The sequence below is a fragment of the Paroedura picta genome, chromosome 3, assembly GCF_049243985.1.
Source record: "Paroedura picta isolate Pp20150507F chromosome 3, Ppicta_v3.0, whole genome shotgun sequence".
NCBI classification, from domain to species: Eukaryota; Metazoa; Chordata; class Lepidosauria; order Squamata; family Gekkonidae; genus Paroedura; species Paroedura picta.
In genome coordinates this window covers 28,132,250-28,276,428 of record NC_135371.1, presented here as the reverse complement: position 1 = coordinate 28,276,428, position 144,179 = coordinate 28,132,250, and the positions used below count along the sequence as shown (strand labels likewise).

The window sequence follows — 144,179 nt, the reverse complement described above, 5'->3', positions numbered from 1 at the left end:
TTCCATCAGTCAGTAGAGATTTACCATGGGATTCAAAGCAATTTCTTAAACTCAAAGAATATTCCTGGGTGCAAAGAACAGGGTTGCAACTTGGGACCCTTCCAAATGTCATTTAGCTGCATGAGAGATGCTGTAGTGTGGGTTTCTTCTGCACCTTTCCATTAATAGTAAACTTTCTGGGAAGCACCATTGATGCTCCGTATCACAGCAGGATGGAAAGAACACATGCTACAGTGACTCCGTCATTGAGGACACTTCAGAAGGGATCACGAATGGCACAAGTGAATGCAAGTGAATTAAAAGGAGGAATCGTCATTCAAAACAGTAACCATTAAGGACAAATTGGTCTGGTTAATACAAGCCAGCTCCTTGTATCCTGAAGTTTCCCTGGTATGTTGATATCTCACAAACTGTAAAGGCACATCATTCTCATTTCTCATTCATTATTTCCCCCATTTTGCTAAACTGGTGATTGGATTCCTTCTCTGTATCCTGACTGATATATGTCTGATATAACAAAATAAGTCCAATCCTACCAAAACACTCTTCCTCCCCCGTTTGTGGGTCTGTCACCAGTCACAAAACCATTTCTCCTTAATGAGGGAAGAGAAGATCACCTTTTTGCCCCATAGGAATTTTGACAGTAGATGCCGGACCAAACTACCCACAATTAAAGAAAGGGCAAGTAACTGGCTTTCTAAGAAGCACACAGGATGGTGTGTCAACTATACAAAAGCAATTCTCTACATTCCAGGGCATTAGTTTGTCCTTTAGGAAAACAGCAAAGAAATCCATTATACTGGCTTTGGATGCGAGACTGGCCTTAAAAAGATTGTCCTTAAGGGTTATTGCTTCCAACAGGCATATATACATCTCAGGTATCTCATCTTGCTGAAGCATGCTGTGTCTGGAATTTACCACTATAGCAGTGGGTAAACTGCTTTCCGTAAATATTATTTGCAATCTTGTCCTAATGTATTTCTACCCATGTTTTAAGAGAGGCACGAGGCCAGTACACTTAGGCAGCGATTCTGCCAAGTTTCTGGGTCCCTGATACATTTACGCAATCCTAAGATTTAATTTTGTGCCTATCCCCCCCTGAACAAAACATTAATACAATCTATACCCCTAGGGGATTGAGAGTGGGGCTTTTTGGCGGTATGGCTATCTTTGTTCCCTTCCTGGAGAAAAAAAAAGAAGCTGCATACAGATTGATAGCCATTGCTGTGGTTGTTGTTATTATTATTATTACTATGCAAAATATTAAATAGATCAATAGAAGAATGAAGCTGTTCTGAGCTGATCTCGGTGGAGTAAGAACAGTGCAGGGGGGAAGAATTATAGGGGGAAACAAATTAAATTTACACATTTCAGATAATCAGGCATGTGGCTTACCCTCTGTGGGTTCTCTAATCTAGCTTTTCTTAATTACATTGTTTGTAAGAGGCATTGTTTCACTTTTCCCCCCACGGACTTCTTTTTGTTGGGGGAGTGTGTAGTGTAATTACTAAGCTCCTGGCATTATTTCTGTTTTTATTATAAAATGTCAGGATTCTGAAAGGAAAATTTCATGCACTATATAATGTCAATCATCTGTCTTTATGAGATGGAACAGCATTCACTGTGTTCAATTTTTTTTTTTAACGTGGAAGCAGAGAATAAGCACTCCTTCTATGTAACCCTTTTAAAGCCTGCTAGATAAGCTTATTTTGTACCAGAACTTAGAAATTCTAATCAGCAATTGGCCGGTATCAGTAATTTGAATGTCATGACCTAGAGAGCCCAGGCTAGCCCGATCTCAGAAAGTTAACAGGGTTGGTCCTGCCTAATATTTGGATAGCAGACCTCCAAGGAATGCCAGGGTTGGGACATGGAGGCAGCCAATGGCAAACCACCTCTGAAGGTCTCTTGCCTTAAAAACCCTGTGGGGTCACCATAAATCAGCTGTGACTTGATGACAGTTTCCACCACCAGTCATAAGGATTGACTTCCAAAGATGGCTCAACAGTAGCTGATGGGAAGGTGTTATTATGACCAGGGAAAGTGGAATGTCCTCCATAATACATCCCCAGCAGCTTTGGACGAAAACACCCATTCATGTGACAATCAGGTCATAAAATCCTATCGCACACAGGAAGGAAAGCACCTCTATTTATGATAATCATTGAAGAGGATCATTTGCTACACTTTCAGGATGAAGCAATGACAGATTCCTTTGAACAGCCCGACTTGGACCCTGAAATACCAGAGGAGTATAATACGATCTCATTGGTTAGATGCATGCTTGGAGGGAAATGAGAGGACACTCAACAGTAGACTCCCCTTGAAGTCAGCACGGAGATTCCAGCTGGTGCACAGATTTTTTTCAGCCCTGTTTCCCATTTCTACTTGGTTTCTGATTTTTGCCAACTGCATCCTACTGTGGTGTTCATCTGATGTCCAATATATGTTTCCTGTTTCCCTGGAATTTAGCCAAGAGGAGTCCTTCCATGAGAGACACTTGAGAAAGGTCTCTCCAAATGTGGGGAAAGGGGGGGGGGTTACATCTGTCTCCTATTGATGAAATAGATAAAGGAATGCAAATAGATGTGATACTAATAAGGAGAAGGAACTAAGTATTAACCCACAAAATAAACCAAATCAGATTTCACTATATATCCCTCGTCTACTCTGGTTTCACAAGCACTCCAGTTGAACATTTAGTCCAGGGGGGGGGGGGGGACGGGACAACTCTAGCATGCACATTGACAGTGGAACCCCATTCTGTTTGGTGCCCAGAGCCCAATTACTGCCTAAACAGCAGAGACACTGACATTATTGCTGGCGCTAGTGGACAGGACAAGGTAACAGGCACCGATAGCTGGTTCTGGGAGGGCAGTATGGAAATTTAATAAATAATGAAGAAGAATGTGGTTGTGGTTGTGGTTGGTTGTTGTTGTTGCTTGTTACTCACGCTTTCTCTTCTGACTCAAGGCAGGAGTAAATTGTAGCGAAACATACAAATCAAATCAAATCAACTCAACTCAAACCAATAAATAAATAAATAAATAGATAGATAAATAAATAAATGTATCAATGCAACACAAATTAAATAATTAGAAACCTAAAACATGTAAAAACAACTGAATAATTAATAACCTGCTCTGATAAGTGCAATAGAAAAGAAATAGAGAGAGGGCAGAAGAGTCTTACCAATCCCTGGTTGTGTATAGTTCCAACTTTGACCGGGGGCCAACTCAATTCAGTGATGTTTTTAGGCCTTGCCCATAGGCCTGCAGAGACATTTGAGATCTTGCAGGGCTTTGATCTCATTTGGAAGAGCATTTCACCAGGCAGTGGCCAGTGCCAAAAAGGTCCTGGCTCTCATTGAGCCCAATCAGATCTCCTTGGGGCTAGGGACCCTAAGCAAAGTTTGCTGGCTTGATCTTAATGCCCTTTATACCCATTATCCCCTCTCTGACTTGCACACCGCCATTCGCTAAGGTTAGGAGAAATCTCTGAGATGCCGCCAGCGCTGCTGTGCCAAGGGGATCTCCAAGGATAACCCCCCACCCTACCCCCCCCATACACACTCCAGCACATCAAAATGACATTTCCCCCCCAGAAAATGGACTGTCTCCTATTTATCCAGGTGGCAGCAATCACAAGAACTAAAATAATGCTTGTAGTACTGGCCAAATCCTTTTCTTTTTCCAAGAAGGAAGGAAGTTGGTAGAGGCAGAGGGAGAAATACAGACATTGCCTTTGGGGTGGACTACACATCTAGCTTTTCAAAAGGTTTCTCCCTCCCTCTCTCTTCCTTTCCTGAGGCAAGTCTAGCCAGTTACCTCCAAATGGGGATCTAGGTAATGGCTAACATGAGACACACGTCTGATAAAAATCAGAGAGCTTTTTCTTGCGCAGATTATAGATTCACAATTATAATGGTAATGGGAAGTTATTCTTCAAAGTAAGTTGTCTTCAAAGATTCTGCTTTGCTGGAGGGTTCTTCTTCGGTCTTTTCTATCTGGAGAGGTTGGCTTCTAGAGAAATCATTCCACCGAGACAGAAGCATCCAATTCGCCACTCATTTACATTGGTTTTATCTCAGTGTGACTCCACTGGCTACTGCTTTGGGGGTTTGGATGGAATTATGAAAACTCTAATTCACTGACGTAGATAGTCTGAAATGTTCACTGTTCTATTAAAGTCTGACTTGCACTTTCCTGTAGTTAATGAACACTTTCCCCTTACTCTCAAGCAACTGATCTTTTCTGTGTAAAGATGAAAAAAGCCATGCCATTTCTCTCTCTCTTTCATTTATCCTTTCCTCATTCTATTTTGATTATCGCTGCCTGGCAAAGATGGAAAGGATCCCTAGGTACCAGACATATTGGCATTCCAATCCGATCAGAATCTATATTTGTAAAGTGAATATCTGCCACTAATATAAGGTACAAAATGATGCTAACATCTTAAAGATCTCAGATAAATAATGTTTTTTAAGCTTATAGAACAATAGAATCATAGAGTTTGAAGGGACATCCAGGATCATCTAGTCCAACTCCTGTAGAATGCAGGAAATGCACAACTACCTGCCCCCCCCCACAATTCCATGCCCAGATGATGCCCCCCCCCCTCCAAGAAAACCAGAATCTCTGGCCAGTTTGGCCTGGAGGAAATTCACTTCCTGACTCCAAAGTGGCAAATGGCATTTTTTTGAGCATGCAAGAGAGAACTATGAGAGCCAAGCACTGACACAGTCCCTTCTGCCCACCCACTCACAACCTGCCTAATTCCACAGAATCAGCAATTCTTTCAGATGGCTATCTAGCTTTTGCTTATAAACAAGGAGAACACATTATTATATTATTTTTAATGAAATGTAAAAAGGTGGGAAGAGGCATTTAGAATAACTGCATTGCCCAACCACCACCATTTTTAGCAGGGTTTTTTTTTAAAAATGCTTTTATTGAAGGGACTCTATTTGTAACCCACCACAGACTAGCCAGCCTGAGTGGTGGGAAATAAACAAAAAACAAACAAACAATTTTTGCCACTGTGGAATATAAGAATGGCTGATATATCAGTTCACTTTTTATCTAACCCCTTTCCCAAAGAGCTCAGGGTGGCATACGTACATTTCCCCACCCTCCCCGAAATCATGTCACATATTTGAAAATGGAGAATGTTTTCAACACAGGCCTATAAACCGAACCACATGTGAGGAAAATATATCTAAAACAAAAAAGCCCTGAAAAGGGTCAGTGACTGCATTTCTCTCAGCTCTGCTCAGCAGCTTTCATCTGTAGCACAGAGGCCTGAGTTTCTCAATTTGAGCTGGGTCTTGCCAAAGCTCAGCACCACATCTGTTTTCATCTAGGGATTGAATATGAGACCTGTTTATCAATCCATTAGGGCTCACTGGGCCCCTGAGATGAGCATCTCAGCCATGTGAGAAGGATCAAAGGAAACAGATGTGAAGGTTCTTTCCATGTTAGTCTCCCTCACAAATGGCACCAAAAATACTTCTATGTAGTTTCAGCTCTGCCTGAGGACTGGAAGTTTTGTTTTTTTAACTTCATTGATTTGCTTGCTCATGTGGATGGTCTCCATGCCAACGACACAGGCTCCAGTGGGGATGATATAGAAAACCTCCACAACAACATCCTACAAGCATTACAGCCTCCATATCAAACAGAAGGGTTTTTTTTCCCCCAATAGCCAATGTGTCAGTATTTTCCAGTTTGTGGGCCAGGACCACAAGTGGATTCTTAAGCCTCTGGAAGTGGATTCTGGGCTTCTGTGGACTAATAGCAGCTGTTTCCTTTCCCTTCCTCCCTGGTGCCCAGCTGAACTGACTCTGAATCTCTGAGGTAGAAGAAGTGGGCCTGGGGTTTCCAGACTTTGTTGGAGGCAGGGGTTTCCCACCAACTGACCCTTCCCCACCACCACCACTGATCAGCTGGTGGAGACCTTCCCCACCACCACCACTGGAAGAGATATCATCATACCAATGATTTCTGGGCGATACTTTAGTATTTGGGCAAAACCTCAGTTTTGCCGTAAGGTTATTGGCCAGATCCCAAAGTGTTGCCCGGATGTTTCTGGCATGGTAACATCACTTTTTGTGCAACACCATCTATGTGATCTAGGCCTTCTTCTTTCTACTGGTAAGCTCCTCCCCATCCCTCAGTGGTTGCCACAAAGGACCTGACAACTCTAGGTGGGGCATAGCCAGCTAACCAATGGTTAGCGAGGCTGATGCTGCAGCTGCACCTGGAAAGAAGGTGGCTGTGAGGTAGGTGAGAGAAGAGCTGGTTGTGAGGTAGGTGTGGCTGAGAGAGCTCTGAGAGAACTATGACTGGCCCAAGTTTACCCAGAGGGCTATATTTGGAAGAGTGGGGAATCAAACCCAGTTCTTCAGATTACAGGCTGTCGCTCTTAACACTACACCAAGCTGGCTCTCAAAAACAGCACACATACCTCATTCGTTCATTCATTCATTCATTCATTCATTCATTCATTCATTCATTCATTCATTCATTCATTCATTCATTCATTCATTCGTTGCATTTCTATACTGCTTTGCCTGTGGGCTCAGGGTGGTTTACATCATGGAAAGATGTTAAAATATTAGTCACAGTTAAAGAATACAATTTTCATTTAAATTAAAAAGAAAAATTATTAAAACATCATTAAAACAGTTGTTAGATATAGTAAAAATGGATACTGGCCAGAGCATTATACAAATAAAAAAAGTGGTGCAAGATTGAAAAACATGGTGACAGCCGACCCATAGGGTTGCCAAAAGTCAGACACAACTGAATGGCTAACCTCCTCATCAAAACAGCATGGGAATCTGGAATTCCTCTTATGTCCTGCAATTTTTTTGCAAGTTTAAGAATATTGTCAAGTTTCTGCCAGTCAACCATGCAACATTTGCAAGTTTGTCAAAGCCAGTGAAGCTGCGGACTGTAAGCTGGGAAGGATGCCATGCTATGAGACACTGTGCCAGAAAAGAAAAGGCTGTTTTGCACCTAAAATTCTAATCACAGGGGCATTTCCCACGGCTTAAAAATAGCACAATGGTTGCCGATTGAAAACGCTACTAATTTGCCATAACGCACGACGTCGTCAACAATCTGCAACAATCCTGAAACCGATCAGCAATAAGCGCTTCGTTGTGGCGCTTTCAGGGGAATCCAGAAAACTGGATTCACCCTCCGGATAGCGATACACTCCTGCAACCAATCTGCAACAGTAGCGCTAAAGACCTGTGCGTTACCATTGTAGCTGGTTCTTCAAAGTCCCTCCCCCTGGATCTCTCCTCCAAACTTCCGGCGAAGCGATCGCCATTTTTTTTTCTCGGAGCGAGCGGGGATAAACGCACCGGCGAGCCTCTTTCTGTTTAGAGGCTTCCCTGGCTTCAGTCCTTCACCTTTAGTCACTAAGCACAAACCACATAAAAGCCCGTTTGCTGAAATAAAGTCCCTTTATTTTTTACACATAAATTCAGCCGAAAATCGAGCCCGTGAGAAGGGGGGGGGGGAATTTTTTTTTATCACTCGAGCCAGCGTGCCAACGATCATACAATCAAACGATAGATCACATTAGGCAGCTGGATGGGTCTCTCCAGTGCAAGGAATCTACGTAGATTCGTTGCTATGGGTCTGTTTTTTTTTTAAAAAAAGCTTTCTTAAAGGGAAAGGGGCTGTTTGGGAGCATGCTAACGGCTGCCCATTGGCTGCTTGACGGCCAGGGGCGGGACAAGCTTGGCAATAGCGCTTCCTTTCTAGCGATTTCTGCCGAGACCGGAAGCCTGTGGGAAACGCTAAAAAACGCAACTGATTCCACTACAAAGCCAGGTGTGCAAAACGACGAATTCCACTATTTTAAATGGCGATTTTTCATTCCGCAAACAATTTGCAACAAAGATCGCCGTGGGAAATGGCCCACAGTATTGCATTTGTTTGTTAAATATGAACTGTTGGCTTTTTGATATAAATTTGTTTTGATAATGTCAGCTTTTAAGGGAAAAAAATTGGCCTTGCATACATAGGATTTGGGGGTTTTGTTATTTGTATTCCCACTGTGTACAATTGCTGAGATTGTGGCCATCAAGGTTCAACAAGATCCATTTGCTGCGTCTATAGTTTTTATAGCTCATGAAGAAATAACCTGCAGTCAGATAGTTGTATTTGTACATTCACATAACATAAAAGAATAACTTATGTAAGTGCAATAAATGTTTCAACAAGTACTATCACTAAACATTAGAAAGTTGAACTTGTGTGCAGCCAACTTACTCCCTACCTGATTGGCCCTCCCTGGGGGTGTGCCACCAATAGTGAGAGGACACTCTGCCAATGAGGGCTAATCATTCAAACTGCACTCTCCCAATGAGGGTCAATCAGTTCAAATTGCAATCTGCCAATGAGGGCCAAGCCGTTCAAACTGCATGCAGATAACTCAACCCCTCCCTGATTGACCCTCCCTGGGGGTGTGCCAACAATAGGGAGTTAGCACTCTGACAATGAGGCCTAATCATTTCAAATTGCACTTTCCTAATGAGGGACAATCAGTTCAAATTGCAATCTGCCAATGAGGGCTAAGAAGTTCAAATTGCTGCAGATAACTCACCTACCTGATTAGCCATCCCTGGGGGTGTGCAGCCAATAGGAAGGGAGCACTTTTCCAATGAGTGCCAATTGTGGTGCTTATCTGTACTCTTCTTATTTTTCCTGCTGTATGCTGGGTGAAAGAAGTGTTGGCCTCTCTGGAAAGCCCTGCTGCTGGTAAGTTGCTCCATCTTCATCCTCTTCCCACCTCCCCCAGGCAAGGGAAAGAAGCAGCTGCTTCCTTTGCCTCCTGTGTTAATCTCTGTTGGAAGAAAGCACAGATGAGCTGACAGGGAGGCAGAGAGAATCAGTATTTCAAAAACAAAATGCCAAGGGACCAACGGAATGCAGTGAATGTTTTAACTCAGTTCAATGAGACAAGAGTTCTTTCAGGCAATCCAAGGGCATCAGCAGAAAGAATAGGTCAGAGGTTGTTTCCACAAGTCAAGGCCTCCCAGCCTCAAGCTGTCAGCTTCTCAGTCCTCACTCTGTAATGACTCAGCCTTCTGCAATCAGCAGCTATCTTGCTAACATGATGTGGTGCCTTTTAGACTGGAGCTCTCTTCCAACACATCGCTGGCATTACTTAATTGGCTTAGGTGAGTCAGGTGGGCTGACAAGGCAGGGAGTTGAAGCTGGAGGTTGGGCAGAGGGATGAGGTACTGCAACAACTTTGGAATCTAAGCCCTGATTTACCTGCAGCTCCATTCTCTCCTGTTGGTCAGAGCTCTCTGCATGTTGAACATCTGGCTGGGCTAAGCTCTCATCCAGTTGAGGCTCAGGTGAAGCTGGGCGCTCCTGGCAAGGCTTCTCCTCTGAGGAGTCCTCCCTAACAGGACTTGGACTCACAACACCACTCCATGGTTTTGCAGCTGGCCATAGAAGTGCTCGTTGCTTTCCCCTACCCTCTTCCTCCTCAGGGGCTATGGGGATCCAACAACCTTCCCCACCCAGCCTGGCTCTTGGGAGATGTGAGAGGATAGGAAGGAGACAGCTCCCCCTCACAACCTTCCCTTCCCAGTCTGTGCTTTTGGAGATGGGAGAGTGTGAAGGAGGCAGTCCATCACCCATCGCCTTCCCCAAGCAACCTGGCCTTTGGAAGATATGTGTGGGGGAAAGAGCCAGCCCATCATCCCCTGTGGTCTTCTCCATCAAGCTTTGAATTTGGGAGATGTTGTGGAAGGGGTGGGAAGGAAGCAGCTATCCCCCCCCCCCAGCCTGTTTTATAACCACTACTTCCCTGCCTAGCCTGACCTTTGGGAGATGGGGATGGGAGGGAAGGAGGCAGCCCATCCCCTATAGTCTTCCCCAAGCAGCCTGGCCTTTGGAAGATGTGTGGGGTAGAGGTGGGAAAGAGGCAGTTCTCCCCCATGGCCTTCTCCAACCATCCTGGCCTTTGGTAGATGTGGAGGAGGGGGTGGGAAGAAGGCAGCCCCCTTGCAGCCTTCCCTGCTTGGCCCAGACTTTGGAAGATGGTGAGGGGCAGGAAGGTGGCAGCCCACTTTTCTACAACCTGTCCGGCCTGGTCTTTGGAAGATGTGGGGTTTGATAGGAAGACAGTGACAGTGGTGACCTATATAGACACTGTTATATGGGGGTGGGGGTAGGAGGGCCAGCGCCCCTCCAAGGCAGCTGTTTTCTCCAGGAGAACTGATGCTTGCTTGCTTGCTTGCTTGCTTGCTTGCTTGCTTGCTTGCTTGCTTGCTTGCTTGCTTGCTTTCTTTCTTTCTTTCTTTCTTTCTTTCTTTCTTTCTTTCTTTCTTTCTTTCTTTCTTTCTTTCTTAAGGTTTCCAGGCCTCCACTTTGAAGTTGGCAATCCAGTGGGTTGTATATGGAGGAGGAGTCAGGAATCAAATCCAATCATCTACTCTTTAACCACTTCCCCACACCGGTTCTCACGATCAAATGGGGAAGGGAGGTGGTGGCCGGAACCCAGGAAGTTCTCAGTGCTGTTATATGTTCCTGTTATATGTTGTTTTCCTGGGTGCAATGGGTTTTGCCTCTAGTATTAAGTAATTCATTGCTTGGATAGCTTAAGTAGTGGTTATAAAACAGGCAAACTTGCAGTTGAAATGCATGAAAACAATGGCTGTCAAAAATCTACAGTCTAAAATGCACGTGACTATAAATCAATAGGACAGCAGACCAGATAGATTTGGACTTGTGGGTCACCATACCTAAAAGGTTGGGAACCAACACTCAATACGAGTCAATCTTCAGATATGGAAATGCATGAAGGTTTTGGCCCTTGGTCCCTACATGCACAAGATTTGAAGGGGGCTCAAGCCGCCTTATAACAAGCAGCACAAATCTGCCAAGGAAGCTTTCTAAGGTCGACTTCTTGCTGACTCCTGATTTCTTTCCTCATGCTGTCCAGCTAGGTCTAGCTCCAATTGAAAAGCCAACTGTTTGAGGGAGCTCAAAGAGGCACTGTTGCCCCCCTTCCCCTGCTGCTTCAGTATCTCTCTGCCCCCCCCCCAAGTATTTCCATAATTTCTGCTCTCATCACCTTGACAGCAATAGAACACTCACACAATGCTTTGGCCAGCCTATCTGCAAACAAAAGTCTGTTCATAAAGCTATCCTAAAGAAAAGGAAGTCATTTTCACCCAGCCTACAATTAATTATGGTAAGCAGAGCATTCGGCGTTCCTCGGATCTAAATGTGCTGCCATGTGTAAAAAATTATTATTAGAATGGGAAAAAGCGAAAAGACAAAGCAAATCACTTTTCAGAAATCTGCGTCGCAGGCAACAATAATCTTTTGTCCCCCTCCCTCCCAAATAAAAGTCAGCAGCTGTCCCAACCATGTTTAAATTAGTTCTTGTTTAATGATGCCAGTACAGCAAATTCAGATTTCTAGTTGCTGCCTGGAGGATATGCCCCAGTCTCTTTGTTATCTCTGCTGTTGCTAATATAATTAGTCTGATTCTTGCCCCTGTGACAGAAGAGGCAGCTTTGCAGGTATTTGTGTTTTCTCCTGTAGACCTGATTGCATCGCCTTCCCTCTGGCTGCTCCAGCATCTTCTCTCATCGGCCTTCTGACCTTCCGTAATAGTCCATGTAGCAGCAGTTTAGTACATACCGACACATAATTGCTGATAGCCTTTTATCTTAGCCTAAGGATTCTGGGAGTAGTCCTTTGACATTTCTGGTTTTTCCTTCTTAATTTATTCTGTGCAGTTAACCACCATCTTTGGGGGGTAGTTAGAGGCTTTTTGAAAAATGGAGAGAACAAACCTATGCAGGTCTTTTGTGACCCCACTTTTGAGATCCCACAGTGGGGGAAGTGTTCATAGAATGGCACTGTTAAAGACCAAAATTTGTAAAATATTTTGCGAAATCTCTCTTTTTTCTTAATGCCTAAATATTTGTGGTTTTACCATACTTAAGCCTTGCTGGTGGACCTCCTAATAGCACCTGGGTTTGGCCCAGTGTCTAATTTATAGTTTTGCACTGGATGGGTGATTGGCATGATCCAACATGACTTCGCGTATTTTCTTACGAAGCTAAATTATCTAAATATTCTCAGTACCTTCAGGGTTTTTTCTGCCGTATGATTTAATCATAAAGTACATGGGGTTGTAGGGATTCTACATGGATTACTGCATATTCTGTAGGGATTCTGTATTCTGTAGGGATGAGCACAAACTGCATTTTTGTGGTGGAATGGGAAGACTCATGATTCATGGCTCCAAGCCATTTAAAGAGCCATTTAAACCCTGCTTTCTGCTCCCCGTGGCTTCTTGCTAGAATCCTTTTAAACCAAACAGCTGAGCAACTGTCACCACTGCTCAACTATTTGGAAAACAGAAAGTAGTGGTTAAATATAAGCCACCACAAACTGCATCAAATTTCAAAGAAGTTCTTGAAAGTGCATCAGTTTACAAACCACCAAATTTTTTGATGAACCTTTGTTTATTGGTCTGTCCATGTCCATCCCTAATATTCTGTGCTGGAAAGAATTGAGAAGTCCTCCAATTAGAGTCTTCTTTTATAACTGTTAGTACTGAATCTTCTGTCTCTGTCCTTTTGTTTATAAAGGGTTGGAATACATCATGTATGACTAGGTTAAGAGGCAATTTAAAATCCTTTCCCTGGAAATGACATTGTCCTTTTATGAGATTTGGACATTCTTGTTCACCAGTCCAGATTAAAGAATTGTGATCTGAGTTCTTCCCTTGTGCATGTGGGATAACTATATAGCTGTAATTAACCACCTGTTTGCCTCTCTCTGCTCTCAAAATTGTTTATTCGGCTGAAAATGTACAGTTGTTATGGAGGTGAATACTGTGGTGAACTTTAACCAGCATATTACAGTTCTTAAACACAATAAGAAGTCTGTCAAGAATTTTAAGTATGCAGATGGCAATGTAATGCCATTTGAAGTTCAGGACTTCTTGTTAGCTCTTCAACTAATACAGGTAAAGGACAGAACTGTTACTTCTGTTCATATCTTCTGTTTATGCTTGAGGCACTGAGCACTCCTATTTCTCTGGACTTTCACAGGTCCAATTCACTTGATGTTGAGCTTCCATGATTGCATTCTGGCAGATGTAGTTTCTAAAAGGAGCCATGGAAGAAGGTCAATATTGATTGAGGAGGGAAATTCATTTGCCCTCTAAGCCATTCTCTGATCAGAACTACTCCTGGGGTGCTTTTAGTCCTGGTAGAAAAAAAGAGACAGGAACACATAATGTATCTCCTTTCTCCCCCTACTGGTCTAAAAGCAGTCCTGAATGTCATTTTCAGCCATAGACATGGCAGGAGGGCAGCCAAGGATTGTAGAACTCCCCCTTATAACCTATCCATCCCATGCCCTCATGATTATTTTTGCTAGGTAAAGTACACATAAGAGATCCAGTCTTGGTAGCCCTGGCATGTCATAATTGCAGGACTGCCTGTCTCTCTATGCTCTACCACAAAAGTTTTACTCACTTGAGCAAGACTTTCAACAGGCGCCATCTTGCAAATGGGCATAATCAAAGCCTGCCTCTATGTGTGCCTTTTCTTTGTGGCCCGCATTTTATGGATTGGCCTGTCTGATGGGCTTAGGAAGCCTTCCAGCAAACTAGGCAAAACTGAATTATTCAAGAGGGCTTTATGGACAGTTCCAAAAGGCAAAGGCTGGTACATAAGCATTAATTATCTCATTGTTCATGCACCAGCCCAAAGTAAGATTACCATTGTTTGAACACACACCCCTCCAAGAAATCTGATTGTAAGCCCAATATGGATGTCTAGAATGCATCTGTTTTAATGTTCAAACACCAATTGCTTGTGTACAGTAACAACCTATTAATAAAAACAAACGTACGTCTGGGATGACCAACTTCTCAGAATCACCCTATTAAGGGATTAGAAGTCTTCCTTGCCTCACAAATTGCTGCAGAAAATAAACTGGTGCCAGCTAGCAGCTGGGCTTCGTCGACCACATACATAGCAAGACATTGCAGAGAGGTGTTGCATTAAAATCCGGAGTATCTTTCTTACAACTTGCGCAGAGGGGAGCATCTCTTTTCTCATCAGTAAAAACTGGTGCATAAACTGGTTACTGTTATCATGATTAAAAAGTGATGTGTATAACAGAAATCCTTTTGAAGAGCTTCTGGGGATGGATTTGGATGTCCATCCATATATTAGAGAATCTCCAAAATTTCGATGGGAACTTGAACTCTCAAAAACTTACTACCTGGAAATCGCGTTTGTTTTCAAGGTACTACCAGACTCGAAATCTTGCCCTTTTGCTGCTGACTCGCATGGCAACCCACCTGAAAGAATCTCCCCAAAAAGGTGTTTTGAGGGACTGAAGTTAAATCGTGCCAATTTTGATGTGAGCAGATACACTATATTATGATTTTTAATAATGCAGACTTAGATATTTGATGCTGCGGTAAGGTAACCTTCCATTATTTTTCTCTTCTTGTTGGGAGAGGCTCATGAAAATGCTAGGGAGTAAAAGATCCTGTCATTAGTTGACATACTGTGTCTATAATTACTTACTTTGTTCCAGAAGCCATCACCATGATAAATTCTCAGTTTTCCCCATCTGCCAGGACTAGTAATGTGGAATACATCTAACAACCGAATTTGCATATAGAAAGTATCATTGACCTTTGAATTTAAAAGGACAAAGATTTACAAGGACATCCATTCAAAACAAACTGCTCTGACTAGACAAAGCAGGGCTGTACTGAGAAGATTTTAAAGGCACCATCTCTTCTCTCAAACTTTGGGCAGAACCTGTTAACATTGAAGACTTCTTGTTTTCTTGGTCAAATACTTACATTCTCTTTAAAACAAACTTGTCTTTTCATTTAACGCTGAAGGGAGAATATCCAAATTGATTTATTTTTAAAGTCATTTGAGCATCAGGTTACATTATACCAAATGATGACTTTGTGGAAGAATGCAGAGATTTTAAAAATAAACCCCATCCTAAACCACCTACAAGACTAAATGCTCATCATTTATGAAACCACACAGCCCTACACAATACATTTTGGAATTTTTCAAATCTGAATTATATATTATGGTTCAAAGGACATGTATGCACAGAGATACAGTTACTTCTGAAGTAGGATGGCCTCAAAGAGCAACTTAATCCTAGATCAAATAGCCTGGTATTTTGAATTGCGGAAATTTGAAAACAAGCAGAAATCTTAGAAAGCTGAAACGAAGTATAAGCACTTAAGACCAGGGTTTCTTATTCAGGGTTTCACGATGGCCCTGGAAGTGTTACCTGAATGGGTAAGAGTTAAAGATATATATATTTAAAATTTGTTAAGCATTTTTCAGGTGACATGACCTTATATGATCATGTTGGCCTGCACCCCCCCCCCATGATGGACCTGGAGGGGATGGGAAGAGGAGGGGCCCCGGGTGGGCATGTACACTGCTATGCTTCCCAACCATAGTCTGCATGATTGTGACACTTCTGGGGTTTCTTAAAGCCTGAAGAATGTTTCAGGGATTTCCCAATGGTAAAGTTGAGAAAGGTTGACTTAGAAATAACATTTTAATCTATGCAGAAATTATATATTAGGAAAATAGTTTCAACAATGGACAGTATTATTATAGTCCACAGTCACTGTTCTTTTACCAAAGTATCCTTCTGAACAGCACAGCCCTATTGCCTGTGTAGAAAAGCCCTCTTGAATAATTCAGTTTTGCATAGTTTGCTGGAAGCTTTCGCAACCCCATCAGACAGGCCATTCCATAGAATGAGGGCCACAAAGGAAAATGCACACATAGAGGTAGGTTTTGATTATGCCCATTTGCAAGGTGGCACCTGTTGAAGTCTTGCTCAGGTGAGTAAAACTTTTGTCATAGAGCATAGAGAGACAGGCAGTCCTGCAATTATGACAGGCAACCAAGAACTATGTAATAGCTGATACCTTGAACTGAGCCCAGTAATTGATAGACAGGCAACAGACTGTAGAATAGAAATAATATGCATACTCAACTGAGATGGAAGAAAGCATTCTGGCAGTTGCATTACCTTGCTTCTCCAGCAGCAATGCTGGATCTATTATAACCACTATGCTCTTAACCAAGTCAGTAAGGGTCAGCTGAACCCCATTGAAAATGGGAAGCACATGGTCCTCCAAGATCCCCACCTTCCCAACCAGCATCACTTCCATCTTGTGTTCAGTTTTAATTTGTTCATTTCCAGTCATTTCACCACAGAAATCTGGTAGTAGCTTAAGATCTGCAAGCAATCTGGAGAAATAGATAAAGAGCTGCATAGCATCCACTGATGGCATCCTTTTTTTCAAAGCTATGAATTATTTGTCCTAATGGATTTACATAGCAATGAGGGAAACTCACATGACAATTCCCATACTGAAGATAGCTCATCTCCAGTGACAACCCTTTGAGTCTTCTCCAGGAGGTATGATTTAAACCAAGGCCAATTCCTTGATACCTACTTCTACCTCTAAATGCCTTAGCAGATGGCATAATCTTCTGTAAAAGATCAGGAAAAGTAGGGGCTTTGCCTACATTCAAACAGAGATCATTAGCTAAAGCCATCAGAGTAATCTCCATCCCATAGCCTGGCCTGAAACCACATTGAATAGGGTACAGAACTCATGGGTTGAGCTGTTACTGTTCTTTCAATCACTATGCACAGGAAGAGCAGATTAGAGACTGGGTAAATCATTTTTGTGTAAAGATACATTGTTTAAAGTAATGGATGGATAAACACCTCTTTGAATGGCCAAGGGAAGGTGACCTGAGTTAATGACTGATTTATGATTGTCATCAAGAGCACATTAATTTACATTATTTTACAATATTTTAGCTGCCAAGATGGGCAAGAGTCCAGTGCACAAGTGGTGGCTCTCTTAGATCCCAGGATCATGGCAATATCTATCATGGCAATTGAAACAAAATGGTCCATTATCAAACCGGACTATGTATTAAGTATTTCTTCTGCTTAGTCTATGTTATAGTCAGTATTCAGCTCAGAGTGTATTTGTGTTACCCTATCAGCAAAAAACTTCCCTTTGCACAGTTGATTGTCTGTTCCTAAGATAATACGGGTTCAGATTTAGGAGTCAGCAGATGTTGAGATAAACTACTAGGATGGTCATCAACTAGCTGTTACTTCTGCTGCTTCATAGATCTTTCAGTATAAGATGTTCTCCTTGATTCAGTGGGAACATTCCACCAGAGTCCAATGTTCTCTGACCCAATTTAGGTCAGAAAGCTACACAATAAACCATGGGTCTGGTTTCTGCCTCGAGAGTGGGAGAGGCTGATAAGGAGCAATGTTGTCAATAGATTTGAGGAACCTGAGGCTTCAAGCACACACTGATGACTTAACATGTCTGGAATTCTGAAATCCACCCCCCCCCCCTCTCTGGAGCATTTCGGAATCCAGAAGTATCTATGAACTTCAGTGGGCAGAGCATTTAGTTAAAATATATGATAAAATAATAAACCGTTATAGGTGTTGAGAAAAACTGGATACAATTTTCATATACTAGTATCAATTATAGGAATGGATTTATGGAATGGGCCATCTAATCTGGCAGCAGTATTTATATATGACAGCCAGAGTTTTCTTTTGGAAGATAACTGAGTTTCAGCAAGAGCTCTCTCTCAAGATCAGCATTATTTTCTTTCTTTTGAAAAACCCATCATCTTCCTGTATGTTCATCTCAGAACCAAAGCAGTACTGTCCTATGCAGTGTTATCCCTGTCTGTTGGTGGGCTTACTAGTATATAACCAAAGATTGTATTGCAAATCTACTGGTGAAATTTCTTCTTTTTGACACAGTTGGATCATTGGTTTACGCAAGAAATTCAGATTTGGTCAGTCACCTTCCTGAAGTTTTAAAAGAACTCTTGTGTATTCAGGATACAGTTCGATGAGTTACATGCCAAATGCATGTCCCTACTTTTGACTGCAAATTAGTAAACTGGTGGTTAAATTTCAGAAAGCAACAATGAAAAGGAGGCATGCAGCAACTGGTTGGCCACAAATACAATGAATGTGAAGCACAAAGACTGTGAATAAGACAAATGAAGTTGAGAAGGCAAAGATAAATGGCAGTGACAAGAGAAGTGCTATAACAAAACTGTCACAAACTTCATTGCTGTTACTTTTAAAGAAAAGACAAAAGAGGACTGCAAGAAGACAAATGGATTATGGAAAACAAATCAATAAAAAGAACAATACAGTCTCCAACTGCAGCACTACATCCAATTCTCCACCAAGTGTGTATTCACTAGAGCCAGCAGTTCTTGTCATGAACCTGGAACAGGCACTTAGAAGCAAAAAAAAAAAAAATTCATTTACAACAAACTGGGATTTTTAAGATTAAAAATTAAGATATATCCAAAGATCCATTTCAGTTGCATAATCCTGGCCACACTGCACCAGCTCTTCTGACAGAACCCCTTCTGTCTGCAGGGCAGATAAGGGAAATTTTGTAGCAATGACAACCTTCTACTACAGATTCCAAAGGGGTCTCTACTTTGTTCCTTCAAGTTCCACAGGAGTACCACAGGGAGGGTCTGATAAAAAAATGGGAAATTGGCTTGCAAAAGGGGGATAACCAGCACAGATCTGTTTTGCCAATGGTTTACGAGGTAATTAAGCCCTTCAACAATCCAAGGCAGTGGTTCTCAGTCTGGGAGTTGGGACCCCTTTTGGGGTCAAATGACCCTTTCACAGGGGTCACGGCAGGACAAGCAGCTTGTCCATCTGTATGCTTTCCTGGGCACTCTCTTTGGCCACATCTACCACCACAACCTTCACTTAAGTGACTTTTGAACAAATTGAGTCCTTGAGATTTGTAATAAGACCTTTGATATCCAATAACACCTTTTCCACCATCTGTTGCAGAGCAGGCAGTGTCTTTTATTTATTTATTTAATTGTATTTGTATTTGTATAACTGAAAGAAGCAATCTAATTCATAACAGTTCAACAGGTCCATGGTTCAGGTGTATGAATTTATGGGAGGGAGCTTCAGGAGCCACGCAGATTTTATTGATTTTGGTCAACCTCAACTAAATGCCTGGTGGAAGAGCTCACTTTTGCAGGCCCTGCGGAACTGTTTTAGATCCATCATGGCCCTGATCTCCTCCAGTAGCTCATTCCACCATGTGGGGGCCAGAACAGAGAAGGCCCTGATTGAGGCCAAGTGGGCTTCTTTGGGGCCAGGGATCCTTAGCTGGTTGGTTTTAGCAGAGCACAGAGCTCTTTGTGGGGGCATAAACAGAGAGTTGATCCCTCAGGTACACTGGACCCTGACCACATATGGACTTAAGGGTAATTAGCAGAACCTTTAGCCTGATCTAGAATTCAACTGGTAGCCATTGCAGTTGATGGAGGATGGGCCAAATGTTGGACGTCAGTGGTGTTACTGTGAGGACTCTGGCCACTGCATTTTGGACCAGCTGTAGTTTCCGGATCAAGCTGAAGAGCGGGCTAGCATTGAGTGAATTGTAGAAGTCCAGTTTAGAGGTGACCGTCACATGGATCACTGTGGCTAGGTGTTCTGGAACCAAGTAGGGCTCTAGTAGTTTGGCTTGGCAGAGATGGTAAAATGCCAGCCATGCTACCTTTGTGACCTGGGCTTCCATTGTGAGGGGAGCATCCAGGATCATGCCCAGGTTCCTGGTGGAGTGAGCCATCCAGGGTGGATAGGAGTGCTTCCTCACACGGGCTCTTCCTACCCTCTGTCTTTGAAGGGTTGAACTTCAGGCGACTCTGCTTGAGCCATCTCGTCATTGCTTCCAGGTAGCTGGCTAATGCTTCTAGGGGAGAGCCAGTGCAGTCATCCATCAGGAAGAACAGCTAGGTATCATCTGTATAGTGGTGACAACCCAGCCCAAATTTCCATGCCAGCTGGGCAAGAGGGTGCATGAAAATATTGAATAAAAGTGAAGAGAGGGCTACTCCCTGTGGGACTTCACAAGTAAGTTATTGATGGGTTTTTTTTATAATGATTTTTTTTTATTTTCATAAAGATAGAAATATAATCATCATTTGAGAATATACGACCCCACATTGACTCCACAGTGATATAAACTTTTGCCCAACAATACACCATTAAAAAAAATATAATAAGGGGGGAAAGCCCCATTTTATATTTCCAACGCTAACGATTATATTACCTATATGCCTACTAAGAAAAAGATATAAGAGAGAAAAAAGGCACTGCTTCCCCTTTTTCATAAAAATAGCAATGTAGGATACAGTATATGTTGTTAATACAGAGAATAATAAGATTTCCAGGTTTAGATTAGATGCTTAACATTAAACATAAAACAATATAAACTTTCAGTCTTCTATAGCTTCTCCTTATCCTTGGTTCTGATACATCTACAAAACAATTTATGCTTGACCCATTCTAAGAACCATCCTGACAGATATATTTTCAGATTTAAGTTGAAAGCTTAACATTAAACATTTTCTACAAATCAGTGTAGGCTTTAGTCCTAGGACAATACACTAATAGAAGAAAGAAAAAATACGGGGGGAGAACCCCATTTTACATTTTCAGCACTAATGATTATATTACCTATATGCCTACAAAAGAAAAGAGACAAAAAAAAAACAAGAGAGAAAGAGACACTGCTTCCCCTTTTTCATAAAAATGGAAATATAGAATACAGTATAACATTAAACACAAAACAATATGAGCTTTCGGTCTTCTTAAGGGGGTCTCATCTCGAGGCTTGCTACATCTTGTCGTTCCCGTAAAATTATATTCTGTCCCATTGGCCTTTGGCGTAGAAAGTGCAGTTGTACTCTTTCCCGCAGAATATGCATCGATAAATCTTGAAGCCGTTGCACCTCCTGGACTCCAGTATCAATACAATTTTTTCCCCAGAGAGATCCTTTAAATTGGTTACTTTCACTGCAGATCCATATTTCTTTTGATTGATTTTTGTACACTGTTGCTTTGAGATGGCTGTATGTCTTTTTAAAAAGGGTGTCCTTATCTGGGCTGCAGAACTCCGGAATCCCATTTTCCGTCTCCAGAATTTCAGATTTCTCTTCTACTGTTGGTTTTCCACCTTGTTTAGAGCTGTCATCAGCCACTGTTATTGATCCATTATTCCTGTTAAAGATGTCTTCCTTGGCATCTTGGATCTCCTTGAAGATATGAATTTCAGATTTCTCTTCTGCTGTTGGTTTTCCACCTTGTTTAAAGCTGTCATCAGTCACTGTTATTGATCCATCATTCCTATTGAAGACTTCTTCCTTGCCATCTTGGATCTCCTTGGAGATATTTTTGATCAATCCATCTAAAAATACTTTGTAATCTTGGGTTTGTATCTCTATTAGATGAGCCAATCTTTTTAACATAGACATGATTTTGACTTTAAAAAAAACCGGCCTCAAACAATTTTACAAGTGGCCAGTAGAGGTCCTCTGTTTTATCCTCTAATGTTCCGGCACAGGCATGTGACATATTGAAGTCAGTTAAGGCAGAGATTCTCGTGCTGGCACAGAGTTCTCGTGAGATTTTCCCATTCACAGCTCTTATCTCTTATCTTCGAAAACCAAAACAATTACAATAAGAGCTTTTGCCAATTAATTCGAGTTGATTTGAGTCCTTCTTCTGCTTAGTTAGGAGAATTAGCCTGCCTCTTAACGAGGTGGCTTCAGGCAGAGCAGAGTAAGAGGAGGGGGGAAACAAAGGGCTTTGATGCAGGAAGAGAGACGAAGAAAAAAAAAGCGAGAGATACTTGCAGTAAATGATGTTTTGAACTGAGGGGAGGACATCGGCTGAGTTCCAAAACATCAGTTATTGATGGTTTGATGTTCTCTTTTACAGACTTAGACATTTGTTGTGGAAATCTGACGTTCAAATTTGTCAAGAAGAGATTGTGCACCGCTCAAGGCCAACGTTGCTATAATCTTAGTGCCCATTTCCACCACATCGCGCACTGCTTAGATAGCCGAGTGGGTCTCCTTGGCAGACAAATAAGTAGCTGAAACCATCTTGTAGGCAGCCCTGACCAAGGGCAGAGCAGCTACTTTGTTGATAACACAGTGGTGCTCATTTTCTGTGCTTGTTTCCTTCGGTGTTTCTTCCTTTGCAGCCATAGCGAGATTCTACAGAAAACATGCTTGCCAAGACTCAAGGTGATCTGGGTGCAGCATCTGTCACCCCATTGATTGCCAGGGTTGATTTGGCAGATCTGGCTGGCTAGGTATGCGTCCCCTACCTCCATAACCACCCCATGTGCATCCCTACCGAAGCTGCATGCTCATTGGAAGAGGATGATCATCCCTGATAGGAGTGTACCTAGGGTATATGATTTTAAATAGTGAAAATAATCTCCACCGTGCTAAACTGCCCCCTTACAAAAATATTTGCCCCTGTAACAAAACAAAAAAGATTCTGGCTATGGGCTTAGTTCCTTGAATCCTGATGGTGCACTCAACATGATAAATCCATTGATGGAGTAATGCCACTGACTCTGCAGCCACACAAAACACAGTTGCACAACCTCCCCATGATGACCATTATGGAAACCCGGTGATCCAGTCAGCTGTAAGCTTGTGCCAAATGCTACTCAACCACCAACTGCTCTGCTGAATGCTGCCAACCGAATAGATGCAAAAGAAAGAAAGAAAGAAAGAAATGCTTGGAATGCAGTTTGTGACCAACAGTGGACAAATCATCAATGTGAGCGTATGAAGTGTCCAACTCAAGTGAAAATGGGCATTTGTGGCAGGAAACTGTAAGTTTTGAACATGCTCTTTATGAAAACTGAACCGCTGCTCCTATATATAACACGATAAAGTACACAGTATAACAGAAGTCGGCCATTTTAAAATTAAACCCATCATAAAAAAACTTATCGATTCAGTACTCAGACTCAAGAAGTACATCCAACTCAGAAATAGGTGAGAGCTCCCTTTTATTTCCTTAGGACTTGTATCAAGCTGCTAGAACAGCTTTCATTCGATATGTGAGGACACGAGTTGTGTTTTTTAAAAAGGTCAACTCCCCGCCAGTTTTACTGAGTGCTAAAGGACACCGTGTTGCATACAGCGCTTTGTTAGGCAGAGTGTGAAGCACAGTGTGAGGAGAAAATCATGACAATAAGACAAATGAGGAACGGCAATCTACAACAGATGGCAGTAATAAAGTAAAGGCAATAACAAAACTGTCACTGGTTCTACTGCTATGATTTCTAAGCAAAACAAAGAAAAGGTCTAACGTTCAGTTATCTTGCGTCACCAGGGTTCTAAGGAGCTAACTACGTGGAAGAGGAAACTGATTTGGTTGCCTAGCATTTTCCGAATTCTCAGTGGCTCAAATTACCAAAAAGAAAAACACCTTCCATTTAAGAAAAGAACTGAAGTTCTTTTTAATTAATTCCTATTCTGATAATCATGGATGCAGACAAATACATCCCACAGTCTCACATACTGTGTCTTCTTAATTTGGGGAAGTTGGTTATGTTAATCTATAGCAGCAGAACAAAACAGGATTCCAGGGGTACCTTCAAAACATATACCAGCATAAGCTTTCATGAGTTAGAATTCACTTCATCAGAAAAATATTGAATAAATCCCTTATCAGGTTTATTCAGTATTTTTTAACTGAGCCCAGATTCTGGGTTGACTTGGCTTGATTGCTGCGGGGCGAGAAAGATATGGAAAGTTTAAAAGGAAAGAGAAAGAAAACTACTGTTAAATTTGTGGGTTCGGAGGAAGCCAGGACCACTGGGAGGTCAATCAGCTCTTTATTAGGATCTCAGCATGATGTTACAAGGGGCAAAACTGAACCAACCTCAATTTATATACAATGTCAAACAGTGTATCTTCCCACCAGTGTATGCCATTGGTCAGTTTCAGTTTAAAGTGATGGGATCCAGTAGCACATTGGTCAGTTACATTGCTTTTGATTCTGTCTCATACCTCAAGCTTGGTCCTTGGCAGAACCACAAGCACAATGCCTACCCTTCAGCTCTCTCTCCTTCAGGGGTCTTTCCTGCCTTGTGCTCTGGGTTTCCAGGGTAATAGGAGGGAGAGGGAAGAGGTGTCTTTCCTAAGGTGACCAGATTTTAACATTGGTAAAGCAGGACACCATTGACCTGTGTGTGTGTGTGGGGGGGGGGGGTTCTTGATTAAAAAATTGGTCTGTATGGAGCAACAAAAATTTTCATAGAATGCATAGAACGCAAAAATAGTATTGTAATACATATATATTTTAATTTCAACATAGGTACAATTTGCCAGGTGCCCCCAGATGTCCCTCCAAAAGTGGGACAATCTGGTCACCTTAGTCTTTGCAGACCAATGACAAAAGCCCATTAGGGGGAGCTTGAGGCCTGCAAGTTGCAAGCTTGTTGCAGGCTTCAGCTTGGACTTGTGAACTGTTGTGAACTGACCTGAGCCCATATTAGGATCGGTGGCATACAAATTAAATAATAGTAGTCAGTTTTCCGGGGGTTAGAGGGGGCTTAGGTAAACTGTTGGTTCTGGGTTTAAGTGAGAGTTTCTGGTTTCAGGGCTGAGTGTTACGTTGGTTCTGCTAACAAACTTTTAGTAGTAAGGGACTGTGTTAGGAATCGGTGGTTGTGCTGTCTTTGCAAACCCCATCCCCCTAGTGATTCTGAGCTATAGTCCAGTTGAACTGACATCTACCACAATGGGGCACTGAGTCTGCCGCCGGGCACTAATACATTGTACTGGTTCTGCTATCCCTGCAAGCCCCTTCCTCTCAGTTTCTACTGCAGAGATTTCCTGATGTGAAATTAGTCCTGTTGGGTTGGCACTGCCACAGTGGTTCTGCAGGTCAGTATTGCACCAGTCTTGCTGCTGGGCTGGTCTTGCAAACATTTTCACAGCAGAGAATCTCTGGGATATTCTGTTGGGTTTGTATTGCTTTGCTATTCCTCACCCCATTGGAAACAATGGAGGTTGGGAGTACCTTTTTTGGGTGCCCACAGAATTGGAACCCCAGGTGCAATCTTTTTGAAACTTGGGGGTTCTTTTGAGCAGATGTTCCAAGAGCTATGCTGCAAATTTGGGGCTCCTACTTCACCCCCTCACATTAGACCACTGAATAGACTTAAGCTAGATTTTCCTTTGACTTTAATGGCTCCATAGGGTATAAAGGGGCTAAATATATTTGATTCTTGCCAAATCTGAATATCAATACCAATATTGATATTCAGATATGTCAACATATATCAAATCTTTTCAGGCTGATCTTTTCTGAATCTGGGGGGAAAATGAATTTGTACATCCCTTAGTCATACTACGGTATGGTCAGGACCATGCAAATGCTGGCTGGTTTATTTTATTTACATTATAATTTTAGTCCACCTTTCTCATAGAGATTCATGTGTGCCAGTACAATTGATAAAATGAGGCAGATGTCTGGAACCATCAGAAAGAACCTGATATATGGCATAAGTATTAGCAAGACAGTCACCTGACAGAAATGCTGATTTTATGAACTTACAGGAAACAAATATCAAGCTGACACACTGATTCTTAACATCTTGAAAGTCGATTCTTTATTTCTTGAAAGCCAAAATGGGTACTGGTCAAACCTCGTTTTCGCAAACAATGTCTTCCTCAGTGGCTATAATTATAACATATTAATTGTCATTTATTAAATCAATTAAAAATTGAACAAAATTGTTTTCTCATCTAATATATCCTGGTGTATATTTATCATATTAATATACTTGGGTAAAGAGGAGAAACTTGTTTAACAGATCCTACAATCAAAATAGTATTGAATAGTGATTAAAACAGTGTAAGTTATGTGGCAACAATTCAAAACGAGAAAAATTTTGTTAAAAAAAACAGCCATGTCAGTCAGGAGACCGCAGTGAGGAGAAGAAATGGGGGCAAAAGGACTACTGGGGCAGGAAAATGTGGGGAAAGTCTGTGATCCTTGTGATTGTGAACACACCCATCCCATGTCCAAGCACCTTGATCTAAAAGCATAAAAAGCTGTATCAGCAAGCAGCAGCCAATTACACTTTTCTTGGAATGTTTCATGACATATGCACTTTTTCAGCAAGTAGGGCATCGCTATGGAGCCAACTTGGTGTAGTGGTTAGGAGCGCGGACTTCTAATCTGGCGAGCCGGGTTTGATTCCGCACTCCCCCACCTGCAGCCAGCTGGGTGACCTTGGGCTCACCACAGCACTGATAAAGCTGTTCTGACTGAGCAGCAATATCAGGGCTCTCTCAGTCTCACCCACCTCACAGGGTGTCTGTTGTGGGGAGAAGAAAGGCAATGGGATTGTAAGCATAGTCTTCTTCTATAACAAAGAAAATCAGTTTTTTTGCAATTTCAAAGACATTGTAAAGATTCAAAAGACTATATTCTGAATTATATAATTATTTTGATATGTACAACTATGTTACATGATCCTTCTTTTCCTTTTTGTATTCCCTCTGTACTATCACTTAGTTTTCTAAAATTCTGTATCTATCTTCTGTCTATCTTCATATTCATCTGCTATCAACTCATTGGAATAAATGCTTCGAAAAGTACCCATTGCTTATATTAGGGGCTTTGAGGCTAATGAGTTTTATTCTGGCCACTAGCAAAGCAGCCTGTACTTCCGTATCAATAGCCCTTAAAGGTAAAGGTACCCCCTGTGCAAGCACTGAGTCATGTCTGACCCTTGGGGTGACGCCCTCTAGCGTTTTCACGGCAGACTCAATACGGGGTGGTTTGCCAGTGCCTTCCCCAGTCATTACCGTTTACCCCCCAGCAAGCTGGGTACTCATTTTACCGACCTCGGAAGGATGGAAGGCTGAGTCAACCTTGAGTCGACTGCTGGGATTGAACTCCCAGCCTCATGGGCAGAGCTTTCAGACTGCATGTCTGCTGCCTTACCACTCTGCACCACAAGAGGCTCTATCAATAGCCCTTATTATTCTACAAATTCCTAGGATTTCTGTCACACCTCTGTTCTTTGATACAGAACATGAAGATGAAAGTGAAGCTGTAGGAGAGGCGGGAGAGCTTTAGGAAGCCAAATGGAAAGTAAAACAAGGCCTAAATTTCTAATTTCACAGTAAAATTCCTATTTCACAGCAAGGGGTGGTATATAAATCGAATACATAAATAGACGCTTGTACAATAAACACTGCTGCACAATTTCTTCATAGTATTGCAATCTGGTGCCACAATCTCTGAATTCTCAGGAGGGAGGGTTAAAGTAAGGTACACATTTTCCCTTAGAACTTTGCAAGGAAAAGATCTGGATACTTACTATTTTAAAATTAAAGCTAAAAATTCGGAGATTGTTTGAACACTCATGTACACCTGCACAACAGAAATTACTGATTTTTTTAAAGCTGCTTGATGAAATGAAAGGGGGAAAATTCAAGGAAATTGGTAGCTTGCTGTTTTGAATGTGGCCATAGACAGTTATATCAGTCAAAATAAATCAGTTATATAAATGTACGCTGTGTTTTTAAAATAAACATTTAGTGTTTGTTGAAGGAGGCTTAGCCATGTAAACGGCTTCCAGTCTGTTTAGATCCGCAATCTTTCAGCACATTCTCAGTTCTGTACACAGTGCAAACCTGTTCCTTTGATCTGTTCAGGGCGAAATAATCAGACTTGGCCACTCATGCCTGCTCATCTTAGACCGCTTATGCACTGGATGTTTCATGCTGGGCTGTAGGCTGGAGTTTTAGTTGTGGCAGGTTGCCCCACCTCTTCCTGCACCCACATGGGGGATCATTTGGCCTGGTGCACCTCATCCACCCCCAATTTGTGCTCCTGCACGGGAGCTCGGGCAGTGAAGTTCCCAGTGCTTAAACAGTCATATTCAAGTCAGGTAAGTTCAGCTGTCAAAACTCACTGGGTGCAAAATCTGTGACATCCTTCTTTACAATTTTCCAGTATATTAATCATCAGACATGAAAACGCTATAAATTATATTTATACAAATCACATCCATACATTATATTTCACAATCTTCAAGTCAGTGGAAGAAAACTCAGTTTTCCAAATGCTGATTTCCATCCTTAGTCTTGCTTCTACCGCTGTCCTCTTGTTAACACCTGGTTTTCCAGTGTCACTAGTTTGCACCAATCACTCTTGGGAATAAATTGCAAGAGTTCATCCAAGCAGTACCGGGCATGAATTATTCATAAATGCCATCATGACTCACACACAAAAGTTCAGGCCTTGGTTGAGAACCTCGCCAGAAATGCACTTTTCACCTGTCCTGCCTAGCCCTTATCTCCCAGACTGCAAGGCCTCCCAAGCAAGCACCGGTGCTTTCAGGCAAAATGACACTTCAAGGCGGGTTGAAACAGCCTGAGTATGAGCAATAGCCTTGGCTGCTCTGCACTTGAGAGCGCCACGGTATCTTTAAAAATGGCTGGCTGGCTCATTCTGATAATGGCTGGTGTGCAATTTGCAAGGTTATTTGTGTAATTCTCCCAGGGATTTTGTGTCTTTTATCATTTCAAAACACACTGGTTGGAAAATGGAAACATCATTCAAAGGAGAACCTTTTTTGTGGCAACTACAGGCATGGTGTTGTAGCTGGGTGAGGATCAGGATCAAATCCAGATGCAAAGCTCTCTGGATGACCTTGGGCAATTCAATCTCCCTCGGCTGATTCTAACTCACAGGGTTTTTGTGAGGATAAAACGGGGCAGGCTAACCAAGTGCTGTCTGAAATTCTTTGATGAATAGTGGGATTAAAAGGTAGTCAATCTTCAGGAAGCCCTCACCTTGGGAAATTGAATGCATGTTTCCCTTGAAACCCAAGTAATAGGTTACTTTCTCATCTACTGGGCAGTGGTGGTTTCTTCATTCCCACTGCACCCATTAAATCCTGGTGGAAAGATTGCGCCTGCTTCCTCCATTCTGGGAACCAAACAATTGATAACGGCGTCACATATGTTGGTCCTGGACTCTGGAATGAACTCCTGCAGGAGATGAAACCATGTGCCTTCTAGGCGTTTCATAGATTGTATAAGGCACATTTTGGAGGAGTTGTATTAAAAATTTATATTCTGCAGGACATCTCCTGAGAGTAATGACATGACTCTAATCTGTGGAAGCAAGCAAGAAAGCTATAACTCAAACATCAGTAATTAGATGTCTACAATCTGTGGAAGCAGGAACGATAACAAACGCCGACATTCCTCTGTTTATTTTTATTTATTTATTTTGGAATTTGTTTCACCATATCTTCAGGAACTCAGGGAGGATTACACTAGTATAAAATTCATATAAATTATAATAATATAGATTACCAATGTGGAGACATGTACAAAAGGAATCTCATAGGTGGTTGATGCAGATACACATGGACTTCCACATCACAGTCCTTAGTAAGGTCCTTTCAGGAGTTAGCCCACTGAGGCTGGTGATGAGGAAGAGGAGCCTCAGCTGAGCACCAGCCAAAAAGTCTTGAATAGGAGGGAGCCACGAGAGAATGGCAGACCCCTCCAGCAATGGCAGTGGAGACAAAGATAACATCTATGTATCAGATGAAGTGGTGCCCAGGTGGCTGATCACTACCTCAAAGGGTGGACAATGCAGGATGTCTTCACAGGATGAGGAATAAAGGATGTCCTCATACTCTGACCATGCTTATTTTAGGCTGAGGCAGTGAGTGCAAGGGAGCCTGCTGCCTAGCCCACAGTTGTGTACCTGGACTCCTGCCTGTTCCTGATCCAGATTGCTGCCTGCCTTGACCTTTGAAGCGCCTGAAGTCTGCACTACCTTGCTACCTGCCTCTTGACTTTGGACCGTGTACTGATCTGCCTTCTATCTGCTCTGACTGATAAACCACTGCCTGGACTCGGTGTGTATTCCATCTCCTGGCTGGAGCTATGTAATATTATTTCACTGTGCTTTTGGCCTCCAGCCAGGACTGATAACAAGAACAGCTGGGAACTGGGCCAACTCCAAGGCCAGCACAAGGCTAAGGCCAGCCAGTGTCTCCTGGCCTCCACTGAAGATAGCCTGCAACTCCAGCCCAGCCAGGTACAGGCCATAACAGGTCTTATATTGGCAAGGGGCTGTCTTAACACAAATAACAAAAGGAAGATGCTGGCAAAAAATTTATCAAGGAACAGTTGGTACATTGGTTCTATAAAATATATATTTCATAGAATCATAGAATCATAGAGTTGGAAGGGGCCATGCAGGCCATCTAGTCCAACCCCCTGCTCAACGCAGGATCAGCCCTAAGCATCCTAAAGTAGCGATCCTCAACCTGTGGGCTGCAGACCACATGTGGTCCTTCGACTAATGTTCCTTATGTTCATTGTTGTGCCGTGTCTGTAACTTATTTTGAAGGGATGTTTAAACATTACCATAGCGATCAGAGAGCGTTAGGGCAGTGGTTAAGAGTAGAGGAGTAAACTACCCCCCCCAACACCGGGTCTCAGTAAAAGGCGTTGAGTGGTCCCTGGCATTGAGTGGTCCCCAGTGATAAAAAGGTTGGGGACCACTGTCCTAAACCATCCAAGAAAAGTGTGTATCCAACCTTTGCTTGAAGACTGCCAGTGAGGGGGAGCTCACCACCTCCTTAGGCAGCCTATTCCACTGCTGAACTACTCTGACTGTGAAAATTTTTTCCCTGATATCTAGCCTATATCGTTGTACTTGAAGTTTAAACCCATTACTGCGTGTCCTCTCCTCTGCAGCCAACGGAAACAGCATCCTGCCCTCCTCCAAGTGACAACCTTTCAAATACTTAAAGAGGGCTATCATGTCCCCTCTCAACCTCCTTTTCTCCAGGCTGAACATTCCCAAGTCCCTCAACCTATCTTCATAGGGCTTGGTCCCTTGGCCCCAGATCATCTTCGTGACTCTCCTCTGTACCCTTTCAATTTTATCTACGTCCTTCTTGAAGTGAGGCCTCCAGAACTGCACACAGTACTCCAGGTGTGGTCTGACCAGTGCCGCATACAATGGGACTATGACATCTTGTGATTTTGATGTGATGCCCCTGTTGATACAGCCCAAAATGGCATTTGCCTTTTTTACCGCTGCATCACACTGCCTGCTCATGTTTAGTTTACAATCCACAAGTACTCCAAGGTCTCATTCACATACAGTGTTACCTAGAAGCGTATCCCCCATCCAGTAGGCATGCTTTTCATTTTTCTGACCCAGATGCAGAACTTTACACATCTTTATTAAATTGCATCTTGTTCTCATTTGCCCATTTTTCCATTGTGTTCAGATCTCGTTGAACTCTGTCTCTATCTTCCGGAGTACTTGCCAGTCCTCCCAATTTGGTGTCATCTGCAAACTTGATGAGTAGTCCCTCCACCCCCTCATCTAGATCATTAATAAATATGTTAAAAAGTACCGGGCCGAGCACTGAGCCCTGAGGTACCCCGCTACTCACCTCTCTCCAGTCTGATGAAACACCATTGACAACAACTCTTTGAGTGCGGTTCTCTAACCAATTCCCTATCCACTTAACTATCTGAAAATCCAGATTGCAGTCCGTCAACTTATCCATCAGAACATCATGGGGAACCTTGTCAAAAGCTTTACTAAAATCCAAGTCCAAAAACATCTCTGTCAATAACACCATTTAGTTGATCATATTTCTCTAGTTTTATCCTATTTCAGATTGGGTCCTTTTCTACTCTCAGGAATTTGACTTGACACATTCCAACAACTTTTGTGAACTCCAGGGCAGCATTACAAGGGTACAGGGAGAAATGATCTCCTCTGAGCCCCTGCATCAAGTGCTGTTGTTTTATCTGATTGTTCCCTCAAATACTTGAGGGCACTGAGGGTTATTTTTAAATGCCATTGAAACCCCCTTCTGCTCTCCTGCAATTTAGGGCTCATAGTGAAAGCACCCCTGGGAGTTTCCTAATATTGGCTAAACTTGACTACTGGGGAGGTAATAAATTCTCTGGCTGTGCATTTTCATGAGCCAAGCCTATTCGAAGAAGTGCACCAAGGGATTCTTTGAGATTCTGTACTCATTTAATATTGCTTAGATAGTTTAACGATATCAGATGCAAAAAGTGATAGCATCCACAACAAATATGTGCTGTACAACGCAGGTCATAAGCCAAAAACCTGAACAAACACAGCCCCACCTTAAACAGCAGCAGAGGACTCTGGCTTCTCAAGCCATCTGAAGTGCTTGTTCTAATTTTACAGTGGAATACCAGTAACGAGGGATGAAGGGAACATCCCTTGGTAAGGCACTACATCAGGGGTAGTCAACCCGTGGTCCTCCAGATGTCCATGGACTACAGTTCCCATGAGTCCCTGCCAGCAAACACTGGCAGGGGCTCATGGTAATTGTAGTCTATGGACATCTATAGGACCACAGGTTGACTACCCCTGCACTACATAATTGTGGTGCTACAATAGAAAAGCCAAGCCATAATATAACCACGCACTACAGACTGTGAGAATGCATGCAAAGGATAAGTCCTTGTGGGAGAAGGTGATCTTTATCCTGCTCCAAAGTTTTTTAGGACCCAGAGGGAGTAAAACAGCACCTTTTACTGAACCCACTGGAGCCAGTGGGGTGATATAGAATTGGAGTGTCGGGAACCCGCTTGCTAACTGAAAAAACAGGGTGCCCCTTTGAAGAAAACGTCACGCCAGGCCTGGTGAACGATACAACAGGAACAAGCTTTATTTCAGCAACGTGGAGTCCGCTGGTATGGAGTAAGAGCTTCCACCGAACTCCAGGTGGAAGCTCCCTTTTATACAAAACCCACCTCCTTAGGCTGTATTGCCCCACCCAGTACTTGCGGAGGGAACATGCTGATACAATCATGACTCATGCACATATGCGAGGTTTTCCGGGGTTCCTGATGGCCCATTTTCCTGGAACAAAGGGCCATCTCCGGGCCCTTGTCAAAAGGTGGAGGGGGACATTGAGGTTCTTTAGCGGCCATTGCCACCTCAACGATCGGGTGGGGCGCCCAGCTGCCGGCTTGCCTATGATCACCATGCCCTACCTCCGTGATCGCGGGCGCCTCTGATGGCGGGGTTCGGTCCCGTTCCCAAGCCACCAAGGACCGAACCACGACATTCTGCCCTCCCAAAGGTCCATTCTCCAACCCCCCGGGACGGCCAGGATACCGCTTGTGGAAACGTTCAGTGAGTCGGGGCGCAAGGACGTCCGCTGCCCAGACCCATTCCCGGTCCCCCAAAGCGAAGTCCTTCCATTCCACGAGGTACTGCAACTTCCCCCTGTGGAGTCTAGAGTCCAGGATATCCGCCACCTCGTGGTGCTCCCCCCCCCGGCAGGACCTCGGGCGCTGGCGGGGAAAACACGGGGTGCCAAACGTCACCGTCCGGAGTTTTTTTTAGAAGGCTCACGTGAAAGACGGGATGGATGTGCCGGAGGTTCTTGGGGAGCTTGAGCTTGACCGAAACTTCGTTGATCGGGGCCAAGACCTCGAAAGGCCCCAAAAACCGAGGGCCTAGCTTCTTGCTGGGCAAATTCAACCGTAGGTTCCGGGTGGAAAGGTAAACTCGATCCCCCGGTCGGATCTCCTCAGCTGGTCGTCTCTTCCGGTCGGCGTCCTCTTTCTGCGCTGCCTTGACTTTGTGGAGCTGCTCCTGCAGCGACTTCCAGCAGCTCCCGGCACGCTTCCCCCACTCGCGAAGGTCGGCCGATTCCCGGGCGGGGACCTCTCCAAGCTCCGGGAAGTGTCTCAGGTCTGTCCCGTAGACGACGGCAAAAGGCGACATCTCCGTGCTGCTGTGGTCTGCGTTGTTGTACGCGAACTCGGCCAGGGGGAGCAGGGGCACCCAGGTGTCTTGATGATAGGAACCGAAACACCGCAAGTACTGCTCCAGTACTTGATTAACCCGCTCGGTCTGCCCGTCCGTCTGGGGGTGGTAAGCGGAGCTCAGCCCTTGCTCGATGTCTAACAGGCGCAGGAAAGCTTGCCAAAACCGGGACACGAATTGTGAGCCCCGATCGGAAATCACCTTGTCCGGCAGCCCGTGCAGTCGGAACACGTGATCCAGGAACATCCGAGCCAACTGTGAAGCACTGGGGACACTGGCGCAAGGAATGAAATGGGCCTGTTTGGAAAATAGATCTACCACCACCCAGATCACCGTTTTCCCCTTGCTGGGAGGCAAGTCTGTTATAAAGTCCATGGAGATCACTGACCACGGCCGGGTCGGGACCTCGAGCGGGTGTAGCAGACCTTTCGGCTTGCCAACCCCCGGCTTGCAGGTCAGGCAGACAGGACAACCACTGACGTAAGCTTTTGTGTCCCGCCGCAGACTGGGCCACCAAAACCGCCGCCGGGCCAACTTCCAGGATTTTACGAAACCGAAGTGCCCGGCGGTCTTAGCATCGTGGCAGAGGCTGAGGGCTTCCCGTCGCAGCCCTTCCGGGACGTAGACAGCCTCCCCCCTCCGCCAGAGACCGGAGTCCAAAATCAAAGAGTCCCGGAGCTCAGCCAGCTCCTCGTCTGTCCCGTAGGCTGCCACTAGGCGGTCTCGGAGCGGGGCGGTCGCCGGGTCGGGCTCCCATTCCTCCCTGGCCCGACGCCTAGTGACGACCCCCCGTCCCAGCTGCTCCTCACCAAACACGGACCTGGTGCAGGGAGCGTACCCCTCCCCATAATGCGGCAGACGGGAGAGGGCGTCCGCGAGGAAATTCTCTTTGCCGGGGATGTGACCAAGCTTGAAATTGTACCGCGAAAAGAACTCCGCCCACCTCATCTGCTTGGCGTTCAGGGATCGCGGTTGCCGGAGCGCCTCCAGATTCTTGTGATCTGTCCAGACCTCGAACGGCTCCTCTGTTTCCTCCAGCCAATGCCGCCATTCGGTGAGGGCGAACTTAATCGCAAACGCCTCCTTCTCCCAGGTAGACCAGTTCCGCTCCGTTTCGGCGAATTTTCGTGAGAGGTAGGCCGCCGGCCTCAGCTGTCCCGCCTTGTCTCGCTGCAGGAGAACCGCCCCGGCTGCTGCGTCGCTGGCGTCGACTTGTACCACCATCGGCTGGGTTGGGTCGACGTGCAGTAGCGTGGGCTCAGACGCGAAAGCTTGCTTGAGGGCCAGGAACGCTGCCTCCGATTTCTCATTCCAGCCGAGCGCTGCGCTGGGCCGCGTGGCGCGAGGACCTCTCCCCTTGGTACCTAGCAAGTCCGTGAGGGGAGCCACTACGGAGGAGTATCTGGGGATGAAGCCTCTAAAAAAGTTAGCAAACCCCAGGAAGCTTTGTAGCTGTTTCCGGGTGCGGGGCCTTTCCCAGGCCAGCACCGCCTGCACCTTCTCGGGGTCCATAGCTATGCCCTGGGCTGAGATGCGGTAGCCCAAATAGTCCAGGGAGGGACGGTGGAATTCGCACTTAGCCAGCTTCACGTATAGGTGGTTTGCCAGCAGGCGCTTTAACACCTCCCTCACCAGGGTCACGTGCTCTTGGGGATCTTGGCTGTAGATCAGGACGTCATCCAAATAAACCACCACCCCCTGAAACAGAAGGTCCTGCAACACCTCATTAATTAGACTCATGAAAACCCCAGGTGCCCCGCTTAAACCGAACGGCATCACTTTAAATTCGAATTGTCCCAATTGACAGTTAAACGCTGTTTTCCACTCATCCCCCTCCCGGATGCGTACCCGGTAGTACGCCTCCCTTAGGTCCAGCTTAGTGAACAGAGTCCCTTTGCCCAGCCGGGCCAGCAAATCCGGGATCAGCGGGAGGGGGTAAGCGTTCCCCGCTGCGATGGCGTTGAGGCCCCGGTAGTCCTGGCACAGCCGTCGGGACCCATCCTTTTTCCGGACGAACAAGACTGGAGCTCCCATGGGACTGGAAGCGGGCCGGATGAAACCTCGGGCCAGATTTTTACCCAAAAACTCCCGGAGGTCCTTGAGCTCACCCTCACTCATCTTGTAGATGCGCCCTTTGGGTAGTACCGCCCCCTCTGGGATGTTGATAGCGCAGTCCGTGCGGCGGTGTGGGGGTAGTTCGTCCGCTTCCCGCTCGCTGAAAACGGCTGCGAGGTCTCGGTACTCTGGCGGGACCTCGGGCTCTGGTTTCTCCTGCTGCGCCGCCGCCGCTCCCCTGGGACGCGCCGCCGTCCTCTTGTGGCTGGAATTCTCGTGGGGGACCCGATGCCGTGCACCCACCGTCAAGTCGAACTTCAGGGTCCCCGCCCGCCAGTCCACCACGGGGTTGTGTTCCTTCAGCCAATCCAGGCCCAACACCGCCCGATATCCCGCTACGGGGACCTGGATCAGCCACCGCAGCTCTTGGTGGTCCCCTATGTGGATGGCGATAGGACCCACCTCCTCCCCGAAAGGTCCCCCCTGAATCGGGCTGCCGTCCATCTGGACGAAAACCAGGGGAACCTTCCGAATGCGCTTCGGTAGCCCCAAAGCCCGGGCTATCTGGGGGTGGACCATGCTGTGGTCACATCCAGAGTCCAAAAGAGCCTCCCCCACCCAACTTAGTCCGTTCTCTGGGTTCCGGAGCTCTAAAATTACCACGTTCGGAGGTCGCGCCTCATGCTGCAGGGGTTTTCCCTCGCACCGCGGGACCTGCTGCCCGGCGCCGTCTACAGCAGGTCCTGGCCGTTTCCCGTCGCCTGGGCGCTTCCCGGTTCGTTGCGGAGGTCCTCCGCCCGGCGTGCCTGCTGGGGGCGTGTCGCACCTCCCCCCTGGGAGAGCCCGCGGTCCTCCCCCCCTTGCCGTTGGCACGCTGCTGCGAAATGTCCTGACCCCCCGCATTTCAGGCACAGACCTTCCCGGCGTCTCCTTTCCCGCTCGGGGTTCGGGGGTCGTTTGGGGCGAGAGTTGTCGGGGCCCGGTCTCGGCGCCTCGGCTGACCCGCCTTTGGCCTGCCGGGGGGGTGCGGCGGCCCAACCCAGGCTGGCTTCCAGCTTGGCGACCACAAAACACCACCCCTCCAGTGTAGACAGATCTTCTTCCGTCCCCTTGATCACGGCCCATTCCCTGAGCTTCGGGTTAAGGCCCTCCCGGAAGTACTCGATTTGGGTCTCCTCGTTCCAGGAGAACACCTTGCCTGCTTCCCTCCGGAAAATGTCTATATAGTCCATAACCCCCCTAGTACCCTGTCGAAGTCCCTTGATCCGACTCTTTGCCTTGTCCTCAGCCTGGGGGTCCTGGAATCGTCGGCGGAGCGCGACCACGAAGTCCTGCAGGTCCCGAGTTGCCGGGTCGCCGCGCTCGGCCAACCCTAGGTACCACTGACCCGCCTTGCCCTGGAGACACGAGGCCACCCCCCAGACCAAGTCCTCGGAGTCCTCATACCGGTCTCCATACCTCCGGGCATGCGTCAGCGCGTGGAGGAGGAACTGCGGGAGGTCGTCCGGCGTCCCGTCGAAACGCGCCTTAAGCTCTGGGGGGGAACGTTTTGGAGAGTAGTCCGACCCCCTCCGGATCCGGGATTCTCGGCGTCCGCCGTCTCGTCCTGCTCCGCTCCACCGGCTACCAACTTGCCCAACGACGCCGTGCCGCTCTCTGCCTTGCACGTCGCTCCTGCGTTGGTCCGGCTCTCGCCGCCCCGTCGGCTCCCCCGCTCCCCCGAGATCCTCTGCTATCTCGCCTCTCCGCTGGCCGTCTCGCCTACTCGGGACTGAAAACTGCTCCGGGTCGGGGTCCGGGGCCCGCTCACCAGTACCGGGCTCGTCCTCGTCGCTGGAGACGTCCTCACTCGACGCGATCCCCTCCGCCGTTGTATTACCAGTCCCCCCGGGCCCGGCCCGAGCTTGCTCACGGGCTTCAGCTGCCTGCAAGCGCCTGGCCAAGTCCGCCATGGCCCGCCGCAGGTCCTCTAGGGATTCCTCAGGTCCTACCGGGCGAAGCGCCTGCCTCAGCTGGGTGTCCCAGGTTGGGGCCAACCCCCCAGACCTCGGCGCGCTCCCCGCCGTGCTTGGGAAACCCATGGCCCGGCGCCTTCCCTTGGCCGCCGCTGCCGAGGGTCTCGGGGTCCCGGACAGCTGCTCCTGGCCCCCCGATTTTCGGAGGAAATCTCCCGGGGACATTAAACTCATGTTCCCGGGGTTCGTGGGGGTCGAGACCGCCCCGTTGCTTGAAAACGCCATCTCTGGATCCGTCCCGATAAGCGCTCGGATGCGATGCCGACCCTGGAGTTCGGTGGGAAGCTCTTACGATGTCGGGAACCCGCTTGCTAACTGAAAAAACAGGGTGCCCCTTTGAAGAAAACGTCACGCCAGGCCTGGTGAACGATACAACAGGAACAAGCTTTATTTCAGCAACGTGGAGTCCGCTGGTATGGAGTAAGAGCTTCCACCGAACTCCAGGTGGAAGCTCCCTTTTATACAAAACCCACCTCCTTAGGCTGTATTGCCCCACCCAGTACTTGCGGAGGGAACATGCTGATACAATCATGACTCATGCACATATGCGAGGTTTTCCGGGGTTCCTGATGGCCCATTTTCCTGGAACAAAGGGCCATCTCCGGGCCCTTGTCAAAAGGTGGAGGGGGACATTGAGGTTCTTTAGCGGCCATTGCCACCTCAACGATCGGGTGGGGCGCCCAGCTGCCGGCTTGCCTATGATCACCATGCCCTACCTCCGTGATCGCGGGCGCCTCTGATGGCGGGGTTCGGTCCCGTTCCCAAGCCACCAAGGACCGAACCACGACATGGAGTCACATCAGTCAAAATAAAATCTTCGTATACATGGAGTTTCTATGTACAGAGACAAATGTATATTTCTCCTGGTTTTGTTTGTTTGTTTGTAGAGACAGAGGCACATACAACCCCCCTAATCTCATTTTAGACCAGATCAAAGCTTGCTTCAGCAAGAGAAAAGCCTTGGCTTATGCTCAGATGTTAAGCATATGGGGAACTGGATTAGAAACCATCACATGAACTCCCCCTCCCCCACCTTCTTTCTGTGTAGCAAAAATGCACTTGATCTTCTTTAAATCTGCCTGCCACTGGCTTTCTACCAAATACAAAATTGAACACCTGTGCAATGGCTGAGGAGTTAGTTTGAGAGCCCATGCCGATCCATCTGTGGAGCACATCACTGGGCTATTTCCTTTCCTTTGGGTGTGATGGAAGACAGCTTCATTAAAAAGAAGCCCAAAGCATAATTAAAGGAACAATATGTTTGCCCAGCTGACTGCCCACCCTCCAGTTTTATCTTCTTTCATTGCCATGCTAGCAGAGTTTAACATTGAGTTTCTCATCTCCTTTACTCCCCTGTAGCAGCTCACTCTTGTGGCGCAGAGTGGTAAGGCAGCAGACATGCAGTCTGAAAGCTCTGCCCATGAGGTTGGGAGTTCGATCCCAGCAGCCGGCTCAAGGTTGACTCATCCTTCCATCCTTCCAAGGTTGGTAAAATGAGTACCCAGCTTGCTTGCTGGGGGGTAAATGGTAATGACTGGGGAAGGCACTGGCAAACCACCCCGTATTGAGTCTGCCATGAAAACGCTAGAGGGTGTCACCCCAAGAGTCAGACATGAGCCAGAGTTGCACAGGGGATACCTTTACCTTTACCTTTTTTAGCAGCTCACTGATACTATTATACGAGGATTGGGCAGGAATATACAAATGAGGAGGGAAAGGGCATCATTCAGGGAGAAGGATACACTATCAAGATTCACCCCATGTTTGGAAGCTGATCTCAGAGATCCTACTAGCCTGTTTTCTAGGCTCCTAATATTATAATGCAGGAGATAAAATATGGAGGAGTAATATATAAGCCGCCTCAATTACACAAACGGGTCCTCTTGTCAGGGAGGCAAGGGATGGTCTGCACATGCAGATCCTAGTGTAGGGATGGCATGAACAAAGTGAGCTGACAATTTTGCTTGCATGGGAGAAAGACCACTCACTCTGCGCATTTGTCAGAGGGCATGAGAATTGCCTCTGGGCCATGACAGAGGTCTGACCAGACCACCTCCTTCATGGTCCAGTAGATTAGCACAGGGGTAGCCAACCTGTGGTCCTCCAGATATCTATGGACTACAATTCCCATGAGCCCCCTGCCAGCAAATTCTGGCAGGGGCTCATGGGAATTGTAGTCCATGAACATCTGGAGGACCACAGGTTGACTGCCCCTGGATTAGCAGACTGGTGGCCTGTCACTCTTAGGGCTTGTGTGCCTACTGCTCCCAGAGGGGCTGAGTGTCTGCCATCTTGCAGGTCATCATGGAAGGGATGCTGCCTAGTGGGGGATGAACAGCAGCAGAGCTGCTTTTGCTCCCATCTTCCTCAGCTCAAGCCAAGTCTTCCTCTTGGCCTGCATGCACTCAATTCATCAGAAGAGCTCATTTTTCCAGTGAATGAGCTCACTGTCCCACTTGGCAAACTTGCCCTTGGTGTGTGAGTCACACATGGTTGCCAACCGGTTGATCTTCTGCTGGGTGAGAGGCTGAAGGTGGGCAAGAGCCTTCTTGCAGCCTTTTCACCAGCATGTGCACTGCTGGAACCACATCTGCATGCCCTGAAGCTGGCTCCAGAAAGGAGGACAAGTACTCATGAGCCATTTGGGTCATAGGAATGACTCGGACCAGACTTTTCTCATCAGTCTGAGAGGTGGCCAACTACTCTTCCTGGGTGAACTGTCTTCCTTAACAAATTGCCTTGGTTTCAGAGATCAGGGCAGTCAGGGCTCTGTTCTGCTGGACCAAGTGCTCAAGCATGGCACAGGTGGAATTCTAGCGAGTGCTCACGTTGCCAAACAGGTAGTACACCAGCATGCCTGTCAATGCCTGGAAGGAATGAACTAAAACCTAAGGAACAGAAGGATGGAACTAAAATAAAACCAAAGTGAAATATCCAGAAAATAGAAAGGGGCCTGAGGTTCAAGACATCCTCCTCTCCCCACACACTCTCAAGTCCAAAGAAAAATGAATAATAAAACAGGAAAACTTTAAAAAAAATGTTTTTCAGTCAAGCCAGATTAGAAGTCTGCACTCCTAACCACTACACCAAACTGGCTCTCTGTGAGGTAGATAGGGCTGAGAGAGGACTGATAGAACTGCTGTGTGCATCTCTGTGACTATTCCAGGCTCATCCAACTGACTTCATGTGGAGAATTGGGAAATCTAACTCAGCTGACCAGATTAGAAGCCACCACTCTCTATCACTACACCTCTCTGAAAGGTAACTTTGTAGCCCTTTAAACCTCTTCACCCGAACGCTGTTTGGTATTGCCTAATATACCTGAAAAAACAGGGTGGGGTGGAAATCAGCTTTATTCAGGATCAGCAATACCGTAGCTGTTCAGATTCTCTGATCTGCATTCAGGTTAAAAAATACTCCAAAATACCAATAAGGTATTATTTGGATATTTTTTCCAGCTTGGATAGATCCAAATGCACATCCCTGTATAACATAAAAGAGAGGCAGAAATACATATGCCTCTTGCCTTGCTATTACATACTAAGTGGTTTCCAGGAGCATGCATTAATTCCCTGTAAAATAATGCTGGGATAATTGCATCCAGTCCTTTCTTTCCCTTTATCACTAATTGCCATGCAAGCACCTCTGAGTGGCTAGCTATCTCAGCACCCAAGCAGGTAAACCCAACTGTGGCAGCCATTAAACCTAAGCCAAATTGACATAGACCAGGAAGAACTATCTTGGAGGGGAAAAAAAAAACAAGCCAGTGGTTGCTTGCCATTAAAAATGAACAAAAATTAGGTATTGTTTGCAAGAAGGCTACGCTGAGCTACCACTGCTCTCTGCACTTTAAAATACATTAACAGCTTTACAGTCATTCCAACAGTCACTTTGCATTTGTATAGCATTCTTGAGAATTCTGTTTCATTACTAAACATCTAAAAAGAAGTAGGTCTTCAGACAAATAGATCTTCAAGTCAGATGTATTTTATTAGTAGGAAAGCAGCACAATTAATTGCAGATGAATTCAATGGAGCAAGTGAACATTCTTATGACAACTGGGATCAAAGATCTCCCAGATCTCAGTCTGAAGGGTTCTGTTAGAATTGCAATCAGAAAGTAATTTGGTGGTCAGTCCTGGGGGGGGGGGGGCTGTTGTTAAGCTTTTGAAGCAGCTGAGCTGCACCACGTACTCACTAGTGGCATCAAGTGGTCACTGATGAGGTTGCAGTGGAAAAACCCCAAGCACACACATTGAGGAGTCTTTTGTTTAAAGTGGGCTCACACCTACTTCCTGCTTCTTCAGGAACAGAAGCTGAAGCAAGCAAGCAGCCACCATTAGTTTAATCTCTCCATCTGCTAATGGGTGGGATGTAGTCCTGCCCACAACCTAGCCACAGAGGCTTGCAAAGTACTGCTCTTGTGACTATTCTTTAAATTTTTGTACTTTGCTGCAGTAAGGAGACTAAACCAGTAAAGATTTCTCTTTTTTAAACCTCAAAATGCAGTGAGTCTGGATCTGTGCCTTATCCATAAAAGTAAGTAATAACTGCATACTTTCTAAACATTCTGCTGCTCTGCAGCTCTATTTCTCTGGAGGGACTCAGGACCAAGCCAGGTCCCAAGGCCCCAACAGGTTCCCATCAGTGCCACAGCCTAACCCCATTTTCTGTCATGTGGATCAAGAAGTGTGTGATGCTCACATTGGGCCTTGTGTAATACTACACAATATAGGATAGTAATTCCTACTACACAATATAGGATATGGTGATAAGTATTTACAGTACTGGATATATAGACGTGAACCTCAACTTAATGAGCAAATGACTCTGAAAGAGTTCTCTCTTATGAGCCTCAACAATTTCCCTGTAGGGAAACACAAATGAAGTAGTAGAAAGTTGAAGTGACCGAATTGCAGCTAAGGAATACCAAGTTTAAATGGGCCTTCACAAAAATGGTTTGGTATACCTGGCAGTAATCTGCTAGCCTTTCTCCTTGGCTTCCTGTACTCATCTCTTTGATCGGAACTTTAAGCACTAGGCAAAATGCTACTGTCTGGTGAAACCCCTCCCACTATCTTGAGGTTTCACCACTTATTTTCATTTATGACAGGATGTAACTCAGGTCCCAGATAGTGCAGATGAAAAGCACCAAAGAAGAATTTTTACAGAATTATTCTATTGCTTTTCACCCTGGTGACTTGTCTCTGCCAGATTCTCTTTTGCTGTTCTGTTTACTGGCATGGAAGACAAAGCCAAAACTGCTGACCTTTCAGCTCATCTCTATAAGCTGAAAGAGATTATGCCATTGTTCAGCCTTTCCAGGTCAAGTTATCCAGGAAGACACCAAACTGGATTGCAAGAGGGAATTCCCCTAATGGAAGGTGGATTTCCAATTCACATGGCAGACTTCTGGCTTTCCCCTCATGCTGTTGCTAAGAATCCCTTTCCCTTATGACTGAGACTTTGGGACTACAGCAGGAGGGAAGAGGCAGACCCCTGGCCATTATGGCACAAAAAAGGGGCCGGGGCCCCACCAATCATTTGTCATGCCCCAAAAATACTGGGATCAGAAAACAATTCCTGACTGAATCAACAGTTGTGTAATGGAAACCCAACCTGACCTCGATAGCCCAGGCTAGCCTGATCTCATCAAATCCTGGAAGCTAAGCAGGGTTGGGTCCTGGATAATACTTGGAAGGATAATACTTGGAAGGTTGTTATGCAGAGGAAGTCAATGCCAAATGAACTCTAAATGCCTCTTGCTTTGAAAATCCTACAGTCACCATAGGTCATCTGCAACTTGATAGTATAATAAATGGAAAACCATGGATACAGAAGCTCAACAGTGTCAGGGCGTAAATTTCACAGAGGTCTAACAACTCATAGTGAAGGCATCTGATGGTGTTAGGAAGGAGTACATGCACCTCAATGTGCTTGGGAGCAACCTGTCACATAGTTGTTAGATAGGCCCCCCGCTGGAGCTTCTATTCATCAGTAGTCCCTAATAGTGTGTTAGAGTAGGTGAACCTTGAGATCCTTTTCAACTCTGCGGTTTGTGAAGGCCAACCTTGAAATAGAGGCCTTTTCACTTGTACAAGACACTTCTCATCTCCTGCAAGCTTCTTACAAAATACATTCCATTGGAACCTAATTAAAATCGACACATGGCTTTTGATTTGGCAGACAAATGGCTATTCTAAGGCACTTGAACAAGGAAGAAGGTGCTGCAGTTTGAAGCCATCTAGCTGACTTTTCTGTGACTCTAATGTGCAATCAACAGTTCTGTGAATTTCTAATCACATCAGAAACTTGCCATGCTAGAACTGTCAGCTGGATTCCTGCTGTTTAAATATGCAACAGACCACCTTCCAGATGTTCAGCATGCTAGGGAGTAGGCATCTGGTAGCCTACACAAAATGAAGCATGGTGTGTAACTTTTTAAAAAAAGCAACAACAGATATTCTCCACACAATAAAAATTAAAAATTTGGGACTCAGTAATAAAATTATGGCACAAGTGATTTTAGGACAGTACATGAAATCCTAAATCACGGAGCATCTTCAAGAAGGTTATAAACTAAATATGAGCTAATTCCCTATAACATGGGCAGTCATGTACAACCCTTGCCTATATAGTTTTCCTGTGACATCTATTGGTTGAGTGCTTTGTGCACAATCATGTGGAAAATTATTCCTAAATACATGAAAATATTTTCTCTTTGGTTAGCTCCATAGTGACTATAGAAAAGTGATGATTGTCAGCTGATTGATGGTTTGGAGACCAAGAGTCTCTAAATGTTTCTTAACTACAGCAGCCAGGTCTCTGTACTAAGACTCACAAAGACACTATGAAAACAAAGGATTTTCCAGTCATGTTCAAGTCTTTTCATTTTGTTCTATTGAGTTAGCTGTCCTATGTTGATGAATTTTAGCCCTAGGTCTGAAGTGTCAAGTACTGACAATTTCAGAATTCAGTCCTGACTAAGGACAGTTTAACAAAAATTGGAGGACTGTGGTAAATTGACAAGAAATTTGGGAAATTGGCAAAGAAAGGGAGTAGATCCTACAGTGAGATGAGAATTTTTCTACCCAGTCAAACAGGGAGTTAGTTCTGAAGAGTGATCTCTGGCTTGGTGTAGTTAGACACTGCCTTTAGAGACCTTAAGCATCAGTTAAATATTCAAGACAAACAATGATGTTTCAAAAGTGTTTGGATCCTGGAAAGAATGTACCAGCCTTCTGGCAATCAAAAGAGTCAGAGAATACTCAAAGAAGAGTACTAGAGTGTTTTGAAAAATACTAGAACAAAAGCCTTTCAACATAACTTTTTAAGCAAGTTTTAAGTAACTGTGAAAACCTTAAGAAATGCTCATTAGCCTGAAACATAAGAACGTACGGATCTTACCTCATAGTTATCTATAATGAGTTACCTCAGATATGTTACCTCTGATTTCCCCTGACCTTTCCCCTCTATGTTGAATAAAATAGTTTGTTAATTTGGAATATTAAACTTCTTAAGTTACGTTTTAATTCATATAAGCTAAAGGGAGATTCCCAGGCCTTTCCTCAGATGCCTGGGCTGAGGAAACAACCAAAATATTATGCTGTGTCTGTTTCTCCACTAGTGATATTATTTGGATTTGCATTTTTAAAAGGTCAACTTTTTTTTTTGTTTCTTCACTAAAATTTGCTCCTTCAGGCGCAGTTCCACATTGTCCCCTCCCTTACCCTACAACAAAGGACTCCCCAGAAAAATACATTTCATTTTTTCCAAGTGGGGCCTAACGGTGCCTAATTTGGGGCTGCCCAACATGGAAATGTGTGCAATCATGGTTTTCCCAACACCCGCCTTTTTGAGCCATTTGGGCATGCCCTTTTCCTCGTTTCTGTCACCTTTCCCCCTCCCTTCCTCCCTCTCTCCCTCTGTTTCGAAAAAAAAATTCCTTTTTAAAAAAAGGGTGATCATGTTACAATGTTGTTTCTAAAAAAAAACAGTTTTGCGGTCTTGCACAGCAGTGTTATAATGTTATAACCCAGATTTGGGGTTTTTAAAAGTTGCTTCCAGGACACATTGGGAGAGGCAAGGTGCAGAATGGTGGGATAAAGGGGTGCAATAAAAACAAATGTGCAAGCAGGCACCATTTGCAAAAAAATACAAAGCATGATGGGAGGCTGCTTTCATCAGACTCAGTGAAAAAAAGCACGTCTCATAATTTCATCCTGGGAAATAAGGAGAGAAAAGCCGAAATGTGGAAACACTAGACTTGCAGCATCCAAAGTGAGGCTAAAACAATGTATGTCTCCTAATATGGAAATGGTCACAGGGTGGGGCAGCCAGAATTCTCCAGAGAAGAAAAATATCAGATAACTAGGATGGCTCAGTCACAGAAGGGAAAGAAAACAAAGGAAAAACTGCTTCTGAGGGAGGGAAATGGACCAGGCCATCATAGACCTATACCTGAGACCCTGGAGATATGCTGTCAGTCAAAGAAGACCTGCATACATCAGTCATCTAATTCAGAATAAGACATATTCTTTTACTTTAAGACCAGACCTTGAAAAGATCAATTCTGTGATATGAAGAATTGATCTTTCTATTGTTTGTCTTTGTACCAACTATTTTATTCATCTTAATAGTAGTTTGTACTTTTGTGTAGTGTTAACATTGCTTTTCCACAGAGGTTTTAAGTTCCCCTGGAAGTTGTAATTGAAAGCTGACAAATTAATGTTGTAAATAGTAATACGCCAAGAAATAGATGGCATTATATATTTAATTATACCGCACCATATTGCAAGACATTAAAAACGGTATATAACAAGAAATATTTCAAAATCATCTCATTCACAGCATTAGTTAAATGGATGTCCATGTCAATGAAACTTTTTCTCTTATATGGAGTTTCAGGAACAATTTGTGGTTTCATATCTATGAATAGTGTGCACTGCACCTTATCTTCCGATGGCATGCATGTCTTGATAAGCTTTGCTTGAATTCCTCATCAATTGATTGCAATTTCCTTCCCACATTCCCTTCCACAGCAGGATTATGGCAGTGGACTTCTTATCCATTGGGCTGTGATTGCCCTGCACAAATAAGATCACATGGAGCCTTTTCAGATGTGCAATGAATAATATCTATCATAGTAAGGGAGATCACAAAAAAAATTGTTCCCATATTACTGGGGGGATGAAGGCTACACCCGTGCTTAACACTGAAAAGACTGATCCAAGGATATGTTAATTTATAAAAATTAGCATGCTCATAAAAATTGTAGTCATCCACAAATAATTTCAGAAGAGCAGTCCTGCAACAAGAAATTAAGAAGTATGCTGTTTCTCTTTGGGTGATTACGGGCTTAGTCTGAAAACTGGATGCCTCATCAACACAGGTAGGATCTTATAGATCAGGAAATCTATTGTGTTGCCTTTTGCATTGGCCTGCCACTTGTCCAGCGACTCACATAATGATCCAGCAAGGTGAGGGGACTATTAGTTTTGAATAGATGTAGAGCAGTAGTTCTCAACCTGGGGGTTGGGACCACTTTGGGGGACGAACAACCCTTTCACAGGGATCGGGGGCGCCGTCACTGTTGCCACTCCTCCTGAAGGCACCCACCAATTTATAACCAATTTATAACCAATTGTGAACAATGGATCTTCACACCATTGGTCAAGTTTGGTTTAATTTCTGTGTAAGAACACTTGCATAATTGTATGGTTGGGGGTCACCACAACATGAGGAACTGTATTAAAGGGTCGCAGTATTAGGAAGGTTGAGAATCACTACTGTAGAGGGTTTTTCTTCTTATATGTTACGTGGAAATAATCCTCTTCATTGTGCACAGAGCAGGATTTAATTTAAGACTGGAAGAGGACATTTTATTAGTATCAAAAAGTCTAGTCCCAGGGGAACATAAGGAAAAGCAGGGCTGTTGGTGCTGCTATCTTGTATTGAGATTTAATACTTAAACTGTCATTCAAGCTCATTTTTAATGAATCTTATTTTAACACTGAGTTTTAATGAATTGTTTTAACTATATTTATGTGAATGATATGATGAACACCACCTTGAGCCGGTTCACTGGGAGGGCAGTAAATAAGTCAAATAAATAAATCTCAAGACAGAAACGCTCTCCCCTCTCAACGTTGTAATTCTCAATTGCCATATTATGTCACCAAAAATCCATAAATGGGCCTGTCTTCCCTTTGATCATCTTTCCTCCCACTAAAAACCAAGAGTGGAAACATATAGAGACTCCAGCAAGGGCCTTTCAAGGTACCATATATATTCGCATATAAGCCGAGGCACCTAATTTTATCAAAAAATCTGGGCAAACTTATTGACTCGCATATAAGCCGAGGGTGAGAAATGCTCCATCATCACAGGCTCTCCCATCCAGCCCCCTCCCCAGCAAATAAAGCAAAGTCAAGAGGATGAATAGCTGCTGGTTTTTGTACCCCAATTTTCACCCACAAAAAACAAAAGAATAGTTTGGAAGAAGTGATTAAAAGAGGAAGAAGTGAAGGCAAAAGGAAAAAAAGATCAGAGTCCATCAGTCAAAATGTTGATGTCCTACAAGCTGCCAGAGCAATGATTGGCTGGCTAGAGCAGGCCTTTCTTTCAGTTACCGTACATACCTGCATGTAAGCCAAGGAAGATCTTTTCAGTGTGAAAAAGGTGCTGAAAACCTAAGCTTATATGTGAGTATATAGGGTAAGTGAGAAGCAAAGGTGGTTTGCCATTGCCTTCCTCAGCAGAGTCTTCCTTGGTGGTTGAAATCAGTCCTTTCTTTCCCTTTATCTTTTGAGATCTCACAAGATCAGCCTATACCATGCTGCCTTCCCTCCCAAGGCTGAAACTACATGATACTAAAAACAAAAATCCCCCCCCCCCAATGAATGAACAGCGCTTCACTAGAAATGGCATCCAGCAGTTCCCTGCAATTCAATAAAAATTACTTCATGTCCTGACATCATTTGGTTCGCATTTCTCTGCTTCCTACTGTGTCAACATTGAAGTAGGCAGTGAAATACACAGCATGATGATGCCATAGTCTAATAGACTACCCGTTGCGAGGTAGGGTAACTCAACAAAGGTTTGCTATTTTCTTGAAATCTGTAATTTCACTCCAATGGGCTTTGGAAGGGCTAGTGTTCTTCCTCTTCAGCCATTTCTCCTAATGATAAATAATTGCTTAGATATATGTTGATCTTATTAAGCAATGTAATTAGATAGACAGTGGAAGACGATGTATAGATCACTTATAAAGAGCAAGACACCAAAAGCCTCCATGGCAGGAGACGCAGTACTTGCACAAAAGGATTTGTTTCAAAGGATTCTGCAAAGAATGATGGTTCTCATTCTCTGGCTCTGGGATGGTGCTGCATGCAGCCAGTTGAGCACTTCATCTCCTTGGCGGGGGGGGGGGATGGGGGCTATAGGCATCTGTTTCAAGGGAAGGGCCAGTGGTGAGACTTCCATTGCAGACTCAGGCAAGATGGTTTCTGATGCTGCTGGACTATTGTCAGGAGGCACCTCAGCAAAGGCCAGCTCTCTCTGGTCCTGCTGGTCCTCCTCAACTGGTGGCCATGACTCCTCAGGCTCCACTTTGGATGACTCTGAGTCTTGAGTTACTGAGCTGGACAGGTCAGCAGGGTTCATGACAAGATTAACTGAACATAACCAAGGGCTTCCAACCTCCTGGTCAGAGTGAATGATCCACTGGCCCCTGCTCCCATTCTCCACCACAGTTCTGAGTGCCAAAGAAAATGGTGCCCGTGTGCATATTCCTATTTACATAATATTCTTTAACTTCAGTCTCTGAAAAAGTGCATATGAAACCAGGTTTGGGCAAGATCATATCAAAGATAGGGAAATCAGAGAAGGGGATGATTAGGCTATAATATCATGTGGATACTCCACCCAAAATTCCATTATGGTTTGGGTGTGCAAGCACATGAAAGCTTATGCCTTGAATAACACCATTTCTGCACAAAGAATTTGCCCCGGGACAGCCTCTAGTTGCTGGAGGGATATAAAGCTCCCTGCAGCATTGGAAAAATCAGGTAGGCAAAACACAGTCCCGTTTTGGTTTTTTGGAACTGGGGAATGAAAGGGGGAGGAGGGTGGGATGAGTGATCAAGCAGCTTTCTTCTCATCATTCAGTCATGCATGCCCCTTGTTTTAAAGGCTTCCATTTATACAAAATGACTTTTGGGGCTCCAGTTTCCCATGTGCAGTCTCTCAAGAATCCCCCCAGACATAAATAAAGTAAAATTTATATATATGAATCCCAAAAGGGGGGAGGGATGCTGTATTGTCCTGGCATTTCTCCATAGCAACAGGGAAGTGTTGATTTTTATTAAGAATGCATGTGTTGTGGCATTACTGCATAGCAACGTGGAAGTGCATTTTTTAAAATTAATTTCTAGACTCAGGGAAAGAAAGTTTCAGTCCATGTGAGAACTGCTGGGCTGTGATTGGTGGCTTGCTGTGATTGACAAGCCAAAGTGCAGGGGAAGAAGTTCAGTTTGTTTTCTCTTGCAGCCTCATCGGGAGGCAAAATCTGCAATGGGGCAGAGGGAAAATATGGGAGGAGTCTTCCCATGAGAAGGGCTGCAAACGTGAGTGTTACCATCCCATGTTTGCAAGCAGGAGGCCACTTGCGTTTTAGCCCTCCATGCGGAAATGGTATAAAAATGTGTTGGTCTTAAAGGTGCCACTGGACTCAAACTCTGTTTTCCAGAACAAAATCTTCATGTATCCCTGCTGCCAGCGTTTTCTTTGTTAAGGAAATATTTCATATATATGATGAAGTGCTCAACAGGTACATGATCTCTAAACCAGGGTTATATAAATACACTGTTAGTACAGTTAAATCTCCCAACCTGACCTAGTTCAGCTAACCAATGTAAAGGAGTTTCACTTGTAGCCTGCCTTTCTACTGAAAAAGAGTGCTCAAGGCAGCATGCAATGCTAAAGCCTATACTACTTTGGAAAATAGGTAACAACTGTCATTGTCAGCTTTTAAGCTCAAAGTTAAGCTTTTAGAAAAGTTAAACACCTTTTTAAAGCCTTTCCGAATAAAGTTTTCACGTGGCCCCAAGAGATTAGAAGGAAGAAGCCACCTGCAGTGGGAGGTGAAATGTTCATGGCTCTCTCTATATTTTAAACGAGGCAAGAAGGGTAGTGATGTGTGACAGGCTGACCTACTTGTAACTCTTAGCCTATGGGAGAGAGTGTGGTCAGCTGTCTGTGTGAGTGAAAAAGGTGCATCACAGTCATGTCCAATTTTTTGCTGGAATTGATGTGACATTGCAGCCACTGTTGCAGCCCCCCTACAAATCGTGGCCCACAGACCTCCTGCCCGTTGCCACTGCCTGGCAACGGCTACACATAATCAGACACATATTTAGAGATGTATACCCTTCTGTCGGTTGAAACAGATCCTCAAGACAATTTCCCCCAAAAAATTACCTGTCAATATAAATTCTGCTAAGACTTACGATAGTTTTCACCATCTCTGATATAGTAAATAATTTGGGTTCTGGGAACCACTGCTTCACGGAAGGGACATTTGAGTACAAAGGTTGACATTTCTGTGCCTTTCACTTTTCTTCTTGTTTGACAACTGTACTGCATCATGACTGCTAATACAAATCATATATATTTGTGCCTTGAGTTAGACAAAATTACTTGGGGAAAAAAAAACAGTCTTAAATGAAAATGTTAAGTTGGCAGAAGAGGTTACCCCTCGACGTCATATGGTAACTTTTAAGACTGCATTGCCTTTCTTTAATGTAGAAAATGTTGCAATCATATTCCAGAGGCTCCAGTAGCACCTTTCATTCCATGTCATTATTTTTGTGTATGAAAAGAAATTTGATTTGAACGTATACTAGGAAATTAGATTTTATTGTAATCTCATGTTAGCATCCAACCTTAACCACAGGGCGACAACCAAAATAGTCTTCCACAATAATCAGAGCAATTAGGCACAACGGTTGTTAATAATTTACTTTGATTGCGGCCTAATTCCAGCAAATGTAGTCTATGCATGAGATTTAAATGAGCTTTAACTACATGGAAGGTTTGAAGAGCCTGCATTATTCTCTAATTAAGATCAACTGGGACATAAACAGCATCTGACACAAAGTGCTAAATTTCTGAAGGAGACCATTTTTGCATTCATTTGAATTTACAAAATAAATAGATTTATTGGGAAACGTTGTGAAGACAAACAATGTACCATTTGCAATTGCTGCTTCACATTTAAATCGGTTTTTGTTCCTACAAGATGAATATTTGTTATTGTTCCTAGAAAAGCTACTGTCCCTCCATAATTCTTCCATCCCTCTGACTACAATAACTGATAACCTTAGGAGTTTTGGCTGACATAATTTAAATTACAAATTATTTAGCCTGAGGGAGGTAACTAACTACCTTCATTTCTGTCTTGACAATGGGAAAGCATGCCAAGTCTTGCCCTGAAGGAGAGCATATCACAGTGAATAGGAATCAAAAGCATTCCCCTCGCTCATCACAGATGCATCCCGACACTCAGTGTGGACTTTGATCATGTATTTTAGCCATCAAGATACACTGGAGCGTCAAAAATGTTGGACAGATCATGGGTTTGCCTCACTTACAGCACAGTCCTAAGCAAAGTTACACCTTTCTAAGTTCACTGACTTATATGAACTTACAAGGGGGTGTTGAGCTGTGACCTAGGCCTATTCTGTACACAATAGATAATGCACTTTCAATGCACTTTAGAAGTAAATTTTCCTCTTCTGCACAGGAAAATCGAGCTGCCAAAGCACATTGAAAGTGCATTATTCTATTTGTGTGGAATAGGCCCTGGATAGTCCAAGGTAGCCTGATCTCATCAGATCTCAAAAGCTAAGCAGGATTGGCTCTGGCTAGGGTTTGGGCGGGAGACCTACAAGGAGTACCAGGGTCATGACATAGAGGCAGGCAGGCAATGGGAAGCCATCTCTTGCATTGAAAACCCCAAGGAGTCACCATAAGTCACCTGTGACATGATGGCGCTTTCTCCCACTGACATTGTTTAGGACTGCACTATAAAGGCAACCAGAGCCTCTTGTGGTGCAGGGTGGTAAAGCAGCAGAAATGCTGTCTGAAGCTGTCTGTCCATGAGGTTGGGAGTTCAATCCCAGCAGCTGGCTCAAGGTTGACTCAGCCTTCCATCCTTCTGAGGTCGGTAAAATGAGTACCCAGCTTGCTGGGGGGGTAAACGGTAATGACTGGGGAAGGCACTGGCAAATCACCCCGTATTGAGTCTGCTATGAAAACGCTGGAGGGCGTCACCCCAAGGATCAGACAAGACTTGGTGCTTGCACAGGGGATACCTTTACCTTTTATAAAGGTGACCATTGTAACTTCTTTTAAAAACTAGAAACTGGGCTCCAGACACTAACTGCACATCACTAAGACACATACCTGTTGTATTGACAAGTGGCCTATACTTATGATAAACCTGGGCAGTGGTGGTTTTTTCTTCTTCCTAATTCAGTATATCGAAAGGTCAACCTTTGAATCTTGTCCTTTGCTGCTGAAATTATGCACACACATATACTTGGCACTTAGAGAAATAAATCTTACATAGTGCTGGGCAGAGAAACAGAGAAATTAAACTTGTATTTATAAATGATTCTCTTGGAGACATGTATAAATAGGAAGAAGCGGCATCAGAGGAAGCTTGATATGCAAAACAATTCACATTAACCCACTCTCATAAAATATCCATATTATCCAGAAGATAAAGCTTTCAAATCACCCAAACACAAATCATAATGCTTCTTAGAGAATAAGAAAGTGTTCTTATTGATGAGAACTACAGGACGTACGATAGATACTGAAACCATTTCCGCACGGAGGGCTAAAATGCGAGTGGCTTCCTGCTTGCAAACATCGGATGGGAAACCTTACATTTACAGCCCTCCGCTTAGGGAGACCCGTCCCACATTTTCCCTCTGCCCCATTGCGGGGATTTGCCTCCTGACAAGGCTGCAAGGGAAAACAAACTGAACTCTCCCCCCCCCCGCCCGCTCCTTGGTTTGTCAATTACAGCAAGCCACCAATCACAGCACAGCAGTTCTCTTGTGGACTGAAACTTTCTCCCCCCCCTGCCCCCAAGCCCCCAAATTGTTTTTTTAAAGGTACTTCCGTGTTGCTAGGTGGTTATGCCACAACACAAATGCATTTTTAATTTTAAAAGTAACACCTTCGCATTGCTATGGAGAAACGTCAGAATGATACAGCACCCCCCACCACCACCACCCTGTTTTGGGGATTCGTTTTTTGGGGGACTTTATTTGTGTTTGGATGGATTCGTGGAGAGGCTGAACATGGGAAACTGGAGCCCCAAAAGTCATTTTGTCTAACCGGAAGGCTTTAAAACAAGGGGCATGGATGCCTGAATGATCAGGAGAAAGCTGCTTGATCACCCTTCCCCCCCCCCTTTCCCCTTTCATTCCCCAGTTCCAAAAATCGAAATGGGACCATGTTTTTCCTGCCTGATTTTTCAGATGCTGCACATGGGAAACTGGTGTAGCGGTTAAGATCACCAACTTCTAATCTGGTGAGCCAAGTTTGATTCCCTGCTCCTCGTCCACATGCAATCAACTGGGTGACCTTGGCCTCACCACAGCACTGATAAAGCTGTTCTAACAGCTCTAGATAAACAAATAGGGAAGCAATGCCATTAAAAAGCACTGTTGTGTACTTCTTCTTTAAACAGAACCTTTGTGTTCAGAGACACCAGTAGATCTTGGCACCAGATCATTATAATGTTATTGCTCTGTAGCAGTCTAACAATTGCAGATTATTTTAAAAGTCAAAGAAAACCCTCCTCCAGGCACTGTGGGGGAATGGCAGCAGGACCACTTCTGAGTATGAAGAAGTGAAGGCCTGCAAAGAAGTGTCTGGCTCATTGCTTGCCAGCTTCAGCACCACATCTTTCTGTTACTAGATAGTCCAAGAGGTACATTCTGGACTTACTTTGGATTGATAAGAAACAAACACTCCCTCTTTCCAGGACTGGCCTAAGGCTGTGTAGAAGTGAGGGTACTAAAAAAGCACCTTGTCCCACCAGTCTATCCAACTCAATTCCACTTGTCTGAAGTTTATTCAAGTTGCTCTGCTAAAGATCAGTCTACAGTTGTCTTCTTACCAACCCTGACAGCTCAATGGAATCCATCAGTATTTAGCAATGATAGAACAGTCTCTGCCACAATCATTTCATGTACTGTCTCATGAAGTCTCCATGCATTATACCAGTTTTAACATGGAGCACATATCATCTTCTAATGGTTTGTAAAAATATATCATTGAAAACAACAATGCAAAAATCATTTAATAGTATTAGAGCTACAATCAACTCATGGGATGCATCAAAAATTCTAACCAGACCATAGATTTTAGGGCTAAATGGCTAAAGAAATAAAGGAAGAAAATTGTGGGTGAGGGCATTTGAAGTGCCTTTAAGTTGCAGCTGACTTACAATGTCCCCAGCAAGGGACTTTCAAGATAAGAGAGAAGCAGAGGCAATTTGTCATTGCCCCCCTCTGCATCGTCTTCCTTGGTGGGCTCCCTTCCAAGCTCAAACCCTGCTTAGCTTCTGAGAATTGATAAGATCAGGCTACTCCATTCCATCTTTGCTCCCAATGGAAAACTGAGACTATACATATGCATTCAATATCTCTTGTGTGAGCATTGCTGACTGTTTTCGTCTATTTGATCAAGCAAATGCTTCCACAGGGATGAATTATAGGAATTTAAACTCTGTCTAATGCAAAGTAATACAATTACTTTAAATAATACGCTAGCTGTTATTACGATAACTCTCCCACTCTTCCCCCTGCCGCCCAAGTTTTATTCCGCCCTTTCTTGAAAAGACTTTCTCTGCTGTAAATACCAGAGATTTCCCAATACTAATAGTATGTGGTTGCACACGTGTCATTGATCTATTATCTCTGGATTAACCCTTGCCCTTTCAATCTATGGAAATCCTCTGTGACAGGGGTAGTCAACCTGTGGTCCTCCAGATGTCCATGGACTACAATTCTCATGAGCCAGCATTTGCTGGCAGGGGCTCATGAGAATTGTAGTCCATGAACTTCTGAAGGACCACACATTGACTACCCCTGCTCTATGAGATCCAAGTCATTAAAAATTATTATTTCTCAAATCATTTAATTACCTGAATAGGATAGGATCATGGATAGGAGGGCATGTTTCATGTCTGCATGGTCACAGAACCCCATCCAAAAGAACAGACAGAAGGTAATGTGCTACCACTAGAACTGCTGATATAGAAAAGCAGTATTCACTGTCCTTTGGTTCATTGTTGTTGTTGTTGTTAGTTGCAAAGTCGCGTCCGACCCATCGCGACCCCATGGACAATGATCCTCCAGGCCTTCCTGTCCTCTACCATTGCTCGAAGTCCATTTAAGTTTGCAGCGACTGCTTCAATGACTCCATCCAGCCATCTCATTCTCTGTCATCCCCTTCTTCTTTTGCCCTCAATCGCTCCCAGAATTAGGCTCTTCTCCAGGGAGTCCTTCCTTCTCATGAGGTGGCCAAAGTATTTGAGTTTCATCTTCACGATCTGGCCTTCTAAAAGAACAGTCAGGGCAAATGATTTATTATTTAATTCAATTATTTAGGAGAGCAATGCCATAGGTACATTGGACTATGACTAGAGAATCAGTTGTGGTATAGTGGTAGAGCATCAGCTTGGTATGCACAAGGTCACAGCTTTAATCAGGAATTAGGTGATGTGAAAGACCTCTAACTGAGACCCTGAATACCTGCTGCCCATCTGAGTAGACAATACTGACCTTGATTAATCAAAGTGCCAGTTCATTACAAGGCAGTTTCATGGTTTCATTTACAAGTTCCACCTAACTAATCATTTCAGTGAGAGAATTCTAATCCCAGTTAATGCAGACAGTACCTTGGGTCTCCCAAAATGCTGAAAGCTCTTGAATTAACTACTCACAAAGCAAAACAAGGGTAGACAGGGCGCTCATTGCATTGGGTAGATAGTAGCCACTGAAATTTAGAGCAGTTCCTAAAGCCAGTCTAAATAAAATATTTGGTTATGTCTCTCCTCAGAATGTGTTTAACACCACCAGGCCTCATCTGAAAAGGAATTCTGCTAGACAGGGTGCTCTACTGAAAATTGCAGAGAGCTGGCAATTCCTGGATGCTGTAATCATAATTTTTAAGGTCCTTTGAATTCGACCCACCAGCACACTTGCAGCCATTACACAACATGAATCATAAAAGTCATAATTTCATTTGTGGCTAAACCCATGGGTTGCATGCTCTAAAAAATTTGGCAGATGCTGAATGTATATTCAAATTCACCCATGAAGGGAAGTGTATAATTTTACATTAGAATCCTAAAATATTTAAACCCCAGACTGAAGCTTACTTGGGGTTCCTGATCAAGCTATATATTTCTCATTTGCTGTTCTTTCCTTCCATATAATGCTGGCAGCAGCCCATAGAGTTTCTAGTTTAATTATATCAGTGCCATCTATAGATAAAATTAAATTAGATTTACTGGATTCATATCCTACCTGACCAAATAGGAAAAATGCACTAATAAAACAGCTGCACGATAAAAGGAAGATATAAAGGGGACAGTGCTGATCCATAATAAAATCACAAAATTGCATCACGAAATAGCTTAAGCGGCAAACCCCAAAAAGTGATTATTTTTCAAAGTCACTGAAATTAGTGGATATTTAAATTCTGCAATATTTTGCAACTGTTTTTAGTTATTTTTTAAAGTCTATCCCTCTACATGTCTTATTCAAACTATCTAAGCAGTTCAAGACACAAGCTTATAAATAAAATGTAGAAATCTTTTTTAGAAAAGTTAAACCAAGTGCATTTCATCTCAAAGACAACAGCACAAAAATATAAATAGCCAGTGAAATATACTGGGACCCATCAATCACCATTGCCAATTTTCATTGAGGTGAGGATTTCTAAATACAGATGCCTACTCTGAAAAAACCCAATTTCTCAAGCCAGCCAAGTAAACCTGAATAAGGGCCAAAACTTGGAGAAAGGTCTCCCGCTCTACCCTCAGTGTATGTAGACTTTCTATGGGAGCAGGGAACTCAATGGTATCCTGCACCAACGGCATTTATGGCTTTAATTCTAGTTCTTTGAATTATGTCCAGAAATGAATAAATAGTCAACACAGTTCTTTCACCACTGTTGACACTTGATTGCTGTGACTTGCCTGCACTGGAGTGGTGATGGGCTCACTGGCATCAGTGTTGATGGTGAATTTGGGGAGTATGGCAGCCTGGTGGAAGTGGCTGAAACAGTGGGGGAGCAGGAGCCATGCTATTCATGGAGGGGACACCTTCCTTCTCTTAGCTGGCAGTGACTGGTGGGAAAATAAAGTTAACAGGGGGAAGGAATCCCCTATGAGTATCACGGGTCTCCATTTGTCAATTATATTAGTATTAGTGAATTAATAAAACCATGCCCATACCAAATGATCTAGAAAGATACCTGCTATTTTCTTCCTGCTAAATCTCATATTTTCACCCATGCTACGAAATTCCTAATAATAAATGTTTTCCAAGCTGACAGAAGCCTATTGTGTTCAACAGAAGAAGAATTGACTCTGTTACATTTGCTCTCAGTGAATACCACAGGGTTTTTGATAGAGGATTTAAAAAAAAACCCTGCTTAATTCAACATTTATGAGGATATCGAAGATAGATGAAAGGTGCAGGAATAGACATCTTGCCAATCAATCTTTCTGTCAAGAAGGAGACCCTTAAAAAGTGAAGAAGTTCAACTTGTGTTATGGTTTACTAGATAGAGTTGTTGAGTTGCCTTGTATAATTAATCAAAACACTCTTGCTGGGGCAGAGTTTGTCTGATATTGTTTAGGCTTTGTTACTTTAGAATATGATGGTATAGCTTTTTTGCTGAGGCAAGAAAATGCAATATTATGTGTCAGAAAGGAAACATAAGACACATGCCTAATGAGCAAAAATTCTTGATCGTTGATGGGAGGATGAAGGACACTCATCCATGAAAGAGAATCATTTGTGTTCAGAAACAGGTATTTTGACATTTTTGAAGTGTACTTATATTTCAGTATGTTTGATAACACAGACAAAAGGCTTACTGACCTTCTACCTCTGGAATATTCAGTTTGCATTACTGAATCAAAACGTGAGAGGGAAGAAAAGTCCTAAATGCACTGAAGTCAATGGTTTAAGAATGGATGAACTCTTCTTGGATACTCACCCCCTAGAGCAGTGGTCCACAACCTTTTTAAGGCTGTGGACCGGTGTGGGGGGGAGGGCAATCCAGTGGCCGTGCATGCGCGTTTGCAAACGGTCGCAAACACACATGCGTGAACTGCTGTGCATGTGCATTTGCAACCATGCATGGCACAAATGCGCATGCGTGGCACTCCTGCGCATGCGCACATGTGCTGGGTGGCCGCTCTTCCCTCTCCCCCCTCCCGCAAAAAGAAGCTTGCTTTGGCGGCCGATTTGCTTGCGGCCTGGGAAGTTTCTGACTGCGGGGGGGGGGGCGGGGAGAGGGAGCCGCGGCCTGGTGGTTGGGGACCACTGCCCTAGAGAACACTGTTAGACAATATTGTTCATACACTACACATGTGGCGGTACTGATCTTTCCCTGTGTGTCCCTTGTCTTAAGCTTGTACAAGTTGTATGTTTATTTAATATGTATATTATATTATATCATATCATATTATAAATAATGAATGAATATTTTGATTAGATTTAGTTAGTATGTAGAGGAAAAAATGGCTGCACATTTGTCCTGAGGGGGACTCATGAGAAACTTCAGTTGTTAAAGCCTTGACAGAATTTAAAGTTTCTCATGTATGATTCCTCTACTTCCATTCTTCATGTGATTAGGAATGGGCACAAACGTAACCATCAATTCTGATGATTCATTAACCAAAATTTGTGAAATGTCAACTGTCAAGAACTTCTTTGAACTTCTAAAGCAGCTTGTGGTGGCTTATGACAGTTCATAGATACAGCAGAAAACAAGGCTTTAAAGGGATTCAGAGTCTCTTGTAACTTCTGCTTTCTTTTCCCCACAACAGCAGCAAAACCAGTTCCCACCACTGAGCAGTTTTAAGCTGTCTTCTGCAGTCCCTTTAAATTTCAAAGTGAATGTATAAGACAGGAAAAAACAGAAGAGCAGCACGGAGCAGAGTGCTCCCCAATCACACAGCTGTTTTTCGGGCTTTCTGCAAGCCCCATTTAAAGGGAAAGCCATAAACCAACATAAACTGTAATCCAGCTTTTGATCTTCTGAGAAATTTAGTTATTTGTCATTACATTTATTCAGCTATTCACTTAAAGCTTAATTGCTTTTACAAATATGTAGATGGTAAGTACAATCTCACATTTCTTCTGTGGAATTCAAAGTAATATTTTAAACAGCTCCCCAGAATGAATGTTCAAGACTCAAATTGATTGGTTAAACTAAGTGCCATTCTGCATGGTGGCAGCTGTGCCAGGCCGCCAGCAATGCAGTACTGAAATGTGTCCCCCTGGGAAACAGAATGGCAGCAGATAGGTTACACCGCTTGGCGGGGGCATGGGGGGTTATTTTGCATGAAGGTGGGATTATGTGGAACACCACAATCTGCCCCACAGCACAGCCTGGCAGCTGCATCATGTGAAAGTGGAGATTAGCCCCACTTCCATGTGCGTGCCCTCTCGGCCTTTTCCGCCTGTGCAGAATTGGCCTAAGAGTTTCTTAATGACTGTTCTGGAGCAAGAACACTTTTTTCAGTGCAAATTTCTCTAGGAAAAGGAAACTTCTTGCCTATCAGCAGTCTGTCAAACCCACTCTGTCTCAGAATTTAGCACTGCAATATTGCTTTGTCTTGTTTCTCATGACCTAAACACAAAGATAGGTGCCAAGAGAAACCCATTGTCATCATTATTCCCTCTTTGCCATTCATCATCATGGGTCAAATGGTGCTCCCAAACACCAAGTTACAACTATAAGTTTGGGAAAACTTCCCTTATTCTTGGATTCTTATTTGGCTTAGTGCAGGGCAGGAATATAGTGAGCCAAGGAGGAAGAAAGTGGCAGTTTTGGGAGTCTAAAGGAAGAACAGACTTAAATACACATAATTTCTGTGGTGACCAAGAAGGTACAAAAAAAAAACACCCATCCTGTGCTATCCTTGGATTCTGATTGGATGCAGTAGATGTGATGGGTATAGAGACTGCAGGCCTCATTGTTGTTGCTGGCAGGAGATTTCAGAATGGCAGCTTCTGCAGGTCCTTCCCATTCCAGACACATTGGATGATGCACTTTCAATGCACTTTAGAAGATTTTCCTGTTTTGCACAGGAAAGTCCATATGCAAAAGGGTATTGAAAGTGCATTATCCAACATGTGCTGAACAGTAATTGTTTATACACTGTAGGTTTCATGCTGCACGCTGGAGTTTTAGACGTGGCAGGTTGCCCCACCTCTTCCTGCACCCACATCCACCCCCGATCTGTGCTCTTGGCTGGGGGGGGGGGCAGTGAAGTTCCCAGTGCATAAACAGTCAGTGTGACAGATTAGACAGCAAGTTTGTGCATGCAGTATTTACACTGGTCACTAAACCAAACACCACTGTAAATTTCCTGGAGCAAGGTGATTACTACACGTTGCATGGTGCAGGGAAGAGGCTGCTGTCCATTGCAGCATTGCACCATTGTTCATGTCTGAGTTAGTTTGTTAGGGAGATCTGGGTTAAAGGGCGGGAGGGAAGTGCTTTGGGCCTCTAAATGATTTCCCTCCAGCTTAGAAGTCATCATATTCTTTCATTTATGTATTAGAGATCCCACAGCAATTTGCTTACCATTAATAAAGGCTACTGCCTGCAATAAAATGTAATGGGAAGAATTTGTTTTTTGTCTGCAAGCATAATAACTTTCAAAACTTCACCTCCATCCAGTTGTGTACTTTGCTTATTTTTAAAAATAATTTGTGTAACTTACTTTTGCTGCTTATTGGACGCTATCTGTAATTCCGGAAAAGTGATTTATACAATTTTAAATTGTTAAAATAATTTAAAAGAAAAATATTGATGGATGTTGTGTTTGCTATGATTCTAAGCATGTTTGCTGGTCAGTTCAGTGGTGCTTACTACCAAGATAGTGTGGGTAGGATTATCTGTCTTAAAACTGCTGCTGGACTCAAAATTTGTTCTGCTGTTTCAAACCAACTTGGCTACCCACCTGAAATTACCTCAATAAAGTTACAGATGATGTTCCTACAAGCATGCAAATTTTAGATGATGCTAGTGGTAAAATGCACTTAGTATTTTGCTGAGCAGGAGATTAAAAAAATGGATTTTCCTTTTAGTCAAGAAACACAGAAATCACTTGGTACTCATTGTATTAACTGTTAAATGTGGAGATAAACTGAAAATGTTACAGGGAATATAAAGTCAATGGAGGCCAAACTGGACAGTTTTACTTTGTGCTGCATTCCTTTATGCACGGCTGGTCCATTTGTCGGATACATTTCTTTAGCCACAGAATAAAAGTAGAAAGGTGTTTACTGCTGCACTGGTCCATACTACATGGATTGTTGGCTTAGTTCTGAATTTTGCTTTTGGAAGAGCAAGGCTGTAAAGTTTTTTTCTACTTGCAAATTTGATTTCATTATTATGGTGGTTTAAATAAATTATGCAGGCATTGGGCTTCTCCCTCCACATCTACCCTATAGTGTAAGCAGTGTTCCCTGTAAACTATGCTAGCATGTGCCAAAGTCAAATGTAGGCTCGCTTACAACTCATAGCAATCCTGGCTCGTGAAGTCGAATTTTTGCTCACAACACTCTACGGCTTAGAGCAGGGGTAGTCAAACTGCGGCCCTCCAGATGTCCATGGACTACAATTCCCAGAAGCCTCTGCCAGCGAATGCTGGCAGGGGCTTCTGGGAATTGTAGTCCATGGACATCTGGAGGGCCGCAGTTTGACTACCCCTGGCTTAGAGGGAACATTGGCTGGAATTCTTGGATGGTTTTCATAGCTATTTATAAAATCATTAGCCAGTTCCCCAGAGGTCAGTAAGAGTGTGTACTTTGAACGGAACTGAAAATATTTTTAAAAGACATAATTTTTCACATTTTGACATTTCTGAGGGAAGGCAGGTTCTTTTATTTTTTTATAGTTTCTCACATAGTTTTTTGGGTTCCAGATGTTTGGCACCCGAAATAATGCCCTACATAACCCCACCAAAACTTAAAACAATTTTTGGAGTGCATGTTCCCCCCTGTCCCCTACCCTCATGCAGCAGGATTGGGAAGGAAGAGAAGAAGGGAGAGGAAGCTAGCCAAGCTAAAAGCTAAAAGTGGTGCATATAATGTTTTCATTTTAGAGGGCCATTGTTTTCTTGGGAAAGAACTGGCCTCTGAACTCTGAAGGCCATATCTACCCCCATAGAACTTAACATTAACTTTCAGTTACAATGGATATTTTATCCCCTTACAAAAGAAACAACATTAGGCAGAGGCCTAATTCCTCCTCGAAGTCAAAATCTATACATAGACTGCAAGGGCTCACATTAATAGCTCTTTAACATGTAAAGGGATGAGAGACACCAAATAATAGTTGATGGTTGTGCCTCTGGAGTCCAATACCTCGTGGCCCTTTGAATTATGCTGTGGACATCATGCCGCCCCATGCTCTCAACACCTCTAGCTGGGATGGGGAAGTAGGTGGGGAGTTCATCTGCAGTTGTAATTCATGATCATAAACAACAGAAAACCTCTGTATATACCACAAATGGGACAAACCCATGCTAGGTTTTCACACATTATAGAGTATACAGGTTCCCGTCTGGGGTCTCTACCCTGAATCAGACTTAACACAATCACAAATGAGTTGTGGTTTCTCCTCAGATGCCCGATGCCTCATTAGGATTGGGACCATGGCCCGCATTGAGAGGCTTTTGCTTAGGGAGCATAATATGAGGAAACCCACATCCCCCCTAGGATTCATATGGGTTTCCCTCAGCTCAGCAGCAAGTATACAGCTGTAAAGTGGCCTGGTGAGATCAGAAATGAAGCAGGTGTGGTACGTTTTAATCCTCCCTGCCCCCCCCCCCCCAGTATCCCATTGGGTAGCATGTCCATGAATATACTATTGCTTACTGTCCACATCCTCCTTAGAACTGTGTACAATTCCACCTCCCATCCAAGTCATATGGGGAAAGGGAAGAAGCAGGCAACTGAGAGAGACATCAGTGCTTTCCCAGTAGTGTCCATTATTACAGGTTTGACAGTGGGCTCTGCGTTAGCAGACCATAGTCAACTACCCCAATTGCAAATTGGATAAAGCCCACCCCAGCCAGCCAAAAATGATGGCTAGGAAATCTTGAAGGAAGTGTGCCATTTTGCTTCATTTTCTTTCTCCTTCCTAAAAGCAAAGAAGAGAGAAATGAAATATGTTCATTTCCATGGTAACATCAGTTGAATTTATTAGATATTGTAATATTCGTTACTCAGGTATGAAAGAACCCACAATTAATGATGCTCATAACGATGATGGCAGTAAACAGTCACCCTGTCATCTTAATTAATAATTTTCAAATACCTTCATGGGATGCTGAGAAAAATTTTCATGTTTAACCGTACAACCTCAGAATGAATTGGAGATTAACTCTAATTTCTAATGTGGAAGCATAGATCATAGTGACATTTGTATTGATTTGTGTCAGCTAATATGTTGTTGCAACCCAAGTGATGGTTTCTGGGCTCAAATAAAAATCCAAGCCAAAAGAAAATGATATCCTAACTGCTCTGATTGTTTCCTCTTTGATCTTCAACAGGAACAAATTGAAAATCCAAATTGTTAAAAGAGCTTGGCCTGATATTATACCAATGATACAGATAGTATTCAAATAAATCAGATTTAGATCTCCAAACATTTATCTGGAGCTTAATAATAGATACATTCATGTTCTGCTACAACCCATTTAGAAGTCCCCACTATTAAGGCACAAAGTCAAGGAATGTGCTTTTCTATTTCCCTCCACATATTTATGAATTTACATCATGTTCATATATAACACCAATGTAAATCCCTTTAGACTCCTGACATTATCATCTCACTTTAAAAAATTCAGGTGCATTTGTTGCATTTAAGCCCTTTATATTCATTGCTTACACTGTGAACACTCTAGGGATACTGATTTATCTATCATATTTGGGAAATGGCTGCAATCCACCCAATACCATGTCAGGGAGGATGGGCTATAAATTCAAGTAAATAAAGATTAGTAAAATATGCCACCGATTGTAAAAGGGCAGGTTAGATTCAGTTGCATAGAAAAATGAGTAGGTGAAGTAACAAGTGTGTGTGTGGGGGGGGGGCAAGTTCACATGGTAACTTCTGTTTTCAATCTGGCTATTTTGTGGCAGAGAGGATGAGCAGGAGAAATTTACTGAGATGGATGTTAGGAAACCATGGTACCATCCATGCTATCATCTTCATATGTAAACAGCACAATCTTTGCTAAACCTGTAATTAATGCTATCTGCTATATGGCTAAGTTGGGGAACGGTGAGGATCAGAGATATTCATGAACATATTGTCTGCAGGAGCTGGATATATCAGATCACTGGCCAAATCCACGTGCAGGTGTCCTGCAGGTCAACCCCAATTGCTAAATATGTCCTTCAAAATGCCTTCATGTACGAAGAAGAGTTGGTTTTTGTACCTTGTTTTTTACTTCCCAAAGGGGTCTCAAAGCAGCTTAGAATCACCTTCCCTTTCTCTTACCACAACCAACACCCTATGAGGTAGGTGAGGCTGAGAGAGCTGTGACAAAACTGATTGGTAAGAACAGATCTAAGAGGACTGTGACTAGCCCAAGGTCACCCGGCTGATTGCATGTGGGAGAACAGGGAATCAAATCCAGCTCTCCAGATTAGAGGCCACCACTCTTAACCACTACACCACACTGGCTCTCTGAATGGCAAAAGCCAGAGGCTATCTGAATATATACATGAATGGCAAAAGCCAGGGACTCTTTTACCACTACCACCACCACCACCACCACCACCACCACCACCACCACTACCATCATTTATATTAATATTATTACATTTATTTCCCGCCACTCTCGAGACTGGCTCATGGTGGGTTACAATTTCCCTTTCCAATAAAAACCCCATTAAAATAAGGACATAAAAACATAACAACAGTACGGAAACATGGTGGTATTTACACAATTACCCATTCCCCCCCCCAAAAAAAAACTTCTAATAACGGGGGTGAGAAGAGAGGGCCATCGATATCACCTGGCCTAGGTGCTGCCTGGCACTAGAGGGGCCCCGACCCGATTTTTCTCCCTGCCCTGGTCTCAGCCATAGACCTGGCGGAAGAGCTCCATTTTGCAGGCCCTGCAGAATGCTGGTAGCATGTTCCAATCTTAGTTGGCCCGGAGGTCAAGAAATGCAGTCGTGCCCTTTTCAATAGCAGGACACTAGTGATGAGGTTCTACAGATGGAAAAACTGGGTCCATTGTCTTCCTTCTGCTAAGTGAAGACTCCTGCATTAGAAAGAAGAGTCTGCCTCTGAATGAGATTGCTCTTTCCAGTGGAGGTTCATGGAAAGGAGCCATTTGACATAACAAATGTCAGATTGTGAATTAGTGTTTAGCTATATTATTAGCACAATTGAATAGTTTCAGGTGCAGACATGTAATTTTAAAAATATTTGTTTTGTATATGTATGTTCTATTTTATAAGTTAACTTGCATGTCAGGTGGGAGGAAAGAAAAACACAAATCAAATGGAGGAAAAAAAGAAAAACTTTTCTCCCTTTGCAAGTTCTGAAGCTAAATCAAATGTTAAGAAGAAGCAGTTTACTTCTCATAATCAAGGCTCACTGAAGTTAAAAGAAGCATTTCCATTGAAGTCCTGAGTTATGCGCTGGGGTATCCTCTATTGCAGGACTTGAAAGTCCTCATAAGATTCTTTCTTCCATCTAATGAACAGCTTTCTAGTTTGTGAGTCATATTCACATTTTTTATTCCTTTGATGAATTTTGGGATTACACTCGGCTCCTTCAGAAAGTTTTCTTTGTTTCTTTTCTTCTTACTCTCCTGATCAAGATACATCTCTTGATTAGGGTTTCAATCATAAAAATATTTATCACAAAGTAGGTGCGGTAAGGTTGGAGTACGTGAGTTGGAAACCCCCCCCCCCACACACATACACAAACACACAAATCCTATAATGAACTAGGCCTCTGCCTTCTATACCCCACTATGACCCATTCTACATGGTGGTGACTGCAGCAGGTTCTTTGCGATGGGGCAGTTTGTCCCACCCTTTTCTGTGTCCCCATGGGGACTGTTTTCACTGGCATACTCTGTCTGCCCCAGATTTCTGCTTCCAGACAAGGCTGTCAGGGCATTCCGTCGCCTGGGGGTGGGGGGTGGCGGGGGTTGTTTTTTTTTTTTTAGGAATGTTGTAGTAATACTACATTCCTAAACAGGAAAAAAAATGCCCCAGACAGCTCAGTGGTACTTTGCAGTGTCTCAGAGCCGCCTAGGGCATTTTGTGTCTTTCCTGGGAAACCATAATCATCCCAGGGCAGGGGGAAGGCCCGGCTCTTCCCTGCCAGAAGGGCCTGGGGCCAACATAGGCTCCACTGGTGCCCATGGCAGGGATCGGAACACTGGAAGAATCCATGTTTGCAATGGGGCAAATGAGGATCTGATTTGGCCAGGCCTGGGCTGGTGCTGGTGTCATCAGGAAACAGGGATTAACTCAGCTGCCAGGTGGGCACTGTCCAGGCCTTTCCCCCTCATGCAGAAGGGGGACCATCCAGAATGCTAGAAGTATACTTTGCCACACTTATGCAGGCTACATGCTATATTCACAGTCTGTGAAAGGGAATGAGCTGATTTCCCCTCCTTCACCATTTTATCCTCACATTTCAGAAAGCAAATGATGCTGTGGATTAATTTGGCCCAGCCCACATTAACTTTAAATATGGCATGGGACACTATTTGTGCGGCAGTAAAGGGAGTCAGCCAATCAGGAGAGTCGGCATGCTTCTATTTCTGCTGTTATACCCTCCCTCCTGCGTTTTGTTGCAGCTGGCCCCCGCCCCCAGTTTCCCAAGGGACAACATAGGATTATCTGATTACTAATGCAGGGCCTAGAAGGATTTTTTTTGGGGGGAGGGGGGGTTGTTCACCAAATGAGCTTGGTACAAAACCTTTTTTTAATTGCTCTGTGCTGCCCCCTATGGGTAGGACAGGCCTCGTCCTAAACTACGAGGCCGCAATGAGTCAGCATGAATAGGGCACATTGCTCAGGATAGGGAGGGTTAATCAGCAAACCTCCTGAGGCAGCTAGCACGATTGTGTGTGTGTGTTTGAAATAGGCCACTACAGGCCTTGTAGTGGAGTGTGCTGTGAAGAGGCACACTTGGTGCTGAGCAGCACCTTTGAACCTGGCAGGAGCCTTGCAGCGTGGCAGGGGAGAAGGAAGAAGCTGTGCACCTCTCAATACATTGTGATTGTGCAGGCTGAGATAGGCAAGTCTGGAAGAAGCACAGGCTGAGCCAAGGTGGACCTGCCCAAAAGGCATCTGCAGTAGTTGCCTAGTGCAGCCTACCCTCAAAATCATCAGCCTATTGGAATTAGAAGTCACATGAAATCATCCATTTCATTAAATAAATGAAAGCTAGTTGATTCTTTCATGTCATCATTTGATGTGTGGGGTAAAGACCCTGCAACTGCTTTATTTCCTTTTCCTTTTCCCACTCTTTCAATTTTTTGTTTCTGTAGTCCTGTTTTGTTTTCACACATTTTTAAGAAATGTGATAAGTTCCGAGCGAAGTCCCATCCTGACAGCATGGCACACAAAGTTAGCTGTGAAACTGGAAACGCTGCCCTCTTCACCTTCCTGTTTCTTTATCCATAAATCCATGTTCTTCTCTCCTTATCAGAGGGCAAAGCTGATCAAAACTGTCATAATTGTTGGCCTGCCATACAAGTGATTTCGACACAGCTGCTTAAACATTTGACTTTTGTTGATTGGATACATAATGCGCAGAATTATAATGAAACCGTGCCGGCAAAAAGTTCAGTGAATCATTTATGAAAAGTATACATAAATAAAGTGGCGCTCTGATCTGTTTTCTTATCCTGTCAGTAAGGGGAAGTGAGTTACACTTTTGTTTTTCATGGCAGAGGCTTTCATTTCTCAAAGCAACCCGAAAGAAATAAAATATTGAAATGAGTATAAATACAAAATAATGTTTGTAGTACTGCTTATCTTAGAAAGGCTGGAAAACATTAAACACGTGTGCTGTGTTGATCTTTAAGTGAACTTGCTGTGACAGTTGATCCATTATTAAACAGATGCTGAAGTTCAATTTATGAATTATTAAATTCTTGTTACATTAACTTGCCAGGTTGTTTTATTTTTTAAACTAAAATTTCATTGACTGTAACACTTTTTTTTCCTCCACTGTGTCTTTCAGTATTACTCTTTATAGCTTAAGAAGACTGAGAAGAGCTTTAAGGCTAATTGTAGGAAACAGTAGAAATAAGTAATGTGTCTTTTCAGTTCCTATAAGGAAACCTCCATGAGGTTTCTCCAGTCGACCTGTTTTAACCATATGCCTTGTACAAAGGCTCAAGCAGTACAGTAAAACTGAGAAGTCTGTCATCTTAGAACACACGAGTCCCCATTGCTGTTAGGGCCTAGACCTCCCCCCCCCTCCTATGGGCAGAAAGGGAGTTTCTTCACAATCCACTCTTGGGACAACATTGCCCGCATCTCATTAGCACAAAACAATCCTTGGCTAGAAATGAAACAAGTCACCCAAGAAGCTGACCCAAAAGCTGGGGGGTAAAATGGTAATGACTGGGGAAGGGAATGGCAAACCACCCTGTATTGAGTCTGCCAAGAAAACACTAGAGGGCATCACCCCAAGGGTCAGACATGACCTGGTGCTTGCACAGGGGATACCTTTACCTTTACCTTAGGATAACATTATTATTTCAATGAAGGATCTCTTCTACTGGCCTTAGTTCCGAGGGGCTTGCAAAATAGAGCACTTCTGCCAGGCATTTGGTTAAGGCCAATTGACTTGACAATAACTACTGGGCCCCAGAACCCCAGATATTCCCAGCAAGTACACCATGGGGTAAACTTGCATTGACTAATCTGTGGAGTTGCAGTTTATATGTTAACAGTTTAGTTATTACTTATTAAAGATGTTGTTGCTATTATCACTGTTATTATTAATTGATGCAGTTATTGAACCTATATTGTATCCATCTTATGACTTTCATGTTCTCTGTAAACCACCCTGAGCCACAAGGGGGCAGTATATAAATATAACAAATATGTTAATGAGGTTTATTGATGCCATAATGTCACCTTTTCTTTTCCTTCATTAGCATGTAGTACTTTTTCCACACCTGTGGTCATTCTTTCTCTTAATTAATTCATCTCCACTTCAGCCATCTTCCTTCCTTAATGAACAGATAGTCAAACACCTGGACATCTATTATCTTTAACCGCTCCTGCAGAGAAGATAAAATAATTGGTTAAGAGCCCTGAGGGCGGACCCTCTCCGTGATGAGGAAGGGTGCCGAAAGGCCCCTTCCCCCGGACTGACAATCCGGGAGGCGCTTCGCACCTCCTGATCCACCCCCATCCACTTTGCTCGCGCCCGCTTCACCGCCGCCATTCTGTCGCTCGCCCCACACGAGGCAGCTCGCCGGCTGCCTGCAACTCCAGCCGCCCCCAACACCCGTGGCCATCGCGCCTCACTTTCTGACCCCTTGCAGAAGCCACGCGCAGCCGGGAGCAGCCTGTGGCACCACCCGCCACAGCGAGATGCCGCCATGTCCCTGCTCCCGCCCGCCGCGCCATGAAAACAGTCTGGCTGTCACCCCCAGGCCCACGCGCCCAGGACTGGCTGCCGCCGATCCGTCCTGGGGCGCCGACAATGACCCCCCCCCCACCCACTGGCCGAAACTTGCCCGCCCGCATCAGAGGAGCTTCACTGAGCCCGCAGGCTGCCTCCTGCCCTCCGAGCCTGCAAGCTGCCTCCTGCCCACTGCAAGTTCCTCCCTGCCCTTCCAGAGACAGGTAGGCCGCGGCCCGGGGGGAGCACTGTCTTAAAATTACAGCGGGCTCGATTTCTAGTCTATTAATCTTTCCCTGACCCAAATATTGTACTCCATATCAAACCATCTCACCTTTTTACTTCTTGTGTGTTTGTGTTAAGTTTAGATTGTGTGCAAGTTTGTTTGGGCTTTAAATTTATTTTTCAATAAAGATCCTTTTATTTTATTTCAAATTTTGCCTCCATCCAGGTTTTTGAGCAGGGACAACTTGGTGCTTATATAGGTGGAGATATTACTTGTTAATTCTCTTACTCAGTAGTCTCCTAGAATTTGTTAACTTCCCTATTCAATATTCATGAGATGATTCTATTTTTGGTGACAATATAGCACTCTTCCCTTGTCCCCAAAGAAATGGGTACCAGTTTGGAGACTGGTTGAAACATTTCTAGTGCCTGTGCACTGCCATTTGATTCTCTGCAACTGCTGAGATACTTTTTGAGCTGTTAACTTCCCCTTTTAGGGGTGGGGGGAGGCGTGTTTCTCAAAGAAACTTCCACCAGTCTTAAAATGTCTGTTGTAGCCAAGAAAAAAAAATCAAGAAAAAAAAATTTCTCCCAAGAAAAAAGATTCAAAAGAAAAAATAAGACCTTGTCTACTCAATGTAAGTTCTTGACATAGAGTTTCTGGTGATTCCTAGAGCAACCCTTCACCACTGGTATAGCTGCAGGTACCACCGGGAACTAGGGTTATCCACGGCGGCATCCAAATCAGCCGTTCCAACTGACGCATCCAGCACCACACCGCAGGGGGGGAGGCGCAGGTGCCGGTGGGTCAGTTGGCACATGCAGGTGCGGAGCTCCATGTCTGTGTGTGAGCCGAGTTACATACCGGCGCCTGCGCCTCCCCCCCTGCGGTGCGGCGCTGGCTGCTTTGGCCTGGAATGACCAATTCCGACGCCACCGCACACAACCCTACTGAGAACTCTATAGTAAGAATTTCCTGTAAACAGGCTTTGTTTTTATTCCCATTGTCCCTTCCAACAGTAGTGGGCAATGGGACCTGAGGGCAGGGGAGTCCCTTTACCAGTCGCCTGACAGCCCAACCTGAGTTCTGGAATTGAATGTTCTCTTTTCAAGGGTTCTTCCCTGTTTATTATTCCACATTTCATTCTCAGTTATCAGGCCATAGGGCCTTTTTTTCTTTACTCCAGAACTGCTAATCACACAAGTTTTAACACTTTAAAAATGTATAGGCTTTGCACCGTTTCAAAGCAATCTGCAATCATAATATGATATCTCACTTTCCATCTCCCCCCAACTGAAAATGGTGCAATCAAAACTCATCTTCCTGTCACCAAAAATGGAAGAAAAATGCCTTTAAACTGATTTTCCCCCATAGCACTACATCCAGGAGTGAGAGCTTCAAGGGAGATTCATTTTACCATCTATATATTGAGGAGCCCACTAACATGGTTGACAGTTTTGCCAAAGAATTTAACACAAATCTATGATCATCATAGAATCCCCTTTTAAACACAGAAAGAAAACCTCCAAGCATCATGTTTTCATTATGTACCTGTACAAAGAATATCATGCATCCTACTGAACAAATAGAATATGAAATGTCTCCCAGTGTAAACTGACAGGAATTGACAAGGTCTGCCCTTATGGTTGCTTCATCGTCATGACAGTCCACATTTCTTGAGCCATAATAGGTTTGGGAACTCTTAACAACAGTGAGAAAATCTTGGCAAAGAACAATGATTCACAATAAAGACAAGGTCGTCCTTATGGCAATAGCAAAAAGAACACTATGCAAGACCTATATTTTTCAGACTCTAGAGACCCAATTTGACATTAAGAGCCTTGGCATTTGGGAGTCAAATTATCCATTTTCTAACTCCGTAGAAAAAGGTGGTACACAATCACCTCTGAAATGAATGAGAATTTTTATAAGTATGTGTCGTGATAGGAGTTTATTTTGTTTGCCTACAACAGAAGTCAAAGATTTTGTTTATCTTGGTTTGTTTGTTTTTTAAACTTAAAAAAATATATAGGAATATAAGTTTGGTGCTATAAATGTGGTGCTATTACTGCGGCTGATGTTGATTTTATATATATGCGTGTGTAAAGGTATCCCCTGTGGAAGCACCGAGTCATGTCTGACCCCTGGGGTGACGCCCTCCAGCGTTTTCATGGCAGATTCAATGCGGGGTGGTTTGCCAGTGCCTTCCCCAGTCATTACCGTTTTACCCTCCAGCAAGCTGGGTATTCATATTACCAACCTTGGAAGGATGGAAGGCTGAGTCAACCTTGAGCCGGCTGCTGGGATTGAACTCCCAACCTCATGGACAGACAGCTTTACACAGCATTTCTGCCGCTTACCACTGTGCGCCACAAGAGGCCCTCTCTATATATCTACATCTATATATCTATTTGTTGTTATGTGCGAAGTCGTGTCCGACCCAGCGCGACCCCATGGACAATGATCCTCCAGGCCTTCCTGTCCTCTACCATTCCCCGGAGTCCATTTAAGTTTGCACCTACTGCTTCAGTGACTCCATCCAGCCACCTCATTCTCTGTCGTCCCCTTCTTCTTTTGCCCTCGATCGCTCCCAGCATTAGGCTCTTCTCCAGGGAGTCCTTCCTTCTCATGAGGTGGCCAAAGTATTTGAGTTTCGTCTTCAGGATCTGGCCTTCTAAAGAGCAATCAGGGTTGATCTCCTCTAGGACTGACCGGTTTGTTCGCCTTGCAGTCCAAGGGACTCGCAAGAGTCTTCTCCAGCACCAGAGTTCAAAAGCCTCAATTCTTTGATGCTCGGCCTTCCTTATGGTCCAACTTTCGCAGCCATACATTGCAACTGGGAAGACCATAGCCTTGACTAAACGCACTTTTGTTGGCAGGGTGATGTCTCTGCTTTTTAGGATGCTGTCTAGATTTGCCATAGCTTTCCTCCCCAGGAGCAAGCGTCTTTTAATTTCTTTGCTGCAGTCCCCATCTGTAGTGATCTTGGAGCCCAGGAAAATAAAATCTGTCACTATCTCCATTTCTTCCCCATCTATTTGCCAGGAATTGAGAGGGCCGGATGCCATGATCTTTGTTTTCTTGATGTTGAGTTTCAAGCCAACCTTTGCACTCTCCTCCTTCACCCGCATCAACAGGCTCTTTAGTTCCTCTTCACTTTCTGCCATTAGAGTGGTATCATCTGCATATCTGAGGTTGTTGATATTTCTCCCTGCAATCTTGATCCCAATTTGTGACTCCTCTAATCCCGCATTTCTCATGATGTGCTCTGCATACAAGTTAAATAGGCAAGGCGACAGTATACAGCCTTGCCGAACTCCTTTCTCAATTTTGAACCAGTCAGTGATTCCATGTTCAGTTCTCACTGTTGCTTCTTGACCTGCATATAAATTTCTCAAGAGACAAATAAGATGCTCTGGTATTCCCATCTCTTTAAGAACTTGCCACAATTTGTTGTGCTCCACACAATCAAAGGCTTTAGCATAGTCAATGAAGCAGAAGTAGACGTTCTTCTGGTACTCCCTAGCTTTCTCCATGATCCAGCGTATGTTGGCAATTTGATCTCTAGTTCCTCTGCCTCTTCGAAATCCTGCCTGTACTTCTGGAAGTTCTCGGTCCACATATTGCTGGAGCCTAGCTTGTAGGATTTTGAGCATAACTTTGCTAGCATGAGAAATTAGTGCAATGGTGCGGTAGTTTGAACATTCTTTGGCATTGCCCTTCTTTGGGATTGGAATGTAAACTGACCTTTTCCAATCCTGTGGCCATTGTTGAGTTTTCCAAATTTGCTGGCATATTGAGTGTAGCACTTTTACTGCATCGTCCTTTAAGATTTTGAATAGTTCAACTGGAATGCTGTCACCACCACTAGCTTTATTGTTGCTCAGACTTCCTAAGGCCCATTTGACTTCACATTCCAGGATGTCTGGCTCCAGGTCAGTAACTACCCCAGTGTGGTCATCAGGGATGTTAAGCTCGCTCTTGTATAGTTGTTCTGTATAATTTTGCCACCTTTGTTTAATCTCTTCTATATCTATATCTATACCTATACTTATACCTATATCTATATATACATACTAGGGGCAATCCCGTTGTATCCAAGAATACAATGGGCGCTACAGCTTGGCAGTGGGAAGAGAAAGGCGAGGAGTTGTCCAATTTGTAAGGGCATGGGGCCGAATGTGTTGTGTGGGAGTTTGTGGTGGCATGGTGGCAAATGAGGGCATGCATGTGGAGATATGAGTGACAAGAACCCGTGGTTTGGAATGTTCGTTGAGTGTGGGAGAGGACCTTTGGGAATTGTGGCATAGTGGTTACAGATGAGCTTTCCAGAGCCATGTCTTCAGATATGTAAAGGGGAAATCAGACTGGAGACTCTTCTTAGGGGAAGGTTACACGGCAACCAATTCCTCCCAGCTCTGTGTCATTTCCCTTCTTGTGTGAATTAGGCCACAGACGCTGTTGATAAAATGTTATGTGGCCACAAGCTTCTTTCATGATTGCTCCTTAGAATAACGGATTTTTGTACCCTGTTGTTTACTACCCAAAGGAGTCTCAAAGCGGTTTACAAACACCTTTTCCCTTCGTCTCCCCACAATAGTCAACCTGTGAGGGATGTGGGGTTGTGAGAGGTCTGAGAGAACTGGGAATGGGCCTCAGTGACCCAGCAGGCCTCAGCTTTCTCAAAGCATTTTCCAATCGTCTTCCCTTCCTCTCCCCATAGCAGACTCCCCATGAAGGAGGTGGGGTAGAGAGCCTCACATGGAAACTGGCAACCCTAAGAGGAAGATTCTCTGTGCACAGCAGTCTTCACCCGAGTAAGGTTTTTTATACTGTTTTTTTATTTGCCAGGCCAATGTCTCTACAGCCATTTACTTGTTTACTATTTACAGTTTCAGGCTGTAAATATTTATTTAGATCTTCCTGCACTTTCCACACGCACAGGACTGATGCTGGTCTGCCTGTCTGTGCCCCAGAATACAAACAGTTGCTGGTAAGGGCTGGCTATAGCCCATAGCCCAGGAGGGACACACCTGCACCACTCCCTCCCAACTGCAGGCAAAAATGGCTTCTTTGAAGGCTGGACTCTGTGGCATTGTACGATTTTGAAGTCCCACCTCCAAACCTCCAGGAATATTTCCAACCCAGGGGTAGCCAACCTCCAGGTGGGGCCTGGAGGGCTACTTTGACAGGGTTGTGGTAGAGAAGAAACATTTAAGGGCTCCCACACAGGTTGTTGTTGAATTGTTGAATTGAAAGACTTGAGGCCTACTGCACAGGGTTGTTGTGCACATGAAACAGGAGACAAAAGAAACTCTGCAACAGCATCCAGTTTCGCCTGCAGAATAATGCAGGAGATGGGTAGTATGCATATTTAAATTAGGAAAACTTCCATATAGTTTTCAAATAATCTCCTCCTGTGTCCTGATTGGTTCATTGGAGACTTCCTGCTCCTTTGAGCACACTTCCTCCAAGCTGAATGACTACAATGGAACAGTTAGTCAGTGAGGTCAAGTTGTTTCTTGTCTAAATAAAACTATTTTATTCTTTTAAACAGCTTGATGTTGTACATTCTTTGCATATTTAAGCTCTGCCCACAAGGGGGACCAAGCCATGCAACACCACCCTGAGATTTCAGACCAAATGATTGCAGACAGTTCATTATTCGAGATGAGAACAGCACATTCGGCAGCATCATTTCACAGGGGGCTCCACTGTTTGATTAATCCCAGCTAGAAAAATCAACACTGCTAGATAACAGGGAGCTTTTGTGTTTTCTGTATACGCCTGTCAATTGGCAATAATTACCTCCTAAATAGACCTCTGGTCTAGTTAGAAGCTTTTATGCTGGTCTTGCCTGGGGCTTTTTTAACGTGTGTAGTTATTACAACATTGTCTCCAGGCAGCAGGAAAAATGATCAATGCGTTGATTATGTTGTGCTCTGTTTTCCCTCAAGCCATTCAGCCAACTGTTCTCGTTCACATCAAGCAGAACAATTGGCAAAAAGGCTCCCACACTTCAGATCATTCTCCTGACCTCAGATCTGACACTGAACTTTGACTGGTGGTTTCTCTACAAGCTCCATTCCAGGAGATGGCAATAACAAGTTGATCTGCCATTACAAAGGGTACCCCAAGACCCATCAGATTTTAATTTAAAAACAGAAGTGGGCAATTAAGTTTCATGTGTACATTCTGGTCAAAGACCAGTTTTGTACATTCCAGTGGTATGAGTGGGCATCTTTGAAATTCATTCATTCATATTCATTTATATATACTCAATACTCAAAGCTCAAATAAAGTGCTTGGGTACAATATGAAAAAAAAATCATTTTTGGGTATTAAATATTGCACATTTAGAATATTGGGTATATACCATTATGTTGGCATCTGTCTGCGTGGTACTTAGGGCTAAGCCGTAGAATTTAGTTGTTTCTTAGTGGTTTATAGACTGGCCTTAAAATTACTTCGATATTGTCCTTGGTTTGCAGCAAGGCATTAAGATCTGGGGTAGAAGGACTGTTTTAGCAGATCCCTTTTCACCATGTATAAAAGTACTTTCCCCAGTTATACTTCCTCCTCCAAGTTGAACTCTGTAACAATCAACTGTGACATATGTGAAATGGTTGTCGTTTGCAGCCTTAAGCCATGCACTGGAGAGAGCTCTTGAAGTACACTTAGATTACACAAAATTGCTCAGGAGTACATATTCTAACACTTGTAGACCATGGTAACAAAATATCATCCAATAATTTGCCAAAGTAGCAAGTTAAGATAGGAATGTGTCACAGCTTTATGTCTTGATTCCTTTGGCCATCACAATTACTGTCCCTTGGGCAAATAAAATGCTGTACAGTGAATAACAGCGTGGTTTCCTTCTATCTGCATCAATATGTCATTCAGTATTAGTATGTTTCCTTTCTCTTATCTTCCTTCTTCTTTTAACTCATTGATTTCCTGATCTCCACCCTTTTTTGTGCCCATCTTTTATGACCTTTCTTCTTCATAGGATTGTGAGCCTCCACATGGGACACCAAGACCAAAAGGCCCCTGTGAACCTGACAACCTAACTAAATAATGTAAAACATACAAGTATATTTTTCAACAAGAATGTATTAATTGCAATTAGCACATAGACCAATATGAAGCATCAGCATGGCTCTAACAAGCTGATAAGAATGCATACAACAGATAATACAGTAATAAACATCCAGATTTCAGGAACAGAATGCTAACACAGCAAACACAGTTTGCCATCCAAATTTAATACAAAAATTAGCTGTCTTACCTTCTCATAGCAAAACAACGTTCAAGGAGAATTCATGTCCAATGTGCATTTTGCCCCACATCAGGCTTCTTCAAGGAACAGACTAATGCTGTAAATCTGTGTAAGTCTATAAATCAAAAAAGAGACTTGTAATGTTGTTGAAATACACTACTAATAAATCTTGAAGAACATGACCAGTTTTTACAGAGTGATGACCTTCCTTGTTCATAGGGTTGCCAACCTCCAAGCGGTGGAAACAAAGGAAGCGGCCTGTCAGTGGTTGTGACAAGCATGAACCTGCAAGTAGTGGCTGGAGAGCTTCTGGGATTACAACTGATCTCCAGGTGATACAGATCAGTTCCCCTGGAGAAAATGGCCACTTGGGAAAGTGGAGTGATATTATATTTATTTCTTTATAATTTATTTTATTTCTATACCACCCTTCCATATGGCTCAGGGCGGTTTATATGCCACTAAAGTCCCTCCTCTTCCCAAACCCCATCCTCCTCACTCCAAAAATATTGAGGAATTTCCCAGCTTGGAGCTGGCGACCCTACTTGTAGAATATGGTTAAACATCAGGAAACAACATATATTTTTAAAGACACATTGTCACCATCCTCATCCTCATCCACCTTTCTCACTTGGAGTTAAGACATATATTACAAGTATGATTTTAAAAAAAACTACAAAATTTGATAGCATCAATCAATCATTAGGTGGTTTACAAGATGAGATAACAATACTGGAATCTAACAGCAAAGATTCATAGCAAGACAAAACCATGCCGCTGGGCTGGGATTCTGGAACAGGAGGAAAATCAACAACAATCAGCTCTTGCAGACAGATCGGTTTAAAGCAGCAAGACAATCATTGTAGGAAAGACTTTACCCCTAATATAAATCACCTACTGAACCGGAGCATCACACTGCGGCTTTGGTCATCCCTTCCACAAGAATGCCTTCCTGATCAATTCTGTGAGATGAGAGAAGCATGGGGCCTTCCTAATAGCCTCAGGCAGACCTTTCTGCAAGGTAGGAGCTGCCACAGAGAACGTGTGTGAACTGGCAGTTGCCAGTTTAACCTGTTTTCAGGGTGGTGCCTCCAGGGGGGCTTTGTTCCGATGAGTGGCAGATTTGACGAAAGGAACTTGGTCTCTGAAAAATCTACACACTGGAAATCTTGTTGGTCTTTAAGCTGCTTTTGGACGTGAATCTTGCTCTGAAATGTAATGGGATAAAGTTAATTAGATAAATATTATATTTAGTTCTTCTTGAACAAGAAAGGAACTAGGCATTCTAGAAGGTCTGGTGGTTGTTACAATACTGCTTACAAGAGCATGGAAAGTACAACTTAGTTAAACACTTCTCTTCAAAGGTAAAATGCCAAAAGTTTACTAAAACTTATAACACCTCCTTTCTGATTGTATAGGCTTACTGAGCCAATACAATCTAAAAATTAGGCAAAATTAGGCAAACAGACATTTGGCTTCATCCAGCTTGGCTAACATAATGCGGTGCCAGTCAGCAATGGAACGGATAATACATTTCTATAGATGACCAATAAAGCCGAATGTGAATTCTGGAGTACTCGTAAAACCCAGTGTTGGTAACAACTCTGTTAAAGGCGGGTTGTTTGTCTCACAGAACAGCATATTTTCATCATGATTTCCCTTGTGTTCTACAGTACCCTAATCAGTCATATTATTATTGTTGTTGTTGTTGTTGTTGTTATTATTATTATTATTATTATTTGATTTCTATACCACCCTCCCAGCACACTGGCTCAGGGCGGTGTACAACACATAAACAAAATAATTAATTAAAATATACAATAAAATAAGATTTAGACTAAAATTAGATTGTGCAACAATGTCATAATCGACCACACAGACAGGATATCAGTACTCTTAGAACTAGATGGCAGTCCAGAGGCCTTTAATTGTACAATTAGAAGACTACTGAATCACACCTTTGGTCCAAGTCAGCATTGTCTACCCAGGCTGGCAACAGCTGTCTAGGGTCTCTGGCAGACATCTTTCTCATCATCTGCTGCCTGGTCCTTTTTTCTAAACTGGAGGCTCCAGGGACTCAACTGGAGACGTACTGCATGCAAAGCGAATGCTCTACAGATGCCACTGTACTAAGGTAGAAGTGCAATTATTTTTGTATTCCCCTAATATTCAAGACTTCATAGTCCAAGGAACCAGCTTCTCCACGAATTGCCTTCTAACTATGTTGAACAGGAGCAGACTGGGGACTTAGCTTATTAGTTCACCCACTGTATCATCCCCCACATTGGAAGCAACATAGGACGAGACAACTGGTGAGGTGACACAAACTGTCATAGCTGATGGAGGAGGGGGGTCTGGGCCAATCAGCTGATTGAGGCTCTGGCAGAATGGCTCGGGCTTGGATCTGCTTGTTCCTGGCCATCTGTGTCCTACTAAGGCCATAATTCAGTCTGCTCATAGTATCAGGTTTTAGTGTATTTAAAAGCCATCAAATTCCCAAAGCAGATATGGTTATCTATTTATTTGTTTATTGTATGATATGTATGTGATATAGTCAGGAGATTCAAAGATTGTCTGACTGCTAGGCAAGAGACATTCGGAGGAGGTTTGCCATTGCCTACATCATGACTCTGGTATACCATGGAGGTCGCACTTCAAAGTGTTAGCCAGGGCTAACCCTGCTTGGCTTCCAAGATCTGATGGGACTGGGCTTGATTTGACCATTTATTACCATTAGTCATTAGTCACTTTGGCCACCATATTCATTTCAAGGAAGAAACAAACAAGAGTCAAGGAAAAACTTTACAATCTGCTAGAAATGGTATATTCAAGGAGAAGAAATAACTTTTGATCATCCGAATTCAGTCTTCTGCAAGAAGAACTAAAACCATTTTGACATCCTCTTATCCTGATGGACTACTTCAGTTTGTTGAAGCATCCTCCAGATGACCTAAATGTTGCTTTTCACTTAGTTGTGCTACAAGTGTGCCCTTGTTGTATCAGTATTCCATATGCTATCTCTACTGGTGAGTCCTCAAAGTCTTTACCCATCTCCTGCCGCTTCTCACCACCCCATCTGCGGCCCTTGTCTGAAGCTGCTAGTGCTTCTTCCTTCCATACCTTCATGGGTCTTTCAACACAGTATAGCTAACTGCATGTGCCAAATACAGCTTCCTGAACTCTGACAGGATTTGTCTTGTGTGAGTTTGGAAAGTACTATTGGGTAGTGCTTTGGGGAGTGAGGAGACATTTATCTCTTGGGCCCCTGGGCCATGGTGAGATGTGAGGCAGAAGAAAGGAGGAAGCAGCAAGAAGGTAAGCCAAGGGTGGTGGCAAAGCCCCTCCATCTGCTACACAAGGCCATTGCTCCCCCCCCCAATTATATAGCCTCCTGTTTCCTGTCCAATTCACTAGAACAAATAAGTGAGATTTGTTTTGAGATTGAAATATTCATCCTGTTTTAGGTCAAATCCAGCTGCCCTTGATGCCCTGCAGTGTATTTTAAGGTTGAAAATAATAACACTTAATTTTTCTTAACCTCACCTGGAATCCAAGTTAGTTTTGGACTCCAGGGATCTAGTTTTCCATAGCCCATATCCTTGCCAGGTGCTTAAAATGTTTAGCATAAAATTCAGATTACTTTTATTGATTTCCTAGGTGATTTATATAGCATAGTTTGCCATGTTTCTTCCTTTTTTAAAAACTTGCTTTTCTCTCATTACTGACCCTGAAATAATACCATAAACTTCTTAGGATGAGAGACCAGAAGTGGCAATAAATCGGAGACAGAATACATCCAGTCTCACTGTATGAAGTTTCCCTTAGAGAGGAAATTCCTTCTGAAAGTGTCCTGAAAAATGCTAGTACAATTTAAGATAGAGGAACCTAACGCTATTACAGAGCCTGTTATCAGTGCCAAATAGTCTTTGCAGGTGTGAGGGGTAGAATTTAGTGTAATTCAAAACTGTGAGTTTATTGTGGGTTAAGGGCAGGACAATATACTAACTCTGAGTATTTGGCAGATTTTTTTGTGTGAGGACTTTGTTCCTGTCAACCCTAAAGAGAAGGTGAACAAAATCCAATCAGAAATATTGTGGCAGGAAGTTTAGAAACCCAAAGACTGCTATTTATTTTGAGGGGAAAGCGGAATGATAGGGTGAAAGAAGTTCTAACTGGTTAAGAGAGAGACGTCCTCCAGCCATGCTTTCCTTTCTCCCAGTGCCACTCCCAGAACAAGAGAGCTTATTCAGGATAGTTGCCATACAGTCGATAAGAAGTTAATTATCCATGAAGAGTAAAAAAAGGAGAGCGTGGAAGAACATCATGGAGCCTGGGGGCTGCTTTAGCAGCCACGGTGAAACATGTGAGCAATTATGTGGTATTGGAAATGCTAGACTGAGACTTCCATTTAATTTCCCACACAGCCAACAACTTCTATTAGACAGGCCATACTTGATCTCCTACTTAGTACTGAGATGGTTTCTGATTCAATCGATAAGGCTGCCAACTCCAGGCTGGGAAATTCCTGGGGATTTAGGGTTGCAGCTGGAGGACAGTAGGGTGTAGGAAGGGGAATCACCTCAACAGACAATAATGCCATAGAATTCCTCCTCCAAAGCAATAGTTTTTTTCAAAGGCAACTGTTATCTGGAGATCAGTTGTAACATTCTGAGATTTCCAGGCCCTTCCTCGAGGTTGGCAACAGTAAATCTCCACTTCTAGGATCTCAAGTAGCAGGACTGAGAAAGACTTCTGCTTCAAGCCTTGAAAATCTATTTCAGTCCAGCTGAACTTCTGTCCACATCTGGAGATGCCAAATTGTCCTGGCCTTATTTCTGGAGCAGCCCCTAATACCTTATAGTTCTGTTATCCCTGTTATTCAAAGACTGCTGAACATGTACTCTTGCTGCAGATGTAATGTCTTTCTGTTTACTCTTGTTCTTTCTTCTTCTATCTTACTGGTGCACAAAAGTGCTCATGTGCATTGATAAAATGTTGTCCCCAAAGAAATCTTGATGAGTTTGTTTGCTCATAGTATCTTGTGATCATGTGCTTGCATGTGCTGTGATTCACTAATGATTATTTATGTGCCTTGTTGGGTAGAGGAGATGGACAGATGAGAAGAAGCAGAAGAAAATGAAGTCTTCACACTTTTCAGGAGCACTCCATCTGAGTGAGACCAGGAACCAGGAAGGCTGAAGTCTTTCTGTTTGAGCTATAGTCCCTAACAGGTAAGGCAGTGGTTCTCAGACTTCCTAATGCCACGCCCCCCAACCATAAAATTATGCAAGTGTTCTTTCACAGAAATTAAACCAAAACTGACCAATAGGGTGTAGATCCATTGTTCATTATTGTATATAAATTGTTTCCCCCCCCCCAGGGTTTCTCAGTTCAGTTCTGCCTCTTGTCCCACCATGCCTATCTCGCTCTTTTGCGCTGCTCCAGACAAATGAATGCTCTATTTCGATCTACCCCACAAGGCTGTTGTGTAGATACCCCCCCCACCCTTGGCCAAGCTGCTTGCCCTGCTGCAACCCCTGTGAAAGAGTCATTCGACCCACAAAGGGGACCCGACCCCTAGGTTGAGAACCACCGGATTAAAGGAATAAAGCAGTTTTATTTACAACAACTTTGTGTAGAAAGAGAGAGGAGAGAGAGCCCTCGTAATACTAGCTTTGTGTTCTGTTCTGTTCTGTTCTGTTCTATGGGCAAGTAGGAAGGAAGTGGCACTCTAAGGAGCAGGAAGTCTCCAAAACAGCTGCTCTGTAGGCAGGTCAATGCAGTGCAGTATTGCTAAGCATAAAGTGATACACACTGGGACTTAAAATCTCAACTTCAGGTATAATCGAATGGGATCTGAACTTGCTGAGCCTAAGAAGATCTTGGGCTCATACTGGATCACTCAATGCAAGAATAGACTGAGTATGATGCACTGGTTAAGAAGGCAAACTTTATTTTAGGTATTATTAGGAAAGGGATGGAAAGCAAAATGGCTGGTACTGTAATGCCTCTGAACAGAACTATGGAGGGGCCTGATTTGGAATGCTGTGTAGTTCTGGTCACTGGATCTCACAAACAGCACTGAAGAAATGGAAAAAGCAGAGGAGGGCAACCAAGATTATTAGCAGTTTAGAGCCAAAAATCCCAGAGCCAGGAGGCAACATCAGGTGAAGGGCTCAACCTCTATGCCTTGTTGTTGGCTGGCCAGAAGAGCTGGATGGCCACTGGGTGAAGCAGGATACTGGACCAGATGGACTGTTGGTCTGATCTAGCACCACTCTTCTTACAATCTCGCAGAGGGGAAATGCTTGCTATATAGGCAGAACCAAGAAAATCTAGACTTTACCACCCACTTAGCAGCCATCCAGTTTTTGTTGCAAACTTTCCCCAAATGTTGTACTAAAGCAGGTTTGGTAAAGATCACAGAAAAGCAGGGAAAACCAGATGCCAGAAAACTCGGGAAAACCTGCTTCCCAGTAGCATCCAAGCTGGGCAAACAGCACCTGCAGGAGTGCCCTCTGAATACATGCTGCCCTGGGTTCTGCTTACACTGCCAGAGTCCCCCGAAATCCCTTGCCTCCCTAGAGAACACTTCAGTGCCAATTTTGCTTTTGTAGCATGGTTATAGCAAGTTCAGTCAGAACTGAGGCTTACGATCCCACAGCGAGGGTTCTCAAACTAGAGACATCAGTTCCCCTGGAGGAAATGGCTGCTTTGGAGGGTGGACGGTATGACATTATAGCCCACTGAGGTCCCAACCCCCACCCCCTCCACAGGCTGCACCCTGGGCCAAAATCTACAGGAGTTGGCAACCTTCTCCCCCTCCCAGGAGCATAGCAGGATGGCCCTGGGGATACACCATAGTGATGTAATCAGGATACTGATGATGCGTTGTCTTCTATTATGAGGTACGTATTCTTCTCTAGTAGGGAAAGGGCAGCCTGGCAGTCACTGGGAAGAGATGGACAAAGCTGTGGTGAGGGAAAGACAGGGGCTCGAGAGGAAAAGGTGACTCCTGCCAGATAGTGGAACCTCTCAAAGATGAAAATGTCTGGCTGGCCCAAGACATTCTTTGCAGTACCACAAGATCTGACAGGTGTGCCCGAGAATCCTAGACAAAGAGCAGGTGTGTGTGCGGGGAGGGCATACCTATCCAACCGCCCCATTGCTCTGTGGATGCTCCCAAAGAGGTTGTCGAGTCAAACTGCTTAGCCTGCTGAGGACTGCTGAGCAAGAACAGCTCTTAGAGAACTGTGATGTCAGATAAACGCCCTGAAATAACTTCTGTTGTTGCCAGATTTGCACGGAGGGCAATCAAAACAAGGAAGAGCTGGGGGAATTTGGAGTAACTTTAGAGATAGAGATAGAGACAGTCTCAATTGCTCGAGATAATGTTTGCAAATTTTAAAATGTAATTTTGTTGATTCTTTTAGCTGGAATGTCTTAAATTTTATACTATTTTAATTACCCATGAATACTTTATGTACATGGTAATTTCATTACTGGTCTAGCACTGTAATAAAGACTATGATGGTGAGAGAACTGTAATGGTCCCAAGGTCACCCAGCTGGCTACACGTGGAGGAGGAGTGGGAAATCAAACCTGGTTGCTCAGATCGCCGTTTGCCACTCTTTAACCACTACAGCATGCGGGGACTCAAAGGAGGACAGCGTCTGGCCCAAGATATTTTGGGGACCAGGAGATATTTGTTCTATAAATATATCATGATGAAACAGAGAATGAGGAGGAGGAATGGGGTCAGTGGAAGTGAGGTGGTCATCAAAAACTGGAAAAGGAAAATAGAAAAGGGAACCGAAAATAAAGAGGAAAGGAATTGACACAAAGAAGAAGTGAAAAAGTGACAAGAGAACAAACAAGCATATGTGGAAATCCAGTCTGCGCTTTCCATGCCAAACTTCAATTTACTTCTGGTTTGTTGTAAGTGTTTGAGTCTTTTCACCCTTTCAACTCTCTGCCTCGGTTGCTGTTTTTTATGCTTGTGCTGTACTTTATTCTGTTATTGGAGGTGTTTTCAGTTCATCAGCCACCTTGTGTCCTGGGTGAGTTAAGAAGGAAGGCAGGAAGAGGAAGAGTATGGCAGAAGGCCTGTATAGAGACTACAGAAACTGTTGGCCCAGTGTGTGGGGTGGCTAAGGCAACATTTCTCCTTCCAGAAATTTGGCAGAACAGCCAGCATGAGAAACCAAATAGAAGATTCCTATCAGATGTCAGGAACCATCCCACTTTAAATTGCTGTTGTAGAAATCACCACATAGAGCAAGGGTGGCTCTCCAGATGTCCATGAGACTACATTTCCCCTGCTGGAAGGGGCTCATGGGAATTGTAGTCCATGGACATCTGGGAGAGGCACAGCTTGGCCACCCCTGGCATAGAAGCGTCTTTCTTTCTCAGGAGGATCTATATCTATCATGCTTGGGATTTGTCTTGTGAAAACCATTCTCCTGGAGATTCAGCAGCTACCAGAGAATGGAGTTTTTGTTCCCTTCAGGAGAAAGCTCAGGTAAGTTGAAGGAAGAAGGACAGCATTAAGAAAAATGATCATGTGGGCGATCACCTGCTCTTGTATCTCAAGATGAAGGAAACAAATATAGAAAACCCACCTATATAAAAACAGGAAATGAGCCATGTATCAAGATCATGATTTCAACACTAGAGAGAAAGAAGAATAGAAGAAAAGTTGGGTTTTATACCTGCTTTTCTCTACCTCAAGGAGCTTCAATGTGGCTTGCAATAGGAAGGAAGGGAGGGAGGGAGGGAGGGAGGGAGGGAGGGAGGGAGGGAGGAAGGAAGGAAGGAAGGAAGGAAGATAGGAAGGAAGGAAGGAAGGAAGGAAGGAAGGAAGGAAGGAAGGAAGGAAAAGAAGAGCTGGTTTAATGGTTTTTTATACTCCACTTTGGCCTACCTGAAGGAGTCCCAAAGCACCATACAAGCACCTTTTCCCTCCTTTCCCCACATCAGACACCCAGTGAGGTATGTGAGGATGAGAGAACTCTAACATAACTGCTCCACAAGGAAATTGTGACTTGACCAAGGTCAAACAGCAGGCTTGAGATGAAGGAGGAGAGAGAAATCAAACCTAGTTCAACAGATTAGAGTGCACTGCTCTTAATCATAATAGAAAGAAGTAGTAGTAGAAGAAACAGATGAAGAACAGTAAGAGGAAGGAAGAGAACAGAAAGAAGCAAAAGAAAAAGAAGAGGAAGGAGCACAAGAAGAAGAAAGTATTCCTTCATACATTAATGAGTCTAACTGGCTCCATGGTGAATATTCCTAATGTGAGTATTCCTATGGTTTTTTAAGGCTTTACGATAATGTAATGAGTGTAACTGGTGCGATAGTAAGTATTCCTAAGAAGAAACAAGAGGAAATAGGCATGGAAGAAGGAAAAAAAGAGGGAGGAGGAAGTAGTGGTGTCATATCCATTGTGATTATTCCTAAACTGAGTATTTCCTTGATTCCTTAAGGCTTTAGGATACTTTAATGAGTATAACTGGATCCATGGTGAATATTCCAAAGATTCCTAATGGTTTTACAGTACTTTATGAGTGTAATACGCTCAAAGGGGAATATTCATAAGGTGAGTATTCCTAAGAACAAGAAGCAAGGGAAGAGGAAGAGGATGAAGAAAGAAAGAAGCAGAAGCAATAGCATAAGTGCAAAAAGAGAAGAGGGGGAGGGGGAGGAGGAGGAAAAGGAGGAAGAGGAGGGTATTCCTTAGGTGAGTATTCCTAAGAACAAGAAGCAAGGGAAGAAGAAGAGGAGGAAGAGGAGGATCAAGAGGAAGGTATTCCTAAGGTGAGTATTCCTAAGAAGAAGGAGCAAGAGAAGTGGAAGAGGAGGAGGAAAGGAAGTAGCAGAAGAAGAAGAGGAGGAGGAGGAGGAAGAGGAGGGTATAGCTAAGGTGAGTATTATACAAAAAAGAAACACGGGAGGAAAATGAGGGTAGAAGCAAGCAAAGAGGTGGGAAAGTAGTAGTGTATTCCTAAGGTGAGTATTCCTAAGAAAGGAAGTAGCAGAAGCAGAAGAAGAAGAGGAAGAGGAGGGGGAGGGGAGGCAGAAAAGGAGGAGGAGCATCAGGAGGAAGGTATTCCTAAGGTGAGTATTCCTTAGAAGTATACGCAAGGAAAGAGGAAGAGGAGGAAGACATCTAGTTGCACAGCCACAAACAAAACAGGAAGAGGAGGTGGAGGAGGGTATTCCTAAGGTGAGTATTCCTAAAAGAAAGAAGCAAGCGAAGAAATAGAGAAGAAGGTTATTCCTGAGGTGAGTATTCCTAAAAAGAAGAAGAGGAAGAAGAAGAAGAGTTGGTTCTTATATGCCGCTTTTCCCTACTCGAAAGAGGCTCAATGCGCCCTACAGTCACCTTCCCATTCCTCTCCCCACAACAGACACCCTGTGGAGTGGGTGAAGCTGAGAGAGCACTGATATCACTGCCCGGTCATAACAATTTTATCAGAGCTGTGGCAAGTCCAAGGTCACCCAGCTGGTTCCATGTGGAATCGAACCTGGCATGCCAGATTAGAAGTCTGCACTCCTAACCACTACACCAAACTGGCTCTCAGAAGAAAAATCAGGGAAAGAGGAAGAAGAGGAAGAAAGGACGTAATAGAAGCAAAAGAAGAAGAGGAGGAGGTGGGTATTCCTAAACTGAGTATTTCTAAGAAGAAGAAACAAGGGAGGAGAAGGAGGATATTCCTAGGGTGAGTATTCCAAAGAGGTAGAAGCAAGCGAAGAGGAAGAGGAGGGTATGCCTAAGAAGAAGAGACAAGGGAAGAGGAGGATGTATTCCTAAGCTGAGTATTCCAAAGAGGAAGAAGCAAGCAAACAAGAAGAGGAGGAGGGTATTCATAAGGTGAGTAATCCTAAGAAGTATAAGCAAGGGAAGAGGAAGAGGAGGAAGATAGGTAGTTGCACAAGCAAAAGAAGAATAACAATAGAAGAAGAGGAGGAGGAGGAGGACATTCCTAAAATGAGTATTCTTAAGAGGAAGAAGCAAGCGAAGAAGAAGAGGAGAAGGAATTTATTCCTAAGGTAAGTATTCCTAAGGTAAGTATTCTTAAGAAAAAGAATCAAGGGAAGAGGAAGAGAAGGAAGGAAGTAAGTACCAGAAGCAGAAGAAGAAGAAGAAGAAGACAGGGAGGAGGAAGAGGAGGAGGAGGGGATGCCTAAGGTGAGTATTCCAAAGAAGAAGAAAGAGAAGTGGAAGAGGAGGAAGAATGGAAGAGGAAGTAGAAGAACAGAAGAAAAAGAGGGGGAGGAAGAGGATGATGATGAGAGGATTCCTAAGGTGAGTATTCCTAAGGAGAAGAATCAAGTGAAGAGGAAGAGGAGGTGGTGGGTATTCCTAAGCTGAGTATTTCTAAGAAGAAGAAACAAGGGAGGAGAAGGAGGATATTCCTAGGGCGAGTATTCCAAAGAGGTAGAAGCAAGCAAGGAGGAAGAGGAGGGTATTCCTAAGAAGAAGAGACAAGGGAAGAGGAGGAGGTATTCCTAAGCTGAGTATTCCAAAGAGGAAGAAGCAAGCAAACAAGAAGAGGAGGAGGGTATTCATAAGGTGAGTAATCCTAAGAAGTATAAGCAAGGGAAGAGGAAGAGGAGGAAGATAGGTAGTTTCACAAGCAAAAGAAGAATAACAGGAAGAAGAGGAGGAGGAAGAGGGTATTGCTGAGGTGAGTATTCCTAACAAGAAGAATAAAGGAAAGAGGAAGATGAGAAAGAACGGAAGTAGTAGAAGCAAAAGAAGAAGAATAGGAGGAGGTGGAGGTGGGTATTCCTAAGGTAAGAGGAAGAAGCAACTGAAGAAAAAGAGGAAGAAGAGGAGGTGGATGATGATGAGGAGGTTGGTATTCCTGGATAAGTATTCCTAAGAAGAAGCAAGGGAAGACGATAAGGAGGAAGAGGAGGAGGAGAAGGGTATTCCTAAGGTGAGTATTCCTAAGAAGTATAAGCAAGGAAACAGGAACAGGGAGAAGAAAGGAAGTGACAGTAGCAGAAGAGGAGGAGGAGGAGGACATTCCTAAAATGAGTATTCTTAAGAGGAAGAAGCAAGCGAAGAAGAAGAGGAGAAGGAAGTTATTCCTAAGGTAAGTATTCCTAAGAAGTATTCTTAAGAAAAAGAATCAAGGGAAGAGGAAGAGAAGAAAGAAAGTAAGTACAAGAAGCAGCAGAAGAAGAAGAAGACAGGGAGGAGGAAGAGGAGGAGAAGGAGGAGGAGGGGATGCCTAAGGTGAGTATTCCAAAGAAGAAGAAAGAGAAGTGGAAGAGGAGGAAGAATGGAAGAGGAAGTAGAAGAACAGAAGAAAAAGAGGGGGAGGAAGAGGATGATGAGGAGAGGATTCCTAAGGTGAGTATTCCTAAGGAGAAGAATCAAGGGAAGAGGAAGAGGAGGAGGTGGGTATTCCTAAGCTGAGTATTCCTAAGAGGAAGAAGCAACCAAAGAACAAGAGGAGGTGCATGTGGAGGCAGAGGTGGGTATTGCCTAAGGTAAGTATTCCTAAGAAGAGGAAGGGAAGAGGAGGAGGATATTCCTAGGGTGAGTATTCCTACGAAGAAGAAACAAAGGAGGAGGTGGGTATTTCCAAGGTGAGTATTCCTACAAAGAAGAAACAAAGGAGGAGGAGATGGATATTCCTAAGGTGAGTATTCCTAAGAAGTATAAGCAAGGAAAAAGGAAGAGGGAGAAGAAAGGAAGTAGCAGGAGCAGAAGAGGAGGAGGAGGAGGAGGAGAAGGGCATTCCTAAGTATTCTTAAGAGGAAGAAGCAAGCGAAGAAGAAGAGGAGAAGGAAGTTATTCCTAAGGTAAGTATTCTTAAGAAGAAGAATCAAGGGTAGAGGAAGAATAGGAAGAAAGGAAGTACCAAAAGCAGAAGAAGAGGGGGAGGAGGAAGAGAAGAAGGAGGGTATTCCTAATGTGAGTATTCCTAAAAACAAAAAGCAAGGGAAGAGGAGGAGGAGGAGGGGATGCCCAAGGTGAGTATTCCAAAGAAGAGGAAGAAAGGGAAGTGGAAGAGGAGGAATACTGGAAGAAGTAGAAGAACAGAAGAAAAAGAGGAGGAGGAAGAGGATGAAGAGGAGAGGATTCCTAAGGTGAGTATTCCTAAGAAGAAGAATCAAGGGAAGAGGAAGAGGAGGAAGTGGGTATTCCTAAGGTGAGTATTCCTAAGAGGAAGAAGCAACCAAAGAAGAAGAGGAGGTGCATATGGAGGTGGAGGTATTCCTAAGGTAAGTATACCTAAGAAGAAGAAGCAAGGGAAGAGGAGGAGGATATTCCTAGGGTGAGTATTCCAAAGAGGTTGAAGCAAGTGAGGAGGAAGAGGAGGAAGAGGAGGAGGACGGTATTCCTAAGGTGAGTATTACTAAAAACAAGAAGCAAGAGAAGAAGAGGAGGAGGAGGAGGGGATGCCTAAGATGAGTATTCCTAAGAAGAAGAATCAAGGGAAGAGGAAGAGGAGGTGGTGGGTATTCCTAAGGTGAGTATTCGTAAGAGGAAGAAGCAACCAAAGAAGAAGAGGAGGTGCATGTGGAGGCGGAGGTGGGTATTCCTAAGGTAAGTATTCCTAAGAAGAAGAAGCAAGGGAAGAGTAGGAGGATATTCCTAATTTGAGAAGTGCTAAGATGAAGAAAGGGAAGAGGAAGCGGATGAAAAAAGGAAGTAGCAGAAGAAAAAGAAGAAAAAGAAGAGGAGGAGGAGGGTATTCCTAAGGCGAGTATAACTAAAATGAAGAAAAAATGGAAGAGGAGGGTATCGCTAAACTGAGTATTCCCAAAAGGCAGGAGCCAGCGAAGAGGAAGAGTAGTAGGAGGAGCAGGAGCAGGAGGAGGAAGGGATTAGTGAGTATTTCTAAGAAGAAGAAACAAGGAAAGGGGAAGAGTAGGAAGCTATGTACTTGCACAAACAAGAAAAACAGGAGGAGGAGTCAGAGGAGCAGGAGGAGGAGGAAGAAGAGTCGGAGGTGAGTATTCTTAAGGTGAGTACTCCAAAGAAGAAGAATCAAGGGGAAAGGAAGAGGTGGAAGAAATCAAATAGCGGGAGTTATAGAAGAAGAAGAGGAGGTGGAAGATGAGGAGGAGAAGGATGGTATTCTTAAGGTAAGTATTCCTTATAAGAAGAAACAAGGCAGGGGGAGGGTATTCCTAAGGTGAGTATTCCTAAGAAGAAGAAAGAAGGGAGGAGGAGGATATCCATAAGGTTAAAATACCTACGAAGAAGAAGTGACGGAAGAGGAAGAGGAGGAAGAAAGGACGTAGCAGAAGTAGAAGCAGAAGAGGAGGAGGAGGAGGAAAAGGAGATTTCTAAGGTGAGTATTCCAAAGAAGAAGATGCAATGGAGGAAAACGAGGATATTCCTAAAAGGAGTATTCCTAAAACGAAGAAGAAAGGGAAGAGGAAGAGGAGGAAGAAAGCAAGTGGAATTAGCAGTAGCAGAAGAGGAGGCGGAGCGTGTTCCTCAGGTGAGTATTCCTAAGAAGAAGATTCAAGGTAAGAGGAGGAGGAGGACGAAAACGACAAAGGTATTCCTAAGATGAGTATTCCTAAGAAGAAGATGTGAGGGAAGAAGAAGACGGAGAAAGGAAATAGTACAAGCAGAAGCGGTGGAGGAAGAGCAGATTCCTACAGTGAGTATTCCAACAAAGAGGAAACAATAAAGTAAAACGAGTGTATTCCTAAGGTGAGTAATCCTAAAAGGAAGAAGAAAGAAAAGAGGAAGAGGACGAAGGAAGTAAGTAGCACAAGCAGAAGAATAAGAAGAGGAGGAGAACTAGGAGGAAGAGGAGGGTATTACTAAGCTGAGTATTCCTAAGAAGAAACAAAAGAGGAGAAGAAGGTATTCCTAAGGTGAGTATTCCTAAGAGAAAGAAGTAATCAAAGAGGAAGAGGAGGAAGAGAGGTAGGGGCACAAGCACGGGCACAAGCAGAAGAACAGGTAAAAGAGGAGGAGGAGGAAGAGATTTCTAAGGTGAAAATTTCTAAGAAGTAGAAACAAGGAAAGAGGAAGAAGTGTAAGACAGGTAGTTGCACAGGCACAAGCAGAAGAAGAATAGAAACAGGAGGAGGAGGAGGAGGTGAGTATTCTTAAGGTGAGTATTCCTAAGAAGAAGAAACAAAGAGGAAGAGGAAAGTATTCCTAAGGTGAATATTCCTAAGAGGAAGAAGCGAGCGAATTTGAAGAGGTAAAGCAGGTTATTCCTAAAGTGAGTATTCCTAAGAAATAGAAGCAAGGAAATAGGAAGAAGAGTAAGATAGGTAGTTGCACCAACAAAAGCAAAAACACAAGCAGAAGACGAAGAGAAACAGGAGGTGGAGGAGAATGAGGAGGTGAGTATTCTTAAGGTGAGTACTCCAAAGAAGAAGAATCAAGGGGAAAGGAAGAGGAAAAATGCAAGTAGCGGAAGTAAAAGAAGAAGAAGAGGAGGTAGAGGAGGACGAGAAGGAGGAGACTATTCCTATGGTGAGTATTCCTAAGAAGAAGAAGTGAGGGAAGAGGAAGAAGAGAAAAAAGGAAGTTGCGGAAGCGGAGGGGGTGGAGGAGATTCCTAAGGTGTTTATACCAAAGAAGAAATAATGGAGGAAAAGGAGTCTATTCCTAAGGTGAGTAATCCTAAGAAGTAGAAACAAGGAAAGTGGAAGAAGAGTAAGATAGGTTGTTGCACAAGCAAAAATAAAAGCACAAGCAGAAGAAGAGAAACAGGAGGAGGAGGAAGAGAAGTCGGAGGTGAGTATTCTTAAGGTGAATATTCCTAAGAAGAAGAAATAAAGAGGAAGAGGAGGGTATTCCTAGGGTGACTATTCATAAGAGGAAAAAGCAATCGAAGAGGAAGATGAGAAGGAGTGTATTCCTAAGGTGAGTATTTCTAAGATAAAGAAGCAAGCAAATTTGTAGAGGAAAAGCAGGTTATTCCTAAGGCGAGTAATCCTAAGAAGTAGAAACAAGGAAAGAGGAAGAAGAGTAAGATAGGTAGTTGCACAAGCAAAAGTAAAAGCACAAGCAGAAGAAGAGAAACAGGAGGAGGAGGAGGAGGAGGAGGAGGAGGAGGTGAGTATTCTTAAGGTGAGTATTCATAAGAGGAAACAAAGAGGAAGAGGAGGGTATTCCTAAGGTGAATATTCCTAAGAGGAAGAAGCAATAGAAGAGGAAGATGAGAAGGACTGTATTCCTAAGGTGAGTATTTCTAAGATAAAGAAGCAAGCAAATTTGAAGAGGAAAAGCAGGTTATTCCTAAAGTGAGTATTCCTAAGAAGTAGAAGCAAGGAAAGAGGAAGAAGAGTAAGATAGGTAGTTGCACAAGCAAAAGCAAAAACACCAGCAGCAGAAGAAGAGAAACAGGCGGTGGAGGAAAATGAGAAGGAGCTGAGTATTCTTAAGGTGAGTACTCCAAAGAAGAAGAATCAAGGGGAAAGGAAGAGGAAAAATGCAAGTAGCGGAAGTAAAAGAAGAAGAAGAGGAGGTGGAGGAGGACGAGAAGGAGGAGGCTATTCTTATGGTGAGTATTCCTAAGAAGAAGAAGTGAGGGAAGAGGAAGAGGAGGAAAAAAGGAAGTTGCGGAAGCGGAGGAGGAGGAGGAGGAGGAGATTCCTAAGGTGTTTATACCAAAAAAGAAATAATGGAGGAAAAGGAGTCTATTCCTAAGGTGAGTAATCCTAAGAAGTAGAAACAAGGAAAGTGGAAGAAGAGTAAGATAGGTTGTTGCACAAGCAAAACTAAAAGCACAAGCAGAAGAAGAGAAACAGGAGGAGGAGGAAGAGAAGTCGGAGGTGAGTATTCTTAAGGTGAATATTCCTAAGAAGAAGAAACAAAGGGGAAGAAGAGGGTATTCCTAGGGTGACTATTCATAAGAGGAAGAAGCAATCGAAGAGGAAGATGAGAAGGAGTGTATTCCTAAGGTGAGTATTTCTAAGATAAAAAAGCAAGCAAATTTGAAGAGAAAAAGCAGGTTATTCCTAAGGCGAGTAATCCTAAGAAGTAGAAACAAGGAAAGAGGAAGAAGAGTAAGATAGGTAGTTGCACAAGCAAAAGTAAAAGCACAAGCAGAAGAAGAGAAACAGGAGGAGGAGGAGGAGTCAGAGGTGAGTATTCTTAAGGTGAGTATTCATAAGAGGAAACAAAGAGGAAGAGGAGGGTATTCCTAAGGTGAATATTCCTAAGAGGAAGAAGCAATAGAAGAGGAAGATGAGAAGGACTGTATTCCTAAGGTGAGTATTTCTAAGATAAAGAAGCAAGCAGATTTGAAGAGGAAAAGCAGGTTATTCCTAAAGTGAGTATTCCTAAGAAGTAGAAGCAAGGAAAGAGGAAGAAGAGTAAGATAGGTAGTTGCACAAGCAAAAGCAAAAACACCAGCAGCAGAAGAAGAGAAACAGGCGGTGGAGGAAAATGAGAAGGAGCTGAGTATTCTTAAGGTGAGTACTCCAAAGAAGAAGAATCAAGGGGAAAGGAAGAGGAAAAATGCAAGTAGCGGAAGTAAAAGAAGAAGAAGAGGAGGTGGAGGAGGACGAGAAGGAGGAGGCTATTCTTATGGTGAGTATTCCTAAGAAGAAGAAGTGAGGGAAGAGGAAGAGGAGGAAAAAAGGAAGTTGCGGAAGCGGAGGAGGAGGAGGAGATTCCTAAGGTGTTTATACCAAAAAAGAAATAATGGAGGAAAAGGAGTCTATTCCTAAGGTGAGTAATCCTAAGAAGTAGAAACAAGGAAAGTGGAAGAAGAGTAAGATAGGTTGTTGCACAAGCAAAACTAAAAGCACAAGCAGAAGAAGAGAAACAGGAGGAGGAGGAAGAGAAGTCGGAGGTGAGTATTCTTAAGGTGAATATTCCTAAGAAGAAGAAATAAAGAGGAAGAGGAGGGTATTCCTAGGGTGACTATTCATAAGAGGAAAAAGCAATCGAAGAGGAAGATGAGAAGGAGTGTATTCCTAAGGTGAGTATTTCTAAGATAAAGAAGCAAGCAAATTTGTAGAGGAAAAGCAGGTTATTCCTAAGGCGAGTAATCCTAAGAAGTAGAAACAAGGAAAGAGGAAGAAGAGTAAGATAGGTAGTTGCACAAGCAAAAGTAAAAGCACAAGCAGAAGAAGAGAAACAGGAGGAGGAGGAGGAGAGGAGTCAGAGGTGAGTATTCTTAAGGTGAGTATTCATAAGAGGAAACAAAGAGGAAGAGGAGGGTATTCCTAAGGTGAATATTCCTAAGAGGAAGAAGCAATAGAAGAGGAAGATGAGAAGGACTGTATTCCTAAGGTGAGTATTTCTAAGATAAAGAAGCAAGCAGATTTGAAGAGGAAAAGCAGGTTATTCCTAAAGTGAGTATTCCTAAGAAGTAGAAGCAAGGAAAGAGGAAGAAGAGTAAGATAGGTAGTTGCACAAGCAAAAGCAAAAACACCAGCAGCAGAAGAAGAGAAACAGGCGGTGGAGGAAAATGAGAAGGAGCTGAGTATTCTTAAGGTGAGTACTCCAAAGAAGAAGAATCAAGGGGAAAGGAAGAGGAAAAATGCAAGTAGCGGAAGTAAAAGAAGAAGAAGAGGAGGTGGAGGAGGACGAGAAGGAGGAGGCTATTCTTATGGTGAGTATTCCTAAGAAGAAGAAGTGAGGGAAGAGGAAGAGGAGGAAAAAAGGAAGTTGCGGAAGCGGAGGAGGAGGAGGAGGAGGAGATTCCTAAGGTGTTTATACCAAAAAAGAAATAATGGAGGAAAAGGAGTCTATTCCTAAGGTGAGTAATCCTAAGAAGTAGAAACAAGGAAAGTGGAAGAAGAGTAAGATAGGTTGTTGCACAAGCAAAACTAAAAGCACAAGCAGAAGAAGAGAAACAGGAGGAGGAGGAAGAGAAGTCGGAGGTGAGTATTCTTAAGGTGAATATTCCTAAGAAGAAGAAACAAAGGGGAAGAAGAGGGTATTCCTAGGGTGACTATTCATAAGAGGAAGAAGCAATCGAAGAGGAAGATGAGAAGGAGTGTATTCCTAAGGTGAGTATTTCTAAGATAAAAAAGCAAGCAAATTTGAAGAGGAAAAGCAGGTTATTCCTAAGGCGAGTAATCCTAAGAAGTAGAAACAAGGAAAGAGGAAGAAGAGTAAGATAGGTAGTTGCACAAGCAAAAGTAAAAGCACAAGCAGAAGAAGAGAAACAGGAGGAGGAGGAGGAGTCAGAGGTGAGTATTCTTAAGGTGAGTATTCATAAGAGGAAACAAAGAGGAAGAGGAGGGTATTCCTAAGGTGAATATTCCTAAGAGGAAGAAGCAATAGAAGAGGAAGATGAGAAGGACTGTATTCCTAAGGTGAGTATTTCTAAGATAAAGAAGCAAGCAGATTTGAAGAGGAAAAGCAGGTTATTCCTAAAGTGAGTATTCCTAAGAAGTAGAAGCAAGGAAAGAGGAAGAAGAGTAAGATAGGTAGTTGCACAAGCAAAAGCAAAAACACCAGCAGCAGAAGAAGAGAAACAGGCGGTGGAGGAAAATGAGAAGGAGCTGAGTATTCTTAAGGTGAGTACTCCAAAGAAGAAGAATCAAGGGGAAAGGAAGAGGAAAAATGCAAGTAGCGGAAGTAAAAGAAGAAGAAGAGGAGGTGGAGGAGGACGAGAAGGAGGAGGCTATTCTTATGGTGAGTATTCCTAAGAAGAAGAAGTGAGGGAAGAGGAAGAGGAGGAAAAAAGGAAGTTGGGGAAGCGGAGGAGGAGGAGGAGATTCCTAAGGTGTTTATACCAAAAAAGAAATAATGGAGGAAAAGGAGTCTATTCCTAAGGTGAGTAATCCTAAGAAGTAGAAACAAGGAAAGTGGAAGAAGAGTAAGATAGGTTGTTGCACAAGCAAAACTAAAAGCACAAGCAGAAGAAGAGAAACAGGAGGAGAAGGAAGAGAAGTCGGAGGTGAGTATTCTTAAGGTGAATATTCCTAAGAAGAAGAAACAAAGAGGAAGAAGAGGGTATTCCTAGGGTGACTATTCATAAGAGGAAGAAGTAATCGAAGAGGAAGATGAGAAGGAGTGTATTCCTAAGGTGAGTATTTCTAAGATAAAAAAGCAAGCAAATTTGAAGAGGAAAAGCAGGTTATTCCTAAGGCGAGTAATCCTAAGAAGTAGAAACAAGGAAAGAGGAAGAAGAGTAAGATAGGTAGTTGCACAAGCAAAAGTAAAAGCACAAGCAGAAGAAGAGAAACAGGAGGAGGAGGAGGAGGAGGAGGAGTCAGAGGTGACTATTCTTAAGGTGAGTATTCATAAGAGGAAACAAAGAGGAAGAGGAGGGTATTCCTAAGGTGAATATTCCTAAGAGGAAGAAGCAATAGAAGAGGAAGGTGAGTATTTCTAAGATAAAGAAGCAAGCAAATTTGAAGAGGAAAAGCAGGTTATTCCTAAAGTGAGTATTCCTAAGAAGTAGAAGCAAGGAAAGAGGAAGAAGAGTAAGATAGGTAGTTGCACAAGCAAAAGCAAAAACACCAGCAGCAGAAGAAGAGAAACAGGCGGTGGAGGAAAATGAGAAGGAGCTGAGTATTCTTAAGGTGAGTACTCCAAAGAAGAAGAATCAAGGGGAAAGGAAGAGGAAAAATGCAAGTAGCGGAAGTAAAAGAAGAAGAAGAGGAGGTGGAGGAGGACGAGAAGGAGGAGGCTATTCTTATGGTGAGTATTCCTAAGAAGAAGAAGTGAGGGAAGAGGAAGAGGAGGAAAAAAGGAAGTTGCGGAAGCGGAGGAGGAGGAGGAGGAGATTCCTAAGGTGTTTATACCAAAGAAGAAATAATGGAGGAAAAGGAGTCTATTCCTAAGGTGAGTAATCCTAAGAAGTAGAAACAAGGAAAGTGGAAGAAGAGTAAGATAGGTTGTTGCACAAGCAAAAGTAAAAGCACAAGCAGAAGAAGAGAAACAGGAGGAGGAGGAAGAGAAGTCGGTGGTGAGTATTCTTAAGGTGAATATTCCTAAGAAGAAGAAACAAAGAGGAAGAGGAGGGTATTCCTAGGGTGAATATTCATTAGAGGAAGAAGCAATCGAAGAGGAAGATGAGAAGGAGTACATTCCTAAGGTGAGTATTTTTAAGATAAAAAAGCAAGCAAATTTGAAGAGGAAAAGCAGGTTATTCCTAAGGCGAGTAATCCTGAGAAGTAGAAACAAGGAAAGAGGAAGAAGAGTAAGATAGGTAGTTGCAAAAGCAAAAGTAAAAGCACAAGCAGAAGAAGAGAAACAGGAGGAGGAGGAGGAGGAAGAGGAGTCAGAGGTGAGTATTCTTAAGGTGAGTATTCATAAGAAGAGGAAACAAAGAGGAAGAGGAGGGTATTCCTAAGGTGAATATTCCTAAGAGGAAGAAGCAATAGAAGAGGAAGGTGAGTATTTCTAAGATAAAGAAGCAAGCAAATTTGAAGAGGAAAAGCAGGTTATTCCTAAAGTGAGTATTCCTAAGAAGTAGAAGCAAGGAAAGAGGAAGAAGAGTAAGATAGGTAGTTGCACAAGCAAAAGCAAAAACACCAGCAGCAGAAGAAGGGAAACAGGCGGTGGAGGAGAATGAGGAGGAGCTGAGTATTCTTAAGGTGAGTACTCCAAAGAAGAAGAATCAAGGGGAAAGGAAGAGGAATAAAAAAGAAAGTAGCAGAAGTAAAAGAAGAAGAAGAGGAGGGAGAAGAGGACGTGAAGGAGGAGGGTATTCCTATGGTGAGTATTCCTAAGAAGAAGAAGTGAGGGAAGAGGAACAGGAGGAAGAAAGGAAGTTGCACCAGCAGAAGTGATGGAGGAAGAGCAGATTCCTATGCTGAGTATTCCAAAGAAGAAATAATGGAGGAAAATGAGTCTATTCCTAAGGTGAGTAATCCTAAGAAGTAGAAACAAGGAAAGAGGAAGAAGAGTAAGATAGGTAGTTGCACAAGCAAAAGTAAAAGCACAAACAGAAGAAGAGAAACAGGAGGAGGAGGAAGAGGAGTCGGAGGTGAGTATTCTTAAGGTGAGTATTCCTAAGAAGAAGAAACAAAGAGGAAGAGGAGGGTATTCCTAAGGTGAATATTCCTAAGAGGAAGAAGCAATAGGAGAGGAAGATGAGAAGGGAGGTATTCCTAAGGTGAGTATTTCTAAGATAAATAAGGAAGCGAATTTGAAGAGGAAAAGCAAGTTATTCCTATGGTTAGTATTCCTAAGAAGTAGAAGCAAGGAATGAGGAAGAAGAGTAAGATAGGTAGTTTCACAAGCAAAAGCAAAAACACAAGCAGAAGAAGAGAAAGAGGAGGAGGAGGAAGAGGAGGAGGAGGTGAGTATTCTTAAGGTGAGTATTCCTAAGAAGAAGAAACAAAGAGGAAGAGGAGGGTATTCCTAGGGTGAATATTCCTAAGAGGAAGAAGCAATCGAAGAGGAAGATGAGAAGGAGTGTATTCCAAAGGTGAGTATTTCTAAGATAAAGAAGCAACCAAATTTGAAAAGGAAAAGCAGGTTATTCCTAAAGTGAGTATTCCTAAGAAGTAGAAGCAAGGAATGAGGAAGAAGAGTAAGAAAGGTAGTTGCTCAAGCAAAAGCAAAACCACAAGCAGAAGAAGAAGAAGAGAAACAGGAGGTGGAGGAGATTGAGGAGGAGGTGAGTATTCTTAAGGTGAGTACTCCAAAGAAGAAGATTCAAGGGGTAAGGAAGAAGAGGAAAAAAGCAAGTAGAGGAAGTAAAAGAAGAAGAGGAGGAGGAGGTGGAAGAGGATAAGGAGGGGGGTATTCCTATGCTGAATATTCCTAAGAAGAAGAAGTGAGGGAAGCGGAAGAGGAGGAAAAAAGGAAGTTGTAGAAGCAGAAGCGGAGGAGGAAGACGATATTCCTAAGGTGAGTATACCGAAGAAGAAATAATGGAGGAAAAGGAGTCTATTCCTAAGGTGAGTAATCCTAAGAAGTAGAAACAAGGAAAGAGGAAGAAGAGTAAGATAGGTAGTTGCACAAGCAAAAGTAAAAGCACAAGCAGAAGAAGAGAAACAGGAGGAGGAGGAAGAGGAGTAGGAGGTGAGTATTCTTAAGGTGAGTATTCCTAAGAAGAAGAAACAAAGAGGAAGAGGAGGGTATTCCTAGGGTGAATATTCCTAAGAGGAAGAAGCAATCGAAGAGGAAGATGAGAAGAAGTGTATTCCTAAGGTGAGTATTTCTAAGATAAAGAAGCAAGCAAATTTGAATAGGAAAAGCAGGTTATTCCTAAGGCGAGCAATCCTGAGAAGTAGAAACAAGGAAAGAAGAAGAAGAGTAAGATAGGTAGTTGCACAAGCAAAAGTAAAAGCACAAGCAGAAGAAGAGAAACAGGAGGAGGAGGAGGAGGAAGAGGAGTCAGAGGTGAGTATTCTTAAGGTGAGTATTCATAAGAAGAGGAAACAAAGAGGAAGAGGAGGGTATTCCTAAGGTGAATATTCCTAAGAGGAAGAAGCAATAGAAGAGGAAGATGAGAAGGGACGTATTCCTAAGGTGAGTATTTCTAAGATAAAGAAGCAAGCGAATTTGAAGAGGAAAAGCAAGTTATTCCTATGGTTAGTATTCCTAAGAAGTAGAAGCAAGGAATGAGGAAGAAGAGTAAGATAGGTAGTTTCACAAGCAAAAGGAAAAGCACAAGCAGAAGAAGAGAAACAGGAGGAGGAGGAAGAGAAGTCGGAGGTGAGTATTCTTAAGGTGAATATTCCTAAGAAGAAGAAATAAAGAGGAAGAGGAGGGTATTCCTAGGGTGACTATTCATAAGAGGAAAAAGCAATCGAAGAGGAAGATGAGAAGGAGTGTATTGCAAAGGTGTATTTCTAAGATAAAGAAGCAACCAAATTTGAAGAGGAAAAGCAGGTTATTCCTAAAGTGAGTATTCCTAAGAAGTAGAAGCAAGGAATGAGGAAGAAGAGTAAGATAGGTAGTTGCTCAAGCAAAAGCAAAACCACAAGCAGAAGAAGAAGAGAAACAGGAGGTGGAGGAGATTGAGGAGGAGGTGAGTATTCTTAAGGTGAGTACTCCAAAGAAGAAGATTCAAGGGGTAAGGAAGAAGGGGAAAAAAGCAAGTAGAGGAAGTAAAAGAAGAAGAGGAGGAGGAGGTGGAAGAGGACGATAAGGAGGGGGTATTCCTATGCTGAATATTCCTAAGAAGAAGAAGTGAGGGAAGAGGAAGAGGAGGAAAAAAGGAAGTTGTAGAAGCAGAAGCGGAGGAGGAAGACGATATTCCTAAGGTGAGTATACCAAAGAAGAAATAATGGAGGAAAAGGAGTCTATTCCTAAGGTGAGTAATCCTAAGAAGTAGAAACAAGGAAAGAGGAAGAAGAGTAAGATAGGTAGTTGCACAAGCAAAAGTAAAAGCACAAGCAGAAGAAGAGAAACAGGAGGAGGAGGAGGAGGAAGAGGAGTCAGAGGTGAGTATTCTTAAGGTGAGTATTCATAAGAAGAGGAAACAAAGAGGAAGAGGAGGGTATTCCTAAGGTGAATATTCCTAAGAGGAAGAAGCAATAGAAGAGGAAGGTGAGAAGGAGTGTATTCCTAAGGAGTGTATTTCTAAGATAAAGAATCAAGCAAATTTGAAGAGGAAAAGCAGGTTATTCCTAAAGTGAGTATTCCTAAGAAGTAGAAGCAAGGAAAGAGGAAGAAGAGTAAGATAGGTAGTTGCACAAGCAAAAGCAAAAACACCAGCAGCAGAAGAAGGGAAACAGGCGGTGGAGGAGAATGAGGAGGACCTGAGTATTCTTAAGGTGAGTACTCCAAAGGAGAAGAATCAAGGGGAAAGGAAGAGGAATAAAAAAGCAAGTAGCAGAAGTAAAAGAAGAAGAGGAGGGAGAAGAGGACGAGAAGCAGGAGGGTATTCCTATGGTGAGTATTCCTAAGAAAAAGAAGTGAGGGAAGAGGAACAGGAGGAAGAAAGGAAGTTGCACCAGCAGAAGTGATGGATGAAGAGCAGATTCCTATGCTGAGTATTCCAAAGAAGAAATAATGGAGGAAAATGAGTCTATTCCTAAGGTGAGTAATCCTAAGAAATAGAAACAAGGAAAGAGGAAGAAGAGTAAGATAGGTAGTTGCACAAGCAAAAGTAAAAGCACAAGCAGAAGAAGAGAAACAGGAGGAGGAGGAAGAGGAGGAGGAGGTGAGTATTCTTAAGGTGAGTATTCCTAAGAAGAAGAAATAAAGAGGAAGAGGAGGGTATTCCTAAGGTGAATATTCCTAAGAGGAAGAAGCAATCTAAGAGAAAGATGAGAAAGAGTGTATTTCTAAGGTGAGTATTTCTAAGATAAAGAAGCAAGCAAATTTGAAGAGGAAAAGCAGGTTATTCCTAAGGCGAGTAATCCTAAGTAGAAACAAGGAAAGAGGAAGAAGAGTAAGATAGGTATTTGCACAAGCAAAAGTAAAAGCACAAGCAGAAGAAGAGAAACAGGAGGAGGAGGAGGAGGAGGAGGAAGAGGTGAGTATTCTTAAGGTGAGTATTCCTAAGAAGAAGATAAAGAAGCAAGCGAATTTGAAAAGGAAAAGCAGGTTATTCCTAAAGTGAGTATTCCTAAGTAGTAGAAGCAAGGAAAGAGGAAGAAGAGTAAGATAGGTAGTTGCACAAGCAAAAGTAAAAGCAGAAGCAGAAGAAGAGAAACAGGAGGAGGAGGAAGAGGAGGAGGAGGTGAGTATTCTTAAGGTGAGTATTCCTAAGAAGAGGAAACAAAGAGGAAGAGGAGGGTATTCCTAAGGTGAATATTCCTAAGAGGAAGAAGCAATAGGAGAGGAAGATGAGAAGGGAGGTATTCCTAAGGTGAGTATTTCTAAGATAAAGAAGCAAGCGAATTTGAAGAGGAAAGCAAGTTATTCCTATGGTGAGTATTCCTAAGAAGTAGAAGCAAGGAATGAGGAAGAAGAGTAAGATAGGTAGTTGCACAAGCATAAGCAAAAGCACAAGCAGAAGAAGAAGAAGAGAAACAGGAGGTGGAGGAGAATGAGGAGGAGGTGAGTATACTTAAGCTGAGTACTCCAAAGAAGAAGATTCAAGGGGAAAGGAAGAGGAGGAAAAAAGCCAGTAGTGAAAGTAAAAGAAGAAGAAGAGGAGGTGGAAGAGGACGAGAAGGAAGAGGGTATTCCTATGGTGAGTATACCTAATAAGAAGAAGGGAGGAGGAGGGTATTCCTATGGTGAGTACTCCTAAGAAGAAGAAAGAAGGGAGGAGGAGGGTATCCCTAAGGTTAGAATACCTACGAAGAAGGAATGAAGGAAGAGGAAGAGGAGGAAGAAAGGACGTAGCAGAAGCAGAAGTAGAAGCAGAAGAAGAGGAGGAGGAGGAAAAGGAGATTCCTAAGGTGAGTTTTCCTAAGCTTGTGTATTCCTAAGCTTGTGTATTCCTATGGTGAGTATTCCTAGTAGAAGCAAGGAATGAGGAAAAAGAGTACGATAGGTGGTTGCACAAGCACAAGCACAAGCACAAGCAGAAGAAGAAGAGAAATAGGAGTAGGAGTCAGAGGAGGAGGAAGAGGAGGAGGAGGTGAGTATTCTTAAGGTGAGTACTCCAAAGAAGAAGAATCAAGGGGAAAGGGAAAGGGGGTGAGTATTCCAAAGAAGAAGGTACTATGGAGGAAAAAGAGGATATTCCTAAAAGGAGTATTCCTAAACGGTAGAAGAAAGGGAAGAGGTAGAAGAGAAAGAAAGCAAGTGGAATTAACAGTAGCAGAAGAGGAGGTAAAGGGTGTTCCTCAGGTGAGTATTCCTAAGAAGAAGAATCAAGGGTAGAGGAAGAATAGGAAGAAAGGAAGTACCAAAAGCAGAAGAAGAGGGGGAGGAGGAAGAGAAGAAGGAGGGTATTCCTAATGTGAGTATTCCTAAGAAGAAGAATCAAGGGAAGAGGAAGAGGAGGAAGTGGGTATTCCTAAGGTGAGTATTCCTAAAAACAAGAAGCAAGGGAAGAGGAGGAGGAGGGTGAAGGAGGAGGAGGGGATGCCTAAGGTGAGTATTCCAAAGAAGAGGAAGAAAGGGAAGTGGAAGAGGAGGAATACTGGAAGAGGAAGTAGAAGAACAGAAGAAAAAGAGGAGGAGGAAGAGGATGAAGAGGAGAGGATTCCTAAGGTGAGTATTCCTAAGAAGAAGAATCAAGGGAAGAGGAAGAGGAGGAAGTGGGTATTCCTAAGGTGAGTATTCCTAAGAGGAAGAAGCAACCAAAGAAGAAGAGGAGGTGCATATGGAGGCGGAGGTGGCTATTCCTAAGGTAAGTATACCTAAGAAGAAGAAGCAAGGGAAGAGGAGGAGGATATTCCTAGGGTGAGTATTCCAAAGAGGTAGAAGCAAGTGAAGAGGAAGAGGAGGAAGAGGGTATTCCTAAGCTGAGTATTCCAAAGAGGGAGAAGCAAGCGAAGAGGAAGAGGAGGAAGAGGAGAAGAAGGGTATTCCTAAGGTGAGTAGTGCTAAGAAGAAGAAAGGGAAGAGGAAGAGGAGGAAAAAAGGAAGTAGCAGAAGAAAAAGAAGAGGAGGAGGAGGAGGAGAATGAGGGGATTCCTAAAGTAAGAGGAAGAAGAAACTGAAGAAAAAGAGGAAGAAGAGGAGGTGGATGATAAGAAGAAGAAGAAGAAGAAGAGTTGGTTCTTATATGCCGCTTTTTCCTACCCGAAGGAGGCTCAAAGAGGCTTACAGTCGCCTTCCCATTCCTCCATAAGGAGGTGGGTATTCCTGAGTAAGTATTCATAAGAAGTATAAGCAATTTAGCAGAAGGGTATTGCTAAGTTGAGTATTCCTAAGAAGAAGAATCAAGGGAAGAGGAATAGGAAGAAGAAAGGAAGTACCAGGGGCAGAGGAAGAGAAGGAGGCTATTCCTAAGGTGAGAATTCCTAAGAGGAATCAAGGGAAGAGGAAGACATGTAAGTGGGTATTCCTAAGGTGAGTATTCCTAAGAGGAAGAAGCAACCAAAGTAGAAGAGGAGGTGCATGTGGAGGTGGAGGTGGGTATTCCTAAGGTAAGTATACCTAAGAAGAAGAAGCAAGGGAAGAGGAGGAGGATATTCCTAGGGTGAGTATTCCAAAGATGTTGAAGCAAGTGAAGAGGAAGAGGAGGAAGAGGAGGAGGACGGTATTCCTAAGGTGAGTATTACTAAAAACAAGAAGCAAGAGAAGAAGAGGAGGAGGAGGAGGGGATGCCTAAGATGAGTATTCCTAAGAAGAAGAATCAAGGGAAGAGGAAGAGGAGGTGGTGGGTATTCCTAAGGTGAGTATTCGTAAGAGGAAGAAGCAACCAAAGAAGAAGAGGAGGTGCATGTGGAGGCGGAGGTGGGTATTCCTAAGGTAAGTATTCCTAAGAAGAAGAAGCAAGGGAAGAGTAGGAGGATATTCCTAATTTGAGAAGTGCTAAGATGAAGAAAGGGAAGAGGAAGCGGATGAAAAAAGGAAGTAGCAGAAGAAAAAGAAGAGGAGGAGGAGGGTATTCCTAAGGCGAGTATAACTAAAATGAAGAAAAAATGGAAGAGGAGGGTATCGCTAAACTGAGTATTCCCAAAAGGCAGGAGCCAGCGAAGAGGAAGAGTAGTAGGAGGAGCAGGAGCAGGAGGAGGAAGGGATTAGTGAGTATTTCTAAGAAGAAGAAACAAGGAAAGGGGAAGAGTAGGAAGCTATGTACTTGCACAAACAAGAAAAACAGGAGGAGGAGTCAGAGGAGCAGGAGGAGGAGGAAGAAGAGTCGGAGGTGAGTATTCTTAAGGTGAGTACTCCAAAGAAGAAGAATCAAGGGGAAAGGAAGAGGTGGAAGAAATCAAATAGCGGGAGTTATAGAAGAAGAAGAGGAGGTGGAAGATGAGGAGGAGAAGGATGGTATTCTTAAGGTAAGTATTCCTTATAAGAAGAAACAAGGCAGGAGGAGGGTATTCCTAAGGTGAGTATTCCTAAGAAGAAGAAAGAAGGGAGGAGGAGGATATCCATAAGGTTAAAATACCTACGAAGAAGAAGTGACGGAAAAGGAAGAGGAGGAAGAAAGGACGTAGCAGAAGCAGAAGTAGAAGCAGAAGAGGAGGAGGTGGAGGAAAAGGAGATTTCTAAGGTGAGTATTCCAAAGAAGAAGATGCAATGGAGGAAAACGAGGATATTCCTAAAAGGAGTATTCCTAAAAGTAAGAAGAAAGGGAAAGGGAAGGGGAAGAGGAGGAAGAAAGCAAGTGGAATTAACAGTAGCAGAAGAGGAGGCGGAGCGTGTTCCTCAGGTGAGTATTCCTAAGAAGAAGAAGCAAGGGAACAGGTAGAGGAGGAAGAAAGGAAATAGAAGAAGTAGAAATAGAAGAAGAAGACGGAGAAAGGAAATAGTACAAGCGGAAGCGGTGGAGGAAGAGCAGATTCCTACAGTGAGTATTCCAACGAAGAGGAAACAATAGAGTAAAAGGAGTGTATTCCTAAGGTGAGTAATCCTAAAAGGAAGAAGAAAGAAAAGAGGAAGAGGACGAAGAAAGTAAGTAGCACAAGCAGAAGAATAAGAAGAGGAGGAGAAATAGGAGGAAGAGGAGGGTATTACTAAGGTGAGTATTCCTAAGAAGAAACAAAAGAGGAGGAGGAAGAAGGTATTCCTAAGGTGAGTATTCCTAAGAGAAAGAAGTAATCAAAGAGGAAGAGGAGGAAGAGAGGTAGGGGCACAGGCACAAGCAGAAGAACAGGAAAAAGAGGAGGAAGAGGAAGAGATTTCTAAGGTGAAAATTTTTAAGAAGTAGAAACAAGGAAAGAGGAAGAAGAGTAAGACAGGTAGTTGCACAGGCACAAGCAGAAGAAGAATAGAAACAGGAGGAGGAGGAGGAGGAGGTGAGTATTCTTAAGGTGAGTATTCCTAAGAAGAAGAAACAAAAAGGAAGAGGAAAGTATTCCTAAGGTGAATATTCCTAAGAGGAAGAAGCAATCGAAGTGGAAGATGAGAAGGAGTGCATTCCTAAGGTGAGTATTTCTGAGATAAAGAAGCAAGTGAATTTGAAGGGGAAAAGCAGGTTTTTCCTATGGTGAGTATTCCTAAGAAGTAAAAGCAAGGAATGAGGAAGAAGAGTAAGATAGGTAGTTGCACAAACAAAAGCAAAAACACCAGCAGAAGAAGAAGAGAAACAGGTGGTGGAGGAGAATGAGGAGGAGGTGAGTATTCTTAAGGTGAGTACTCCAAAGAAGAAGAATCAAGGGGAAAGGAAGAGGAGGAAAAAAGCAAGTAGTGGGAATAAAAGAAGAAGAAGAGGAGGTGGAAGAGGACGAGAAGGAGGGGGGTATTCCTATGGTAAGTATTCCTAAGAAGAAGTAGTGAAGGAAGAGGAAGAGGAGGAAAAAAGGAAGTTGCACAAGAAGCAGTGGAGGAGGAAGAGGAGATTCCTAAGGTGAGTATACCAAAGAAGAAATAATGGAGGAAAAGGAGTCTATTCCTAAAGTGAGTTATCCTAAGAAGTAGAAACAAGGAAAGAATAAAAGAGTAAGATAGGTAGTTGCACAAGCAAAAGTAAAAGCACAAGTAGAAGAAGAGAAAAAGGAGGAGGAGGAAGAGGAGTCGGAGATGAGTATTCTTAAGGTGAGTATTCCTAAGAAGAAGAAACAAAGAGGAAGAGGAGGGTATTCTTAAGGTGAATATTCCCATGAGGAAGAAGCACTCGGAGAGGAAGATGAGAAGGGAGGTATAGCAAGCGAATTTGAAGAAGTAAAGCAGGTTATTCCTAAAGTGAGTATTCCTAAGAAGTAGAAGCAAGGAAATAGGAAGAAGAGTAAGATAGGTAGTTGCACCAACAAAAGCAAAAACACAAGCAGAAGACGAAGAGAAACAGGAGGTGGAGGAGAATGAGGAGGTGAGTATTCTTAAGGTGAGTACTCCAAAGAAGAAGAATCAAGCGGAAAGGAAGAGGAGGAAAAAAGCAAGTAGCAGAAGTAAAAGAAGAAGAAGAGGAGGTGGAAGAGGACGAGAAGGAGGTGAGTATTCTTAAGGTGAGTATTCCTAAGAAGAAGAAACAAAGAGGAAGAGGAGGGTATTCTTAGGGTGACTATTCGTAAGAGGAAGAAGCAATCGAAGAGGAAGATGAGACGGAGTGTATTCCTAAGTTGAGTATTTCTAAGATAAAGAAGCAAGCAAATTTGAAGAGGAAAAGCAGGTTATTCCTAAGGCGAGTAATCCTAAGAAGTAGAAGCAAGGGAAGTGGAAGAAGAGTAAGATAGGTAGTTGCACAAGCAAAAGTAAAAGCACAAGCAGAAGAAGAGAAACAGGAGGAGGAGGAGGAGGAAGAGGAGTCAGAGGTGAGTATTCTTAAGGTGAGTATTCATAAGAAGAGGAAACAAAGAGGAAGAGGAGGGTATTCCTAAGGTGAATATTTCTAAGAGGAAGAAGCAATAGAAGAGGAAGATGAGAAGGAGTGTATTCCTAAGGTGAGTATTTCTAAGATAAAGAAGCAAGCAGATTTGAAGAGGAAAAGCAGGTTATTCCTAAAGTGAGTATTCCTAAGAAGTAGAAGCAAGGGAAGTGGAAGAAGAGTAAGATAGGTAGTTGCACAAGCAAAAGCAAAAACACCAGCAGCAGAAGAAGAGAAACAGGTGGTGGAGGAGAATGAGGAGCTGAGTATTCTTATGGTGAGTACTCCAAAGAAGAAGAATCAAGGGGAAAGGAAGAGGAATAAAAAAGCAAGTAGCGGAAGAAAAAGTAGAAGAGACAGTGGAAGTAGACGACAACGACGAGTGTATTCCTATGATGAATATTCCTAGTAGAAGCAAGGAATGAGGAAGAAGAGTAAGATAAGTGGTTGCACAAGCACAAGCACAAGCACAAACAGAAGAAGAAGAAATAGAGAAACAGGAGTAGGAGTCAGAGGAGGAAGAGGAGGAAGAGGAGGTGAGTATTCTTAAGGTGAGTACTCCAAAGAAGAAGAATCAAGGGGAAAGGAAGAGGGGGTGAGTATTCCAAAGAAGAAGGCACTATGGAGGAAAACGAGGATATTCCTAAAAGGAGTATTCCTAAAAGGAAGAAGAAAGGGAAGAGGAAGAAAGCAAGTGGAATTAGCAGTAGCAGAAGAGGAGGTGGAGGGTGTTCCTCAGGTGAGTATTCCTAAGAAGAAGAAGCAAGGAAACAGGTAGAGGAGGAAGAAAGGAAATAGAAGAAGCAGAAACAGAAGAGGAAGAGGAGGGTTTTTCAAAGGTGAGTATTCCTAAGAATAAGATTCAAGGTAAGAGGAGGAGGAGGAGGAAAAGGACAAAGGTATTCCTAAGATGAGTATTCCTAAGAAGAAGATGTGAGGGAAGAAGAAGAGGACGAAGAAAGGAAGTAGTACAAGCAGAAGCGGCAGAGAAAGATCAGGTTCTTACTGTGAGTATTCAAAAGAAGAAGAAACAATACAGTAAAAGGGGTGTATTCCTAAGGTGAGTAATCCTAAAAGGAAGAAGAAAGAAAAAGGAAGAGGACTAACACAAGCATAAGAATAAGAAAAGGAGGAGAAATAGGAGGAAGGTGATTATTCCTAAGAAGAAGAAACAAAAGAAGAGGAGGAGGAATGTATTCCTAAGGTGAGTATTCCTAAGAGGAAGAAGCAAACAAAGAGGAAGAGGTAGGGGCACAAACACAGGCACAAGCAGAAGAACAGGAAGAAGAGGAGGAGGAGGAAGAGATTGCTAAGGTGAGTATTTTTAAGAAGTAGAAGCAAGGAAAGAGGAAGAAGAGTAAGGCAGGTAGTTGCACAAGCAGAAGCAAAAGCACAAGTAGAAGAAGAAGAAGAGAAACAGGAGGAAGAGGAGGAGGATGAAGAGGAATATGAGGTGAGTATTCTTAAGGTGATTATTCCAAAGAAGAAAAACCAAGGGGAAAGGAAGCGGAGGATGAAAGCAAGTAGCGTAAGTAAAAGAAGAGGAGGAGGAGGAGGAGGAGGGTATTCCTAAGTTGAGTATTACTAAGAAGAAGAAACAAAGAGGAAGAGGAGGGTATTCCTAAGGTGAATATTCCTAAGAGGAAGAAGCAATCGAAGAGGAAGATGAGAAGGAGTGTATTCCTAAGTTGAGTATTTCTAAGATAAAGAAGCAAGCAAATTTGAAGAGGAAAAGCAGGTTATTCCTAAGGCGAGTAATCCTAAGAAGTAGAAGCAAGGGAAGTGGAAGAAGAGTAAGATAGGTAGTTGCACAAGCAAAAGTAAAAGCACAAGCAGAAGAAGAGAAACAGGAGGAGGAGGAGGAGGAAGAGGAGTCAGAGGTGAGTATTCTTAAGGTGAGTATTCATAAGAAGAGGAAACAAAGAGGAAGAGGAGGGTATTCCTAAGGTGAATATTCCTAAGAGGAAGAAGCAATAGAAGAGGAAGATGAGAAGGAGTGTATTCCTAAGGTGAGTATTTCTAAGATAAAGAAGCAAGCAGATTTGAAGAGGAAAAGCAGGTTATTCCTAAAGTGAGTATTCCTAAGAAGTAGAAGCAAGGGAAGTGGAAGAAGAGTAAGATAGGTAGTTGCACAAGCAAAAGCAAAAACACCAGCAGCAGAAGAAGAGAAACAGGTGGTGGAGGAGAATGAGGAGCTGAGTATTCTTATGGTGAGTACTCCAAAGAAGAAGAATCAAGGGGAAAGGAAGAGGAATAAAAAAGCAAGTAGCGGAAGAAAAAGTAGAAGAGACAGTGGAAGTAGATGACAACGACGAGTGTATTCCTATGATGAATATTCCTAGTAGAAGCAAGGAATGAGGAAGAAGAGTAAGATAAGTGGTTGCACAAGCACAAGCACAAACAGAAGAAGAAGAAATAGAGAAACAGGAGTAGGAGTCAGAGGAGGAAGAGGAGGAAGAGGAGGTGAGTATTCTTAAGGTGAGTACTCCAAAGAAGAAGAATCAAGGGGAAAGGAAGAGGGGGTGAGTATTCCAAAGAAGAAGGCACTATGGAGGAAAACGAGGATATTCCTAAAAGGAGTATTCCTAAAAGGAAGAAGAAAGGGAAGAGGAAGAAAGCAAGTGGAATTAGCAGTAGCAGAAGAGGAGGTGGAGGGTGTTCCTCAGGTGAGTATTCCTAAGAAGAAGAAGCAAGGAAACAGGTAGAGGAGGAAGAAAGGAAATAGAAGAAGCAGAAACAGAAGAGGAAGAGGAGGGTTTTTCAAAGGTGAGTATTCCTAAGAATAAGATTCAAGGTAAGAGGAGGAGGAGGAGGAAAAGGACAAAGGTATTCCTAAGATGAGTATTCCTAAGAAGAAGATGTGAGGGAAGAAGAAGAGGACGAAGAAAGGAAGTAGTACAAGCAGAAGCGGCAGAGAAAGATCAGGTTCTTACTGTGAGTATTCAAAAGAAGAAGAAACAATACAGTAAAAGGGGTGTATTCCTAAGGTGAGTAATCCTAAAAGGAAGAAGAAAGAAAAAGGAAGAGGACTAACACAAGCATAAGAATAAGAAAAGGAGGAGAAATAGGAGGAAGGTGATTATTCCTAAGAAGAAGAAACAAAAGAAGAGGAGGAGGAATGTATTCCTAAGGTGAGTATTCCTAAGAGGAAGAAGCAAACAAAGAGGAAGAGGTAGGGGCACAAACACAGGCACAAGCAGAAGAACAGGAAGAAGAGGAGGAGGAGGAAGAGATTGCTAAGGTGAGTATTTTTAAGAAGTAGAAGCAAGGAAAGAGGAAGAAGAGTAAGGCAGGTAGTTGCACAAGCAGAAGCAAAAGCACAAGTAGAAGAAGAAGAAGAGAAACAGGAGGAAGAGGAGGAGGATGAAGAGGAATATGAGGTGAGTATTCTTAAGGTGATTATTCCAAAGAAGAAAAACCAAGGGGAAAGGAAGCGGAGGATGAAAGCAAGTAGCGTAAGTAAAAGAAGAGGAGGAGGAGGAGGAGGAGGGTATTCCTAAGTTGAGTATTACTAAGAAGAAGAAACAAAGAGGAAGAGGAGGGTATTCCTAAGGTGAATATTCCTAAGAGGAAGAAGCAATCGAAGAGGAAGATGAGAAGGAGTGTATTCCTAAGTTGAGTATTTCTAAGATAAAGAAGCAAGCAAATTTGAAGAGGAAAAGCAGGTTATTCCTAAGGCGAGTAATCCTAAGAAGTAGAAGCAAGGGAAGTGGAAGAAGAGTAAGATAGGTAGTTGCACAAGCAAAAGTAAAAGCACAAGCAGAAGAAGAGAAACAGGAGGAGGAGGAGGAGGAAGAGGAGTCAGAGGTGAGTATTCTTAAGGTGAGTATTCATAAGAAGAGGAAACAAAGAGGAAGAGGAGGGTATTCCTAAGGTGAATATTCCTAAGAGGAAGAAGCAATAGAAGAGGAAGATGAGAAGGAGTGTATTCCTAAGGTGAGTATTTCTAAGATAAAGAAGCAAGCAGATTTGAAGAGGAAAAGCAGGTTATTCCTAAAGTGAGTATTCCTAAGAAGTAGAAGCAAGGGAAGTGGAAGAAGAGTAAGATAGGTAGTTGCACAAGCAAAAGCAAAAACACCAGCAGCAGAAGAAGAGAAACAGGTGGTGGAGGAGAATGAGGAGCTGAGTATTCTTATGGTGAGTACTCCAAAGAAGAAGAATCAAGGGGAAAGGAAGAGGAATAAAAAAGCAAGTAGCGGAAGAAAAAGTAGAAGAGACAGTGGAAGTAGACGACAACGACGAGTGTATTCCTATGATGAATATTCCTAGTAGAAGCAAGGAATGAGGAAGAAGAGTAAGATAAGTGGTTGCACAAGCACAAGCACAAGCACAAACAGAAGAAGAAGAAATAGAGAAACAGGAGTAGGAGTCAGAGGAGGAAGAGGAGGAAGAGGAGGTGAGTATTCTTAAGGTGAGTACTCCAAAGAAGAAGAATCAAGGGGAAAGGAAGAGGGGGTGAGTATTCCAAAGAAGAAGGCACTATGGAGGAAAACGAGGATATTCCTAAAAGGAGTATTCCTAAAAGGAAGAAGAAAGGGAAGAGGAAGAAAGCAAGTGGAATTAGCAGTAGCAGAAGAGGAGGTGGAGGGTGTTCCTCAGGTGAGTATTCCTAAGAAGAAGAAGCAAGGAAACAGGTAGAGGAGGAAGAAAGGAAATAGAAGAAGCAGAAACAGAAGAGGAAGAGGAGGGTTTTTCAAAGGTGAGTATTCCTAAGAATAAGATTCAAGGTAAGAGGAGGAGGAGGAGGAAAAGGACAAAGGTATTCCTAAGATGAGTATTCCTAAGAAGAAGATGTGAGGGAAGAAGAAGAGGACGAAGAAAGGAAGTAGTACAAGCAGAAGCGGCAGAGAAAGATCAGGTTCTTACTGTGAGTATTCAAAAGAAGAAGAAACAATACAGTAAAAGGGGTGTATTCCTAAGGTGAGTAATCCTAAAAGGAAGAAGAAAGAAAAAGGAAGAGGACTAACACAAGCATAAGAATAAGAAAAGGAGGAGAAATAGGAGGAAGGTGATTATTCCTAAGAAGAAGAAACAAAAGAAGAGGAGGAGGAATGTATTCCTAAGGTGAGTATTCCTAAGAGGAAGAAGCAAACAAAGAGGAAGAGGTAGGGGCACAAACACAGGCACAAGCAGAAGAACAGGAAGAAGAGGAGGAGGAGGAAGAGATTGCTAAGGTGAGTATTTTTAAGAAGTAGAAGCAAGGAAAGAGGAAGAAGAGTAAGGCAGGTAGTTGCACAAGCAGAAGCAAAAGCACAAGTAGAAGAAGAAGAAGAGAAACAGGAGGAAGAGGAGGAGGAGGAGGATGAAGAGGAATATGAGGTGAGTATTCTTAAGGTGATTATTCCAAAGAAGAAAAACCAAGGGGAAAGGAAGCGGAGGATGAAAGCAAGTAGCGTAAGTAAAAGAAGAAGAGGAGGAGGAGGAGGAGGAGGGTATTCCTAAGTTGAGTATTACTAAGAAGAAGAAACAAAGAGGAAGAGGAGGGTATTCCTAAGGTGAATATTCCTAAGAGGAAGAAGCAATCGAAGAGGAAGATGAGAAGGAGTGTATTCCTAAGGTGAGTATTTCTAAGATAAAGAAGCAAGCAAATTTGAAGAGGAAAAGCAGGATATTCCTAAAGCGAGTAATCCTAAGAAGTAGAAACAAGGAAGGAGGAAGAAGAGTAAGATAGGTAGTTGCACAAGCAAAAGTAAAAGCACAAGCAGAAGAGAAACAGGAGGAGGAGGAGGAGGAAGAGGAGTCGGGGTGAGTATTCTTAAGGTGAGTATTCCTAAGAAGAAGAAACAAAGAGGAAGAGGAGGGTATTCTTAAGGTGAATATTCCTAAGAGGAAGAAGCAATAGGAGAAGAAGATGAGAAGGAAGGTATTCCTAAGGTGAGTATTTCTAAGATAAAGAAGTAAGCAAATTTGAAGAGGAAAAGCAGGTTATTCCTAAGGCGAGTAATCCTAAGAAGTAGAAACAAGGAAAGAGGAAGAAGAGTAAGATAGGTAGTTGCACAAGCAAAAGTAAAAGCACAAGCAGAAGAAGAGAAACTGGAGGAGGAGGAGGAGGAGGAAGAGGAGTCGGGGGTGAGTATTCTTAAGGTGAGTATTCCTAAGAAGAAGAAACAAAGAGGAAGAGGAGGGTATTCTTAAGTTGAATATTCCTAAGAGGAAGAAGCAATAGGAGAGGAAGATGAGAAGGAAGGTATTCCTAAGGTGAGTATTTCTAAGATAAAGAAGCAAGCAAATTTGAAGAGGAAAAGCAGGTTATTCCTGAAGTGAGTATTCCTAAGAAGTAGAAGCAAGGGAAGAGGAAGAAGAGTAAGATAGGTAGTTGCACAAGCAAAAGCAAAAACACCAGCAGAAGAAGAAGAAGGGAAACAGGAGTTGGAGGAGAATGAGGAGGAGGTGAGTATTTTTAAGGTGAGTATTCCAAAGAAGAAGAATCAAGGGGAAAGGAAGAGGAGGAAGAAAGCACGTAGCGGAAGAAAAAGAAGAAGAAGAGACAGTGGAAGTAGACGACAACGACGAGGGTATTCCTATTATGAGTATTCCTAGTAGAAGCAAGGAATGAGGAAGAAGAGTAAGATAAGTGGTTGCACAAGCACGAGCACAAGTTCAAACAGAAGAAGAAGAAATAGAGAAACAGGAGTAGGAGTCAGAGGAGGAGGAGGAGGAAGAGGAGGTGAGTATTCTTAAGGTGAGTACTCCAAAGAAGAAGAATCAAGGGGAAAGGAAGAGGGGGTGAGTATTCCAAAGAAGAAGGTACTATGGAGGAAAACGAGGATATTCCTAAAAGGAGTATTCCTAAAAGGAAGAAGAAAGGGAAGAGGAAGAAGAGGAAGAAAGCAAGTGGAATTAGCAGTAGCAGAAGAGGAGGTAGAGGGTGTTCCTCAGGTGAGTATTCCTAAGAAGAAGAAGCAAAGAAAGGGGAAGAGTAGGAAGCTATGTACTTGCACAAACAAGAAAAACAGGAGGAGGAGTCAGAGGAGCAGGAGGAGGAGGAAGAAGAGTCGGAGGTGAGTATTCTTAAGGTGAGTACTCCAAAGAAGAAGAATCAAGGGGAAAGGAAGAGGTGGAAGAAATCAAATAGCGGGAGTTATAGAAGAAGAAGAGGAGGTGGAAGATGAGGAGGAGAAGGATGGTATTCTTAAGGTAAGTATTCCTTATAAGAAGAAACAAGGCAGGAGGAGGGTATTCCTAAGGTGAGTATTCCTAAGAAGAAGAAAGAAAGGAGGAGGAGGATATCCATAAGGTTAAAATACCTACGAAGAAGAAGTGACGGAAGAGGAAGAGGAGGAAGAAAGGACGTAGCAGAAGCAGAAGTAGAAGCAGAAGAGGAGGAGGAGGAGGAAAAGGAGATTTCTAAGGTGAGTATTCCAAAGAAGAAGATGCAATGGAGGAAAACGAGGATATTCCTAAAAGGAGTATTCCTAAAAGGAAGAAGAAAGAGAAGAGGAAGAGGAGGAAGAAAGCAAGTGGAATCAGTAGTAGCAGAAGAGGAGGCGGAGTGTGTTCCTCAGGTGAGTATTCCTAAGAAGAAGAAGCAAGGGAACAGGTAGAGGAGGAAGAAAGGAAATAGAAGAAGCAGAAACAGAAGAGGAAGAGGAGGGTTTTTCAAAGGTGAGTATTCCTAAGAATAAGATTCAAGGTAAGAGGAGGAGGAGGAGGAAAAGGACAAAGGTATTCCTAAGATGAGTATTCCTAAGAAGAAGATGTGAGGGAAGAAAAAGAGGACGAAGAAAGGAAGTAGTTCAAGCAGTAGCGGTTGAGGAAGAGCAGATTCCTACGGTATTCCAAGGAAGAGGAAACAATAGAGTAAAAGGAGTGTATTCCTAAGGTGAGTAATACTAAAAGGAAAAAGAAAGAAAAGAGGAAGAGGACGAAGAAAGGAAGGAGCACAAGCAGAAGAATAAGAAGAGGAGGAGAAATAGGAGGAAGAGGAGGGTATTCCTAAAGTGAGTAAAGAGGAGATTCCTCAGGTGAGTATTCCAAAGAAGAAAAAACAATGGAGGAAAATGTGGCATGACTAGGAAGACAGATAGTGGCACAAGCACAAGCAGAAGTAGAAGAAGAAGAAGAGGGACAGGAGGAGGAGAAGAGTCTTCCTAAACTGAGTATTCCTAAGGGGGGGAGAACAAGGGAGGAGGAAGAGGGTATTCCCAAGGTGAATATTCCTAAGAGGCAGAAGCAAGCAAAGAGGAAGAGGAGGCAGAAAGGAAGCTGAATTAGCAGAAGTAGAAGCAGAAGCAGAAGCAGAAGAGGAGGAGGAGGAGGGTATTCCTAAGGTGTGTATTCCTAAGAGGAAGAAGCAAGCGAAGAAGATGAGGAAGAAGAGGGGAAGGAGGAAGGTATCACTAAGGTGAGTATTCCAAAGAATAAGAAGCAAAGAAAGTGGAAGAGGACGATGGAAGGAAATAGCAGAAGTAGAAGAGGAGGAGGAGGGTATTTCAAAGGTGAGTATTCCTAAGAACAAGATGCAAGGGAAGATGAAGAGGAGGAGGAGGATCAGGAGGAAGGTAATCCTAAGGATAGTATTCCTAAGAAAAAGGAGAAAGGGATGAGGAAGAGGAGGAAGAAAGGAAGAAGCACAAGCAGAAGAGGAGGAGGAAGAGGAGATACTTAAGGTGAGTATTCCTAAGAAGAAGAAACAAGGGAGGAAAAGGAGGGTATTCCTAAGGTGAGTATTCGTAAAATGAAGAAGAAAAGGAAGAGGAAAAGGAGTAAGAAAGCAAGTAGCAGAAGTAAAAGAAGAAGAGGAGGAGGAGGAGGAAGAAGAGGTGGAGGAGGAGGGTATTCCTAAAGTGAGTGTTCCTAAGAAGAAGAAGGGAAGAGCAAGAGGAGGAAGAGAAGAAGTGGAATTAACAGAAGCAGAAGAGAAAAAGGAGGAGGAGGAGGAGGGTTTTCCTAAGGTGAGTATTCTTAAGAAGTAGAAGCAAGGAAAGAGCAAGACTAGGAAGACAGGTAGTGGCACAAGCACATGCACAAGAAGAAGAAAAAGAGGGACAGGAGGTTGGAGGAGGAGGAGGAGGAAGAGGAGGAAGTGAGTCTTCCTAAATTGAGTATTCCTAAGGGGGGAAAAAACAAGGGAGGAGGAGGAGGGTATTCCTAAGGTGAATATTCCTAAGAAACAGAAGCAAGCGAAGAGGAAGAGGAGGAATAAAGCAAGTAGCAGAAGTCAAAGAAGAAGAAGAGGAGAAGGAAGAGGAGCTGGAGGAGGAGGGTATTCCTAAGGTGAGTATTCCTAAGAGGAAGAAGCAAGCGAGGAGGAAGAGGAAAAGGAGGAGGAGGAGGATATTCCTAAAGTGAATATTCCTATGTATTCCAGTGAAGATGAAGCATGATGTAGCTCTGTTTTTCAGCTGTGGGATGACAGGCTGAAGGGTACAGCTGTTTTTTTCCAACAAAACTGAATTTGTGAGTCTTACCAAGCAGAAGACATCTGCTACACTACCACAGGAATCTTAGAAAGGAGAGGGTTGAGCTGCCGGCCTAATCCGAGAAATTCTTGCCTGTTGGTTTCCCACTCTGTAGGCTGTGAGCCAACTTTTGCTGGGGCCTCAGAAATGACAGCCCTGAAGAAAAGACAGAAATACAGATAAAACAGTCCTGAAATCTCCAAAGCTGGTTCTTAGAAACTAGGGGTGGTATGGAAGAAGATTAGTTTGAACAAGCCACAGGCCATTGCAATGTGGCAGTTACTTCATCAGGGTAGTGTGGCGGCACCCCTGCCTCACATGCTGGCACGCTGTTCTCCATAATCTGTAGTACACCGCAACTGTCTAGGTTTGGGAGGAAGCCAGACACAGAAGCACACTGAAACACCCTGACCAGACACACTGCTAGGACAGAATCCATCTTGGAAACCAGGACATGCCTCGGCTTGCCCTTTACTACAGGTTGGAATTTCAGGTGCCTCTGGACTCTAATTACGCCCCCCCCCCCGCCGTTTTGCTGGTAGGGTGGTCTGGCCAGAACTGGTTTGGCCAGGGGCTCTTGGCCAATTTCTTTGTCTTTGCACATCACTCATTCTTGACCCTTCTGCCGGGGGAAATCTCTTCCCCAAACCGTACAGATAGACCCACTGAGGACTGGTGTAAGACCAGGAAGTTAGGAAGTGTGAGCAAGGACCCTTATGCCGCTTGGGGTCTCCCCAGTCTGCCATGTTTGGTTCCATCTGAACCCTTGCCAGAGAAGGCTATTAGCAGTCCCCCAGTGAATCTGACCCCTGTAAACCCAGTCCAAACTGAGTTAGTTCAGCGGACCACCCAGTGTGACCGTATGGAGTGACAAGAGATCAGGAAGACCCTAACTTGGAAACCTCATGATGTTAAAGTAGTAGCAGACTGGCTTGGGCCTCTGAACAAGGACACCGGAGTACAGTGGCTCTTGGTGGTCTATTAACAGCACACTAACGCCACTGCGGAGGACTTGTGCCAGCTAGCGTGACTTTGCTTGTCAGGGTCTGACCTAGCTGTCTTGAACTCAGACAACTAGAGGGCTGAACACACTTGTATAACTAGAGTGGGTCTGAGAGATCGCTAGAATGCTTTGGCCAGCTCAGTTTCTCACTGGCTTGTTCTATTTGAGCAAGCAGGCAGCAAACGAAAGTGCGGAGGTTTACATCTGCAGGAAGCAGTTCTTAGGGCTGCTTTCGAAGTGTGGGAGGGCAGACCAGAATCGTGTCCCTCAGTATAACAGCCCTGAGTTCAAAGAAAACGTCCTAAAAGGACTCAATGCCCCGTCCCAAATCATGTTAGGCCCCACTGAACTGGCTGACCTGAATTGGGACGTCCTTGCCAGCAATATTGGACAAGTCTGTAATGTTCTCAGGAGAACTGGCTCCCCTGCTCCCCACAGCAGGGAAGAGGAAACAGGAAGCACAGGAGCCTGTTCAGGCCGTCATTTATGCCAACAATGGTCCCCATTCAAAACCTAGAACAGAAGCTGTGGCTTTAGAGCCAGGAAGAACCCCTCCGGCCAAAATGCAGAGTCTTCCCTTGGAATCCAGGCTGCTGCTCCCCCAACCCCTCATGGGAACCCTCAGCAGGCAGTTCCCTCTGCCCAGAATCAGTCTCAGCCCCCAGAAACTTCACTTTGGAAGTACTTGTGGGCCAGGCCCAAGGAAGCCAGACTGGATATGGCCCAGTTCGACAAGTTGGCCTCAGCATATGGGAGACTCTCCGTCAACCAGGCAGAGTTCCCACAGCCACCTTCCCCCACCCAAATCAGGGATAAGCCACAGAGTGGTTTTTTCCCCAATAACTTCCCCCAGAACAATCCTAAATCGAATAGACAGTCTGTCCCTCAACAGCAGAATAAAATGAGTGATCGGATTCTACTGTGGCGGGAACTTAGAAATGCTGGGACAGACATGACCCAGTATGATAACCAACCCACATCTGTGCTCATGTGTACCTTTGTGAACGCCATGAGGAAAAGGAAAAGCAGAGAAATGCTCAGATCTGAGCCAGAGAAGGATGCAAGAACCAGCTCCACAGAAATTTCTTCTGAATCCCCTAAGGATTGGCAGAAGGAAATAGATGAGCTCAAAACTCTTAGCCAGAAATCCAGCAACTCAGTAAGCAAAACTAGGAATTCCAGGACGAGCTTTGTAGAGTAAAAACCCAGGTTGAGAAGAACAGAAGAGAAAATGCCAGTGTAAAACCACACACTTAGAGCCTCTTGTGGCGCAGAGTGGTAAGCGGCAGAAATGCTGTCTGAAGCTGTCTGTCCATGAGGTTGGGAGTTCGATCCCAGCAGTCGGCTCAAGGTTGACTCAGCCTTCCATCCTTCTGAAGTTGGTAAAATGAGTACCCAGCTTGCTGGGGGGTAAAACGGTAATGACTGGGGAAGGCACTGGCAAGTCCACCCTGTACTGTGCCATGAAAACACTGGAGGGCGTCACCCCAAGGGTCTGACATGACTCGGTGCTTGCACAGGGGATACCTTTAAAGACACACTTGCAAAATGCACTGGATTCTCAGAGCAACACCGAAAATAGATTAGCCAGTCATCTATTTGTGCAACCCCCAACTTCACCTCTCTTCCCCAAAGAGAAAATATTTGGTATCGCAGCATTCCCACCTCAGAGTCAAGAAGAAAGCCTAGTCTCTGAGCATAAACAGAGTTCCAGAATCCAGGCTCACAGCATTTCTTTAGCAAGAACTATATTCTTTCTCATTTCACTCCTTGCTTCCCAGTGCATTGCACAAGCAAAGTCTTAGCAGACCTCAAATGGGGTGAAAATAATCCATTCTGCTTTGCATCTCAGTTTTCCAAAAAAGCTCCAGTACCAGGGAGCTAACCTGCACAATAGAATGATCTCCCAACATGGGTACATCTATTTTTTTCATTTGAAATTTTCAAATTTGGCTGCAATTGATAGAGCTTCCAGCTGCAGGAACAGGAGTGCTGTTTAGCAATTTGGAATCAGACTCTCTCTTACTAATTCCTAAGAGTCACGTCTTGCTCTCTCCGATCACCCACTGATTTACATAACTAAAAGTTATGTATTTCCACAGTACAGGAATGATCCTTTGTTTCCAGCCCAGGAAGAACTTTTGCTTTTGTTTACTGCCCTCAAGGAAGTGAGGGGGGGGGGGGTTCTGTCTTAAACCTTCTGGTTAGCAGTTTTGAAGTGTACCCATTGAATAACTGCTATGAATCAAGATGGAGCTTCCTCAGTCAGAGCTGTCTATCTGTGTAAGATTCACAATTAGGAAAATGCATGGGTGGAGAGGCATGAATGCATTCCCTGATATCGTATTGGCATTCTGAATAGAGGGGTGAAGGATTTCTTTTTGTTTTGTGACAAACACTTTTGCTTTTTGTTTGTTTTTCTTTGCTACCCCTTTTTTGGTGTCTTGAAGAAAGAAGAAAAACAAGGCACAGATCCTCTTTGGGAAATGTGTCCACAGTTTTTCCTTTGTTACATTTTCAGTCTTATTTTCTTTTGTCTTTTTTGTTTGTTTGTTTGTTTGTTTGTTTGAAGGAGAATAGAGTTTGCAATTCTGTATTGATTCAGGCCTCTCAGTCTGACTTATCAGCCAGCCAGAGGAGACTCTCTGCCCATGCACAGAGGAACAGTCTTTCCCCCTTAAGGATACGAACTCGCTCTGCCTAAGAACAGGAGCGCATTTAGCCCAGCAAAGGCTTTCCCTTCTCTTGGAAGGGGGGGGGGGTCCTTTCCTGAGACATTTGAGTCTTTGTAAATAGCCCCAGCCACAGCCCCCACTCCTTCACAGGTCGACTTGGCCAAGCTAAGTATGACTTTCCTTCTATCTCTCCTTGTTTCTCTCTTGGAGCTTTTGCTCCAGCCACTCCCCCTCAACAGGAAATAGTTGTTCCCTATTGGGACTGCCACTCTTGGAGTCCCCCTTTCTTGGAATTTGTTCTGTAAAATGTTTGAGCCCTGTGGAAGCTCTCAGCCTCCAAGGCAGAGTCTGCACTTACTTTGTTTATTCCATTGTCAATCCTGTTGAATTCAGATCGCTTTGAACTGGGATCTTTCTCTTCCCCCCCCCCCTCCCCATTGAAACAGGAAAGTCTTCTGCACGTGGTTAGGGTAGTTCAGAAGAGGGGGGGAGCCAAGCCTCTTTCTTTCTTTTCTTGAAGGGGGAGGGAGGAGCCAAGCAGGGAGCCTCTTTTTCTTTTCTTGGAGGGGGTGGGGGTGGGAGAGGATCGAAAAAGGCAGAGAAGGGAGAAAAAATTAGGGGCTTTTCCTTTAAGGCGAGTTTGTCACATGAACACCTGTGGCCAATCACGGGTCCTCTACCATGGAGGAGAGCCCAGATTCAAAACAGCCTTTATATATTGAGGCTTAAAAGCACTCTAAGATATTGCACAATAAAGGTAGGGTCACTCCGTATCAATCCTTCTTGCTGCAGAAGGAAATTTTAAATCGCCCCAAATCCAAACGGAAATTGCATTCTGTGTAGAGGGCAGGGACTGAATCGATCTGGGGTTGGAATAAAAGCCCCATGCAGTTTACACCCAGGTCTCCTTCCAAATGAGTATCTGTCCTGTTTCCAACAGTGCGTGTGCTGTCTTGTCACTTTGCTCGCTGTGTGGATAAGGACTCAGGGAATGCAAACTATTTCTGTGCAACCAGAAACAGCTCCCTCCCTCATGCTTGTCTTTGAGGTCCCACATCAGAACGGGACCTACAATTTGTCTATTGGCATTTTACACACCACCCCTCTTAGCTAGGGAAACCTATTCAGCAACCTTTGTCTACTCTTCCTCAAATGGATCTTGCTATCAGTTCTGTAATGTTCACCTTGGAACATCTCGGAGAACGATTTTCTCACTTTTGCTCTTTGCCAAAGAACATTTCCCTGGCACTGGCTTGCTCTCAAGCTCATGCCATCAATTTGGCCCTAACAACGACTAGGCAGGGACTGGTAGTTGCCCCACAGCTCTTCGATTCTATCTCTGCTGTTTCTCACGAGGGGTTTGGCATCCTCCTTCCCTTCCCTTGCCTTGTAATCCCCACCCCCCACCCTGGAGATGGCATCTAGATCCTCTTACCTGCTATATAGATCCAGTGTTTTCTGACTTGCAAGAAATCCTACTTTTCAGTCTGTGTAAGGTCATGGTGGGCACCCATCACAGTAGATCTTGATAGTCACATATGGGGGACACCCCTCTGCCCCAATCTTTCATCTGAGTTCATTGTCTTCGAAGCTCTAAATTTTGGAGTATCTTTTCTAAGCTGCATATCCATCAGGCTGTGTGCTCACTTGAGGCCAGCCTCAACAGGCTTTGCAGCATCACTCTTTGAAGCTGCACACTTCTCCATTAAACTTCTCTGCCTTCTTTCTCAATTGGGTGTCTCCCCCTTGAGCTCTTCCGCTCCGCTGTGCTGTTGATGCTCTGGGCCACTCAAAGACTCTTGCAACCCACGTCTGCCAAGCCTGCCCTAAGGAGGCTCCAGGCTTGTGCATCACACAACCAGTTCCTGGTCCCTCTGATGATCCTGCCTGCATGCTGTGCACCAGTATCCTGCTTGCCAACCTCCAGACCTGACCTGGTCAAGATGACAGCAACTCTGCCTGCATTTCCTGTGGATGTGCTCCTGTGATCGTGACCTGCTGCTCTACGCTTTCTGCCCCGGCCTACCTGCTGGAGAACGTCTGATGCTTGCTGTTTGCCCCTGCTCCTGCTCTATGAAGCCTCGCTGCCCAACCTGCCTGCTGCTTCGTCTTTGTGTTGTCTCGGACTCCAGGCACCCTCTGACACCCGGGATTTGTGTCTTCACTGCCTCTTCCCCTGTGATCATGACCTGCTGCTCTACGCTTTCTGCCCCGGCCTACCTGCTGGTGAATGTCTGATCCTTGCTGTTTGCTCCTGCTCCTGCTCCTGCTCTATGAAGCCTCGCTGCCCAACCTGCCTGCTGCTTTGTCTTTGTGTTGTCTCGGACTCCTGGTACCCTCTGACACCCGGGATTTGTGCCTTCACTGCCTCTTCCCCTGTGATCATGACCTGCTGCTCTACGCTTTTTGCCTCAGCCTACCTGCTGGAGAACGTCTGATGCTTGCTGTTTGCTCCTGCTCCTGCTCTATGAAGCCTCGCTGCCCAACCTGCCTGCTGCCCAACCTGCCTGCTTTGTGTTGTCTCGGACTTCAGGCACCTCTGACACCCGGGATTTGTGCATTCACTGCCTCTTCCCCTGCCATTTTAGTCACAAGGGGCGGAAGAAAGATCAACTTACATGCTGAACCCGGACCTGCACACAACTCCAGCTATTTGCTTGTTGCCACAACCACTTGCCAATGGCTCTCTCTTTCATCAAAAGGATCCTTCGACCAAGCTTCTTTTTCACCCTCATGGAGGAACCTCCTTTACCCTTCGGTGTGTTTGCAAACATCATCAAGCAATGTCTTAGAACAGCAACAAAATATATATATATGCATATATATAACAGCATCTTCAAGTGCTGGATGAGATGCCCATCTTCACCATCCTCGTGTCCAACTATTCAAGGAATCTCCAGCTTCACTCCCACCTTAAAAATGGGACAGGGGGGGGAGGAAATTTTTCAAAATATATTGTCTGTATTTCAAATTGTATTGTGCCATGTATTTCAACTCACTGTCTATTGCATTGTGCTGTATCAGTTTCCCCCAAAGTTTTAGTTAGCCTCGATAGTTCAAATATAGCTTGCTAGTTTTGGTATATAAGTTTTGCTAAATTGCTTAGCTTTACTTTGTTCTTATTGCATTGCTTATTAGAAGCTATTGATTAGTTCATTGCCTGCATTTTAGTTACTGTCTGCTTTCTGCCTGCTTCATGGTAATGGCTTGATATTCACTGCATTTGCTTTTTGTCTATTGTTTGCTAGATTGCCTTGCTCAACATTAATTTGCATTGGTTCATTGCTTTATTTATGGTGGAGAATCTCAAAACTAGTCAGTCTTTGAAAGTTATTGCAACTCTGAAACTTGAAGGTCCTGTTGCTCTCAATAAAATGTTATTCTGAGGGACATAGGAAAAGAGAAACAGCAACCCACTGCTAACCCTTGCCCCTCCAAACTCTTTTTGCTTTTAATTGGCTACAGTTTTGTAGACTTTAGTTTTTCTAGTGGCAGAAAATGGCCCCACTGTTCTTTCTGCATTTCCGTTTTCATTCTTTGCCGCCATGCACACAGTAGACATTGGGTCTGAATCAGGCACACTAAGGAAGAACTCTTCCATGAGTAGTCTAATTCAGAGGGGGGGATTGTTAAGGTATGGCAACACTCCTGCCTTACATGCTGGCACACTGTACTCCATAACCCGTAGTACACCGTGACTGTCTAGGCTTGGGAGGAAGCCAGACAGAGGAACATGCTGAAACACCCTGACCAGACACACTGCTGGGACAGAATCCAGCTTGGAAACCAAGACATGCCTCGGCTTGTCCTTTACTACGGGTTGGAATTTCAGGTGCCTCTGGACTCTGATTACCCCCCCCCCCCCGTTTTGCTGGTAGCGTGGTCTGGCCACAACTGGTTTGGCCAGGGGCTCTTGGCCAATTTCTTTGTCTTTGCACATCACTCATTCTTGGCCCTTCTGCCAGGGGAAATCTCTTCCCCAAACCCTACAGCTAGACCCACTGAGATATGATGGCTCCCTTGCTCAGACCCATTAACACCTTTGTCTAAGGCTATCAACAGCCATCTCCTGCTTGGGCCAGCAGTTGCGGACAGCAGGCTCAGTGGAAATTTCCAACTAGCCTCCCACCTGGCTTGCATCACGTAGGCCAGCTCCCACAAACCCATATAAACAAGGGGTTCAGCAAGCCCCTGTGTGCATTTTGGATATGGGATTCATCTGCACACCCTGCAGTCTCCGTGCTGCCTGCTTTCTCTTGCCTATCATCTCTACAGGAAATGGTAACTATAAGGGACCCTCTTTTCCCCACCCTATTCTCCTCTATCTGACTGCTTGTTAGTGTGTTAGCTATATTTATGCTTTTTATTTTATTTTCAATAAAGCTTATATTACTATTTTACCATTTACATTTGCCTTGAGTTCCTGTGGGTTCAATAACTCTCGTATACATGGGCAAGATCCAAATGCTAGTTACCTTCCTCTCACTATAATTGGGCTGTTTTCCCCACGAGCTCTAAGACACGTGTTCTAGGACACGTGTCCATGTAATTTGGGTAACCGTAGCACCGACTACCATTTTCTGGAGTCAGGAAGGAATTTTCCTCCAGGGCAGATTGGCCAACACTCCTGGAGGTTTTTCACATTCCTCTGAGCACTGGGCAGGGATCACCCATTAGGTGATCTAAAAACATTTAAATAGGGCTCCTAATAAAATGCCTCAAGAGAAACTCTTTTTGTTTGCCTGTCTGTTGTTTGCTGACATGAAAAGGAGAAGGGCGATGATCCTCTCTGGGTTTCTACCAGTCGGCAAGCCTCTCCAACAGAATCAGTTCTCAGGGGAATATGTTCAGTGCCACGCAACCCCCTGCCACCGCCATTCTGTTCCTCACGGGGCTCCAAAATCAGAAATATATCTGGCTGGGCTTGGTTTGCAAAGTCCTCCCTGGCAGCTGGTGGGAGATGGGCAGTTAGGGTTGATGCTTATTATACTTGCCTACAATCATCATCGACACTTCAGCCAACTGGTCAACTAGTATTTGTCTAGTTCCTGCTGATTCAGAGACATAATTTCTGGCCTAGGACAATTAGAATACCTGTGAATGCTATTGTGTAACAGTGTGGAGAAAGAACAGTGTGGAGATTTCACTGGCCAAGTTCACGCTGATCTCGGGGTGTGCATTTGGATAAACCTGAGTCAAAATAAAAGCCCAAATGAAGGGTTTCAGGTCAGTTTGCTGATAGCTGAATGGCCCTAAGATGCTCCCAGAAGGATGGTAGTACTGTATATTCGCATATAAACCGACCTGGATATAAGCCGAAGCACCTAATTTTACTACAAAATCTGGGCAAACTTATTGAGTCGCATATAAGACGAGGGTGGGGAATGCAGCAGTTATTGGTAAATTTATATTAAATGAGTCACCAGTAGGTTAAATGTTTTTGAATATTTATTTCAAAGAAAAACAGTAAACTAGCTCTGTCAGTGCAAAAGAGGGCCAGGAAACCAGAGCAGAACAACAGTACCCGAAGTTGGCAACCTCCCACAACAAGTACAACAGCTACCAAACTGGGAGAATGGGACTACTCTAACTACAGCTACAGTGCCCCCCCCCCAGAACAAAACATTGAAATAAAGAACTGTAAAACTCAACACTGAAAGAAAGAACTGTAAAAATCAACTTTTAAAAGAAACAGAACCCCAAGAAGAAAAGGCAAACAATGCTGCCCCCCCAGAAAAAAGAAGAAATAAACATTCAGAGAAACAGTAAATCTAAAGCACCCCCCAAAACCCACCTCACCCCACCCACAGAAACCAAAATAATAGTTTGGAAGAAGTGAAGGCAAAAGGAAAAAAAGATCAGAGTCCCTCAGTCAAACCATTGCTGTCCTACAACCACCCAGAGCAAGCAAACTTCAGCTTGCAGGAGGTTTGCAGAAGCAATGTAACGATTGGCTGACTGGGAGCAGGCTGTTAGTTCAATTACTGTATATACCCGCTTATAAGCCAAGGAGGACTTTTTCAATGTGAATACTGTGCTGAAAAACCCAGCTTATACACGAGTATATACGGTAACCATTATTTGTCTCTTGGTATTTCAAGAGAGATTTTTGGGTGTGAAGAAGTGAAGGAGTGAGAAGACAAAGGAAGGGCTCTTGGCAAACAGCTTGTTAGGTGGCACAGATGCCCATTAAATTTCCTGTGGGAAGACTTGGACTCCAAACTCTGGAGGTGGGGCGGTAATAGACTTCTTTTCCATTATTTTCAATGGGATATAGACTGAGAATTTGGAGGCCAAATCATCACAAAGAAAATAATAGTCCTTTAAAATGTAAAGGGATCAAGTGTCATGTCAACAAACAGCTGTTCGTCAAGAATACTACCTCTCTCTCTCTTTCTCCCTCCCCATTCCTGGTCACTGTGGAGTGAGAGGAAGTGGAAAGGAATGGAAAAATTATTGGTCCCAACACAACATACACCAAGTATTGAATCCCGAGCCAGTAACAAAAAAGATGTCTTCCCTGAAACCGTTAACTGAAATTAATGCAAAAATCTGAAGTGCATACTTGATTTGATCAGTGCAAGGAATATTCCCCCATGCATCATTACCATCTTGGACCAGCCCTCCTATATTTCAGCTGAGAATCCTTCCTTTTGAGAATCTCTCTGTTCAGTGAGCCCTGTATTTGGGAAGGGTGTATCTCACTTTGTAGACCTCGAGCATCATCAGAACAAAAGGCAAGAGAATTATTGCTGAAGTTTTAAATGGGAAGAGGGAGTGACAACTGGAACCCCAAAATCATACTCTTGAGAAGAAAGTATTTCTTTTATTTCAAGGCAATTACGCAGGATAGAAAACTGTTGGTCTTGAGAGAGCCAGCTTGGTGAGTTGGTTACTAATCTAGAGTACCAGGTTTGATTCCCTATTCCTTCATATGCAGGCAGCTGGGTGCCTTTGAGCCAGTCACAAATCTCTCAGAGCTGCCTCAGTCCTACCTACCTCACAGAGTGTCTGTTGTTGGGAGAGGAAAGGTAGGTAATTGTAAGCCGCTTTGAAACTCCTTTGGGTAGTAAAAAGCAGGGTACAAAAATCAGCTCTTTTTCTACTTCTTGATAAGGTTTACAGTATGGATTGTACGGAACCAATCTTGTGTGAGTGGTTTATGAGGCCAGTGAGAGAACTTAAAACTGAGGGCCTTTCTGCACGCCATAATTTTAGCGTTATACTTACCCTCTGAAGATGCTATGTTCTGGCCACTCCGCATGACACGGCCAACCTCCTGCATCCAGCCAGCAAACTGCTCGCTATATCCGCCAATTTAAAGCCCAAGTTAGTGAATCCCAAAAAGTGGATTCACCAACCTAAAAAGCGCTATCCTCCAGCAGACAACCAGCAGGCCACCAGCCAAAGAAATGTATGGAGCCCAAGAAGTGCTACCTCCGTCTCTAATGTCCTGCCCTTGCACCTGCTTCCCTCTCCCTTCTTACAGGAACAGGGAATGCTTTTTAAAAATGGAGAACAGCCTGGAGCAACAAATAGGTGTACAAGTGTGCAGGCGATGCCAGAAATAAAGTATTTTTCCCAAAGTTGTAACACAAAGCATGCCTCTCTAAAGTCCCCCCCCCAAAAAAAATCAGGAATGAGATTAATATTTAAAAGTATCTAAAGACTCATGATTCCATAGTTCAAAAAGCATTATGCATAGGTGGAGTATTTAAATGGAGTATTATTTTTTTTTTTAAATAGCAGGCATCGCGGGACCTTAAAAACATGGAGAAAGGGGATAGGCTGCCTGGCTTGATTGACAAGCGGAAGAGAGTCACATATAAAGCGTTTTGCTCTCTTCTGCTGTTTCCAGCAGCAGTTGTGGGAGGGTAAGAAGCGCAAGAAGGTGGCAGAGTAGAGTGAGATAGCAAAAAAGTGAGGAATGGCCGAAATGCGTGATAATATTTAGCACTAGGCCATTCAGCTGGTGGAATGCTACTTTTACCGATGTGTGGAAATGCCCTGAGGAAAGTCTGGCTGAGGTTTGTAAAAAAGGACCTCTCATACCCACCATAAACAGAGCAATGATTTATATACAAATTTTATTTATTTACTTATACTCAGTCTTTCTCCCCAAACAGCTTACATTGTTCTCATCTCCTCCATTTTATCTTCACAATGATCCTCGGAGGTAAGTTAGACTGACAGAAAAATTGGTGCAAGGTTACCCAGTGAAGTTCCAGAATGGCAGAGTGGGGATTTGAACCTGGATTTCCCAGATCCTGATCCAACACGCTAACCCCTATGCCACAGGGTTTAGGGACACAACATGCTTCTATACAATCCTATGAGTAATTATACCAATACAGTACAGAGACTAATTTATTTGAAAAAGAAAAAAAAAACAGAGAAAAAGAACAAGAGCAAAAAACTTAAAATCTAGCAACTAAAGACTTTTTTTAGAATTAAAAATAAAATATTTAAGTAGGCAAAAATATAAACTGAAGTTTCTATAAACAGTTCATAGAATCATAGAAACATAAAGTTGGAAGATACCTCCAGGATCATCTAGTCCAACCCCATGCAGAATGCAGGAAATTCACAACTACCTATCCAACCACAGTGACCCCAATTCTATGCCCATATGATGCCCCCCCCAAAAAAACCCAGAATCCCTGATCAGTCTGGTCTAGAATGAATTTGCCTTCTGATCCTAAAGTGGTGACCGCCATTTCTCTGGACATGCAAGAAAGGGCCACAAGAGTCAAGCACCGACATAATCCCTTCTGCCCACCCACTTTCAATCTGCCTAAGTTCACAGCATTTCTGTCAGATGACTTCTCTCCAGGTTAAACAGACCGTTCTCTCAACCTTTACTCATACATCTTGGTCTCCAAACCCCTCACCATTTTCATTGTCCTCCTCTGGATGTGCTCCAGTTTATCTAAATCCTTCTTTAATTGTGGTATCCAAAACTGAACACAATACTCTAAGTGAGGTCTAACCAGAGCAGAGTATGGCGGTACCATCACCTCATGCAATCTTGACACTATACTTCTTTTGATACAACCCAAAATCCCATTTGCCTTTTCAGCCACCAACTCATACTGCTGACTCATGTTCAGTGTACTGAACTACTGAACTACTCAAACCCCTAGATCATTTTCACACATACTACTGCCAAGACAAGTCTCCCACAACCTATATTGATGCATTTGATTTTTTTCTACCTAAATGCAGAAATATCGAAAATGTCTATATGCCATTGTTGTCTATCAGCTACAAGTTAATATATTAATACTGTTCTACAATGTTTATTACTATCATGATCTTGTTGTTACTCTTACTGTTGTTACCACATCACCATAAACTGAGTTAATTGAATTATTTCAGGTAAACTGTCCTGAGCCTTCGGGGAGGCCAGCATATAAATAAATGAAATAAATAAATAAAAACAGAGTATCAAGGTCCTCAGTCCACGGATTAATCAGAGGCATGTTTTTATGTTTCTCACCTTTTCAGTGTGCCAATCTAACATCAGTAGTAAGGGCAGAGAGGGTCCATTTTGTTGGCCATTTCTTAGCCTCCAAGAATTTAAAAGTACATCAGCATCTCCACAAATCAATGAACTTTCTAATACAAAATTGATTGAGTAATAACTTCTTCCCAGAAAAACCAAATGACTGAATACATCCAAAGTATATGTTTAAGGGACGTGTCCTGTGAGTTACAATGGCAGCAGTTAAACACTTCACTCACTCCTTTGATAAAGGGTAGCTGTGCTGTCCAGGATATCCTAAACATAATTTTCTGCTGAATGAATCAAAGCTTAAGATCCATGGAGAGAGCCAGTATAAAAATATCCCATCGCTCCGGTGAAACAGGCAACCTTATTCTTTTTATTCCTGAGACTCTGCATATTTCTTAATCAACATCCAATATTGATAGACAAATACCAGAGGTTTCATTTTCTGTCTTGATTCAGTTAGGGCTTCCAGGCGAAAGCGGTCTCAGAACTGGAATGCCACAGGGTCATATTTAGATAGCAACAAATGTTGCCATTGCCAATACTGCAAGTCATGTCTATATCTCAGCTAAAAAAATGACAGAAACTCATCAACATATATCCATTGGTCCAATGCAAGAATACAGTACGAGCCCCTAAACTCAACCACTTGCTGCCTTTCCATGAAAAATAACAGTATTTTTAAAACTAACAGTATTTTTAAAACAAAATATTTAAATCTTATATAAATAAAACTAAATAATATTAAAGTAGCCAAATAAATACAACGTTAGAGGGTTTTGATGCACAATCTATACTCTGGATAAGAGGCCACTACAATGTCCAAAGATGATAATCTACACCAGTCCCTCCCCTAAAACTGGCCTGTACCTTTCCCAGGATTTTATTAGTTTCTAACCTGCCTACAAGTTGGAAATACAGGGACAGAGCATAAAGTTTCCTGGCTGGCTGGCCTGTAGTTGGACAAGTCCTCTTTGTCTCCCTTTTATAAAATGGTGCTATTATAGTATATCTCTCAGTGGCTGGCATAACACCTGTCAATTTCAGTTTGAAAAGCTCTGGGGAAATTAAATTTGTACTGGGGGCTTTCCCATTCTTAAGAAATTCTGTCTATAGGCATGGTGTGGCTACAGTACCTCAAATCTGATTCTTTAGGGAGAATTCAACCCAGTCCAGGATAGGCTCTCTCCATAATCAAGTACTGGCTCCATTATCAGGCAATAGAACCTCAGTTTATACTACAAAATTTCATGCTTCTTTGAGAGAGAGAGAGAGAGAGAGAGAGAGAGAGAGAGAGAGAGAGAGAGATGGGTTGAAATTGATAGCGTCTTCTTAAGTAAGTAAGAGCATTTTAAGACTAGGAAGTCCCCAGTTAAAGAGGCAGTGTGCTAAGCTCTCACCTTTCGAAGCCCAAACGTTGTGGCCAGTTGTTCACATGAGGAGTGCCCAGCCTTGCTCTCCAACTCTGCCTCGTACCCTTTGTGGCAAAATGGGTGCTGGAGGTGGTTGGAGCTCTGAAATGGCTGCCCTGGGCCTGCAGGTTACAATGGCTGCTAGGGGGTGTAAAGGCTGTAATTGCCTACACTTCCCAGGAGACTCAGGGAAGGGAGTGGGTCACATGACCCAATGAGAAGGGAGGAGTCAGGCTCCAACAGGGGGAGGAGTGTGTGAGCATTTAGGCTCCAGACCTCCTGGGGGGGGGGGCAGATCTCCTCTCCAGAGAGAAGACCCTGCTTGCCCTAGACCGAGGGGCAGGAGCCTGGCCAGGCCACAGGAGAAGCAGCCACCAAGGAGGTGGGCAGTAAGACTGGCAGGCAAGTGGCCACAGTAGCCTTTTCCCATCTTCTGCAGGCAGTGTAAGGAAAGAGGAGTGCATTCAGGCATTCTTTTAAGTTCATGCCTGCAGCGTATTTAAGTGCTGTGGCTTGAAGTCATGTGATGTGCTGGAGGGAGTGAAATTTTTTCTATCTGAGTGTTAATAGTTCAATAAACCAAGTGGCTAGTGCTCTGGAGCACCTAGTCTCCCCCCCCCCTTGGGTACTACTCATGTGTTGGGAGGGCCCAGGGGAGGAAAACCAGGCAAAACTAGATGGTTGCCAACTCTCCAGGCGGGACCCAAAGATTGATGGTATTGACTCATAAACACCAGGAACCCAGCCGAGGGATCTCACTGTCCCTTGGGAAGGGGTAGCACAGTCAGTGAGTGGTGGCAGCGATGGACAGGAAGAGATAGGCCACACCCAAGGAAAGGGTGGAGGGCTGGAACAGGGCCCAAAGTTTTGGCATCTGTCAAGCAGGCACCCGATTCTGCCACACCCTTCTTGCTTTGTGAGCAGAAGGAAGAGACCTGTGGTGACAGATGGTGTTTCTCCTCAATCATTTCTTTTAATTTTCTGTTAAAGAAGGGGGTTGCATGTATGGAGAGAGAAGTGCAGGAAGAGTCTGCCCCACTTGTGGCAACAGCAACCTGAAGCCCATAGGTTTTTACATCCGCCTCCCTTATTGGGGGGGGGGGGAGCAGCAACATCAGGAGTGAGGAGAATCCATGCCACAGGCTAAAAAAGTTGACCTTCTCCACTGTAACATGAACCTTTTAATGCTTCTAAGCACTCTGCCATATTACCGGATTTCAGTGTCACATAAAGACTAACAAAATTTTATTCCTGTGTGTTTCTAAGGTAGAGTTTTTAAAAGTCCATCCTTAGGTATGGCAGTAAAGTTAACCATTCTAAAGTGCAGATGATTTGCTTGTTTTTTTTGAAAAGTCTGCATCTCAGATGAACCAGGTTTTCTGAAATGCATCCTCAGTCTTTCCCAAAAATGCATACTCACAGGCAGTTCCTCCATGAGCTGGGACAGATTGATCCACTCCGCATTAATCTAACAAAGCCATCTCTGGGAAACTCTGCTTGATGTTGCAACTTCCTTCCAAGGGCTATCAACCCAGCCAAACTGGGTCAGGTGAGTACTGCAGCAAAGAGAGGCCTGGGAAAAGCTGTCCCAGTTTGCACAAGATGGATTGCACAAAGCTGTTGATGGAATAGATTCTGAGCAAGGCTCCTGAAGGAGAAATGGGCTTCACTCCCTCATCCAGGCACATCCTGGCACACACCCTGGCGAAGGGACCAAAAAGAACATCAGTGAGACAGTCTTCATCTGGAAGCTTTAAGTGATCATACATCTCCTTACTGAGTGGGTGTCTCAGCATGTGACCATTGGGGGAAGGGGATGAGGGTATGGTTTATGCTTGGAGGAGGTGGAACAGCCTTAGGCTCCACCCCTGCTCGGCTCTCCAAAACATGCAGAGTGTGGGACTGCCAGGTGGCGTGTGTGGACAAACTTACTCTCTTGAGGCTGGTTGCCTGATGCTCATGTTGTGATGGCTCAATGACCATCATAGTCATGGCCCTCACTGAGACACCAGGAAGGTACTCCTGGCCAACATCTTTTAGGATGGGGACTCTGGCCAGGTGGTTTCTGCCCTCCCAGTACCATGACTCCATGAAACAATGGCAAGGAATGGAGACTGTGCATATGAAGGCTACTCACTGTGACACCACAACCCAAGTCAGTATCAGTGAGGGATGTAGGCTGGAGAGCTCCTTAAATAATAAGGTATGTTAGTGAGAGGCTTACCTCCAGTTTCTATTCCATCCTAGCACTGTGATAGTGACAGAGTGTTTGACCAGGCGCACAGAAGCACTTATTGTTTGGTGGTTGAGGGCATTCTAACATGGGGTCTGGGGCAGTTGCTGTCCCTGCTCATCCCCTCTGCCTCTCTTTCACCCAATCCCAATGGGCTGGAGCTCAGTAAACCTCTGCCACCAAACTTGAGAGAGAGTCCCAGTCAGCCCCTTTCTCTGCAGCAGTGTCCCTTCTATAGTAAGGGAGATTGTGAAGAGTTTTAAAGTGCTTTTGTTGTCTCTTTCTTGCAAACAGATGCTTGCATGTCTACTGTGAACCAGGCTGTGCTCCTGACCTATTCCAAGAAAAAAAAAACATTATTTGGGCAGAGAAATGTATAGATTTTCCAAAGGCCTTGACCCTATGCATGAAACCATTTAACCTGGTCACTTTGATGAGCAAAGAACCCATACCAGAGCTTGAATTTTAACTTGAAAGATTAAGGGCAGGAAGAGAAGGACTAGCACCTACTAGCAAATAAATCAGGAACAAATTTTTTATCTTAAGTTTCAAGACTCATAATTCCATAATGGGTGGCATTAAAAAAAGCAATATGCATCTATGATTAGATCCATAGGCATTTCAATGGATAATAATTGATTTTAAAAAAAATTAGCGGGCATCACAGGCCCTTTAAAACGTTGAGAAAGGAGATTGGTTGCCTGGCTTGATTGACAGGTGGAAGAGAGTCGTGTGTGAAGTGCATTGCTCTCTTCCGTCAGGAAAAAGGTGAGGAGGGGCTGGGAGGCATGATTATATTTGGCGGTAGGCCATTCAGCTGGAGAAGTGCTATTTTTACAGATGTGTGGAAATGACCTATGAATTCACCTGTTTTCCTGTGCTTCATGTTTGCTGCTTCTTGGAGGGCAAGTTGTCATCACTATACATGAAGGCGATTGTCCACAGAGGAGCCACCTTCAGTAACATGCTAAGGTTGCTCAACACTGAAATCTGAAAGGTTGTATTTGCCGATCATGTAAAGAAGTGCAAAAGATTCAGGCCCAGCTTTACTATGAGGCCACCTAAAGCTGCTGTTACCAGCCTTGATCTCTGTGTGTGCATGTGTCTCACTTTTTGAAAAATGAGCTCCAGTCCAACAAACTCTGCGCAATTTTGACTTTTCAATTCAAATAAGAAAATGTCCAAGGCTAGAGCTAAGAAGGTGATTAAGGACAGGCCCATCATAAAGCACCTTTTAAAAATAGCACTTGCTTTCCTTTGATATTATTAGATTTCAGTTGTATCTGATTTATGGTCTCCTCTCTTCACTATGAGTTTTAATATCTCTCCTTGGCTCTTTCTCATTTTGGCAAGTTACTACAATTTCCTCATACCTGATGATACACTCCAGGTTTGCGCTTTTGTTCTCTCAATTACTCATTTAAAAAAGCAACCACATTTATTATGCCTACAGGTCTCCAAAGTAAAATTCTTCAAAGTTATTCTAGTTGAGCCTGAAAGATACAGCAAATAATTATTTTGTATTCTTGCTTTCTCCATTCTTTACTAATAACTTAGCAAGGCTACAGTGACTACAATAGGGATGCCAGTCCCCATGTGGGACCTGGGGATCCCCTGAAATTGCAGGTCATCTCCAGGTGACAGAGGTCAGTTCCCCTGGATAAAATGGCTTGCTTTTAAGGTTAGACTCCACAGCATTATACTCCACTGAGGTCCCTCCCAGCCCCAAATCCCTTTCACCCCCAGTCTCAAGGTATTTCCCGACTCAGAGCAGGCAACCCTAGAGCAATCCTATTAAGAGAAGAGGTTTTATTTTGGCTTATTCAATGGGAGTTATTTTTATGATTACACTGCATGTAATGAAGATATTGAAGACGTGGAGAAACCCCCCACAATGTGCCAAAGACTCAGTTAGTGATGGGAGGTCCCCTACCCACGTGCCTGACTCATCTTGGAATCAGGTTCAGATTTATTCGCAAATACTGCAAGTCATTTTGACCCCAATACTTCCATGAAATTCTAAATGGCACTTGCGCCAAGGCATCCACAAGTTCTCTCTCCCAGCCGTTTAAATCTCTATGCAAAGCCCTTAGGATAAATCATTCAGTTTGGGAGTTGATTGCCATGCTATGTGGGAGTGTCAGGATAAAAACTGAATTATAAATACATAATAAATAAAAATAAATCAGTATGGTGATGAAACTCAACTCTATAGATCCTAATCCAAATTTCCTGGTGATGTGGTTGAGGTCCTGAATTGATACCTGGCATAAGTATTAACTGACTAAAAGTGAACAATCTGAAACGAAACCCTGAAAAGACAGAGGTCATGCTAGTACAGAAAGCAGAGGCCTTGAAGGAAATTGCCCTCCCCACTTTCTATGGTGTTCAGGTGATCCTTATTGTGTCATTTAAAACCTTGGGGTCATACTAGATCCAGCTTTACTACTGGAGAATGAAGTTAATGCAGCTGCAAAAAAGGCTTTCTTTGGAATAAACACACACAAGGTAGTGTTTCTGCAGGTGGAAAACTTTCTCCCTTCCCACTGTAGCCCCAAATGCCCTATTAAATGCTGTGCCCCGCAGCAGCTCTGTTGGATCCATTTGGGAGAGCAGCAAAAGGGTGGTTGAAAAGGTTCTGCTCCATCAGAAAAACCATCCATGCATATAAATTTTCCACAGGATCCAACCCACTTTGTAAACTCCCTTTATTTTCTAGGAGTGCTAAATATCTGCCTCTTGTTTCCCAAAATGCCCTTGCAGGGAAGTATATTTACAGGTACAAATGACTCCTGTATTTCATGATAACGAGAGATGGAGCCTATTAAATGTCATGTTATTATTTTGTTTTAAATTCATGAGCCATAATGTTAATTGTCTGTGAAAATGGGTCTCTTTCTCCCATCTGATTGGAAGAATTCTGTGGAGAATGAGTAGAAAACAAATATGGGGAAATGTTTTGCCTTTAATTGCTGTAACTGGCAATTCTTCTGAAATTTCATAAGGAGTTCCCTCCAGTAAATCCCTCCTGTCTAAATTAGATGGAAAACTTTTTGCTTTCCATTGAACCCAATGGATACAAAAATTAACATGATAGTTTCAAATGTGTAATAATGATGTTTCCAAGTGCATATCAAATGGGGGGAAATCTGCATTAATATAGTCTTGCTATAGCTGAATAATAAATGAATATAAAACTAAGAGGGCAGTTTCATAGGTCTTGGTTTGGTCTACTTTAATAATCACACCAGCAATTTGGAGATTTCCATAATCCACTACAGTTCCAGAAGTTCAAGTTTTAAATGTTAGTTATGCCTTCCATTGTATTTTGTGGCCGCAGTCTGTAAGTTCAAATAAATTCTGCCTAAGGATCAGAGTGCTATGGATTCATTGTGCTATTTCATTCAGCCCAGACAACTTTTTGAAAAACTGTTGGTGTTGGGTTGTGTGTGTGTGTGTGTGTTTATGCATGTACAGCCTGGAACAAACTAGAAGAATATTTTGTCCTTTGTTTTATATGCTGCAGTTTTATTTTATTCTATAGTCTATATTTTATGCTATACCACAAAAATACAGTAATGGAATTTTTTTTCAGTTGGAAATGATATTCACCATCTCTCCCTTTCTAGTCTAATGGAAGAAGGATATGACCTTACATTCTTTGTTTTCCCTGCCATTAAAATATTCAATTCCACTTATGTGCTAAATCTGTCTGCATTCCTTCTCAATCTGTAATATTTATGTTGTTCTGTCATTCGTCTTCCGCCTAGTTCTCGTCTTTCCTTTATTTCCTTAAGTTTTCATTTTCTCACCTGAAATTTCCACTTTACTCCATCATTGCCTTGACATTGATGAATTAACCTTGGCTGCTGAACTCTGACAGAAAGGCTTTTGGAACCCAAGTTTTCATTTGGAAATCATCTGGCCTCTTGGAAGCATGTTTTTCCTCTTTTCAACGTTACTTAACCTAGCCACAAGATGGGTGGATAAAAATAACAGAGCTACTTTTGTGGCTCTTCTATGCAGATGTTCTGGATTTAAGAAAACACTGTCCCTTGTTTAAGTTTAGGCCAGTGCCTATAAAAATATTGTTAGCCATGTAACAAATGATTATACGGTTTAACTATATTTTTTCCGAGATGTTAGAAGACAAACCATGAAGAAAAAAATAATTAGAACAATTCAGTTACAACTTAGAATTATTTTAATGTAAATACTACAATCAGGAGTGGAAGTAATGCCTAAAATGTCACATTTGTCTTAGCACAAGCCAGGAAAAATATTCTTAACTCACACCAGAACTATAAATGATATATTTATATGTGTCAGATGCAGAACTGGGATATTTTTCTATATAAACTCATAAAAATAATTTAGTGAAAATGCTAAAAATCTTGGCATTAATTAATTGTGTCCAAATAATGCAAGAATTGATGTCAATATATTTTTTTTATGTTTGTCTCACAGTGTTTCTTTGACAGTTACAAAACTGACCAAATGAAATGACTCAGGTAGTAGTCCTAAATGAAATTGTTATCCTGCCTTTTCTCCAAGTAGCCTAAGGGAGCATCTATGCACTGTCTTCCAATTTATCTTCACAACAACCCTATAAGATAGGTTGCAAGTTGCAAAGCAACCACAGATGTGAGGTCTCTGGTCCTCATCTCACACTGCATACAGTGTTAGAGCATGGGGCAGCATCTTGAAAGTGCCATTGTGCTCCATATCACTGCCATCACAGGTAAAGGTATCCCCTGTGCAAGCACCGAGTCATGTCTGACCCTTGGAATGACGCCCTCTAGCGTTTTCATGGCAGACTCAATACAGGGTGGCCTTGCCAGTGTCTTCCCCAGCCATTACTGTTTTACCCCCCCCCCCCAGCAAGCTGGGTACTTATTTTATTGACCTTGGAAGGATGGAAGGCTGAGTCAACCTTGAGCCAGCTGCTGGGTTCAAACTCCCAACCTCATGGACAGACAGCTTCAGACAGCATTTCTGCCGCTTACCACTCTGTGCCACAAGAGGCCACCACAGGTGTAGAAACGAAAAGTAAAACCCACTGGTGCACAGGAGCAGCAGCACTACCGATTGCATTCCTCCTACAGCAAGTGTTTTAAGACGCCATCTGAAAAATGAACACAATAAGAACAGGCACCATGACCTCTACTTGAAATTGGAAACCTAGCTGAAATTCGCTATGCCTTCACACTGAAAGAGCAACTGGTGAATGGCAATGAGTCCTGTTGATCATGCAAAATTGCAGTCAAAGCATGCAACCATCATACTTGCATATTAGTCTTGGCATTACAATGAGTGGTACTGCTTTACCATGTGTACTTAGGACACACTGTAAGTTAGGCAAAGATCTTTCTATTTACTTTGGCTATCCAGAGTTATGGACAGTCTTTTACCTGGAAGTCAGATTTGAGAACTTTAACTGACAAAGTGGTCCATATGGAGAAGAAGACAGTTGAATATTTTAGACCATTTAAATCTTTGATGGCAATAATTAGCTTCATAAATTGTGCCCAGAAATGAGTGGGCAGCCAGCATAGATCTCCAAAGAACTGCTGGACAGGTTTCCCATCAGTTATGCTGGCAATTAATCTTGCTGCAGCATTTTACACCAGTCACAGAACTCAAACAGTCTTAAAATGCAGCCTCATGGTACAACCAGAGTATGGACAACAGTTGCCAATTGTGATAAGGCCAGGCCTCTTCCAGAATATTGTTTTGTATGATGATGATAAATCCATCTAGAGGGCTAATTCACACATTTCTTCTATGGATCTGCTGTGTCCCTTGGTTCAGATGTGAGCTGGGGTACTCCACACCTGGAACTTAATTCTCACTATAAATTGATCCAATAAGGATTAGATTAGAGCACATGAAGACAAGAACTTAAAAGTTCTCCAATGCTATTTATTCAGCCTCAAATGATCTTTGAGAGCCACTATTTGCTGCATTGTGGAAATTTAAATATGTTGATGGTTACAGGTAAGTTTCCCTTATGGAAGAAATAATAGAGCCCCTGTGATCATTACAGATCAGGAAAAAGGAATGGGGGGGGGGGGCGGCAAGACCAGTATCCTCATGCATCATGGTCCCAATCCAACTCAGGACCTCAGTGCATATTAAATAGAAAATCCTAATTTTTGCACATGAATCAGTCATCAATAATAACATGAGTCATTAAACTAGGTCTGGTAAGGCCCATCCATTGCTGAGAGCCAGTTTGATGTAGTGGTTAGGAGTGCGGACTTCTAATCTGGCATGCCAGGTTCGATTCTGCGCTCCCCCACATGCAACCAGCTGGGTGACCTTGGGCTCACCACGGCACTGATAAAATTGTTCGGACCGAGCAGTGATATCAGGGCTCTCTCAGCCTCACCTATGTCACAGGGTGTCTGTTGTGGGGAGAGGAATGGGAAGGCAACTGTAAGCCGCTTTGAGCCTCCTTCGGGTAGGGGAAAGCGGCATATAAGAACCAACTCTTCTTCTTCTCCAGGTATGCTGATCCCTGCAATGTCTCCAAATGCAGGGAACTCAACGGCATAATTTGTGGTAGCCGAGGACAGCATTCATGCTTTCCCCTAAAAAAAACAAGACACTAAAGACTTTTAAAGGGAGGGGACAAAAAACAAACAAGCTTGAAATATGTGTTTCCCAGAGTCAAAGTCAGTAAACTAGAACAGATTAGCTTTCAATCAATGTGGAATGAGTGAAAGAAATAAATCAGACTTTGCCGCTTTATGAGATGAAAAGGCCATCATTGTGCTTAAACACATTTTTTGACAAGAGACTTAACAGCATGACAAGAGAAGTATAACTTATAAAAATATCTTTACTCTTTTTTAAAAAATGGAGGAACTTCTAAACCTCATAAGGCTGTTGAAGATTTGTATCATATGAAAACAAGTTAAAAGACAGCTAATGCTTTGTGTTATTCTGAGGGACAATAATTAGCAATGGAAGATTTGGGAAAAAGTGGTATTTGAAGAGTCCTTTGAGGGATGCAACACGACTCTAAACATGAGTATGCAGTTTTCTTAGAACACTGAATTTTTAGAAAACCATGTTGGATCATAACAATGGTCCATATAGTCCATCATCCAGTTCTCACAGTAGCCAACCAGTGGGCTTGGGGTGCCAATAAACAGGGCATAGGCCTTTTCCAGATGTTGCTTCTTAGCACTGTGTATTCAGAGGCACTGTGTAAATAGAGGCAGCCTTTAGTCACCATGGCTAGCTGAGGGACCAATCCTTCATGAATCCGTTTAATACCCTCTTAATGCCAGGGATGATTGTGGTCATCACTGTGTCCAGTACCAATGAATTCCACAGTGTAATTACTTGAAAAAAAAGAAGTGCTTATGGAATGTATTGCCAGCAATTTGATTGCGTGCCCCTGAGTTCTAGCATTATGGGAGACTAGAAATCAAGCCCATTTTATTCTTTAATAAAATGGGCGCTAGGAGCCGGTCTTATCTCGGCCCCGGGAGCAGCTTGATGGCAGTGAGGGCGCTCCCGGGGGCGAGGGGCCGGCTCGGCCTACCCCACCGTCCCCAAAGCTGCAAAGTGCGTTCTCTCACTGCTGAGAGTGAGAGAACGCACTGGGGGCGAAAGAAGGCCGGCTCCCGCCCCCCCACCGTCCCCAAAGTCACCAACGGCGTTCTCTCGGCCCTGGGAGCGGCCGGCTCCCGCCCCCCACCCTCCCCAAAGACACTAACGGCGTTCTCTTGACCCCGGGAGCAGCCTCGTCGCATCTGCGACGCGGCGAGGCCGCTCCAGCACCCGGGAGAAGGCAGCGCGGCCCACAGAGAACTCACCGCATCAGCTGGTGATTCCCTGGCCGGGGCAAGCAGCCAATGGGGAACCGCGCTTTGCACGGCTCCCCATTGGCTGCTTGGCCCGGGATGGACAATCGGAGGGGCCAATCAGGAGCCGCTTTGCGGCTCCTGATTGGCCCCTCCAAGTATTTATCCCGGACAGGGCCCGCCCTAACTCCTCCCACATAGCCCTTACTCTTTTATTCAGTCCGCGGCGTACCGCGCCGCAGGGCTGTTTAAAGATGGAAGGAACATTCCGCATGTAAGATGAAGCAGAACTGGGTATATCCCACATGCTCCTGTTCACCCAGGAAGCTTCCATTGTCAATTAGAGCTTCAAACTAGGGTCTCCCGTATCCTAGCCTACAGTTGTGATCACTACTCCACAGTGTCTAATTTAAACTTTAAATGCATTGACCAATATCAAGTTAATCTATGCCCTGTATGCATTTGAAAGCTGAACAATGGAAACTGAGAGGACAAAAGTTGATTCATTGGAAATGTGGTGTTGGAAGAGAGTTTTACAAATACCCAAGAACCACCAAAAAGACAAAGGATGGATTCTAGATCAA

The 144,179-nt window shown here is 43.5% G+C and overlaps 1 long non-coding RNA gene across 3 annotated transcripts; it reads right to left on the bottom strand.

Annotated features, from left to right (window-relative positions):
• Window positions 1-70,364: 70,364 nt before the first annotated feature.
• Window positions 70,365-133,769, bottom strand: LOC143834557 (uncharacterized). Of its 3 annotated transcripts, none has more exons than XR_013229822.1 (5): window positions 133,534-133,769; window positions 118,954-119,100; window positions 79,257-79,570; window positions 78,372-78,477; window positions 70,365-70,510 (listed from the first exon to the last, which is right to left on the bottom strand). It is a non-coding gene; the product is annotated as an uncharacterized LOC143834557 (long non-coding RNA). The 3 variants fall into 3 exon arrangements; XR_013229824.1 differs by having other exon boundaries at window positions 79,261-79,570; XR_013229823.1 differs by lacking the exon at window positions 133,534-133,769 and adding an exon at window positions 125,241-125,491.
• Window positions 133,770-144,179: the final 10,410 nt, after the last annotated feature.